General features: G+C 34.5%; 2 pseudogenes; both read left to right on the top strand.

Moving 5' to 3' along the window:
* The first annotated feature begins 19172 nt into the window (after positions 1-19172).
* Positions 19173-70600, top strand: LOC149547180 (uncharacterized; annotated as a pseudogene).
* A 6-nt stretch (positions 70601-70606) lies between these two features.
* Positions 70607-71202, top strand: LOC149547181 (uncharacterized; annotated as a pseudogene).
* Positions 71203-144179: the final 72977 nt, after the last annotated feature.

The following is a 144179-nucleotide window of genomic DNA, read 5'->3' on the forward strand; positions in this document are numbered from 1 at the left end:
ACTCCTAAATCCTAGCCTATAATTTATATCGGCTACAGGGTCTGGTCTTAATGAAGAAACTCCCATAGTAGACACGTCCTTATCTTGAAAAACTCTCTCATCTCGTAAAGGGGTACTGAAAATGCCTCCTAAGAGTCTTGTAGTTTTGGATTCTGAGCTAAGCGAAGAAGACTCTCGTCCTATTACTGGGTGATAATAGGAATTGACGGATGCATTACCTCTAGGTTTCCAAGTGGGATTTGGATCTATCTTTTTCTTATTTGGGTTCTTCCTACCACCTTGGGGTAAATCAGTATACATTGATACATCAAGATTGGCTCTCATGTAATCTCTTGTATTTTTCCTCTTGTTAGCCATATTTACCTTTTGTTACAATAAGCACTAGCTTCAAAACCTTGACTGAGTCACCACCCTATTTTGGGAAAATATATAATAAGAATTTTAGCTGATCAAAAGAAACTAACAAACAAGTAGGAATAAAAATATACGGCACAGATAGACCAATCAATGATGTCGTAAGACTGCAACTCTTGCTTGTTTAGATAAGACACTTAGATAGGCTGGATACGTCAGTGTGTAGCAATGGTACTTGGGCTCTATCTTTTTAAATTCTCAAGGTTTGACACTAAAAGATTCCCTTATAACCACGGGCAAGACATAGATCACATGACACACATGTACACTGCAGGACCAAAGAAACTACAGTACTTTTCACAGAGGTGTTGGACAACTCCCTAGCAGAGTCGCCATTTTGTTGGTGTTTTAAAAGGTACTAAAACTACTAAGCGACAAAAGCTTAATACCAGAATGATAGTACATAGACAATATAAAGACTAGCCTATTCTTATCAACAATTGCATATGTAAGGTATTTGGACCCAACTTCAACAAAACCACAAATGGTTTTCTACTCTTTTGGCTCTGCACAACCAGGGTGGGTATACCCAGGGATGGTTCAAATATGAAACTACTGTATGAGAATTATTCTTAGTTTCATTCTGATTCTCATTTCAAAATCCTCAAATATATACATAATTCTTACTAACTTGCCAAAACACATCCCATAAACAGATATGGCCAAGAAATCTTCTATAGATCTGCAGAAGTTTTCAACAGCAATGGCTAACTTAAGCTAAAAAGATTTCATGCAGAAAAGTGTTGGCCAACTTTGAAGATCTACAGGAAATAAAAGTAAAATTTGATTTGATGATGTATTTGAACAACCATTTGTAAGATACTTCTCTTTCAGCTGAAATAACTTGATCAGTGCCTAATCCATTGGGGTTTCAGAGTCTATAGGAAAATCTAAGATCTAATTTGTTGCCTTACAACAAATTGTATCAGCAATTCTTATCAGAATTTATCATTCAAAATCCTTTTCAATAATTAAGGAATCTTATCACATTCATCAAAGCTTTTACTTAATCCATTGAATTAACATCAATGATAGATGGATATACAACCTAAATAGATTGCATTCAATTGCATAGGCTTTTACTCATACAACATCAAGATAGCTAAGTATTGAGTAGGAGACAAAATTTAGAAAGAACTGATATGGGGATAGTTCATAGTTTGTATTAATTTCCTTTGAAAATGGTACATCTTTTACAATAAAATCAGAATAGCCTTTAGAAATAAACACAGTTCATTCTATCTTCATGTATTTTTAGAAAATTTGACAGAGAAACACATTACAAACTTGCCTTCAAAATTTGGACCAAAAACTAGACTAAGCACAATACTTAGAAGAAAAAGAATTTGGACCCTTCTTTAGCCTTGGGATCTCACTTAAATAGTGTGACATGCAACAAGCTTCAGGCTAAACAAATGATAGGTGTCATTCTAAAGACAGGAACAAAATAACAGAAAGGTTAATTACAACAAACATTTCTTTTTGGGTCCCTTTTTGTTATGCTTCTTATTTGTTGAGATACAAATAAAAATGATCTGATCTTACAATCAATCTTCATCCTCAGAGTAAGTAGCCATGAGGTTTGAAAGTGATGTGTTGTCTTCAGTTACCTTTAAATTTACTTCAACCTAGGGAGTCTCTGTGTCTTCAGTATTAACTTCAGGGGTGATTGTTACTTTTTCACCTTCTTCCTCTTCATCTTCTGATATTTGTTCTAGAAACCGATTTTTCCATTTATTAAAAGCATCATCATCTGGCCAATCAAAGCTCAAAACTTCTCTTTGTATCATTATTAAGGAATTTTCTTTTTCTTCTAAAACATCAATTTCTTTTCCCTTATCAGTATAAAATAACTGTACTTTTACTAGTTCCTCATTAGTCTTAGCCTAGAACCAGTGGCTAGTCTCACTCATGATGTTTATCATTCTTTCATTTAATAATTCATCCATCTCCCTTTTCCACTTTTCTTTTTGTTTTAGCATATCCACAGATTCTAAAGCACAAGGAAAAAGTGTGAAATTTTCAGCGATATATTGGGAAAAGAAGAGTGTTAATCTTCTCTGTAAAGAATCCCTTTCATCATCAAAATTCTCTAGCTTATTTAATAAATCAAAAAATTTCTCAACTTGATGATAAGACATTTGAACTGCAGATATACATATGATTGTAATATCATTATTTCTCTCCTTCCATTTCTGTGCAAGAAGAGTCAGCTTATCCTTATCCCTGTTCAACTCATCCATGAGGGTTGCAATTCTAGCCAACTGATCAAAGAATTTTGACCATTGTATTTTATCCCTCAAATATATTATACCCTGTTTCAACTTCTCTTCATATTGATTTCTCAATTCTATCTACGACTCATGCAATTTTGTTTTTTCTGCTTCAAAGTCCTTTGCAGTATAGAATTGGGGCCTTTCAGGGGTGTCAGGTATTTCAATGATAGGGGTTGATCTTGCAAATGACTGTGAAGGGTATGCAATTCTAAGTGTACTGGATTCTCCCACCTTTCTTTTCCCAAGTATCTTCTCCAATTGAGATACCCTATTTTCCAGCTGAATTCTCTTTTTTACTTCTTGATTGTAGGCATCCACCACTATTTCATACTTATTTTGCAAATCAGTCATTTCCTTTTCTTCTCTTTCTGTAGTGGCCAACACAAATTTTGAATAGTCCACATTCATGTAGGCTGCCTGTACATTTGAACTATCAACGACCCTCCTCACAATGATATTCCCTGTTAGTCTTGAATCATCAAGCTATAATGGAGTAGTCTTGGATCCTCTTCTTAGTGACCACATAACAAGGGCAACTTGATCATTACTGAATGCTGTCCCTAAGAATTCCTTTTTATCTGGATCCTATAATCCTAAATTATTTGACACAGAATTAAAAATTAAGGCATCAGCAATATCCCAATTGGGCAATAATAAAATAGTTGCATTTTTCACCATATGTCTACCCTCATCAGGGGTTATATTTTTTAATTCTTGTATCATTTGTTCTTTTATTTGATTCTGAATTGAGGCTTCATCCATTTCTGGATGCTCTGCTTTCATATTCCTACACCTTTGTTAAAAAATGTGCATGTTTTCCCTCCATGCAAGCTGATGGAAAGCCCTGGATTTTACAAAACTGTTATCAGAAAAAAATTGCTGATTGGCTTGCTCCAAAATAGGGTCTAATTCCCTTCCTCTAAAATCTTCTATAGTCAATTCATAACTTGTCACAGGAGGCTCCTGGGGGTTCCCTTCATCAATTTCTACTTGAGTAACAAAAACTCCTCCTTGCGACCCCATTTGTTCAATTTGCTCATTGGTGAGTTGTTCTTCCTCAATTCTCATTGGATTTTGGGAAGGTGAGTAACCTTCATCATGGGATTCCTCTTCCCTTATTATTTTTCTTCTTTTGGGAGAAGGTTCAGGGGGTCTTTCTTAAAGGACAGTACTAGTAGATTCAATTACCTATTTTTCTTTGTTTACAATGGGCATCTACTCCTGAATAACAATATATCCTGTCTTCTTTCGGACAACTAGTGGACCTACTCCTATGTTAGGGGTGAAACCCAATTTCCTCATAACTTCTCTGGCTTTATCTGGAAAAGAATCAATAAAATGTTGTTTCTTTTCATTCATTACCTCCATTATTTCTGAAAATGTACTCATGAGCTTATTTACCCTATCTGCATTATTTGCAGCATTACTAAGAGGACTGGAATCTTTGTCAAAATAATTAATGAATTCCAAAACTTTTGAATAGACTCTCCATTTTTCTTTCTTTTTTTCTTGCTCCTGGAGAGAGTATTCATTCCTTATTATATCTTCAAGGAAGTAGAATTCATGCTGACTTGGATGAAGATTGATCCTCTATCTAAGAGTAGAATTAAAGAAGTCTTCTGTGTCACAAAAATGAGCATGAGATACTGCCATCTTACACTGATCCAAAAATTTGTAGAGGAAGATCCACCCTTCTTTAGTGATTACAAACTGGTGACCTATAGTGCAAGTAGGAAAAATTGATCCTGTTCCCCTTTTGTGCAAAAATGTTTCCTCCACTCCTCCCAACTGCCATAAAAATTCAGCTACCCCTACCTTTAAAGGTACCTGATAGGGTAGTACATGGGGTGTCCCTTTGAAACCATAGACCCTAGTTACAGTTGAGACTGGATATGGGATGATATCTCCCCAATTATGTGACACTTTTAAACTGTGGGGTCTGTCCATAGGCCTAACAAGATGCATTAGTGCCTTAGGAATTCTGGGATTGTCACTTAATATGAGGCATCTTAGTTTAGAAGCAAAATGCCTATCAAATCTGACAAAACTAGCATTTTCTGCCTCCCAAGTCATGTCTACACTCGATAATTGAATTGGTAGTGCCTCCCCCTCTTGTTCCCTATTTAAAATCATGTCTTTAGCGAAATATGTAGCCCCTTTAAAAAGAAACATATGCATCAATAGGGAGTACTGACCCCAAACCTTTTCCACCTTGCCCTTTGCAATCCCCACTAATCCATTGTGAATCTCATTAGCCAGGTAGGATGCAAAATCAAAATATATTTCTACACTGAAAGAAGAGATTTGGGTGATCATATACACGAAGCTCACTGGAATAAAATTTTCTTCACCCTCTCTGAAGACTCTGCACAGGGTCCTATATATTTCTACTGCCCTGGCATTAAAACATGATTTCTTGAAAGTTTCTTTAAAAGATGATGTTATTGTTGGTAGGTTTCCAATCTTGCCTATGTGGGCTTTCAATGCACCTTGTCTAACTATATCCATTTTGGACATATATTCTTTTTCTAACTCTATCAAATTCATGGGCACATGATACATGGTGAGAGGTCCCAAACTAAAAACCTTCCTAATTTCTTCTGGACTGATGGTAATTAAAATCTCACCATCCATTCTTCTCACTACCTTAGTGGCTGAATCATAGCCTTTTGCTATAGTTTCAAGCAGGTCATAATCCATAAACACACTAGGAACAACAAGCTTCCCAAGATAAAAATTCCATATATTGGCATGAGGGGCATATAATTTCCTTTCTGCGAACCATTTTTTGAACAGACTCAAACCAGTTTGAGAAGTCTGAGCATCCTGAACCCAATTACCCTTATCATACAGCCCATCAGCTATCCTTAGCCTAGGGTTCAATGAGGTTAACCTCTTAACTTATGCTATCTCTACAGTAGACTCAGGAAGCAACTCAAGCAAATCATCATGCACATTCCTATCCAAATAATCTACAGCACCTAAAAATCCCTTCTTCGGAGGCATCTTGGACTTATTTTTCACAGAACTGAAAAGCTTGCGAGGATTATGGTAGTATTACTTACTTGAATTTTGTCTTTGTTTTCCTCTGTATTTCTGCAAACTTTCCACAAATAGACAACTTCGCAATTTCTACCAGGCTTTGGCACACTTTTCTTCAATAATTGCTTCTGCACAAGAATGGCTTCAAATCTTTGCTCGCATAAGATGAAACTGATGAAATCTCTCTGTATTATACTCTATTTTTTCCTACAGATGATGCTTTCATGTCTAATTAGTACAAGGAGTGGCACTACATTTTGTGTTTAAAATTGGACCGTCGATCTTTAAGGATCCTATGATCATGTGATATGAAGAGAACAACTAGGAGTTGCATTTGACATGTCAGTCGCTTTACCCAATGAGAACTTACCACGTATATCATTCCTTCCTTGATGGCACTTCTAGCTGGACCCATTAACATCTGAAGACACATGTTAGCATGTCGCTACTTCGTTATGCATAAAAAACAAGCATCTTTCCATAGTGAAGCAACGACAATCGTCGATCTGATTTGAAATCAATCAAATGATATGCTACTGGGTTGGCTCAGAAAGAAGGCGGTGGGCCCTATTCGCTATGTCGCTATAACTATCTCCCTCGTAACTCTTCATAGCGAGAAGGTGACAATTGTTGATCACATACTCAATCAAGGGTGAGGAAACTGCGTGGGGTCTTCTGATTCATACTCGCTATGTCACATGGCTTAAAAAGCATGCAATTTTGCATAGCGAGGTAGCGAGGACCTTTGATTCCATTCCAAGCTGATGTTCAGGATCTCTTTGCACATTCGATCAGAAAGGCATTAATGAAACAAAGATCTCTGCATAGTTGGCACCTGTCAAAATTTACTGTAGTCCTAATTATCATTCCACGTCACCTAAGGTCACCGCCGATCTTTCTTTTTTACGGGGCCTCGCTACTTTGCTAACGGTGAAGTATCTGATTTTTTTGATAGCGAGGTAGCGAGTTGTGGCGTTTTAATGAATTTCGTAACGAAAAATGCAAGGGGCAGAAGATAATAATTTTTGTTACTTAAACTACTTCTGACAATGGCATTTAGGACTTGTCACGCCACCTGGTGAAGTTGAGGCACCGGAAAAATGCAACGTCACCGCCCCTTCAGACTTTACGAGGCCTCGCTACTTCGCTAACGATGAAGTGTCTAATTTTTTTGATAATGAGGTGGCGAAGCATCAGAAAAATCATCATTTCGGCTCTAATTTCAGATATCCTATTGGATCCCCTTTCCTTTTTGGATGGTAGTTGCAATGTGTACCTGCACAATAAATCATTCAAAAAATAAAGCTCCGACCACCGTATCTTCACTTTGTGGTCCCGCCTCGTAAAATACTCAGCATTCGCTACCTCGCATGGCTTAAAAAGCATGCAATTCTTCATAGCGAGGTAATGACAGTAGTAGATCCACTTGGATCTGACGGTTGGAAAGATTGAGAAAAAAGGGGATCTCGAGGGAACAAATAAAGGGGACAGAATATTCGTCTCACTTGAAAATTTAAAAGTTTCACGCCCAACAATTTATGAACAGATAGAACATAGGGTTTTCATGAGTTTTTTCTTATGGATGGATTATCCAGAAACCCTATGTTTCAGTTAGAAATAAAAATTCTGACTTTTCTATAATTTAACAAAAACCTCTGTTGCACAATAAGTCAGACCAACATAGGGGCAACAAAAATGTTATCTAAATATAAAAACTTTATATTTATGGAAGGGAATGAAAAGGGAAATAATCAAGTTTGTAGCAGGTTGTTTAGAATGTCAGAGAGTGAAGGTAGAACATCAATACCCAGTAGGTTTGTTGTATTCAAATGAGGTACCTAAGTGGAAGTGGCAGGTAATATCCATCAATTTTGTACAAGGGCTACCTATGAATCCAAATCGGTACAAAACTATTTTGGTCATAGTTGAAAGATTGACTAAGGTTGCACATTTCATACCAGGAAATTTATCTAATGGAGCACATAAAATTGCTGATAAGTTCATAAAAGAAATTTTTAGATTAGATAGGGATGCTAGGATAACTTCCAAATTTTGGAAAACATTTTTTACAGCCTTAGGCACCAACTTGAATATAAGTTTAGCCTATCATCCTGAGATAGATGGTCATACCAACTGAGTAAATTAAGTATTAGAGGATCTCCTAAGGGTATATTGCATATATCGATAGTATCAATGGGAAACATACTTACCTTTGGTTGAATTTTCATATAAAACTCATATTAGTCTTCAATCAAAATGGCTACTTTTGAGGAATTTTATGGCTGTAAGTGCAAAACTCTAGTAAGTTGGAATCGATTGGAAGACAGGGTCATAGCCAGGCCTAAAATGCTTCAGGAGATGGAAGAGTAGGTACTTTAGATTTTCCAAGCATTGAAGGAAGAAAATGATAGACATACGAGTTATGTTGATGTTAAATGAACACCTAGAGAATTCTTAGTAGGGGACAAGGTGTTATTGAGAGTTAAACCTCAAAAGAGCACTATCAAGTTTGGAAAGAATGCAAAATTAGCCCTGAGATATGTAGGACCTTTTGAGGTTTTGGAGGTTCTCAACCTAGTGGCTTACAAGATTACTTTACCACCAGCTCTTGCTAGGATGCATGACATCTTCCATGTGTCTTACCTTAAAAATTATATTAGTAACCATGTGCACATGATTGATTGGAAATTATTGCAGGTGTGAGAGCTAGGAATCGTAGAGGTAAAATCACTCAGAATACTCGAGGTATGTAAGCTACGCTGATGAAATTGAGAGGCGACATAGTGGAAGGTCTAGTGGGACCAGTATATAGAAGATAATGCCACTTGGGAAGATTATCATGATATTTTACAAAGATACCCCTACCTTTTATCTAAAGTTGAAAGCTAAATACTCTAGTTCTTTTATTTTAACTGATTAAGTACAATTTGATATTATTTTCATCGAGGATGATGAAAAATCTAAGGGGGTGGGTATGTTACATGCCAATTTTTTCCCTAAAATTTTAAACTCATTATAGCCATTGTTATAACATGTGAAAATGAGTTAGTTAATTATTGTCGTTGTTTATTCCTCCATGATCATGTGAGATTGAGTTAGTTAATTATAGTCATTGTATCAATTTAATTATCATATGAAAGTGAGTTAGTTAGTTATAGCCGTTGTATCAATCTATTCATGATCATGTGAAATTGAGTTAGTTAATTATAGCTATTGTATATATATGATGAGCATGTAAATTCAAATATTCTAACATTGATGAAATCCCTAACAATCACTTGATGATTTTTAATTGGCAATTTATAAATCTTGAATTGATGTCTTGGCAAAAATTTTATTTTGAATATTTACTGGATGAAGACTGAAGAGAGAGGGGAAGCATTGCAAAATGGGGTTGAGATCATAGGAAGGGGATGGTAGAATGGTTCAGTCATCAGAATCGACAAGTTTGACCTAAAACTATCTTAGCAAGATTATTAGGACTTGGCAAAATATTTCATGGTGGAATCACATGAGCTAGAAAGTGGAACATTATAATAAAATAGTATAAAATAAACATAGATTATTACCTTTTAGAATTATCAAATACTAATATTATTTAATTATTATTTTACATTCTCAAATATGATCATATGTAAATAATAATAAGATGGCACCATTACATTATTAATAATAATCCAATGATATCACCCTATCATTATGTACACATAAGAATAGACGAGAAAATATAATAATAATAATTTTTCAAACTCCTCATTTTATTTATTTCTTTCTTTCCCACTTTTCTTTCTTTTCTTTTAACTCAATTGAGTGACTTCTGAATCAAATCTTGTAATTGAAGGTGGTTGTAGAGATAGGCTTAATCTTTATTATGGTCTATTGACATTCTTTCATTCACTCTCATTCAGCTTCTCTAATTCCTTAGTGATCAAGTTCCCTATTAGCTATCATTATAGTGATTGAACCCTATTCAAATAATATTTTACTTTAATTCAAATTAATACCATATTCTGTGGGTCACAAAGTAGATTAGGTGGATTTATTCAAGAACAGGCTCTTCTCAGAATTTGGTGAGAAAGAGTCACATAAGATCTTTGATTTAACTCATGAAACCATTTACACTTTCTTTTTGATATTATGAATGTAGAATTTAATAGTTATGCCAAAAATTTCGATCATGTTTCTCTTAGTAATAGCATGTGAAAATAAGACCTGAACTATACATAAAGTCTACCATGTTCCATTGCAAAGTTTGTCATTTCCTCTTGTGGTAATATGACAATGATAAATGGTTGAAGTCTATCATAATCCACGAATAACTTGGCATTTTTCCTTTTGTGATAATGTTACAATGATTTATACATAAGTCTGATGATTTATTTTATCCATATAAATATTCAAATATGTAAAAATTATCTGAATCATTTAAGGTCATTGGCAAGAAAGTTATCACCTAGTTGAAAATCAATTACATCCTGATATAATACAAATAACTAAAAGTCAGATATTGAAATTAGTACACCAAGGAATTCACTAGGAAAAAATGCTAGTATATGGTGAAGAAGGTATAAAGTATCTATGTGAAGTTAATCTAAAGGCACTAGAATGATATTAGAATTAAATAAATACTAAAATAAATAATGCATTAGGTCATGCATGTTCCACTCATGAAGGATGTAGTCACGCTGAGTGGTGGAGATCAGGTTTGTCAACCCACATTTCTAAATTCCTTGGCCAATGTGGAATTAGGCTGATTTTTTGAACAAGTGATCTTGTTGATTGTCTAGATGTGTTAGTTATTTTGTTGAATAACTATTGGGACTTCAACCCACCTGAATACTCTGATGGATGATTTAATGAACATCCCAAGCCTAACCTCAGGGTAGGGAGGGACATTCTATTAAATTAGAATAAGTGGGGATAAGTAATGGTCCATAGTTGGGAGGTTAAGCATATGTCAATGCTTCTCCTCTCACCAATGCCAGGGCTTGGACAACTAGTAAAGGAAGTTTCACAAATGTCACTGTATGTTCCTTAAACCTATGAATGTTTAGATGAAAGATAATTATTTTTCAATTATTTGATAAAGAAGTTAAATGTTTGCAAATATCTAAAATTGCAATTTGATAGTTATTTCTTTTTAAGAACATTTGTTTGTAATTTTCAGTTGAATAATAGGAGTAGATAAATGAACAAAATACATAATTTTTTTTATAGATATTTTATTTCAAGAACATCTATTATTTATGTTTAGCTGATTATGAAGTTAAATTTATATTGAAAGGATTTTGTATTTAGTTATACCATTGATGGTAATCATAGTCATGTGAAATAAAATAGAAATCTAGTCTATTCATGATTAAAACTTGACTAGGAAAACTATATGTTACACATGTTCCTAATTCATTCATGAATATATATTTTCTACACACATGTAACTTACATTTACAGAATAAACACATCACAACAAGGTTTTGAATCTTCCAAAGATTTTCCTTGGCTATACTATGTCCACATAAATTTGGGCCTTGTTTCCCCAATAAAATTCCATGGTTCAATTGCTTGAACACTAAGCTCAAACATCAATAGCCCAATGAAAAATCATATAAAATACATGTATATAGGAATTTCAAATTTCATATTGAATAATTCACATTAGCATACTCAATTATCCTAATCAACTCTATTTTATAATCATTTTCTTATAAAGCATCTAAAACATTAATATATCAAAATTTGCATATCATTATTACCATCTAGTCAAATGATTTGACTAACATTCTAAACCACATCATAATCCATTTCCAATTGTATTCATGAAATGTTGAATCTATACTACTAAATCAGCTAACACGAAAATTAGTTCCAAATACATATTTTAGGTCAAAATCAATCAAAATGTAAACATTCCCACTAATATCCTTTGATTTAGTTAAATATAATTGGTTACTAAAAATATCGCATTATCATTATGAGATAATTATAAAGTGTATCAATTATGTCAAGTAAATAGGATGTTTGCATAGTCATGTCACATAGTTTTAGAATCCAACATACAATAAATTGATTATATTTTATTGGTTAATAAAATCTTTCCTTGTAAATATCAAGATATCCACCTAATTGACTTACCACATTACATTATATTGAGTTCTATTGTGTAAACCTTTATCCAACTTTGATAACAATTTTCATCCTATGACTATTAATATTATTCACAAGAGTGGGTGTCAATCCATCTTTCCATACTAGCCATCTAATTTAATTATCCTAATAGGCCATAACATATCATGAACCCATCAACGTAGTTTCTAAGTTATAAAATATTGAGCCTTTATTCCATAGGTCTTAGCTTATCAACCTAATGTAGTTTTGAATACGATACTTAACACAACAAGGAATAAAATGTATATCAGTCCCAATACGATTTTAGGTTCATATTGGTAAGGAAAATGGCAGTCATGGCATACTTAAATCCTAGAACCTACTTACCATCATTCTATCATAAGGTGTATGACAACCATATAAAATTCACCAACTATACAAAATAGGCAAAAATATGGCATTTCATCTTCTAACTCTTCTTATATCTAATCATATTTGTGTTATTAGGATTTGCAATAGGGTACTAGGGAAGGGGCCTTAAATTTAATATATGTAATAGGCCATGATGCCCAACTTTTTTTTAAGTTTATAAGATCATTTGAAGCAATAAAGGTTGGAGATGGTAGGTATCATTGGTGTCACCTTTACATAAATATCTTAGAGTTATTTAACCAAATTTAGCATCTAGTCTTTATAGCTGAATTTATAATTGTGTTCTTGATAATTCCTTATGAATATAACCTAAATATTAAACTTGGCTATGATCAAATTATTAGAATGACATAAAATTTATGATAATTTTTATTATTATCTCCTATTAATTTTAATTTTAAAAATAAATAGGTACAATCATCATATAAAATTGTCATAAAATTGTTTTTTAATAATAACTATAAGTTATCAAAAAAATATATAGAATTTTAACCACATTCAAAATTGATGTTATTGTTTCATTATTTGAATTTTTTGTTTTGATTCTTTTTAGATATATATAGATTAAATACACAAATAAGTCAACACATTACAAAAGAAGCACGAAACATACCAAATAATAAATATCTTAGAAAACTATATAAATCATAAAATACTCATCATAAACCATGCTTCGTAGCAACAAAACATCTACTAGCACTTGCACCCAAGTGTAAGAGTACAACTAATAGGGTTAGGGTTCAAAATATCTTAGTAGTTGAAGCCTTTGCTGATGATGGTGAATCAATGGCCGTTGTTCTTAGTTATATTTCTACTGAAGCCTTTGTTGGTGATGGTGAATTAATGGTTGTTGTTGTCACTTATATTATTGTCAATCCCTTACCAAAATTGTTACTTATATTGCTACCAATCTCTTAACAAAAGAGTAGATGCATCTCGAAGCCTCAATATGATATCCATAAAGGGGATAGTATGAATTGATGCCTGCCATGCATGAATCATAATTGTTTACTGCATATGCTACAAAATCTTTGATTGTACCAAGGATTTGAAATTTGTATTTCCCCTCTTGATATTCACAATTTGTGCAAATTTCATTACAATGGAAGGCTCCTCCTGTATGTTAACATGAGTGTGTTCCCATGGTTCTTGTACCCACCAATTGCAAAAAAAAATCCATCTTTATTTTGAATCAATTTTTTTTTTGAATGTATCAACCTTCAATATTTGAAAGGACCAATTAAACATTGCATTAAAAAAAAAATTCTGGCCTTGAAGCATCCATGTTGTCTCTAGCTCCATCTAGCACTTTGAATTTTTGAAATCTGGCTCCCAAGTCAAAAGTTTTCATAGGTTAATGGAAGGAACCAAAATATATGTTTTCCACTTGATCATTAACCATTAACCTTTAAAAAGCTTAAGGTTTGGGGGCCAAAAAATCTATTCTGAACCATTAACCTTTAAAAAGGTTAAGGTTCACAGTCCAAAACATGTGTTTCACTTTAAAATCTAAAACCTCTCCATCAAAAAGAGGTTAAGATAAATTTCTAAAACACCTATTCTAAACCATTGACCTTAACCTCTCATCCAAACAAGTTAAGGTTAGAGGCTCAAAACACATATTTTTGAGACAATTATTAACTTTTTAGATGATAGAAGTAAAAAAAAATGAAAGGTAGAGACAATGGGAATAATCAATAATGCAGACTCAAAGAAAAGGTTTCAAAGTTTGACAAAGCTCTCAAACCTTCATCTACAAATATATTGAAGAGATCCCATTCTATGGAAATTCAAGATTACAAAAGACTATCAAAGTCATCATGAGTATTGGTTGATGGAATGCCAAGCATTATATATATACAACTGTAGATGTCAATCATGAAAATCTTTACAAGTATTTGGCAAGATATATATGATGGATAGACTGAGCATGATAAATATCAAACAAGGGAAATTAAATGTAAGTCTTAGATTGTTTTCGGTAATCTAAGCATGTAACTTTCCTAACAAGCTAATTGCTTCCATTTCTTCAGTCTAGCCTAAATGTACAAAGATTAGTTGGCAAATGATTAATCATGTGGGTAGAGACATTTTGAATGTCATTAGTTATTTCATCTTGTTCACAAGCTCTCATTCCCTTCTCAAGATTAGTTTTCAATGAGCCCAAGGCCATACATGAGATTCATGAAACATTTTGTTTGATGAAACAATGAAATTCATAGCCCAAGTATTTGGCACAATGCATTGAGCATAAGTGAAGGTGGTGTACAAATTGTCTGACAAAATGATCCAGATTTCAACCCATGAATTTTATCATTAAACAAGCACATACAAGATGCATGAAATGGAAGCAATGAAACAATGAAATTTGTAGCTTGAAGTATTCAAAATGGTGGAGAATACAACAATAAAGTGACATGTTAACTATTTGATAGAATATTAATGAACAACTTATGTGACTGGGGATTAGTGATATAAGAACAAAAATAGAGACAAAGCATGTGAATTATTTGGTGGAATCCTCATCTTACCAAAGGCATAACACATGGTCTACTTTTATCAAGTAATTCAATCCACCTACTTGCAAATTTCCTTAATCTCCCAACTCACAACACTCAATGGAAACATAAAATAGATGCAAAGCATGGCATAGACAAAGCACACAAACTATTTGCCAAAATGTCCATCTAAATCCACACATCAATTTTTTTTAAGGGTTGGGTGATATAATTTGAATGTGAAGTAGACACATATGCTTTGAAATAAAGTGGGAACTTAATATACATCAGACCCAAAAGCATAAACACACCCCAAATTGGTGTAGTCATAAATAAAGGAAAAAGTTATATTTTGAAGGAAAATCCAAGCTTTAGTAGATGCCAAAAGCCACAAATATTCATTATATTTCCATAATAGGAAACATTGAGCAATGCACATATATTTTATGAATAGTTTTCAAATTGAATTGTGAAGTGTTCAATTTGTGAAGTATGTTGAGGGAATTGAGAGCATTTAAAGTAATCAATGGCAAGAATAAGTAGCCAAACCATGAAATAAAAATATCAAAAGCTAGATTATGCTCCCATTTTAAAAAGTACACTTTCTAACATTGGCGATACCATCTTAGGAAGTGTTTGCCTTCAAGATTTTTGGTCATCTCTTGAGAGTGAGTATAGGACCCCTTTAGCTAGAAAATATTGGAAAGCAATATGGAGTAGAAAGTCACCTGACAAAAAGTAGCTAATGAACTACAAGAAATGTCCAAGTTAGATACAACCACCCTGATTCTCGAGAAAATTATTGCTAATCCAAGCAAGAATCAGACATGCATCTGGAGTAAAAGTATTAACTAGAAGATGATAAATATCAGCAAAGGGATCAATGAATTTGAAAAACTAATAGCTTCATGTGAATAGCTGAAAATGAAAGTTGCAGATGAACTAGTCTCTATTATCATAGGTGGAGTGGTAGTAAATGGTCTTGAACATATTGATTTCTGATTTCTTCTTGATTCCTTTAGTATCAAAATTCATACAAAAATGGAGAGTTGAGTATTAGATGCTACAAATATGCTAAAGCTCAGTCTATTTGCAGTCACTCTAGAAGATTGCAATATTTCATCCTATCAACATGAGTCATAAGAGATCCAGGAAAAATACTTTATGACCAAACTTAGGATGGAGAACATGTTCATTCCAAATTATAATTTTTTGCCCCACTTTTTAACCATATTCTAATTTTGCAAAATGGAGGATTTAACTTGTATTTTGATTAGTTTGATCGAGTCAGTTGGTCCTTCCTTCCTGAAGTGTTAAGTTTCTCCAATGGGTTTCCATCTTTTTTCTTTTTTTGCATTATATAGTTGGGTGGGTGTTTCTTATTGTCATGAGTCATGTGGGTAGTCTAGATCCTTACTTGATGGAGATTCTTGAATAATTCTACCTCATATGAATTTAATTGTAGCTCATTTGATCCGAGTATAAAGAGAGTTGAACTAGTAGAACATCAAGTTTCCTCTTCTCCTTAGCGAGTTTTCGCACCTCGAAGGTGAAACTCCACAGAGATCTATAAATGTTATTTGTAGGATGAAAAAAGGAAAGGTGAGTCATAATATGGATGGATCATTCAAGTACTATCATGTATTCATAGTGGGAATCCCTTGAAACTCACCAGGATGATCAAAACAAGCATTGGCGAAAAACTCAGAAATAGCTTCTCCTTTGGCGGGTTTCAAACCAAGAAGTAAGTTTTCTGAAAAGGCCTAAATAGAAGGGTAAAGTTACTAGTGGGCCCCATTTTTCACTTGTGAATCATTTTTTATGTTTTCCAAAGGCTTATAGTAATGTTTTTAAGACAAAAAAGGTAAAGAAAAAGCGTAAGTGGAAAAATGGAAATCACCTTCTCCATTGTGGGTTTTCTACCCTCGAGGGCAATTTTTTGCATCTAATGAAAAATTGCTACTGCAAGCATGGTAAGTGTTTGAATTGATCACAAGATTTGTTGGGATAGAAATGGAAGAAAATTAGTTAAATTTGTAAGGATATTTTGAGCGAAATCTAGCCAAGTGGATTTTTCCCCAAGGAGTACTCCTTTCTTGTTTTTCTGAAACTAGGTGAAAATGGAAAGGTAAGTCAGTAATAAAGGAGAGTTACTATTGGGGCAATGAAAACTATGAAATGACAATGAGAAATTTTTTAGAACCCTTACATTTACTAATCCAATAGATTTGTCCTTAAATTCGCTCGTGTGGTGTGGATTGTGGAATTTAACAAGCAGATTAAGGGTTTTCATATAAAGAAGAATCTAATAGAAAATCAAATCACTTCTTTACTATTATACTATTATATTGAATAGTGCTTCCAAAAAAATTCAAAGTTTAGGGTTCATTTCTTTACATTATCACAATTGTTGAATTTCTATCATTCTATATCAGGCAAGATGGCATCAAGATTCTCTGGTTTTGATGGGCTCGGTGGAATCAATTCAATATGGCAGAGTATCTCTGATACTTCATTACATTTCTTTGATATGAAAGATTTTTAGAGAAGGTTGAGAACTAAGCTGATTCACCATATGATGAAGAAACTTAGAGGAAGTGGACTAGTGGAAGTAGCTTGGTTTCTTGTCGTAGTACAAGCTCCTGAGCTAATTGTGGAATGTATCAATAATTACAACCCAAACACCAAGAAGATCCTATTGCCTAATCAAATGGTATTGATTTCATTTGATAGGAAAGTGGTAGTGAACTGTCTACAGATTCTAGAATGATAGGAGTTCTCTAAGCTAACAATTGGAGGAGCCATGTCCAAATTCTCTCTGAGGAAGATGGTGTGGCAGAAGGAGATCATGAACTCCTGGTTCCAAAAGCCCAAGGGAGCAAAAAGTAAGGTCCCTAAAACCCTATTTGGCATGGATCTTAAGCCGAAAATTGTGCATATTTTTTTCCTCTTGCATCGACTAAAAGGTGAGGTAGAAGCACTCAATTTTATAGAACAATACTTCTTTATGGTGCAAATTATCTACTCAGACACACAGTACATTGACTGGGCATTTGAAGTTAATGAACATCTTTCTAGGGCTCTCAGTATAGCTAAGTTCTATAATTCATTTTATATGTCATCTTTCTTGATATACATGTTGTCTTCCCTAAAATTGTGGCCAGGACTCCCCAAAATAGAGAATTTTCTTGAAGACATAAAATGCTATGATTTTTATCCATGCTTGCAGTTATAGAATAGATATGCGGAGTATCTCTGGGTTAATGATGCATTCACTATGAGAATCTCCAGGGAACTCCAAGGGTGTCTGAAGTGGAGGTTTAGCCTAGAAGTAATGGCAGTCATCAGCCAGTTTGGTTGTTATTTTATTCAATTCTCATCTTTCTCTTACTTGCATCTTGTAGTGTTTGATAGATTTCCCCTGAAGTTGGCTAGATATTTGGATGATATGATCATGCTCATGGAGATCGTTATGCAATCTATCCAAGTAAATGTGCTAAGCACCAGTTTGAGAAAGAAGGGGTATGAATTCCCCATAAAAGTTGGAGCTTATAGTTGTGAATCTAGATCTGATGCAAAGAACATACTCAAAGCATTTGAGAAAAAATATAAACTGGAGGAGTATGAAATGTTAAGGCCCATGTTTGATCCAAATGGGTATGCTAGAGATGTGCTTCAAATTGGAAGTGTCATCAAACATGTAACTACTATAGAAGATTACTAGGCTGATTGTAGAGATGAGCTAGAGAGTTGAGATCGTGCCTTTGCAAAACTCACAGTAGATCAAATAAAGACCTATGGCATTGAGTTGGATGTGGAAGGGCTAGAAGATGATGGGAAAAATATGTATAGTAATAAATACATGACCAAATTGAGAAACATCCCAATCAGGTCTGAGCCATGTGTAAATATAGAAGAAGATATTGATGTTATGATGGCCTGGATCATAAAGAGAACCGAGAAATGGGTTGAGTGGACAACAAAAAAGAGCTGGAGTAGGAGTAAGACTACTCAAGCTTCTCTTGCCACTGCTACTCCCACTTCCTCTCAAAGTACCACACCCAGTGTTACAACTTTAACTACTCAAGGGCCGACTCAATTTGAAGGAGGAGGTGATCAGTCCCTAGAGAAGAATATTTCAATAGCTCCAACTTGACAAGGAGGTTCTCTACCAGTGATTGGAGCTCAAGCTAGTAATGAATTAAAAGGGATAGAAGAGTTGAAAGGTGAAACCATCACTCCACCCTCACCTCCTCACACCACTCCAACTCCATCTCTACATGCTACTCCAATTCCATCCCCCTGTGTTACCCTAATTTCATCACCTCATCATAGCCCAACTCCATTTGTAGGTGCTTCTCTTTTGAATTCAACTAGTTCTCCCATCCAAATGTAGAGATTGGAGATGATAAGAGCAGCAACAACAAGTCCACAGAATTTGATGAAGCTGCAGAGAGAAATCAAGAAGAAGAGAATGTCTCAGGTTCATCTCGGCTCCACTCCCAAGATTTGAAGAACCCCTTCTCTACAACAATAGTAGCAATGACTCTAGTAAATAAGAAAATGTTCAACATAGAGTCACTTGGAATGGCTTTTAAGGTGATTGGTATGGAGCCCTCACTCAAAGACACCTTAGAAAGAAAAACAAAGAGGAAAGATTAAACTGTCCCTACAAAGGATGTTGTGTCTCAAGCAGTACACTCTGGATTAGCCATAGTAAAAGCTAAGAATTAGAAAACTTTGTCCATACTTGGGCAACATCTAGAAATCAGACATTTGACTATGGAGATTGCAAAACCAAATAAAATAGGGTGGAATAAGGAGATGATTCCTGAAGACTTCACTCTTCATTCAATTGATCTTGGAGAGGCCAGACATGATACAAAAGTTGGCTTATGGAGATCAGGTAATGAGATAATAGAAGCTCAATTAGAAAACCTCAAATTATCAAAGATTAAGATGAAAGCCAAGATAGAAGAACTCAAAAGATTCATTAGGAAACTAGTTGTTCCATTAGCAACCATTACTGGTGTGCCTACTACTGAAAATCCTATAGTAGACAAAGTGCAAGCTTTCATCTCATAGCTCTAGAAATATAGACATTTTGGTTAGATTGGGAAAGAGTGGATTGATAAACTCAATCCAGGTGGAATTGCTCTGATTGGTCAAATTGGGAATGTTATCCTTCGATTGGAGACTGAGAAAGATAATATCTTGTCCAATCAACACACTTTCACTGTAGAGAAAGCCAGATGTGATGAGTATATTTCTCTCCTGAAAATGATTATCCAAATGAAGGCAAAGGAGGCGGCTGAAGTAAAGATTTTGAAGAAAGGAACTGAACCCCTATTTGAATGGCTCCAAGGTATGCAATTCAAGCTAGAGATGATTCAAGAAGCTGAAAAAGGACTCAAGGAAATAGAAGATAAAGTGAAGAGAACTCAAGATAGGGCATTTGAACTGATGAAAGGATTACACACTGATCCACAAACTAGCAGTCAAGGGAGAGCCCTTATTGGAGTAGAAGTAATGAATAACAACTTCTCCATGTATTTAAGTAACCTATTACGAATGGTTTCAAGCATTTAAAATAGAGTGACAAAGCTATAGACACTAGGTGGATGCATACACGTAGCTACTAAAGAATTGACAAGACATCTAAATTCTATGAAAGAATTGGCTTGAGAACATTCCAAATGGCTCTTAAGATTCACTAATGTACATGTGCCTAGTCATGAGGAATTAGTTCCCATTATAGTTGCCACTAAGGCATATAGGGAAAAAGTTGAAAAGGGAAAGAAGTCTAAACAATTCGATGATGCCTCCTTTTCAATTTCTTTTGCAGCTTCTACCAATTTTGTAAATTTTGTAATATGACAAATTGGCATCTTGCCATTTGTCTCCTCAGAAGATGAACCGATTACAATTCCTATTGTAACGGTCATCTCTCAAAATCTATATGTATGAAGTTGAAATATTAATGAAGGGTCAGCAAAAATTTTGGTGTGAAGTACTATTTTTTGTAGAGACAATTGAATGGTATTTTATTTCAAACCATTTTCCATTCTAGTATGTATTGTGATTAGTTAGTATTTCCTTTCTATATTGCAGAGAATTAAGGAAGAACAGAGTTTCATTTCCCTTGTTTTCCAGAATACAAATGAATGTAATAAATATTGTTATAATTCATTTCAAGAAATGATTCTATTATTTTTTCTCGATTCATCAGTTGTAATTCAAATTTGAGTTTGACTTAGTTTAGCATCAATTGATTATGCAAATGGATTTACGGATTCATAAGATGTATGGGTACATGGATCTATTTTAGTATTGAGAAGTTATCATCTTCCTGAGTTGGATTTAATTTAGGTCTAACTTGGTTATTCCTCTACTGTTCTTGGGTTAAGAACATACCACAAAGTAGTTTAGGAAGAAAACAAAATTCATTGGAAATTTGTTTTAGGGAGCTGTACCTATCAATTCAGAGGAAAGCTAAATTATTCACAGAGGCTTTCCAACTATTTGTGATTAGATATTGTTCTTAATTAGGTAATAAAGAGTAATAATATAAAAGAAAAATCTATTTACCAACATAATTCAATGGTGATTGTCCTCAATGGTTATAGGACTTTTCAAGATAACTCAACCATGTCTAGATAAATAGAGTTTATAGTTAGAAGACCAATGATTGGATATATGAATTCTTAGTAATTCTAGCTTAAGTTAAGTTATTGGAGTTTTCCACGTATAGGTTATTTTTAGTGAGGTTAATTAAGCTCTCTAAAATTATGTATTTTGGAGGTAGTTATTAACCACGGAAGGTAGTTCTTAACCTCTATATCTATATAAGGAATCATCTTAGCTTTGTAAGTGGAATTTTTTGACTAGGGGAATAGGATAACTCTTATGTTAGAATTTTGGTGATAATATAATATTTGGAAAGTGTGTACAAATTTTGTCTTTGTAATCCAAAATTCCTCTTAGGTTCTTGGTGCAAGAAAATAAAGGAACGTGCAACTTGAGTTCTCTTCTTTCACAAATCTAAATTGTTAAAAATGTTGATTCTCTTTGCAATGAGAATTTTCATTGTATTATGTAGATGTTTATGAATCTTTTAGTCAACATTGTGCTAGTGATAATTCTCAAACATAGATCTTGATTTTTGTTATTAGTGGTTTAAGTTAGTTTACGAAAGCTTTGAAGTCATCTGGTGCATTCGTCATCAATGATTTTCTATTGATATTTTAAAGTTAGATTTCTTTCTTTTCCAAAAAACTTTAAAATTATATCATACATGGGAGCTGCCCCTCTAAACATAGAGGAAGGCCACATGTCAAGGGCCTATCCAACTATTATGAATAGTTTTCCATAAACACTCTGTTGGACATCTTCAAATGACAAATCTAATTACTGATAGATTTTTGGAAACTCTATTGGGGACCAGAAAAAAGAAAGATTAATTAGTCACCTATGATGAAACAACATGGTATTGCCACAAGAGAATGCGATTCTAGTTCTCCAGCCAAATATTGGTTTCTAAGACACCCAGGAAGATATAATTTTAGATTTGAACACTCTAGCCTAGATGTGTAGAAAAAGTTCTCAGCAATATCATCAAGTAAATAAAGTTCTAGAAGAAGAAGAAGAATTCAAGGAAATCTTACGAAGAGTTCCTATTGGTTAAGATGTTGTAGTCATTGAAAGAATAGTTTTTATTCCAAGAAGGAATAGGAAAAAATTTTGCCACATCCAAGGTCAAGTAAATAATAATTAGTAAGCTAGTTGATAAAGGTAGCTTCCCTTGAATGAAGGTTGGCAACTCTATTTAGAATATTGAATATTGGTAACTCTATTTAAGATTGAATGTCGGTGACTCTATTTAGAAGATTGAATATTGGCAGTTCTATCTAAGGCTCAAATTCAAAACATGGTTTGGTACAAAGGGAAAGTGGAAAGTGATAGTGACAGTGACAGTGATGAGGAATACTTTTCATACTCAAAGAAATAGATTCCTAATGAACCACTGTAGGTAAATTTCTTGATGAATTTCTACGATGGCATGAGGCTAGATCCTAGAATGGTTCATCATTGCTGTAAAATTTTCAAAAGATCAAAAAAGATGATGGATTTATTTCTCATGATCATGATTCCTTGTTTTAAAAAGGTTCAAAATATAAAGATAAAGGTCTCTTTGCAGAATTCCTATCATCTAAATTAGAAATGAAGAATAATGGGAATGTCTCTTATTCACTTGTCTCTAAACAAAATTAGCTTTTCATCAATCCTAGGCAAGGTAGCTTCTTGAAGATTTGCTATGGTAGGTGAAAACTGGATGCAGAAAAGATCAATCCATCTTTGCTCCAAACTTTGCAAATGATAGATGAAGAAGATGGTAAAGATAATAAGTTTTTCTCTCACAAACCAAAATTATTTTCAAAAAGAAGTGAACTTGATCAGAAAAGTGATTCATGTGAATCGAGGATGGATAATGGTGGTAAAAAGGGTGCCCCAATGCCTTCACCTATTTCTCATCAAAATCATGCTTCCATTGATCCTAATAAGGTTGAATTTTTAAAAAGCTTAGATATGGCAATGCACACCTAGATCCTAAAAAAGTATATCCTTCTTTACTTCGAACACTGCAAGAACTTGAGAAAGAAGACCCATGCAAGAATTATTTTCTTGGTAGAAGAACATCTCCTGATCCAAATGTTAGAAAGGAGTCATCTAGATCTATATGCATGAAAGAAGATATCGATTTTATGTCTAATCAAAGAGATGGTCAAGTATTGAAGTCTATAAAAGAAGAAGGGTTTGCAAATGTATCAGGGCATCATTGTGAAGATTTCAATAGATAGGAGAATGTATTCAATCATCTCAATCCTAATGAGAAAGAAAAAGAAATACCAAATGTTTCTCAAGGAACTACATGACATGTGATTAAAGATGAGGGAAATATGAATCAAGGTGAATTTCATACTAATTTTATTCCTACTTGGTGCCTTAATGCTTTAGCCAATGAGTTCCTCTATGGAGAAGACCTTCCTATTCATTCATCCCTAATTACTAATGATGAGAACTCTATTTTTGAAGTCAATTCTTTAGAATATTTTTCATGATCTTCTACCATTACCACTAATGAAGAAATAAGCTCAAGTGAAATCTTGTAGACATATTTGTTAGCTCCTAATATTGAAGTCTTTAATTTTGAGGATGTTGAGGATTTTTTAGAAAGTGGTATGATCATCACAAGAGTAGAAGATCATGTTCAAGAGAAATATGATGAGTTGTCAAGAAATCCTTTTCAAGGTTACATGCAAGTGGAATATGAAGCTTTCCCATTTCGTGGAGATGGCCATAAAGAAGAATCAATGAACCAAGTTTGTGAAAACATTGATAAAAATTTAATAATAGATAAAATGGAAATGGGAATTAAGGATAGGCTAAAAGTAAGAGAAGATGACAATTCAAGTTCTCACTCTTCCTCATGCATGAAACCTAAATTTGAAGCATTCAAGTTCACAAGTAGAGACTACAATGAAGAAAACATTGTGATGCTATCTTACATTAGAGAAGTACTTGGCCTTGGATAGATGTGTTGTGATCTAATGATTGAAAAACATGAAGATAAAGGCATAGATGATGATGCTCTTTTAAAAGAATTCCCTTGACATCAATATCAACTGATGATCAATTCTCTTGATCAGATAGACTCATTAGAGGATGTGAGCACCAAAATGAAAACGATGATTATTACTTCTTTGAGTGATTTAATGGGACAAGAGGAAGAAATACATCATGGGAAGATCTAATGCGATAGGGGTGTGCATTCATATCAGAATAATTTCATAGAGAATACAAACACAATCATCTGCATGAAACAAAAAAAGTGTGTAGTGTCAGAAATGAGTTCAGGAATTCATGATGAAAAATCACTAGAATTTCAAGTAGAGGGCTTGTTAAATGGAGAAAAGTATCATAAATGCATTCATAAATTAGGGAACCTTATCCTTCAACTCTTTCAAAATTAAGTCATCAATTACATGAAACATGAAGTAGAGTTGATTCCAAAGTTAGAGATTTTTGATGAGACATGGTTAGTTGGATACATTCCTTCATCAAGCGATGTGAAGGATGTTAGGAATCTCAGAATTGGAATTCAAAGAGAGAACTTATACTTGAGTCCATAGGAATTTAAAAATTTCCACTTGTTAGCATGCAATGGTATTTATTTCCCTAGCCTGTGAATGTATTTTCATAATAATACCTTGAGTCATTGGAGGTAGGGAAACCTACCTTGTACATAGTCTAGTTGGGAGTTTTTGTGTTGTTTTATTGCGCCTAATCTTCCTTTTAGTTGTCTTATTTTTGGTGTCATTTTTCCCCTTTGCAAAGTGGTTTATCATGTGACTTTGTAACCCAGTGGATAAGGAATTATTCTAGTTATTCTATATTTGACATTTTTCCTTATCACTCCTTGTCCCTAGATTGAGCTAGCTATTGCCATGGTTCTTGTAATTGCCAATTCCAAAAAAAAATCCATCTTTATTTTGAGTCAAAACAAGTTTGAATGTATCAAAATTCAATATTTGAAAGGACCAATTATCCATTAAACTTTTAATAATTTTCTGGCCTTGATGCATCCAAGTTGTCTCTAGCTCCATCCAACACTTTGAATTTTTAAAATCTGGCTCCTGAGTCAAAAGTTGTTGCAAGTTAATGGAAGGAACCAAAAATGTTGAAAAATGATTGAAAAGATCAATATTAAAGAAGGGATATTGTTGATAAAGAATGTTTTCAATCATTGTTTTGTCACTGATGTCAAACTTTCTATTTGCTAGAATGATAATTGCTTATAAGATTCAAGTACTATCACTTAGTTGATTAATGAATATGATTTAATCAACAAGATGTAACAAAAGCACCTAAGGGAAAGGTTGAGTTATGATGTTGTAATAAAATAAAAGGATTGGCTAAGAAAATGATAAAATGATGTATTAATAATACACTTGAAGACATAGAGGTTGGCTACACTTAGAAACATTAGAAGAATAAGTTATAACAAGGCTATCTACAAAGCTTGACTAAATTCATTAGTGGGTGTCGAGCAAGTTAGTCCATGCCAAGAATTTTTTTAGTAAGTGTTGGGCAAATGTAAAACATAGTGTGTGTCGAGTGAAATAGTAGGTGCCGAGGAAGTTTAGGTGTCAAGCTATGTAAAATGTAATAGGTGCCAAGAATCAATAAAATTTAGTTGATGCTGAGTGAATCCATAGTAGGTTCTGACTAACACAATATGTTGTGAGCATCAAGAAGTCAATAGTGCCAAGTGTCTACATTATTTTAAAATTCAAAGATTATTTAGATCTAAGCTGATAAGGTTGTTACCTTGAATTTTGTGAACCAAATCGAAGATAAGGATGTTGAACTGGTGGTACAAAATTTTAGGATAACTATTTTTAGGTGAATATAGGTGGATTCCACATGATGTTTCTAGAAGAAATAAGATAGGGGGAAGATACATCGTATCTTACCTAATCCATTCAAACCCAAAATATGAGTAGGAAATGCATTTCAAACTTCTACTTAATGAGTTATAGGTCAAGAAGAAAGAGCATGGTTGGTAAGAGTGTGTGGTGTCAAGGAGAAGGCATTGAGAGGGAAGAATAGAGGATAGAGACTCTTCTTTGATAAGTTACCATAGAGGTGAATTGTATTGGCATAATGAACATGGAGACTCAAGGAGACAAAGCTTGAAAGGAGGACAAGCTGCAAGAGCTGCAGAGATTGAAAGCCAATCAAATTTGTGAATTGGATTGAGATATGAAATTTGCAAGTTATGTTGTGAGTTATATCAGATCAAAAGCCCTTATTGTTACTCTCTTGCAATTATATCTATTAGGGAAAAATCCTGTGGATGTAGGTTGGTCTAACAACCATTAAGAAATCCTTTAACAGGGTGACATTCCAAGTGAATGTTCTAAAGTCTTTTAACAATTCACACTCCTAATAGGGTGTTGAAATCCCTTAATTGGGTCACATTTAATAGTGTGTTGTAGCCTTTAACATGGAAAAATTTTCATAGGGCATCACTTCAGAAGAGTGAGAAACAAGATAGCATGTTACTCATGGTTTTTCCCCAATTGGGTTTCCACTTAAATCACTATGTTATGTGTTGATTTTTCATGTCTTATTCCTACATTTTGATTTATCAGTAACTTGCTAAGAAGAATGTTTAGCTTGGATGCATGGTTAGTTTAAATGGGCTCACTATACTTAGTGAAAAAGTTTTATTAGGAAATTTTGGACCTTGAATAACTAATTCACCCCCCTCTCAGTTATTCTAAATAATTTCTAACAATTGGTATTAGAGTCATCTGCTGATTTGGTTTAAAGGTACCAAAAGTAGAAAAGATCAAGATATTAAAGAGATAAGTTCCCAAGCGCAACAGAGATAACTTCATTGCATGGAAAATTTTAATGAAGCTACACCTTAGATATATTGGCGATCATGCACAAAATCAATAACAGTGGAACATATTGATCCAGCTGGTTTCCCTACTATAGAAGATATGAAGAAAAAGAAGGAGCACAATCAGGCAATGTTGGAGATTGCCTTTTCTCTTAGCCATGCTGAATTTGATGACATCAAGCGATATACCTCTACATTCAAAATGTGCAAAGCATTGAAAAATATTTATGGAGGAGAATAGAACATCCAAAGAGAAAAAAGAGAAAACCTTAGAGGAAAGTTTAATGACATAAGAATGGAGGAAGGTGAGAACATTGCTCAATATGTCTCTAGAATAAAGCAAGTTGTTAGTATAGTAAGAAGTGCAACTAGTCATTTAGATGATGAAACTATTATTAGAAAAGTTTTAGGAACCTTGCTACCCATCTATGCTATTAGAGTGTCAACCATCCAAGAGTTGAGATGCATACCTAGAAAAAAACTACCTCATGAAGGTATAGTGTAAAGAATTACTACATTTGAGTTAGCCAACTTTGATAACTACAAACCTAAGAACCTTGAATCTGCTTTCAAGGCCAAGCTGTTGTTGAAAGAAACTGAAGAGGTGAAACCAAACAAGAAGAAAAGAAAGATAAAATATGTATCCGGTGACAACAACATAGATGAAGAAGATGTATAATAGTTGGAAGCATTACTGGCCAAAAGATTTCATAGAGGCAAAGGTAAGCTTCCTATCATTTGTTTCAATTGCAATGAAGTAGGAAATATTGTTGCAAGGTGTACATAGAAGAAGAACTACAGAGAAGGAAACAAGTACGAGAATAGAAGAGAAGATGATAGCAAAGATTACAAAGACAAAGGAAAAAAGTGTTACATTGTTGAAGAAGAGAATTTTGATGAAAATGATGATGAGGTAGTCTATGTAGCTATGAAGGATGAGTTAGATGAAGATGAGGCAACAAAATTGGTAACCTATGTAAACAATAATGATAGGTGGATCATAGATAGTGGATGCTCACATCACATGACATGAGACAAAAATAATTTTATTACCTTTACTCAATATGATGAAAATAGTGTTAGATTTGGAAATGATGCTCCATGTCTAATCAAAGGAAAAGGTTCCATTAAGCTTATAGAGAAAATATCATGTGATAATACATATTATGTTGAAGGAATGAACTGCAATCTATTGAATATGTCACAATTAGGCAATTTAGGATGCAAAGTAGAATTCGAAAACAAAACTACAAAAATCTATGAAACTGATGGAAATCTGATAGGAAAAAGAGACCAAACTAGGAGTAATCTATTTTACCTAGATATGGAGGATGCTACTTATCTATTGTAAGATTTGATTATGTGTGGCTATGTCATAAAAGGCTATGTTATGTCAACTTTGATAATTTGATTAGCATCAACAATATGAAGAAAGTCAGAGGCTTGCCTAAACTAAAGAAGCTTGACAATACAATGTCCAAACAATGTTAGCTAGGAAAGATGACCACATTAAGTTTCAAAAACAAAACCTATACTTCCAAAGAAGTACTAGAGTTAGTCCATACTAATTTATATGCTCCAATAGTAGTGCAAAGTTACAAAGAAGACAAATATATAATGTTGTTTGTTGATGAACACTCTAGAACGACGACTGTCATGTTCTTAAAGAAAAAATATGATGCATTTCAAATGTTTCAGTGGTATTTGGCTAGGGTTGAGAAAGAAATAGGAAAGAGTCTGAAGTACCTAAGATCAGATAGAGGAGGTGAGTTCACATCAAAAGAATTTGAGATGTTCTATATTGATAAAGGAATTAAGTTACAAACATCAACACCTAGAACTCCCCCACAAATAGAATTGTAGAAAGGAAAAATAGATTAGTGATAGACTATGCCAAAACATTAATGATGCAGAAGAATGTTGTTCTAAAGTGTTGGAGAGAAGGTTTAAGTATAGCTATCTGCACCTTGAATCAAGTACAAATCAAGAACGGTACAAATTTAACACCTTTTGAACTATGGTATGGTCACTCACCTAATGTTAAACATTTCAAAGTGTTTGGTTGTAAGTGCTATATTCTTAAAGATTCTAGAAATGGCAAGTTTGATGCAAAAAGTGATGAATGCATATTCCTTGGATACTCCACTAGAAGTAAAGCATATAATTTTTTAAATACTAACACTAAAAAAATTGTGAAGAGTGCAAATGTAAACTTTGATAAGCATACAAAAGTTCAAGATGATGAATCCATCAAGAAAAAAGAAGAGTATAGATCATTTGCATATTTCTATGAAGGAACACCTACTGAAGAAGAAGCTGCCAATCAAGTTGGGAATCAACAACAAGTTTTAGTATTTGCTGAGTCACAACTAGTGAAAGTCAAGTTGTATTCGGAAGCTAATTTGTAGAATGAAGAAAATGCACATTCTAATTCTAATTCTAAAATCAACACACATGAAGGAGATGTTGAGCTACCTGAAAGAGATGTACATAGTGACTCTGAAGTTGAAAGACCAAACATGGAAACAAGGATAAAACTAAGGCTATCCAAGTATGTGAGAAGGCATCACCCTATTGAACAAATCATTGGTGACAAGGAAGCTAGACCAATGAAAAGAAAACAACTACGAAATGAATCATGTCTGCTAAGAAAGATTGAACCCAAGAAAATGAGAGATGCACTACAAGATGATGATTGGTGCAAGGCTATGGAAGAAGAGATTGAGCAGATAGAGAAGAATAGAATTTGGACCTTAGTTCCAAGACCATCTGACAAGAATGTGATTGGTACCAAGTGGGTATTTAAGAACAAACTAGATGAGAATGGTGAGATCACAAGAAATAAGGCCAGACTAGTCTATAAAGATTATGCACAAGAAGAAGGATTGGACTATGGGGAAACATTTGCCCCTATTGCGAGAATGGAAGGGGTGAGAACTGTACTTGCATATGCTACTTACAAAGGTTTTAAAGTCTAACAAATGGATGTAAAGTTTTCTTTTCTGAATGGTATATTGGAAGAGGAAGTTTGAATAGAAAAACTAGAGGGATTTGTTGATGATAACAACAAGGATATGGTTTGCAAACTACATAAAACACTCTATGGTTTGAAACAAGCACCTAGAGCTTGGTATGAGAGTCTTCACAAATATCTTTATGAAGATTGTATTTGAGAAAAAATATTACAACAAAATCCTGTACATCAAGATAGAAAAAGCTAAGGATATACTGATATCTGAAATCTTTGTTGATGATATAATATTTGGGGAAAAAGATGCACTATGCAAGGATTCTGCTAATTAGATGAAAAATGAGTTTGAGATGTCAATGTTTGGGGAAATCAAATTCTTTGTTGGATTGAAAGTATATCAATTGAAACATGGCATATTTGTAACCTAATCAAAATATATCAAACTCAAAATATTTGGCTTTGAGGATTCAAAACTAGTCAACACACCAATGATAACAAGACATAAGTTATCCAAGAATGATGAATTAGTTGAAGTAAATTAGACAATGTATAGATCAATGATAGGAAAGTTGTAGTACATTGTACATAGTAGACCAAACATTAAATTATCTTTTGGAATAGTGGCAAGATTTTCTGCAAACTCAAGAGAAAATCATCTTATGACAATGAAAAGAATAATGAGGTACCTAAAAGGAACAAATGACTATGGCTTATACTATAGGAGATCTAATTTTTTTGAGTTGAATGCCTACATTGACGTAGATTAGGGAGGTAATATTGATGATAGAAAAAGCACCAGTGCAGGAGCACTCTTTTTAGGTAGAAGATTAGTCACTTGGACTAGTAAAAAGAAAAGTTGTACCTCACAATCCATAGTTGAAGCTAAGTATGTTGCTACTACTATCAACTGTACCAAAATTTTATGGGTCAAGCACCTATTGAAAGATATGAAGGAAGAGATAACTAATCCTATGATACACTATTGTGATAACACAAGTGCCATTAACATATCAAAGAATCCTATGATGCATGCCAAAACAAAACAAATTGTAATTAAGTATCACTATGCAAGAGAACTAGTGGAAGATAAAAAAGATGGAATATGTCAATGAAAAGGAAAAAATTGCTAACATTTTCACAAAACCATTACCTAAAGATGCATTTGAGTATCTTAGAGGTAAACTAGGCGTAATGCCCCTATCAAAGGCTATTTGAGCAACAACAAAATTTCCCTTCATCAAATGAGTTGATTGTTGAGATGATATAAGTTGATGCAGAGGACAGTTACTTTAGGTTTTTCTTGAAGTACCTAAAGTGCTGAATTTCCAAATCAATCACAAGCAAGGTGATGAAAGGAGAAACTGGAAACTTCAAAGTCTACATATGCATAATTAAAGATGCTAAGCTATTTAGTATTTGGAATTGTTATAAAAAAGGTAGAAATAGAAAAAAGATTCATAGAAAGGAAGGAGAAAGGAGAAAAAAACTAAGAGGGAGAAGCAGGAGCAAATAAATCAGTCAGGTTGACAAATCTAAGAGGGAGAAGATAAGAGGAAATAGTATGTATCAGTAAAGAGGGAGATATTATGTAAGATGATGAAAATAGAAATGAAAAAAAAAATTATTTTTGTCATTTGACTTACTATTTTAACGTAATTAGCATTTTGGTAACTTGGTTGATTAGTTTGGTTTGCCATCAATACTAAAGAGGCAGATTGTTGAAATCTGATTGAAAAGATCAATATTAAAGGAGGAAAATTGTTGATAAAGAATGTTTTCAATCATTGTTTTGTCACTAGCATCAAACCTACTATTTTCTAGAATGATAATTGCATGTAAGATCCAAGTACTATCACTTAGTTGATTGATGAAGAGGATTTAATCAACAAGATGTAACAAAAGTACCTAAGGGAAAGGTTGAGTTATGATGTTGTAATGAAGTACAAGGATCAGTTAAGACAATGATAAAATGATATATTAATAATACACTTGAAGAGATAGAGGTTGGCTACACTTAGAACATTAGAAGAATAAGTTATAAAAAGGTTGTCTACAAAGCTTGACTAAATTCATTCATGGGTGTCGAGAAAGTTAGTTAATGCCAAGAAAATTTTTAGTAATTGTTGAGAAAATGAAAAATCTAGCATGTACTAAGTGAAAAAATAGGTGCAGAGCAAGTTCATGTGCTGAGCTAGGTAAAATGTAATAGGTGTCGAGCATTAGTAAAACTTAGTTGATGCCAAGTGAATCCACAATAGGTGCTAAGTAACATAGTATCTACTTAGCATTAGGAATTCAATAGTTTTGAGCTACTGAATTATTTGAAAAGTCAAAGGTTCGCTAGATTTGAACGATAAGGTTGTTACCTTGAATTTTGTGAACTAGATGGAAGATAAGGATGTTGATTTGGTTGTAAAGAATTTTAGAAAAACTATTTTTAGGTGAATATAGGTGGATTTCACATGATGTCTCTAGAAGAAATAAGATAGGAGGAAGATACATCGTATCTTACCTAATACATTCAAATCCAAAATATGAGCAGGAAATAAGAGTGGGAAATGCATTTTTCAAACTTCTATTTAAGGAGTTTTAGGTTAAGAAGTGAGAGCATGGTTGGCAAGAGTGTGTGGTGTCAAGCATAAGACATTGAGAGGGAAGAAAAGAGTATGGAGACTCTGCTTCGATAAGTGACCACAGAGGTGAATTGCATTGGCACAACAAGCATGGAGATTCAAGGAGAAAAAGCTTAAAAGGAGGACTAGCTTTCAGAGCTATAGAGACTGAAAGAAAACTAAATTTGTGAACTAAATTGAAATCTAAAATCTACAAGTTATGTTGTGAGTTATAATAGATCAAAAGCCCTTATTGTTACTCTCTTGCAATTGTATCAATTAGGGAAAAATCGTATGGATGTAGATTGGTCTAATAGCCATTGAGAAATCCTTTAATAGTGTGACATTCCAAGTGAATGTTCTAAAGTCCTTTAACTAGGAACACTCCTAATAGGGTGTTGAAATCACTTAATTGGGTCACATTTAATAGTGTGTTGCAACCTTTAATAGAGCAGGCCTTTCATAGTACATCACTTCATAAAAGTAAGAAATAAGATAGCATGTTATTGGTGGTTTTTCCCAAATTGGGTTTCACGTAAATCATTGTGTTATGTGTTGATTTTTCATGTCTTATTCCTACATGTTGATTTATTAGTAACTTGCTAATAATAATTTTTAGCTTGGATGCATGGTTAGTTTAAATGGGCTCACTATATTTAGTGAAAAAATTTTATTAAGACATTTTGGACCTTGAATAGCTGAGTCACCCTCCCCCCCCCCCCCAAGTTATTCTAAAGCATTTCTAACAAAAATATATGTTTTACACTTGATCATTAACCATTAACTTGCAAAAATATTAAGGTTTGGGGGCTACAACACACATTTTGAACCATTAAGCTTAAAACGGTTAAGATTCAGGGTCCAAAACATGTTTTTTGCTTTAAAATCTTAACTTCTCCATCAAATGGAGGTTAAACTAAATTTCAAAAATATGTATTGTGAACCATTAACCTTAACCTCTCCTCCAAAAAGGTTAACATTAGAGGCTCAAAACATGTATGTTTAAGATACTTATTAACCTTTTAGTTGATAAAATTAAATAAAAAGTGAAATGTAGAGACAATGGTCTTAGAATTCTTTAGAATAACTGAGAAGGAGGGGGGGGGGGCGGGGGGGGGGGGGGGGGGGGGGGGGGGGCTGAATCAATTATCCAAGGTCCAAATGCCCTAATAATACTTTTTCACTACTTTTAATGAATCCATACACTTTTCATCCAACCAAACTTAAATCAACCATATTAGATAGTTATAGTAAATCAACATGCAGAGATAAAATATGCAAGATCAACACATGACACAATGATTTACGTGGAAACCCAATTTGGGAAAAACCACCAATAACATGCTACTTGATTCTCACTCTTCTAAAGTGATGCCCTGTTAAAGGCTTACAACACACTGCTAAATGTGACCTTGTTAGAGGATTTCACCAAACTGTTAGGAATGGGCTTGGTTAAAGGACTTTAAAACATTCACTTGGAATGTCACCCTGTTAAATGATTTATCTCATGGCTATCAAACCAACCTAAGTCCATAGGATTTAAACTAACTGTTACAATTGCTAGAAAGTAATGATAATTGCATTTTGATCTAATATAACTTACAACATACTTTACAGATTTTAGATCACAGTTTCAATTCAATCCTTATGCTTGGCTTCAATCACTTCAGCTCTAACTACTCATCTTCTTCTCAAGCTTCATCTTCTTGAGTCTTCTTACTCATCATACCAATGCATCCATATCTGGGGTCTTGTTATTGAAACAGAGTAACTATGCTCTCTTTCCTCCTTAGCACCTCCTTCAGCATTTTATGCTTTCATGCTTGACCACCTCTCTCTCTCTCTCTTCTTCATGAACTTATGAGTCCTTAAATAGAAATTTGATTTCCCTTTGCTGATCAATTCTCCTTCTCCAATTTTAGGATTTGAAATGGATTAGGTAGGATACAATGTATCTACCTCATATCTTGTTCTCATCTAGAAACTTCTTTAGTTGTATCCTTAAATTTTTTTTACATGGTGTTCTGTACCACCAGCTCATCATTCTTATCTTCCATTTAATTTACAAACTACTAGATAACAACCTTGTCAACTTAGATCTAGCGAATCTTTGATTTTTAAAATAATGCAACAACTAGGCATTATTGTTTTACTGATTCTTGATATCTCTATGTTACTCGGCACTATTAGTTTTACTAACACTCGGCACCTATACCTGCTCGACACTTGATATCACTCAGCACCTGATATCACTCGACACTTGATATCACTCGACACTTGATATCACTTGGCACTTGATATCACTGGGAAGTTGATTTTGAACTTGCTCGGCTTCGACTAGGAATCTATTCGGCACCTACTAGCTTGCTCAACTCCCTCTTTCTAATGAACTTAGTTGGGCTTTACAAAAGACTTAGCTAAAGCCTTACACCTTTGATATATTTTAGTGTGCCCATTCTCTATGTCTTATAGTATGTCATCAAATACACTTTTTCATCAATGGCTTAGCTGATCCTTGTACTTTGTTACAACATCATAACTTCAACCTTTCTCTAGGTATTCTAGTTACATCTTATTGATTACTTCTTCCTTGACAATCAACTAATTGATAGTATTTGGATCACTAAGGCAATTGTCACTCCTGCAAATAGCAAGTTTGACATCAATGACAAAACAATGATTGAGAAAATTCTTTACCATTTCCATATATCATTCCAACTACTTTCCTCGTGATCTTTTCAATCATTTCCAACCATCTCCCTCTTTGGCATTGATGGCAAACCAAACTAATCAATTAATCAACTTAGTTACCAACAAGATTGTGTACGTTGTCTGCTACTTTTCTTGGCTACTACATCTTTACTACTCATCTCATATATCTCCCACTTTCATATATATCTCCCTCTTTGATCAGGTATATGCACATTTCTCCCTCTTTGACATAAATTCCAAAGATGTAGCATCTTTATCATGCAAAATATGAGCTTTGGCTTCTTATTATTTTCTCTCTCTGTCACCATGCTTGTGACTAATTTGGAGTTTCTGCTCCTGCTGTCATCCTCTACATCAATCTATTGATATTTCAATGATTTGTTCTTGTTGATGCAGAGTAGCTTCCTTGTTTCTTTAAACTGCTTGAGTTAGGGGTATTACCCCCAACTTGCCTCTAAGATATTCATAAGCATCCTTGGGCAATGGTTTGGTGAAGATATCCGTAGTTTGTTCCTTTATGTGAATGTATTCCAACTTCAGTTGTTTGTCTTCTACCAATTCTCTGACATAATGATACTTGATTGCGATGTGCTTGGTTTTTGCATGCATTCCTCAATTTTTGGACATGTTTATAACACTTCTGGTATCACAATACAATATCATAGGTTTTGATACCTCTTCTATCATTCCTTTTAATAGATGTGTGAGCCACACAATGTTTGTGCAATTGACTACAGCTACCACATATTCTGACTCTGCAGTGGACTGGGATGTGCATGTTTGTTTCTTGCTAGTACAGGTAACTAGCCTTTTGCCTAGAAATAATGCACCTCCACTTGTTCTTTTTCTATCATCAATGTTGCCTCCCCAATCTGCATCTGTATACGCATTAAGCTCAAATTTTCCATTCTTTTTGTTGTATAGACCAAAGTTATCAGTTCCTTTAAGATATCTCATTATTATTTTTATTGCTATGAGATGATTTTTTTTGGCATTAGCAGAGACTCTAGCCACTATTCCAATCATATTGTAATTTTCCAATCATAGATCTGTACATTGTTTGGTTGGCTTCAGCTGATTCATCATTTTTGGACAACTTATTTCTTGTTGCCATTGGTGTGCTGACTGGTTTGGACTCCTCCAATCCAAATATTTTAAGAATCTCTTTGATGTACTTTGATTGTGTTACAAATATACCATGTTTGAGTTGATGTACTTGCAATCCAACAAAAAAATTGATTTCTCCAAACATAGACATCTCAAATTCATGTTTCATTTTGTTAGCAAAGCCCTTACAAAGCACTTCCTTTCCACCAAATACTATGTCATCCACAAAGATTTCAGATACAATAATGTCTTTACCTTCTTCTACTTTGATGTCCATGTTGTTGTTATCATCAGTTCTTTCAAAGCCTATTTGTATTAGATACTTGTGAAGTCTCTCATACCATACTCTAGGTACTTGTTTCAAACCATACAGTGCTTTATGTAGCTTACAAACCATATCCCTATTGTCCTCATCAACAAATCCTTCTAGTTGTTCAATGTAGACTTCTTCTTCTAGTATAACATTTAAAAAAGCAGACTTTACATCCATCTGATAGACTTTAAAATCTTTATAGGCTGCCTATGCAAGTAAAGTTCTTACTCCTTCCATTCTAGTAATAGGGAAAAAATTTTGCCCATAGTTTATTCCTTCTTCTTGAGCATAACCCTTGCATACTAGTCTAACTTTGTTTCTGGTAATCTCACCATTCTCATCTAGCTTGTTTCTGAATACCCACTTGGTGCCAATCACATTCTTGTCAACTAGTCTAGAAACCAAACTCTAGGTTTTTTTCTTCTTTATTTGATCAATTTCTTCTTCCATAGCTTTATACCAGTCATCATCTTGTAATGCACCATATACTGTCTTAGGTTCTGATTTGCTGATCAGACATGATTCATGTCTTAATATGTTCCTTGTCATTGGTCTTGCATCTTTGTCACCAATTATCTGTTCAGCAGGGTGATGTCTTTTTACATATTTGGATAATCTTGGCTTTGTCCTTGTTTCCATGTTTGATCTTTCAAATTCAAGATCACTATGCACTTCATTGTCAGGTTGTTCTCCATCAAGTGTACTATCTTCAAAATTAGATTGTCCATTTCCTTCATTTTGCAACTCGGCTTTTGAATGTAACTCGACATTCGCTGGTTGAGACTTGGCTGAGATTGAAATTTGTTGTTGAGTATCAATTTGATTGATGACATCCTCATCAACAAACATTCCTTCAAAAGAATAAACAAATGTTTTGTATTCATCCATTCTCTTTGGTTCTTCAGCTTGGGCTTTTTTGCACTCATCAAACTTTACATGTGCACTTTCTACAATTTTGTTAGTGTTAGTATTCAAACACTTGTATGCCTTACTTCTAGTGGAGTAACCAAGAAATATGCCTTCATCACTTTTTACATCAAATTTTCCATTTCTAGCATCTTTAAGGATAAAAATTTTGCAACCAAACACTTTTAAATGTTTTACATTGGGTGAGTGACCATACCATAATTCAAAAGGTGTTGTATTTGTACCTTTCTTGACTTGTACTCGGTTGATTGTATGAACAACTACACTTACAGCTTCTCTCCAGTATTTTAGAGCAACAATCTTTTCCATCATTAATGTTCTAGCATAGTCAATCACAAATTTATTTCTTCTTTTAGCAATTCCATTCTTTGGGGGAGTTCTAGGAGCTAACATTTGTATTTTGATTCCTTTGTCATTACAAAATATCTCAAATTCATTTGATGTGAATTCACCAGCTCTGTTTGATCTTAGGCATTTCAAGCTTTTTCCTATTTCCTTTTCAACTCTAGCCACATACCACTTAAACATTTTAAAAGCATCAAATTTTTGTTTTAAGAACATACTAGTCATCATCTTGGAATAGTCATCAACAACAAACATCATGTATTTATCTCCTCTATAGCTTTGTACTTCCATTGGACCACATAAGTCAGTGTGAACTAACTCAAGTACTTCTTTAGATGTATAGTTTTTGCTTTTGAAGCTTGACTTTGTCATCTTTCCTAGCTGACATTGTTTGCACATGATATTATCAGGCTTCTTCAATTTTGGTAAACCTCTGACTTTACTCATTTTACTGATGTTGACCAGATTGTCAAAGTTGACATGACATAATCTTCTATGCCATAACCATTCATCACCAAATTTTGCAATAAAACAAGAAACATTATCCATATCAAGGTAAAACAGATTACTCCTTGTTTGATCTCCTTTTTCTATCAGTTTACCATCAGTATCATAGATTTTTCCAGTTTTGTTTCCAAATTCTATTTTGCATCCTATATTGCCTAACTGTGAGACACTCAGCAAATTGTAGTTTAATCTGTCAACATAGTATGCATTATCACATGAAATTTTTTCTATGAGCTTAATGAAACCTTTTCCTTTGATTTGACATGGAGCATCATTACCAAATCTAACACTATTTCCATCATACTGAGTAAAGTTAACACACTTACTTATGTCTCCTGTCATGTGATGTGAGCATCCACTATCTATGATCCACCTGTCATTCTTGTTTATACATGTTACAAATGTTGTAGGCTCTTCTTCATCAGATTGATCCTTCATGGCTACATAAACAACTTCATCATCATTATCATCAAAATTTTCTTCAACAATGTAACACTTCTTACCTTTTTCTTTGTAATCTCTTTTGTCATCATCTCTTCTGAATTTGTTTTTGTTGCCTTCCTTGTAATCCTTTTTCTGTGTACACCTGGCAGCAATATGACCTACTTCATTTCAATTGAAACAAATGATATGAATCTTACCTTTGAATTTTCCTTTACCTCTATGAAATCTTCTAGCAAGCAATGTTTCCAATTGTTTCACATCTTCCTCATCAGTGCTACTATCACTGGATACATATTTCATTTTTCTTTCTTTCTTTGATTTCATCTGTTTAGTATCTTTCAGTGATAGCTTGGCCTTAAAAGTAGATTCAATATTCTCTGGTCTATAGTTGTCAAAATTAGATAACTCAAATGCAATGAGTCTTCCTATTATACTTTCAAAACTTAGATTGTTTCCTAGTATACATCTTAGCTCTTGTATTGCTGATACTCTAATAGCATAGATAGGGAGCAAGGTTCTTAAGAATTTACTATTAATAGTATCTGTAGACACCTAAAAATCCTTTAGAAAATAAAGTATTTTTATTTTCTGAAAAATTCCTGATGACATCATCATTTATTAATTAATTAATTATTTAATTAATTAATTAATTAATTTTTATGCCATTAAATCCTTTTATCTTAATTAAAAATATTTAATTAAGGAATCCCTCCCAAAAATGTTTAAATCTTATTTAAACATTATTTCCTTATTTATTAATTATTTAATTAATAAATTGACCAAAAATCCTAAAATAAATAAAAAATTTATTTTTTTCCCAAAAGTTGGCCAATTTCCTTATGACCAATAACCTCTTCCAAAATCTTCTAATCCTTCTTTAATTTTGATTAAAGGCTAATCCCATCATTTCCTACCCCTAATCCCAACTCAAAATATTTAATTAAAATTAAATATTAATCCTCATGTTTATTAAAAAAGTTTTAATAAATATCTCCTCAACCCAAACCCTTGAAATAAATAAAACTTTATTTATTTCCTAAAAATCTAATTTATCCTCATCCTAAGAAGTTCTAGACTCTTCTAGAAAGTCTTCATCCTCATCCTAGGAAATTCTAGACTATTCTAGAAAGTCTTTATCCTCCTCCAAAATCTAGACTCTTCTAGAAGATGTCTTTAAACCTAATCCTAATCCCCTCCTAACCTTGTCACATTCCCTAAACATGGGTTAAAACTTACTAACCCAAGCCAAAGTTAACAAATATCTCCTCCTTCACCCACCCTCATTAAATGCCATCCACTTGCCTATCCCTAAGCTAATCCTAAACCATCCTAATCCATCCTCTAATCATTTGCACAAGCCTAAGCAAGCTTAAAACTTTTCTAATCAAGTCCAAGTCGAATTTTCTCTCATCACCCTCAAAATATCTCAACCATAAAACTTTATGAAGTCCACTAGGCCATAAATGACTCTTACAAGCCCTTTTATTGCTCTTACAAGTCATTATGAGGGTCTTTATGAAGATTTTATCCCTTGAGCCTCCTTTGTTGACTCATCCTTCCCCTTTCCTCCATCCTCTCACCATGTGACATGTGTCACTCTTTGATTGGCTATAAGGAAGCACAATCCATGTGCTCTCCTCTCATGCAATCTGAGCCCTCCATAAGCTTTTTCCCATCCTTGCATCTTAGCCCTCAAACCCTCAAGCCTCTTGCCTATAAATTGGATCCTTCCCCTTTGCAAAATAACACAATCCATGAAGTAAAGTCATAATGCCATTTTGAGAAGCCATTTTACATGAAAACCATACACTCACACCTAAATTCCAACTCCATTTGAAGCCCTTTTTGAAGCATAAGCTTGAGCATACATCCTATCTATTTAGACAAAGCTACTCAACAAGAGAGCTTCTCATTGAGAGAGCCCATTAATGGCTCATATTCTCAATTGAGAGTTCATCTTAGTCTATCTTGAAGTTTATGAATTTTGTTTAGTTTGTAGAAGCTTTATTTAAATTTGGTTTCTATTAGCATACTAACATTTTCTCATTTACATTTTGGCACGCCCGGTGGGACCCCGCATGGGTCATCTTCATTAGCTTTTTAAGTCAAGTTTTGTATGTCATTTGCTGATTTTGGCTAATTTTTCTTGTTTTTGTGATTGGTAGGATTGTATAAATTGGTTTTGTAGGTCCACATGAGCATGAAGAAGACAAAGGAACTCATAATCTATCTCATAGTGTTTGCAGATTTTTCAAGCTTATAGGTGGACAAAGAACTTGAAATTCTTCTTCTTCTTCTTGTCTATATTCTTCTTATTCCATCTACTTCTTCTTCTTCTTCTTGTGGGAGATCTTGGCCATTTTTTTTAAAAAAAGCAAAATCATACACACTTCTTTTTAGTGCTTAAAATGAACCCCCAAATCATACTTAAATCCATTGAAAAATTAAAAATTTGCAAAAAAGAAAAAATCTTTTAACAAGTGAAACTAAACCAATCTAATCATTTGCATCCTTGCAACATCAAGGTTTTAGATACATTCATGCAAAATTAGGAACACTTCATTTTTGGGAATTTAAAAAGAACTTCAAGTTTCCATTTCAAAAGGTTCAAAATCAACACTAAGTGCACACTAAAGTTCTTTTAAAAAAAATCTCATAAAAACTAAGAGTCCTAAAATGGTTGCCAAAAATTGTCCTAAAAGCTTTGTTATTTGTTCCAAACAAATGTCTTATTGCAAAATCTTGAATGTTTCTTAGGATTTTCATGCATCAAAACAATCTAGGAATATCATTTTTGGGCTTAAAATATGCAAACTAGAACACAAAATCTTGAATGAAAACCAAAGTCCAAAGAGTCATTTTCACTTTTGAGTCCAAAACAATCTTGAATGATCTAAGGTTAAAACAAAGCACTTCAAAGTTCTTAAAACAACACACAAAATCTCAATCTTGAATGCTCAAAAGAAAACACTTGAATGTTTAACCACTTTTCTTTGAATGCATGTTGCTAAAATCACTCTTGAATGCTATGGATTAAAATAAAATTTTCCTTGAATGCATGGTTAAAACAACAAATCCAATCTTGAATTCTAAGGATCAATTAACTATTGCAATATCAAACACTTCATTTGGAGCTTCTAAAAATTGAACAAAACAAATCTCTTTTCCACATGCAATCTAGGTAAAGTTTGATTTTTGGACATTTAAGAAACCTTGTTAAGTTAAAATAAAAATTTGCAAAAATCAATTTGAGTAGTTCCTTGGACTCACCTCTTTTCTAATCACCCATCAAATATTAACCATTGGTTGCAATCTCAGCGCCATTTATGGGGATGGGTCTACTTGAAAAAGGTGTTAAATGTTCCACAATCTAACTCACTCACTTGGTCTTTGAATGTTTGCTTTAACTTTATCAAAATTCTTAAATGATCAAAACTCTAGATTAAATCGATCACACTTCAAGTTTGGGCACTAAAATTGAACAACAACTGACGTGGAGAGCCTCCGGGCGCGCGCTTGAAATCGAATCTCACACACTTTTGTTTTGGGCTTAAAACAAACTCACACTCAATCTTGAATGCCTTAAAGAAAATTAATCGATACTTGACGTGGAGGGCCTCTGGGCGCGCGAGTTTGCTTTTGTTGACCCTAACTCTTCTTATTGTTTGCATTCTTCGATCGATTTACTTTTGTTGGCACTTCAAGTTGGAATTGAACATTGTCTCTTAAACATGAGTGCTTGCAAAGTCTAGATTAGCACACATAAGAGTCAGTTGGTAAAAGAACAAGCGTGTTTTTTAGCCCAAGGTCATCCAAGTCTTCTCTCCCCTTGTCGTCTTTCGAGGCCATCTTGGGTGCATAAGATTAGGATCCAAAACCTTGTTTCTTTTTAGGAGGCCTGCTTGGGGATTTCATCACCCCTTGGACGACCTCAACTCCAGCGTTCTAGTGGAGTATAAGAATTGGGAGGTGAATCGAAAGACACCTCTCTTGGGATCAAGATTTTGTCACTCGGGCTAAGCCTCAAGGAACTTTATACCCTTGAGAAGTGAAAGAGGAGAAGTGGGTTACCGCTCCTCTCGGCTGTGTGACATCTTTTTGGTCTCATCTACGAATTTGGGCCTCACGTACCTTGGGTATATCGAGGACTCCTTAGCTAAACCAACTGTCAGCCTTGTAGACAACCATCTAGGATGTTAATGTGTTTGAGGTGACTGATCGAAATATTTGTAGAACATACACACTCCTTGGCGCAAGTATCACTTTCTGAGAATCAAAAACTTCTATCTGGTTGTTTCTATCTATTGCTTGATCTTTTATTTGTTGAATGAATGTTTGCCAAACTTGGTCAATCCTAGCTTAGGGCATACTTAGCGTAGTCACTGCCTATTCCAGAAGTTGAATGAGTTGAAGCAAAACAACCAAGATCTCTCAAAGCCAAGCAAATTCAGAAATTGATGTCAGAGCAACCCAAACCCAAACAGAAGTTCCACAAAGTTAAACTCAAACCATCTCTAGCATACCAAGAACTTTCAGCCAAGAGAAAAGAAATAACCCCAAGCCCACGAATTGCCAAACTCCACAAAGTAGAGGAAAAAGCTACCGACGAAGCACTTCAAGAGGCCTGGTTAGAGCGCACCATCAAATTTAGCCAACATCCAGGAGTTAATCCTGCTTATGCCTTACCAACTAGGCATGATTTCTATGATTAGACACCCTTGTTTCTCCACATCTTCTTGGATAAGCTTCACTTTAGAGTCATTTTTGTAGAAAATCCAGCCATCTTAGGTTATCCCCTTAAGCATTATTAGCTCATCCATCTCATTTAGAATCAAACCATCTAGCCAGCAATCAAAACCTCACATCCAAGCCTTAAAAATTGTTGTCACTTTTGCCAAAAGTTTGCCACTCCTAAAATCTTCCAAATCCATCAATCTCACCAAGGTTATCCCTTTGACAGAGCTTTGTCTAGGGTGATCCAGCTTTGTCACTTGTTATCCCTCATCACCTTGAGCTAAAGGTTGGGATCCACAAGTGGTCAATCTCGTGTTCTTCCTAAAGGATCATCAGTCTATCCTTAAGTTGACACAATCACCACCAAGCTTACACATAGGAAAGCAGACCTTTTGTGCTTTGACAACATATCTTTGAAGTTAGAATCTCCAACCCAATCCTCCTTAGGTTTTGTCGTATAGCTTTGCCTTAACCTAGGAAATCATTTGCATAGAGAAGCCTTCCCCCTTTTGCATCCATTAGCATTATTGCATCTCATCCCTAGGAGCATTTTTCATGCCACCCGTCACTCGCTTAGCCAAGAAGAAAGAAACAATGGAGCCCTATCATTTGGATCAAACAGCCTCACCCCCCTTGAGCACTCAGCCATCCTTCAGCGCAGAGAAAGCTATGCCATCACGTACTGACATTGAAGCTTTCATGAACCAACCAGGAAATGCAGTATTGGTAAATGCCATTATAGACAAAAACAAAGAGACAATCATGGCTAATTTTCGAAGGGAAAATGTAGGAACCTTTGACTTTGGAAGACCCCCTCCATTATCAGATCCATCTCACCCATTTTTTGGGCAGCTACCACCACCCATAGGCTCTTATGATCCAAATTATCCTCAATATATGCCAAAAGAAGAGCCTCCAGCCAATCCATATGATCCAACAGACCCAAACATACCATCATCCACCCAAGTTGAAATCTCCATGCCGCAAGCCAACCCAGCCACCACCACTCCATCCTTGGTTCATACCTCTCCGCTCCAAACCCCCTTTACCCAAAACAGCTCACCGTTCACCCCCTTCACTATTGCTGCTGTTGCTCCCCAACCCAGCCTTCCAAATCCACCCATCTCCCAAATCAGTGCTAGCATCTTTGGCCAACCTCAGCAATATACAACAGGGATGCCACCCATGGGGCCAAGTAATCAACCTTTCATCACCCCCAGCTTGTTCACTGCAGCCCAACACACAATCCCATCATTTCCATTAGGTCTTGGGAGCTCAATACCATTAGCCACAAATCTACAAGCTACTACCCTCACTCCACAAAGCTATCAAATCCCACAAGCTACTACCAATTTTCTACCAAGCTCCCAAGTGACCCCAGCCCCTGCCACCACTCTACCAAGCTTCCAAATCCAACCACAAAGCTATCAAACCCCATCAGTTCCATTCCCAAGCTTTCAATTCCCACCACCTCCACCACCAACTAATCCATTACCTCCAATTACCAACTACTTTTCAATGCCACTTGTAGGAGGTAATCCACCACCCCAGCCAGCCACCAATTATTTGCAGATACCATCCCAAATGGGGGCACAACCCACATATATTGGTCAAACCCCACAAGCCCCCCGATCCTTTCCCCAAGCCTCTCAACCATCTTATACCTTACCTCCACAAAGCAATCCATTTATCCCACAGCCAGCTTATGTTCCTCAATCCCAACCTCAAATCCCATATCAACAGCAAGCCTCACAGCACATGCAGCAATATGCGCCACCTCCCCCTCAGCAACCTGTCATCCACCATGTAGCTGCCCAAACAATGTACAATCCCTATCAGCAAATCCCTCATAGCCATCCATATTCAGTGGCCCCATCCAGTACATACCTACCTCAAGGCACTCCTACATTGGGGGCACCCCAGCCATCACCTATCAATTCAGAATGGGAGCAAATGAAGATAGCTCTAAAAGCCATCCATGAAGGGAATGATCCGAAGACATTCAAGTTTGAGAATGTGTGTCCTTACCCATTTGACAGAGCCATTACCATGACACCATTTCCCAAACACTTTGAGGTACCCAAATTTGACAAATTCAGAGGAAAATGAGACCCTATCACACATATCAAAGAATTTTACATGCACTGCCAGGATGTAGCATACAATGATGTCTTCCTCTTGCGCCTTTTTCCCAAAAGCTTAGCTGGACCAGCTCTTGAATGGTTTTATAGAATCCCCTATGGTACAATTAAAAACTTTGCTGAATTATCTGAGGCATTTGTAGCCCAATATGCCCATCTTGTTGAAACAGAGCTATCAATAGTTGATCTTGTCCACACCAAGCAAAAAGGTGGAGAAAGCCTTGCCGAATACCTGCAAAGATGGCAAACCCTTACCACCCGCATATCCTGCACCTTGCCAGAACGCCATGTTGTGAAAATGTTTATTGATAATGCCCATCCTAGCTTGGCTCACCACATGACCATGAACTGTTTGCAAACCTACAAAGATATCAAAGAGAAAGGAATGATCCTTGAGCAAGGACTCATTAAAGATGGTGTGGTCAAGCTTTACAAGGAAGCCAACCAAAATCAATCACATTCCAATGACAAGTCTAGGTATTGGAACAAAAACAAGCACGTTGCAACAGATGGCGTCACTGACACCAGACATGTGAATATTGTTGGTCCTTCTCACAACCAGTCCAACCCACCATATCAACCAAAAAATCAACAAGCTATCAACTACCAACAACAGAATAACCAAAGCTATCAAAACCACAATCCAAGACCCAACTTCCAAGGGTCTAGCAATCAAGCTAATGCCATCAATGTAGCTGCAGGACAAAAGCCTAGATTCCAACCTACACCTAGAAACTATACACCCCTTGGTGAACCATTGGATGTCATTTTTGAGAAATTAGTCAAAGAAAACCTCATCAAATTTCCCCCTACCCAGCAAATTGACCCAAGCCAATCCAAAGCTGCATGGTACAAAGATAATGAGTACTGCAAATTTCATAGGGTAAAAGGTCACACTACCCTCAGATGCATGAAACTAAAAGACTATGTGCAGGACCTCATTGATCGGAAGGAAATCACTGTTGGTGCCCAAACCTCTCCCAATGCAGGCTTACAAATCTATCAAAATGCTTTTCCTCCACACCACAACCAAAATCTTGGAAAAGCACCTATCCAAACCAACAACAACAACACCAACAACCGTCAGCCAAACCAACAGCATGGGAAGAACAATGACCACACTTCATCCTATATAGACTATGGTAGCCTTATAGGTTGTATATCCGAGAAAGGGCCTTCCGTCAATGTTATCAACATCCAAGGACCAAACAATGAGTGTGCAGTCACCACTCGAAGAGCGCGATTTAACATTGCAGGCCCACCTGTTACACCAACACCATCAGCTCCATCAAAAAGTCAGTACAATATCTTGGAACACCTTGGGAACATGCCAGCCCAAATCTCCATTTTAGACCTTCTTCGCACTAGTCCTGTGTACAAGAACATCCTTGACAGTGCTCTCATAGAATCCCGTGTCCCTTCTGATATCAATGCTACTGATTTTCGTAATCTTGTTGGACACCTCTCATCCTCATGTGCCCTATCGTTCAAACCCACCGACATACCCGTGGTCGAGCCAGATCACACCCTTCCGCTTCGCATAGCCATCATGGTATCCAACTTTGCTGTGAAAAGAGTAATGATAGATAATGGATCAGCCTTGAATATTTGCACCCTAAAATTCATAAAACAAGCTGGGTATACTGAGGCAGATATCATCAGTGAGGTTATCACCATCAAAGCTTATGACAACTTGGAAAGAACCACAGAAGGAACTATTTTGCTGCCAATCAAGGTTGGGCCAGTCATCCAAGAGACACTCTGCCATGTTATTGATCTAAACCTACCATTCAACATCCTCCTTGGTCGCCCATGGATTCATGCCATGAAAGCCGTTCCATCCACTTACCATCAGTGCGTCAAATTTCCGCATCAGGGCACTGAGGTAACCATCCATGCCGATCCAGAACCCTTTGCTTACTGCAATGCGGTTGAAGCCTCATATACAAACCATTGCCCTGGAATTGATATCGGCACATCCATCGCCAGCTCATCCCACACTTATAATGACCCAGAAACCATCCTCGCCTCTACCCTGTCTACCGTGAAGATCAATAACAAAGGTTGTGGAGAGTATAGTCTGTCAGATGCATTTGCTGTCGAGGCACTCCCACTTGATCCACATGCCCATGGACGACCGAAATATCACAAAGCTAAGGAAATTCCACCTCCTCGATACAAACAGTTTGGCCCAACAACCTTTGTATCCTCGAAAATCCCTCTTCATGAGGAGCTCACTCCAGATATCAACAAATGGTTACATAAGGATGCACCTCAAAGAAATCAAGCACGCCTTGATCACTTTAGCCAAAAGTATCCCCAAGAACATAAGCTCATCACTAACAAATGGAACTATCAAGGTGGTGGTCTAGGACCAGAAGAAAGAGGCATGCAGTGCCCCATCGACGCACACAAGTGGGAATCGAAGTCAGGTCTTGGCTTTGGCATACCCACAACTGGGGGCACCAATGAGAACGGTCACGCTTTTTCAAATATTCACCGCGACCTTGTTGAAATTGAAGACATTCCTGAGGAAGTTGAAAAGAGAGCCTACGACGATATCCTAGACCAAATCTCCCTCAGAGACTCTGTTCTCCAAGAACTATCCATCCACCTCATTGACCTACCACTCGCCCATCCACAACTCATAGATTGGGACCAACCAAGTGTCATACACATCGATGAGTTCACATCAGAGGAGGCACTTCTAAGATTCATGGGAGCTGAAACTCCTCACAAGAAAACAAAGCCAGATTCTGCCTATATCTACAAGCTAGATCCCAAGGGGTATTTTGGAGAAAATCCCCAACCTAGTTCCGATACACCCAAAACTGGAACTAAGGTGAATCTGAGACTAGCTAAGGCAACGAAGAGAACCCCTCAGCAAGAAAATCCAGAGCCACAAGAAGAACATGAGGATTTAGCATTGCCTCCTCAAGATAATCGACCAGAGGTGTCTTCTATTCTAATTGAGGATACTCGAGAAGTCAACATTGGTTCTTCAGAGATCCCCAGACTTGTTCACATTGCTGCATCCCTATCACAAGACCAAGCTGACCTCCTCTTTGAGGTCTTAAGAGAGAATATTGGCCGATTTGCATGGTCATATCAGGACATGCCAGGACTTGATCCAAAGCTTGTAGTTCATCATCTTGCAGTTGATCCAAAGATCAAGCCCGTCAGACAAAAGCTTAGAAAAATGCACCCCAAGGTGGCATTATTGGTCAAAGCTGAATTAGAAAGAAAGTTAGCTGCTAAGGTTATCCGACCTATTGACTACTCAGAGTGGATCTCCAACATGGTCCCTGTCACTAAACCTTCCGGTGACATCAGAATCTGCACTGATTTTAGAGATCTTAACAAAGCTTGTCCAAAAGATGATTTTCCCTTGCCCAACATAGATATGATTGTAGATCTTACAGCTGGACATGAAATTTTGTCCCTCATGGATGGATTTTCTGGGTATAATCAAATCAAGATTGCAGAAGAGGATCAGCATAAGACAACATTCACTACCCCTTGGGGAACCTTTTGCTACAACATGATGCCTTTTGGCCTAAAGAATGCTGGGGCTACCTATCAAAGAGCTATGACAACCATTTTTCATGATCTCATCCATAGCATTTTGGAGGATTATGTGGATGATATCTTGGTCAAGTCTCATACCTTCATGGATCATCTTGCTGACTTGGAGAAAGTCTTTGATAGGTTAGCCAAATATCATCTCATGCTGAATCCCAAGAAATGTGTCTTTGGGGTCACATCTGGCAAGCTTCTAGGCTTCATAGTTTCTAAATGAGGTATAGAGATCGACCCCAAGAAGGCCAAGGCTATCTTAGACATGCCTCCTCCCCAGACACTGCGACAACTTCGCTCTCTTCAAGGAAAGCTCCAATCTGTTCGGCGCTTCATCTCCCAGCTTGCAGATAAGTGTACACCATTTTCACATTTACTAAAGAAGGATGAGAACTTCAATTGGGATCCTTTATGTCAGCGCAGCTTCAACCATCTCAAGCAGTATCTCATCAATCCCCCTATCTTAGTTCCACCAATTCCTGGTCGTCCCCTAATTTTGTACATATCGGCAACACCTACTGCTCTAGGGGCACTTCTAGCACAGCTTGATGACTACAAAAGAGAAAGAGCCATCTACTACATCAGTAGAACCCTAGTTGGTTATGAACTCAATTACACTCCTATGGAAAAAGCTTGTTTGGCAGTTGTCTTCTCAACTCAAAAGCTTCGCCATTACATGCTAAGTCATACCATCCAACTAGTCTCCAAGATTGACCCTCTCAAGTATATGCTCTCTAGAACAACACTTACAGGCCGTTTGGCCAAATGGGTTATGCTCCTTAGTGAATTTGACATCCAGTATGTGGATAGAAAGGAAATCAAAGGGCAAGCTATAGCAGATCACCTAGCTGATGCACCTCTAATAGATGCTTATCCATTGATCACAGAATTTCCAGATGAGCATATCTGTCTAATTGAAGAACAACCCCCATGGAAACTTTATTTTGATGGCTCATACACATCTCATGGATCAGGGGCAGGAATATTGTTGGTCACACCTCAAGGAGATTACATTCCAAAAGCCTTCAAGCTACGATTCCCTAGCACCAACAATATAGCTGAATATGAGGCCCTCATAGCAAGATTAAAGATAGCTGCAGAATGGAACATTGTTGAGCTACAAATCTTTGGCGATTCTCAGCTCATCATCAAGCAAGCCTTAAATGAATATCAAACCAAAGATGAAAAGCTATTACCCTACAAAGAGCTAGTTGATAAGCTAACCCAACATTTTACAAAGCTTCAGTTTACACAAGTGCCTCGAATACAGAACAAAGCAACAGATGCTATGGCTACTATAGGCTTGCTCTTGGAAATTCCCCAAGCAGCTACACAGTATGAGTTTTTAGTGGAGCAACTCCTCACACCCGCCTATGCGAATGAGGATTCAAATCGTGTTTGTATCTTGGTTGGTCCCCAATCCCCTTGGTACCATGAGATTCACGCTTACCTTAACGATGGTATCATATCCCCTCACCTCACACATACCCAACGCCAGAACCTCATCCGAAAATCATCCCGCTATGTTATCATAGCCAATACCCTATATCGTCGAGGTTATCACGATACTCTCTCTCGATGTTTAGACCAAAATGAGGCCGCGATGGTGTTAAAGGAAGTACACTCTGGACTTTGCGGTGCCCACACGAGTGGTATTGTCCTAGCGCGACAAATCCTTAGAGCAGGCTACTATTGGCCTACCATTGAAGAAGACTCCTGTGACTTTGTCAGAAAGTGTCTCCCATGTCAGCAACATGCAAATCTTGTGCACGCTCCAGCACAGGATCTACAGCCTATTGCACCACCTTGGCCTTTCGCATGTTGGGGCCTTGATCTAGTTGGAACTATCACACCCCTCTCATCTGATGGACATAAATGGATAATAACAGCTACAGACTATTTCACTAAATGGGTGGAAGCAGTCCCCCTAGTCTCAGCTACAGGAGTTCAGGTCTCCAAGTTCATCTTGTACCACATTGTTTGCCGCTTCGGCATCCCATCCACCATCTTCACTGACCACGGAGGTAACTTTGAAAATCTCAACATGGAAGAATTATGCACTTCCCTCCGCATCCATCACCGCTTTTCTAGCCCATATTTCCCACAAGGTAACGGCCAGGCAGAGGCAACTAACAAAACCCTAATCAAAATTCTAAAGAAAGTTGTCAATGATTCCGGCCGTGATTGGCACCTACAAATAAATCCAGCCCTATGGGCCTATCGAACTTCCTTCCGTACATCCACAGGCACAACTCCATACTCCCTAGTCTATGGTGCCAAAGCAGTACTACCTATAGAGGTTGAACTTCCCTCCTTGCGCATATCTTTGCAAGGGCAAATATCAGATGAAGAATATAGAGTAGCTCGGCTCACCCAGCTAGATCTCTTAGACGAGAAGCGACAACAAGCCTATGATCATCTCACAGTCTATCAAACTCGTCTCAAAAGGAATTTCAACAAGAAGGTGCTTCCACGACACTTTCAGCTAGGTGACATGGTCCTTAAAGAAAACATGAAAGTCCAAGCAGATCGAGAAAAGAAAGGCAAGTTTGAACCTACATGGCTTGGTCCTTATGTTGTCACTGCTTCCTTTGGCTCTGGAGCTTATCAGCTATCTACACCAGAAGGAGAACTCTTGAATGATCCTACTAACATCATTCATCTCAAGAAGTTCTATGCTTGAAGATCCTTGGTATACCAGGCTTTTGAAAAATACAAAAGAAAAAAAAATAGTAAAGAGAAACAAGCGTCCAATGGTGAAAACTTGGCAATTCAAGCACCTTGGATAGGTACCTTGGTGAAAACTTGGTAATTCAGGCGCCTTGTGTACTAAAGACTAATCCATTATCTATCACTATCCTATCCCTCATCCATTTACCCACCATCCCATAAGACACACTTTCTTGTTCCCTTGGTGTTCCAACCAAATATCCAAAAATCTGATGAAGCTTGTAAATACCTCCTATACACCTTGTAAATCTTGTACCAAAGCTTGTATTATACCTTGTAAATCTTGTACCATACCTTGTCTATCCGAATCTTGTCCAAGGTTTGTACCATATTCCAGCCTATAAATAATCTTGTATCCTAGCTTGTATACTATCACGTGCACACACAAAACCCCATTTTCACTTAATCTTTTCGCAAACCATCTACCTATCCACCTATCACCTATTATAGACATCCCATCCTTCACAAACATTTCCATCTCACAAAAACCAAAACATGAAAAAACTTGTACATTTGTAACATATCTTGGTCCATCATCTTGTACATCCTCTTTAGCTTAGTACCATTGTATCTATCCAACGTTCGTGTCAGTTTGTCCTTGGTCAACATCTTGCACACATCACACACTTTGGTTAGATATTTCAATGCATCCTTTAGCTAGATTTCCTATCACCAAAGTGTTATCTTTCTTAGTTCAGCTTGCCAGATGCATCACTCATCCAAATCCACCAGCTTAGGTGCTCTCCGATAGGTCCTTGCAGGATTTAGCTTTCCTCATGTCTGATCTTGGTCCGTTAGTACCTCGTCCTACCCATCTTGTTGGCAAACGGTTCTCTTTTGGATTTTCACTTTCTTTTGATTTGGGATCTTCCCTTTTGGGTTTTGAAGTATCTTTTCCAAGCAATCTCCTTGTTCCCTCCTCAAGGTTGCCACGATCTTCCATATCATGGTATGCTGCGAATGGGGCAATTAGAGCGTAAGGTCTTGATCAGGTCTTTCGTTTGTTTTTCTTTTCTGCTTGTGGGTTCTCCAGTGTCGTTTCCATGCTGCTTCCTCTAGGATTCATGTGTGATGTTGGGGCAATCCTTGTGTGTTTGTTTTGAGTTAGTTTGTCAGTCCTTTGGACGGTTGGTGAAAAGGCCTTGATGTTCTTGGTAACCTTGGCAATTAACCAATAGTCCTATAGCAAATCTAGTGCTCAACTACATGGTGGTACTTCTCTTTGAAGTATCCCCCCGCTCAAAAAGCTTCAATGGTTTTCCTTCATCTCCATTATCCCCCATCCATATCCAGCATCCGTCTCTCCTACCCCAGCTGATGCATCAGTATCTCTTTGAATCACTCATCACTCTTAGCTTTATTGATCCACAATCCTAGTCTTAGGGATCCACCAATCCAAATCAACCCACCAAGCCTCATCTTTCGAGATCCACAATCCTAGTCCTAGGGATCTCCGAAACCCATCTTCCGCCAATCTAACTCTTTGAAATCCTCTTGCATCAGCTTTATAATCCCCTCATCCATCTCCCTATCTTGGATTCCTTTTTATAGCACTCTGCTCCTTCATCCTCCACCTTCCCTAAGGTCTTAAGCTTGCTTCCTCTTGTGCATCTGATTCTCCTTTATCATTCTCCCATAGTGAGAGTTTGAGCTAATTCAACCTCTTCTCTTAATCCAATTTGAGTCTCCTTGCTCATCCCAGATTCTTGTATTTTTCAAGAAGCCACCAAGCCTCGCTTTCTCTCCCCGCTGCCTTCTTGAGGGGGCATCTCATAGTCCATTCTCTCCTCTTCTGCTCTAGCCTTGGGCATCTTATTTTCTTATCTTTGATGTCATGCCACTTGCGGCATCACATCAAAGAGGGGCAAAATGTAGACACCTAAAAATCCTTTAGAAAATAAAGTATTTTTATTTTCTGAAAAATTCCCGATGACATCATCATTTATTAATTAATTAATTATTTAATTAATTAATTAATTAATTTTTATGCCATTAAATCCTTTTATCTTAATTAAAAATATTTAATTAAGGAATCCCTCCCAAAAATGTTTAAATCTTATTTAAACATTATTTCCTTATTTATTAATTATTTAATTAATAAATTGACCAAAAATCCTAAAATAAATAAAAAATTTATTTTTTTCCAAAAAGTTGGCCAATTTCCTTATGACCAATAACCTCTTCCAAAATCTTCTAATCCTTCTTTAATTTTGATTAAAGGCTAATCCCATCATTTCCTACCCCTAATCCCAACTCAAAATATTTAATTAAAATTAAATATTAATCCTCATGTTTATTAAAAAAGTTTTAATAAATATCTCCTCAACCCAAACCCTTGAAATAAATAAAACTTTATTTATTTCCTAAAAATCTAATTTATCCTCATCCTAAGAAGTTCTAGACTCTTCTAGAAAGTCTTCATCCTCATCCTAGGAAATTCTAGACTATTCTAGAAAGTCTTTATCCTCCTCCAAAATCTAGACTCTTCTAGAAGATGTCTTTAAACCTAATCCTAATCCCCTCCTAACCTTGTCACATTCCCTAAACATGGGTTAAAACTTACTAACCCAAGCCAAAGTTAACAAATATCTCCTCCTTCACCCACCCTCATTAAATGCCATCCACTTGCCTATCCCTAAGCTAATCCTAAACCATCCTAATCCATCCTCTAATCATTTGCACAAGCCTAAGCAAGCTTAAAACTTTTCTAATCAAGTCCAAGTCGAATTTGCTCTCATCACCCTCAAAATATCTCAACCATAAAACTTTATGAAGTCCACTAGGCCATAAATGACTCTTACAAGCCCTTTTATTGCTCTTACAAGTCATTATGAGGGTCTTTATGAAGATTTTATCCCTTGAGCCTCCTTTGTTGACTCATCCTTCCCCTTTCCTCCATCCTCTCACCATGTGACATGTGTCACTCCTTGATTGGCTATAAGGAAGCACAATCCATGTGCTCTCCTCTCATGCAATCTGAACCCTCCATAAGCTTTTTCCCATCCTTGCATCTTAGCCCTCAAACCCTCAAGCCTCTTGCCTATAAATTGGATCCTTCCCCTTTGCAAAATAACACAATCCATGAAGTAAAGTCATAATGCCATTTTGAGAAGCCATTTTACATGAAAACCATACACTCACACCTAAATTCCAACTCCATTTGAAGCCCTTTTTGAAGCATAAGCTTGAGCATACATCCTATCTATTTAGACAAAGCTACTCAACAAGAGAGCTTCTCATTGAGAGAGCCCATTAATGGCTCATATTCTCAATTGAGAGTTCATCTTAGTCTATCTTGAAGTTTATGAATTTTGTTTAGTTTGTAGAAGCTTTATTTAAATTTGGTTTCTATTAGCATACTAACATTTTCTCATATACAGTATCTTGATCCAGTTGACCACTCAAGCATCTTATTGCACTTACCACTTCCTTTATTCTTGCACCATATTGAGCAGCATTCTCATTTTCCTCCATTTTCATATCATCAAACTTTCCTTTGAGACTTTCTCTTTTTGGTCTTTGTACATTCTGATCTCCACAATAGATGTCTGACAGGGCTTTCCACACTTTTAATGTAGTATCACATCCTTTGATATCATCATATTCAGCATAGTTGAGTGCAGAGGCAATTTTCAGCATTGTCTGATTGTGTTCCTGCTTGTTTTTCATGTCTTCTGTATTAAGAGTACCTGTTGGATCTATATGTTAAGTAACAATTGAATTTTGGGCATAATCTCCTATGGATCCAAGATGTAGCTTCATCAAGCTTTGCCATGCAAAAAAGTTGTCTTTGTTGAGCTTGGGAACTTCTCTTTTAGGCATTTTGATCTTTTTTGCTTATAGTCCCTTTAAATTGAATCAACAGTCTTGCTTTGATACCAATTGTTAGAATTCTTTAGAATAACTGAGAGGGGTGGGGGGGGGGGGGGGAGGGCGGTGGGGGGTGAATTATTTATCCAAGGTCCAAATTCCCTAATATTACTTTTTCAATGATTTTAATGAATCCATACACTTTTCATCCAACCAAACTTAAATCAACCATATTAGCAAGTTATAGTAAATCAACATGCAGAGATAAAACATGCAAGATCAACACATGACACAATGATTTATGTGGAAACCCAATTTGGAAAAAACCACTAGTAATATGCTACTTGATTCTCACTCTTCTAAAGTGATGCCCTGTTAAAAGCATGCCCTATTAAAGGCTTACAACACACTGTTAAATGTGACCTTGATAGAGGATTTCACCAAACTATTAGGAATGGGCCTGGTTAAAGGACTTCAGAACATTCACTTAGAATGTCACCCTGTTAAAGGATTTATCTCATGGCTATCAAACCAACCTAAGTCCATAGGATTTAAAATAATTGTTACAATTGCTAGAAAGTAATGATAATGGCCTTTTGATATGATATAACTTACAATATACTTATGCTTGGTTTCAATCACTTTAGGTCTGACTGCTTGTCTTCTTCTCAAGCTTCATCTCCTTGAGTCTTCTTACTCATCATACCAATGCATCCATATCTAGGGTCTTCTTATTGAAACAAATTAACTATAATCTCTTTCCTCCTTAGCACCTCCTTTAGCATTTTATGCTTTCATCCTTGATCACGTCTCTCTCTCTATCTCTTCTTCATGAACTTATGACTCCTTAAATAGAAATCTGATTTCGCTTTGCTGCTCAATTCTCGTTCTCCAATTTTAGGGTTTCAAATGGATTAGGTAGGATACAATGTATCTACCTCATATCTTGTTCTCATCTAGAAACTTCTTCAATTGTATCCTTAAAAATGTTTTACATGGTATTCTATGCCACTAGCTCATCATTTGTATCTTCCATTTATTTCACAATCTTCTAGATAACAACCTTGTCAGCTTAGATCTGGCGAATCTTCAATTTTTAAAATAATGCAGCAACTTAGCATTATTGTTTTACTGATGCTCGACATCTCTGTGTTACTCGACACTATTGGTTTTACTAACACTTGGCACCTCTATGTTACTCAGCACCTATATTTGCTTGACACTTGATATCACTCGGCACCTGATATCACTCGGCACTTGATATCACTTGGCACTTGATATCACTCAAAACTTGATTTTGAACTTGCTTGGCTTCGACTAGGAATCTATTCGGTACCTACTAGCTTGCTTGGCTCCCTCTTTCTAATGAACTTAGTTGGTCTTTACAAAAGACTTAGCTAAAGCCTTACGCCTTTGATATATTTTAGTGTGCCCATTCTCTATGTCTTATAGTATATCATCAAATACACTTTTTCATCAATGGGTTAGTTGATCCTTGTACTTCATTACAACATCATAACTTAAACCTTTATCTAGGTGTTCTAGTTACATCTTATTGATTGCCTCTTCCTTGACAATCAACTAATTGATAGTACTTTGATCACTAAGGCAATTGTCATTCCTGCAAGTAGCAAGTTTGACATCAATGACAAAACAATGATTGAGAACATTCTTTACCATTTCCATATATCATTCCAACAACTTCCCTCATGATCTTTTCAATCATTTCCAAAAATCTCCCTGTTTGGCATTGATGACAAACCAAACTGATCAATTAATCAACTTAGTTACTACCAAGATTGTGTATGTTGTCTGGTACTTTTCTTGGCTGCTGCATCTTTACTACTGATATCATATATCTCCCTCTTTCATATATATCTCCCTTTTTTATCAGCAATATGCACATTTCTCCCTCTTTAACATAAATGCCAAAGATTTAGCACCTTTATCATGCAAAATATGAGCTTTGGCTTCTTATTGGTTTCTCCATCTGTCACCATGCTTGTGACTGATTTGGAGTTTCTACTCTTGTTGTCATCCTCTGCATCAATCTATTGATATTTCAATGATTTGTTCCTGTTGATGCAAAGCAAATTCCTCATTTCTTTAAACTACTTGAGTTAGGGATATTACACCCAACTTGCCTCTAATATATTCATAAGCATCCTTGGGTAATGGTTTGGTGAAGATATCTGCAGTTTGTTCCTTTATGTGAATGTATTCCAACTTCACTTGTTTGTCTTATACCAATTCTTTGACATAATGATACTTGATTGTGATGTGCTTGGTTTTTGCATGCATTACTCAATTTTTGGACATGTTTATAGCACTTGCGTTATCACAATACAATATCATAGGTTTTGTTACCTCTTCTTTCATTCCTTTTAATAGATGTGTGAGCCATACAATGTTTGTGCAATTCACTGTAGCTACCACATATTCTGACTCTGCAGTGGACTGGGATGTGCATGTTTGTTTCTTGCTAGTACAGGTAACTAGCCTTTTGCCTAGAAATAATGCACCTCCACTTGTGCTTTTTCTATCATCAATGTTGCCTCCCCAATCTGCATCTGTATATGCATTGAGCTCAAATTTTCCATTCTTTTTGTTGTATAGACCAAAGTTATCAGTTCCTTTAAGATATCTCATTATTATTTTTATTGCTATGAGATGATTTTTTTTGGGATTAGCAGAGAATCTAGCCACTATTCCAACTGCTAATGCTATTTCTGGTCTGCTATGTAGAACATATTGTAATTTTCCAATCATAGATCTGTATATTGTTTGATTGACTTCAGCTGATTCATGATTTTTGGATAGCTTATTTCCTGTTGCCATTAGTGTGCTGACTGGTTTGGACTTCTCCAATCCAAACATTTTAAGAATCTCTTTGATTTAATTTGATTTTGTCACAAATATACCATGTTTGAGTTGATGTACTTGCAATCCAATAAAAAATTTGATTTCTCCAAACATAGACATCTCAAATTCATGTTTCATTTTCTCAGCAAAGCCTTTTCAAAGCACTTTCTTTCCACCAAATACTATGTCATCCACAAAGATTTCAAATACAATAATGTCTTTACCTTCTTCTACTTTGATGCACACGTTACTATTATCATCAATTCTTTCAAATCCTATTTGTATTAGATACTTGTGAAGTCTCTCATACCATGCTCTAGGTGCTTGTTTCAAACCATAGAGTGCTTTATGTAGCTTACAAACCATATCCCTGTTGTTCTCATCAAAAAATCCTTCTGGTTGTTCAATGTAGACTTCTTCTTCTAGTATACCCTTTTAAAAAGTAGACTTTACATCCATCTGATAGACTTGAAAATCTTTATAGGCAGCATATGCAAGTAAAGTTCTTATTCCTTCCCTAGCAATAGGGGCAAATGTTGCTCCCTAGTTTATTCCTTCTTCTTGAGCATAAGCCTTGCATACTATTCTAGCTTTGTTTCTAGTAATCTCACCATTCTCATCTAGCTTGTTTCTGAATACCCACTTGGTGCCAATCATATTCTTGTAAACTGGTCTGGGAACCAAACTCTAGGTTTTGTTCTTCTTTATTTGATCAATCTCTTCTTCCATAGCTTTATACCAGTCATCATCTTGTAATGCACCATATACTGTCCTAGGTTTTGATTTGATGATAAGACATGATTCATGTCTTAGTTTGTTCCTTGTCATTGGTCTTGCATCTTTGTCACCAATTATCTATTCAGCAGGGTGATGCCTTTTTACATATTTGGATAATCTTGGCTTTGTCCTTGTTTCCATATTTGATCTTTCAAATTCAGGATCACTATGCACTTCATTGTCAGGTTGTTCTACATCAAGTGTACTATCTTCAGAATCAGATTGTCCATTTCCTTCATTTTGCAACTCGGCTTCTGAATGCAACTTAGCATTCATTGGGTGAGACTCAGCTGAGACTAAAATTTGTTGTTGAGTATCAATTTGATTGACGACATCCTCATCAATAGGCAGTCCTTCATAAGAATACATAAAGGTTCAGTATTTATCCATTCTCTTTGGTTCTTCAGCTTGGGCTTCTGTGTGCTCATCAAAGTTTACATTTGCACTTTCCAAAAAAAATTTAGTGTTAGTATTCAAACACTTGTATGCCTTGCTTCTAGTGGAGTAACCAAGAAATATGCCTTCATCACTTTTTGCATCAAAATTTCCATTTCTAGCATCTTTAATGATAAAGAATTTGCAACCAAACACTTTGAAATGTTTTACATTGGGTGAGTGACCATACCATAATTCAAAAGGTGTTGTATTTGTACCTTTATTGACTTGTACTCGATTCAGTGTATGAACAGCTACACTTACAACTTCTCTCCAGTATTTTAGAGCAACAGTCTTTTCCATCATTAATGTTCTGGCACAGTCAATCACAGATCTATTTCTTCTTTCAGCAATTCCATTCTATGGGGGAGTTCTAAGAGCTGACATTTGCCTTTTGATTCCTTTATCATTACAAAATATCTCGAATTCATTTGATGTGAATTCACCACCTCTATCTGATCTTAGGCATTTCAAAATTTTTCCTATTTCCTTTTCAACTCTAGGGACATACCACTTAAACATTTGAAAAGCATCAAATTTTTGTTTTAAGAACATACCAGTCATCATCCTGGAATAGTCATCAACAAACAACATTATGTATTTATCTCCTCTATAGCTTTGTACTTCCATTGGACCACATAAGTTAGTGTGAACTAACTCAAGTACTTCTTTAGATGTATAGTTTTTGCTTTTGAAGCTTGACTTTGTCATCTTTCCTAATTGACATTGTTTGCACATGATATTATCAGGCTTCTTCAATTTTGGTAAACCTCTGACTTTTCTCATTTTACTGATGTTGACTAGATTGTCAAAGTTGACATGACATAATCATCTATGCCATAACCATTCATCATCAAATTTTGCAATAAAACAAGAAATATTATCCATATCAATGTAAAATAGATTACTCCAAGTCAATTATTGCATATCTCAATCATGAAAATCTTTACAAGTATTTGGCAAGAGATATAAGACAGATAGATCAAGCATGATAAATATCAAACAAGGGAATTTAACTATAAGTATTATATGGTTTTGGTAATCTAAGCATGTAACTTTTCTGACAAGTTAATCTCTATCATTTCCTCAGTCCAGCCTAGATGTAGAAAGATTGGTTGGAAAATGATGAATCACATGGGCAGAGACATTTTGAATGTCATTAGTTATTTCATCTTGTTCATGAGCTCTCACTGCATTCTCACAATTAGTGTTCAATGAGCCCAAGGCCATACATGAGATTCATGAAACATTCTATTTGATGAAACAATGAAATTCACAACCCAAGTATTTTGCACAATGCATTGAGCACGGGTGAAGGAAATGCAAAAATTGTCTGACAAAATGATCTAGACCTCAACATATGAATTTTCTCATAAAAAAATAACATGCAAGACATGTGAAATGGAAGTAATGAAACAACGGAATTTTTAGCTGAAAGTATTCAAAACAATGAAGGATACACCAATAAAGTGAGATGTTAACTATTTGACAGAATATTACTGAACAACCTACATGCCTGGAGATTAGTGATATAAGAAAAATAATAGAGAGAAACCATGTGAATTATTTGGTGACATCCTCATCCTACCAAAGGCATACCACATGGTCTAATTTTATCAAGTAATTCAATCCACCTACCTACAATTTTGCTTAATCTCCCTGCCTGCAACACTTGACTGGAACATAAAATAAATGCAAAGCATGGCATAGAAAAAGCATGTAGACTATTTGCCAAAATGTCTTTCTAAATCCACACACCAAAAGGGTTGGGTGATATACTTTTAATGTGAAGTAGACACATATGCTTTGAAATAAAGTGGCAACTTAATATACATCAGACCTGAAAGCATAAACACACTCTAAATTGGTGCAGTCGTAAATAAAGGAAGAAGTTATATTTTGAAGGAAAATCCAAGCTTTAGTACATGCTAAAAGCCATAGATATTCATCAGATTACCTTAATAGGAAACTCTAAGCGATGCATAGATTTTTTATGAATATTTATCAAATTGAATTGTGAAGTCTTCAATTTGTGAAGTACATTAAGGGAATTGAAAGTACTTAAAGTAGTCAATAGGAAGGATCAATAGCCAAACCATGAGATACAAATATCAAAGGATGGATTATGCTTCAATTTTAAAATGTACACTTACTAACATTGGTGATACCATCTTAGGAAGTGTTTACCTTCAATATCTTTGGTCATCTCTTGAGAGCGAGGACAAGACCCCTTTAGCCATAAAAAAATTGTAGAGCAACAAGGACCAGAAAGTCATCCAAATAAAAGTAGCTGATGAACTACAAGAAATTTCCAAGTTTGATACAAATACCCTAGTTCTCGAGAAAATTATTGCTGATCCAAGTGAGAATCAAACGCATATCTAGAGTAAAAGTATTAATAGGAAGATGATAAATATTAACAAAGGGATCACTAAATTTGAAAAACTAATAGCTTCATGTGAATAGCTGAAAATGAAAGTTGTAGATGAACTGGTCTCTATTATCACAGGTGGAGCAGTAGTAAATGATCTACATCATATTGATTGCCAATTTCTTCTTGATTCCTTTAGTATCAAAATTCATCTATAAATGGAGAACTGAGTGTCAAATGTCAAAGCTATGTTGAATCTTAGTTTGGTCATAGTCACTCTTGAGGATTGCAACATTTTAGCCTATCAACAAGAATCAAATGAGATCTAGGATAAATACTTTATGACCAAACTCAGGATGGAGAACATGTTCATTTTCAATGGTGATCATCCTTAATGCTTATAGGACTTTTTGAGATAAGTCAATCATGTCCAAATAAATAGAGTTCATAGCTAGAAGAATAGTGATTGGATATATATGCATTCTTAGTAATTCTAGCTTAAGTTATGTTTTTTGAGTTTTCCTTGTATAAGTTATTTTTAGTGAGGTTAATTAACCTCTTCAAAATTATGTTTTTTAGAGGTAGTTATTAACCACGAAGGTGTAGTTCTTAACCTCTATGTCTATATAAGGAATCATCTTAGCTTTATAAGGGGACTTTTTGGATTGGGGGAATAGGAGAACTCTTATGTTAGAATTTTGACGATAAGATAATATTTGGAAAGTGTGTACAAATTTTGTCTCTGTAATAAAAAATTCCTTTTAATTTCTTGGTGCAAGAAAATAAAGGAATGTGCAATTTGAGTTCTCTTCTTTATAAATCTAAATTGTTACAATTTCTCTTTGTAGTAAGCATTTTCATGGTATTATGTAGATTTTTATGAATATTTTGGTCAACAATGTGCTAGTGATAATTCTCAAACATAGATCTTGATTGTTGTTATTAGTAGTTTAAGTTAGTCTAGTAAAGCTTTGAAGTCGTCTGGTGCATTTGTCATCAATGGTTTTCTATTGATCTTTTAAAGTTAGACTAATTTTTTATTTGAAAAACTTCAAAATCATATCATACGAGGGAGTTTCCCCTCTAAACATAGAGGAAGGCCACATATCAAGGGCCTATCCAACTATTGTGAATAGTTTTCCACATACACTCTGATGGGACATCTCCAATTGACAAATCTATTTACCAACATAGTGTATATCCATGAGTTTGTATTAGTTCCCACCCAATAGAAGACTTTGACCTCATGCAATTAATAATCTACAATCTTTATCATTAATGATGTGAACTATGTAGAGAACTTACTCTCCTTGCAATTTGAATCCACAACATGAAAAGAATAAATGTTTCTACACTCTATCAATATTAGTTGTTCTATCATTTCTTTCAGGCAGTAAAAGCTCAAAAAAAGTTATCATTAAAAAAAAAGCACGATTCTTTAAAATATTTCTTGTATGTGAGGTCTTTTAGCTTCTAATACTATTTTTTTATATCAGCTCAAATATGTGAGGTGTTATCAAATGGTGTGAGTATAAAGCAATACCAGACACTTCTTTTAGCTTTTAATATTGTTCATTTCTTTCAACTTTTAATACTATTTGTTTATATCAGCTCAAATTGAAAGAGTGTATAAAATTAAAAGCCAACTTTAAACACCCATTTTTTGGACGTAAAACTAGTCAACACATATATAGATATAATATGCCAAAACTGATATTCAATGAAATGCTATAAAGGAGAAGTAAATCAAAAGATCTTCAAGTGAATTGTACCATCTTCCTTGATAGAAAAAGAGTTTCATACACATTTGAATTCCTTTTCTGTTATTTGAAATCAATAGATTTATGCAATATACTATTTGAAAGATGTAACTTTATAAAAATATTAAGTAAATAGCTTGATACAATTATCTAATTATTCTAAATCTCCATTACTATCTACCAAAACTGCAAAATTCTTTAATCATGTTGCGAGCACCTGGAGAAGGAGAAAGCCAATTCACACACTTAAAATTGCTTTCAAAAATATGCACATCACACAATCATTAAGCTCATTGCATGAGTAAAATTTCAAGCATAAGAAGGGCATAAAACAATATATGGCAAAGGCTAAAAATTAGATGCCTCATTAAAAAAATCTTTTGCCTTAACTTTAGAGATAGATATAGTTGTAAGCTTACACTACTTGATACTGATAATAAGGCTTATTAATTTATTCTTATGTACCTTAGGTGAGAACAAAGAAAACAAAAAAAATTATATGACATACACATTTATAAAATAAAAAAAGTTATAATGATTCATTGTCACATTGTCCCATGTAATTTAAAAGACCAAGAATAGAATTCCTACAATTTTAGATGATATATTTAGACTACCTTTTACTCATCTCTCTCTACAATACATTACAATTAATGAAGCACAATAAATAGTCTTGAATTTGTAGTTCAAAGCATTGATGAAAAGTGACATAGAAGTTGATATGACTCATAAAGGAACTAGCAATTAATTCAATAGGAAGGTGATAACACTTGTATCATCCATTCAAGAATTTTTACCATGGGTGAATGCACCAAATTGTGGTGCCAAAAAGATGACACTTTTTTTTCTTCAAAATTTTTGATAGGGCACACATGCTATGGCCTGGCTATAGGCTTGTTGAGCCTAGGCCATAGCGTGTATGCACTATGGAAAAATGGATTTCTCAATAGCATGTGCATGCTAAAGCATGTACATGCTATAGAGAAATGCAATTCTCAATAGCACATCTACACTATAGCACATCCACACTATTAGAAATCACATACAAAATTAAAACCCTTTCTCTCTTTCCCTCCACCCTCTCTCTCAATTTCTCCCTCCCTCTCTCCCTACCCAATCTTCTCTCTCTTCATCCTATCCTGTAATCTTTCCCTCCTCCCTCTCCCCCCCTCTCTCTATCCCTCTATCCTCTCTCTATTGTCCAGTACTCTATGTCTCCCTTTCTCTTTTTATATACATCCTATGCCACATTCTCTTTGAACCCCCATTCCTCTCTCCCTCCTCTCCCCCTCTCTTGCCTCCCTCTATCATCCACTACTCTATGTCCCTCCCTCCCTCCTTCCCTATACATTCCCCTCTCTCCATTTATCCTCCTCTCTCCCTATTGTATCCTCTCTCTCTCTCTCTCTCCATTGTATCTCATACTCTTTCCCTCATCCCACCCTCTCTCTCTTCCTACCTCCTAATCTATGTCCCTGTCTCTCTTCTATGAATCCTATCCCATGTACTCTTTGAACCCCATCCTCTACTCCCTATCAATCTCTCTCTTCTATATGCTACTCACTTTCGTTTCCCTCCCCCTCCCTCCCTCCCTCTCTTTGAATGAATCCCATTGCACGTATGCTCTGAACCACAATTCCCCCCCCCCCCCCCCCTCTCTCTATCCCAATTCCATCCTCTCACATACCCTATTATGTGTCCCTCCCTCTCTTTCTATGCATTGTATCCATGTACCCTTTGATCCCCCATCCTCTACTCCCTCCCCCCCCCTCTCTCTCTCTCTATCCCACACGCATCCCCTACTCTGTGTCCCTCCCTCTCTCTCTTCTATGCATCTTATTCCATGTACTCTTTGAACCCCCATCCTCTACTCCCTCTCTCTCTCTCTCTCTCTCTCTCTCTCTCCTCTCCCCCCACCCCTCTCCCTCTCCCTCTCCCTCTCCCTCCCTCTCCCTCTCCCTCTCCCCCTCTCTCCCCCTCTCTATCTTTATCTCCCTCTTTCTCTCTTTCTCTCACACACACACTCCCATCCCCCCCTCTCTCTATCTCCCTCTCCCACTCCCTATCCCATTTCCTACTCTCCCTCTCTCTCTCTCTCTTAGGATACTCTCTCTCTCTCTCTCTCCTCCTCCTCCCATCCCATACTCTCTCTCTCTCTCTCTCTCTCTCTCTCACTCTCACTCTCTCTCTCACACACACACACACACATGCATACACTCTCACCCCCTCTCCCACCACCTACTCTCTCCCCATCCACTACTCTCTCTTTCTCATTCTCCTACCCCCTACTCTCTCTCTCTCTTCCATCCCCTACTCTCTCTCAACCTACTCCCTCTCTCCTCTCACATCCCCTACTCTCTCTCTTTCGCGCGTGCACACACACACACACACTCCCATCCCCCCTCTCTCTCTCCTCTCCCATCCCCTTCTCTCTCTCTCACACACACTCCCATCCCCCCTCTCTCTCACTCTCCCACTCCCTCTCCCACCACCTACTCTCTCTCCCCATCCTCTACTGTCTCTATCTCTCATTCTCCTGACCCCTACTCTCTCTCTTACCCCCTCTCTCTCTCCCACCCCCTACTCTCTCTCTCTCACCCTACTCTTTCTCCCCCCATCCCCTACTCTCTCTCTGCCACCCCCTACTCTCTCTCTCTCTCTCAAACACACACTCTCTCTCTCCTATCCCCTATTCCCTCTCTCTCACACACACACTCTCATTCCCCTATCTCTCAACTCGACCTCTCTCTCTCTCTCTCTCTCTCTCTCTCTCTCTCTCTCTCTCTCTCTCTCTCTCTCTCTCCCCCCCCCTCTCTCCCTACTCTCTCTCTCTTCTCTCCCATCCCCCTACTCTCTCTACTCTCTCTCTCTCTCTACCATCACCCATTCTCTTTCACACACACAACCATCCACCTCTCTCTCTCTCTCTCTCTCTCTCTCTCATCTCTCTCTCTCTCTCTCTCTCTCTCTCTCTCTCTCTCTCTCCCACACACACATAGACTCCCATCCCCTACTTTCTCTTTCTCTCTCTCCATCCCTCTCTCCCTATCCCAGCTTCTCTGATCTCTTACTCTCTCTCTCTTTTTCCCTTCCTCTCTCCCTATCCCACCTCTTACTCTCTCCCCATCTTCTAATATCTCTCATTTTCCACCCTCTCTACCTCTCTCCTTTCCTCTCTATTGAACTTTAGGCTTCAAGAGTGCATGCACACAAAAGTGCATACACACTAAAGCACGTACACTCTATTAAGGCCTAAATTGTAAAAAGATTTAAATAGTGCATGTGAACTATAGCTTGTATGCACTATAGTGTGCATGAGCTACTTAAAGCTTTGGATTCTACCAAGCCTAATGCTTCATTTTTCCTTGGAGATCCAACCCAAAGGTTTGGAGTCTCTAAACTAGTCTAAGACGTGTTTTGCTACAAACATACAAAAAAAGATTTATTTTTCTTGTGTGTTTTCCTTCAAGATTCCTCATGGTTGAGCATTGATAAAATCAAGTTATATGACATTGTATTTCTCTGTGTTAGCTATATAACCATATAATTTATTTTTTATTTGAACTATTTCAAGCCTTTCAACTATAATTTATTTAGAATGTATGTCCATTTTCTGTCCAAAACCAATGTGTACTAATTGGGATGTAGATTTTAGCTTGTTCATAAAATTTTGCAACATCTTAGTTTTTTAGAAACTAGACTCCATTCTACATACTTTGAAAAAAACAAGCTTTGGTTTTAGATTAGTTTTCAATCATTTCTAGGTGGAGGACACAAATATTTCACATTTTTTGGGATGTGTCCAATTAAAAAATTCATAAAAAAAAATACGCATTATAAAATTACCCAAAAAATTTGGGATAAACTATACAATGTTAGGTGACTTTTGACCAGAGAGATTAAAGAATTTCAAAAAAAAAGTTAAAATGTTAAGGGGGCCACACTTTGTATTGTGTTATATTTTTTCTAAATAAACAGTACCAATTTTTGTGGCCCCCTTTTTTGAGAACCTAAAACTAAACCATTTTGAAAAAAATTAGTAGTTTAGAAACTAAATTCAAAGGACTACTACTTTTGTTTTTTTCATATCTTAAAATTTTGAGCATTACTATCTTCAAATTCTTCTTAAAGTTCAGAAATTGCTGATTTAAGAAAAAAGGTGTCACTTATACCCACCTTTTTGCACCAGAACTTGGTGCACTTAGCCCCAAGCTATTCTAATATATGCACAAAGTGGTTCAAGACATACCTTTTAACATTATTGTAGTGATATATTGATGGCTTTAATGGAGGCAAGATGTCAAACAAGAAATAATTGGCATAGACCCTTGCAAAATTGAGGGTTGCTACAAAAGCTTTGGGAAAAAATGTTGAAATGAGAACAAAAAGACCTAAACAAGGTAAACCATCAAGGATCCTTTTTATTTTGAATTTTTGAGACATGACAAGTGTGCTAGTTCATGAAACAAAGTCTCATTACTTTCAATGCTGCCCCTTTTTAAGTCAGATAATGTCAACCTTTTTCTGAGGCTCCCACCAGAGGGTTTTTGAAAATTAATATTGTTTATCTTCTTTATAGGTACCTTTGTTTAATATATTTCCATAAAATTCTTGGAAAGCTATTTCTTGTTTTCCATGGAAGTCCATTCTACCATGTTCATGACCACCCAAGATAGTCTCTCTACCACTTCCATTGTTTGTGCAAGCTTTTAGTGCACCTTTTTCTATTACTTTGCAAATTTTTTTTTTGAGCTTCCATTACATTAGGAAAAATCCCTAGATAGGTTCTATAGTGCTTTTGGGAAACCATCTTGATCAAGCATAGAGTATCATACAATTATTTAGGAAAGCTAAGGGCATAACTAATAAGTGTTATTGTGACAGATAAAAAGGAAAATGCTTGTAATACAGGCCCAACAACAAAAATGAGAGACACCAAAATTTTTATTGGATTGAATTCCCTTGAATAGATACTTGATTAAGCAAGGCCTAAAAAAAATACATTCCATAATAAAACCAATGCAAGGGGCATAACCCCACCATAGCTAATAGCCTTGAGGGCATCCTGAGGCTTTCTTCCTATAATCTTACATACAAAAGGAGTTATCACATGAAACCCTAGTTTGAGCACAATTACTAGGATAATAGGCAAAAGCACACCTAGAATCCATACTACATGGTTCAAAGAATCCCATATAGAGTGTGCCTCTTTACAATACTATCACTCACACAAGTGCAAAAATGGATGCCACCATAAGAGCACACAAAACTTTTTTCACTTGATCAATTAAATTGAACCATGTTAATGCTACAATTCTACCAACTATGACAATAAAAATTTCACAAGCTCCAAAATAGTACAAAAAGGGCATCCATGTCTGAACAATAGAACCCAAGCTAGCAATCCAAACAACCAAAATAGAATAGTTCAAAATAGCATAAACGACCGCAACTAGAATTTACACATTGTCTCCTAGTGTATGCATTGCTAAGCCAGTAAAACTCACCCCAAATTAATTGAAAGAAGTAACTCTATTAGCATGACTGTTACTTATTTGTAGGAGTCAAAGTATGTTGTGATAGAATGACAATTGACTTGGTCACCTTTGAAAGAACTCAACTGGAAGGAGAACTGAAGTGAGAAAGGGTGTAGATCTTGAAGTAGAAGTGAAGATGGAAACATTGGAAGATGCTTTAGAATGCAAGGAATTGAGAAAAATGGAGGGAAAATAGAACATAGGGAATTAACTTTCAATTTTATGTGTGACACACCAAAGGCTCTTAGGGATGTTAAGGATAAGACAGATAGAAGATATAGAGGATATCCTACTTTGAAATCTTAGAACATCCTATTGTTGTAGGTAGGAGAAGAAATGGGCATAGATAAATATCAAAAAAATTCTCTTTCTCTCTAAAATGGTCTTGATGTTTATGGCAAGTGGGATGAAAGAGATTTTCTATTGAGTAGTAAAATAGAGGAAGATAGGTCAAAACTATCAAATGAGAAATAAAGAAAAAAGAAGGCTAAGCTGGAGCCACTACATTTATCTCTGGGTTTGCTAGATGTTTCACTAACTCTAGCTTCTCATACCATAAATGTGGTTCTGACTTCTCCTTCTTGGGGAAGAATCTATCAGTCCTTAATTCATACAAACAATTGGAATGGAACTTATCTTGATGATGAGAAATTCAATGACAAGGATAGTTTAACTAGGGTTGTATATTAGGATGTGTTATAGAAATGTAGGGAAGTACCTTTGTATCAGAGAATATTACAAAATGGAAACTTGTAGACTTCTCAATTTTCTCAAGGCATGCTTGGGGGAGATAGCAGGGGGACAACCTTCGAAAGGCAACATATGAAAGAGGTGCAACTAATACTAACATTCAAGGAAACTTTGAAATGACAAAAATACAACATGGAAGAAGCTTAGAAGGAAGCTTAGGCAAAAGCAACAGTATAGAAAGGCATGCTACAAATTTTAGTACTCAAGGAAAGCAAAAAAAGGAGTTTCAAATGGAAATTTAGATAGATGAAATTACTAGAACAGTAGAGAGAGGTCAAGTCCTCTCCTACATAGAGCTTGGATTCTTTGATCAGTGGAAGAAAATTATTTGGGATGTCAATAAGGTTCTCTTTGATATTACTTTTGAAACTATTCTAGTTCTATGTTAAAAAGTCTAGGAAATGCCAGCCAAAGCTTTATATCATTTGAGGCGGTTATCAAGGGAATTGATTGGTAAGAATAAAAAAGCTGAAGATTTTTTTACTTTTTTGTAGAAAACATTGAAGAATAGGGAAGATCTAACATCAGAGGTACTAATGTAAGCTAGAGATCTTAGTTAATGTAGGCTAAAAAGTAAAGAATAGGATAAAGGGATGTAGTATCACAACGAGTTAAAAAGTAAAGACCATTAAACTCATTCCCTCAGACCATAGCTTCTCTTATAGCATCAAGCTTGTCCCCTCTAGCTTCTCTTCTTAGTGATGATGGGTTTTGCATCACTCACATTCATGAGAGATGACCATTTTCAAAATTATTAAACTCTAAATAGTAAATAGATCACCCGAGAAACTTACTTCCAATACTCCTGCAACACTATATGTTCTTTTACTTTCATAAATCTATTCTCCACTACAAGCAAGATGGATGAAATTAAACACATCCATGACCCCAAAATGGCCATAATTAATGGTAGGGTACAAGCATTTAGTTTTTTTGTAGGCATAATATCATGAACATGAAATAAATTTGATCAAATTACGTATGATTACAGAACATTAGCTGATTCAATAGATACAAAAATGTTGAATATAGATGAATTTGGTGGAGTATGCCACCACTATTGTTCAATGCACAACACCCTTGGTTCACTCTCAACTTGGAAATTTAAACAGAGTTGGAGATGGATAGGGAGAAGAGCCTAAAATTTTCTCTCGTGAAGGTTGCTTGGGTCTAAAGGACAAGCCACTCCTACTATTTGAGTAAGAAGTAGCTGCCATCCCCATAATTACCCAATTTATAAAAGACTTTCATGGCTAATTTGTAGATTCATGGCCTTCCCCTAGCTATGAGGCAGCTTACTCTACACTTAGGTTGCTCAGTTACTAGAGATGTAGGTTTGTGGCATGCCCTTGCTGATAGTGAAGCTGAAGAAATTTTCACAGTCATGTGGAAGTAGCTGCGTGAGGAATTGCTGATAGGCTTTCACTTGTGTTGGCTCCTGATTTAAAATTTTTGAAATTAACCAAGAAACCAGACCAATGCAACTAAGGCTACCAAATTCCTATGATGGATACACTTGACTGCAATCTTGGGCTAACTATAAGGCATATCTCCTTCTTCACTTCAAGCTCTGCCAGACCTAGGTAGGTTAACCTTGAGGTTTTGATATATGGCACTAGTACAATTAAACCATAAATTTGAACCTATTAATAGTAGATGCAACCCCTTTCATCTTCTAATACTTATGCAATTCCATAGGAATGAAATAGCTACAGATCATAACCTATGAACCCATAAGCTAAGTGAGGGTTAGTTCCTTTCGAACCACTACAAAACAAAAAATACTAAATTGATTTTGATTAAAAGATTTTGTGCAAATAACCTTCATATCAGCTTGCATCTAATTTAGTGATCAGTGCCTTATCCATTGAAACATAGAGTCATTACTAGAAGGATGACCTAACTTGATTGCATTACAATTAAGTTTGTCAACTAAAATCCCCTAATCCCATTCTTACAAAATATCCCCTTCATACACCCATAAACCCTATCATAACACTGAAGCATTTACTTAACTTCTTGAGTCAAAAGTAAGAACAGATCTGATACACAACTCATCCAAGATGTCTTAAATCAAATGAACCTTATTCACTTAATCCCAAAGCTAATAGCATATGAAGAATTAGGAGACATAATAAGAAAAACTAGATAATTCATCTGTAAATCTCGTTTTGTATTTATCCTTGGAAAGACTAAATACATTAAACTAGTACTACTAAATACAACTCAATATATATTATTGGATCTAGCATCAATTTCCAATATCTCAAAAGCAAGACATAAAATGAATTTTTTTTTTGCACAAGGGTGGATGTGTGGCCTTCACTGCTAGAGCACAGCTCAATAGACATGAACCAAAACCATCAAAAATCCTGATTTCATAGTAGAACATTGGAACCTTGCTAGTATCACAGAGAAAATTGCCAACAACCTTACAAAAGAGAAGAAGAAAGAATGATATAGGAGGAAATAAATTCTTAGATTTGATAAAAAATTGACAAATGTCCTCTTAGAATTCTTTCCCAAGAAGCTAAAAAGCCTCTCTTTAGCTTTTCTCTGTAACAGCATATGAAATTCTCATCATTTTGGCTCTTAAAGGCATAAAGTGATTCAAATATTTTGATTGGAAAGAATAACTGATTTCAGATGTCAAATTTGAACTCAAAGTAAAAGTGAAAAATCTATTGAATATGATCTTTAGAAGCCAAGAAAACCTCTTAGAACTAATTTTCTTCACATTCACACTTCAACAAGCCTTTATATCTACTTCATGACTAATTTTGATGCTCCTTGGTGAAAATTACCTATTTTGTTGAGAATGCCCTAAAATTTACAAATTCTCTTATAGATTAAATTGGTGAGCACCTGTGCAAATTTTAACCCCAGATTCAAGAAATTTAGATCATCCTGGTTCCAATAGTATCATTTTGGCTCTTAAAAGAAAAGTGATTCAATTATTTTGATTGGAAAAAATAATTGATTTCAGATGTCGAATTTGAACTCAAAGTAAAAGTGAAAAATCTGTTGAATATGATCTTTAGAAGCCAAAAAAACCTCTTAGAATTGATTTTCTTCACATTCACAATTCAACAAGCCTTTATATCTACCTCATGACTAATTTTGATGCTCCTTGGTGAAAATTACCTATTCTATTGAGAATACCCTAAAATTTAAAAATTAGTTTATAGATTAAACCAATGAGCACCTGTGCAAATTTTAACCCCAAATTCAAGAAATTCAAATCAGCCTGGTTCCAATGATATATTGGAGTGTCCATTTTGGTGAAAAAATGCCCCTGTTATGGTCCTTTGAAAATTAGGTTCTTGTTCATGGCTTTGCATAACACTTTTGCAAAAAATTAATCTTTTCATATAGTTTTAACTATACAATAAATCAAATTTCATTTAAAAAATTTCAGACCCTGCACTTGATTTTTAGAGAAGGAATAAAAATAAAACTTTTTATTTAAGACCTTTCAATTTTCCCTACCTTTTCAATTTGGGTCAAACCTAGTTTGACCACCCTTGACACATGTCATCGTTGGATTGGTTGAATTTTCACCACATCATTTATCCACCTCAATGTTAGCTAGCTAGTCGCCATGTCGCTGTGTTAACTTCCCTTGGCAACATGGCAACTACCATTGGATCTGCCACATGTCGCCATCTGGTCACATCTGATCATGATCTGCCACGTTAGCATTTTATTCATAGCCTACTCGCCACATGTTGCCACTCGTCATCACATGATTGGCTCTCAAATCCACCTTAGCATCGAATCACTACACATTGTTCTTGTTAGATCTTCAAATTTTTCAAGCCGAATTTGTGATTTTTTGGCAAGTTGCTATGTTGCTTGTTGGAAAATCTCGCCATTTTTTAGTGTTGACATAGCGACCACCAAAAATATTCATTTTCTTGGCAAACATTCCTAGCTTTTTTAGCAAATTTTCAACTCTTTCAGCCCTGGCAATGCTGATGCCATCCTCTTTAATTGCTAGCCGTCGACAGGGTCAGGTCCCACAAGCAAGCCTTGGCTTTTCAAAAGCCATTGTCTCGAAGACAACTTACTCTATGAATGTTGTTGTATTTAAAACCTTGGAAATACTTTCCCACAACCAATGTGGGATAAAATGGTCTCATTGTTTTTCCTTTTTTCTTCTCTTCACACAGCCTTTCCTTGTTCATGCACTAACTTCCATGGCAGCTTTCCTGCTACTCATGCCCTATACTTTTGTCTTTGGTGAATGCTCCCTTGTCTGCTTGTCTCTACATGCAAATGGTGCTTCCTTCTACTTGGGTAGCAATTTTATTTGCAAGTCTCTTTTACCACATTCTAAATGCAATGACTGGTGTGAAGATGCATCATCCTAATTTATTTTGTTATCATATGTGCTTCATCCCTATGATATTTCTAAAAGCATCTTCATTCAATGGCACAATAAAAAAAATTGTGAAATAAGTTAGTCTAGCTAGTTGGGATTGGGGCATCATTGGTGTAGTGGGCGGCTAAAAAGAGGGAAACAAGGTGTTGGCATCATAGGAGGTGAGGATATTGTGAGTTTGGACCTACTCACATTTCTTAACAACTCTCTTTAGACATCGGTCTATGGTTTGTTCCCACTTCGCTCATAGTCCTTATTTGCTATGTGGGTTGCCTTACATAAGCCACCCCTTCCCAGCTATCACCTTTCTTGTCTAATGGTTTCTTCATCTTTTAAACACATCATTCTCCTTTTTACTATCCAAGCCACGTGCTTTTACTTTTGCTTTCCAAAAGAACTCCACATCCTCTCTGGAGTCAATTAAGGAATCGATCATAGACACACTTTGCAAAATTACTCACTTAATTTGGGATTATTTTTGGCCTTGGAACTCTTCAAGAGCAATTAGATTTCTCAAGAATATCTCTATATCATCCTCAACAACGATTCTAGGGAGATAAAGTGTTTTTTATTTTGAGGATGTTCTAGATTTAATAGCTTCCAACTACGGTTTTCTCCACTTTGGACATGGGCTGCCATGATGGTCTTCCTTCGTTTGCTGCCTTCCCTTTTCTACCCCATGTGGACCTATTTGGCACTACCTTCTTCTTGCAAGGTGGCTTTCTCCTATATTCTCCTATAGCTCTTCCTTTTACTTTGCTTACGACTTTTTAGCATTGGGGTTATCATGAGATGCCTCCCCTACTTTATATTGCAGCTTCCTCTGTTGCTTGATGCCATGTAATTTTCATTATTACTTGCTATTGAGTTGTCTCATACAGTCATCTTCTTTACTTCAAACCTCAATCACCTTTACCTTTATACATTTCATCACTGCCACCTTGTACTCTGTTCACCTTCCTCTTAACAACACGATGGCATTAACACTTGTGACCATCTTGACTACGTGAACACAAAACTATTTTCTCCTTGTGATTTGAACCAAGGATGCTCCTCTCATCAGGGGTTCACAACTACCCTTGTGTTATAGGCTCATGCCCATTGACTCACCATTTATCACATGTAGACATTTGCATATTTTATTTTTTCTACTAGGCTAGCATGTATTTGAAGATCTACTACAATTGCACAGAGTAAGGAACCACTGAAGATTGTTTAATGTGAAGGGTAGAAACAATGTATTGACATGCTATTTTTTGTTTTAAATTCTTTTAGTATGTTGAAGATGGAAGGTTCAAGATGAAAGAAGAATGCGCATTAACAATAGACATTGGTTTGAAGGAGAGGGCAGTTCAAGCTCTTTGAACTTTGTTTTAAGGAAGATCACCCCAAATGGTTGGCCATATAAGGCTATATCATCCATAGGGGTAATATCATCCATATCCATAATTGCATCTATAGGGATATCTTGATATGAAAATCTCTCTTATCCTTCTTAGGAGTTCTATTATTAGAATGGGCACATATCAAGATGTTCATTTATGATAATGTGTCTTTCTTGTATTTTTTTTTTCCCACAAACTAGACATAAAACCCAGTCTTTATCATCAGTGTTCCATGTAGAACTCATACAATTACCTTCAACATCTTCATTTAAATTTCCATGTGAAAATGGAGCCATTTTAATATTCACCAAACCATCTGCATTTTTTGTAATTCAAGCCTATATCTGTTTAACTAGAAGCTACCCATTGTTCTTTTTGAATGCTTTCTTCAAATGTCACTGCTTTTTCCAAGCTTGCAAACATAAGAGCTGGTGTAAACACAATCTTATCAATTTGATAGGATTAGTCGAGCCCCAAAGTGGGTCCAGCTAATTTTTTTCCTGTTTTCAAACAACTGAACCTTGAAACTAATTCATTCAGCTTTTAACATTGATTTGGAAACAAATTCGACCACTGAAAATGAATTTGAAGCTCATTTTACATTTTTTTGCAGACTGTCAATTTAATGCTAGAGAGTCCTTTGATTGGCCTTAAAAATTGACCAGAACACCTGATTGATCTCTAAAAATTAGCACACTAACTCTTTGTTCCACACACTCCTACCCTATCAAATCTCATCTCATGACGAATTCCTAGTCAAAAGATATTGACCGTCAAATTTTCCCTTTCAGAATTGCTTGCAAGAAAATATGTCAGAAAACACTTAATTGCATTTGGAATTGTCTTCAAAAACTAGGTAAACTGACACTTGTGGGCACAAAAAATGGAACGTTGGTTCACTGTCATGAGGAGAGTATAAATCTGTGATTTGGGCTCATGATGAATAACATGACACATTTGGCAAGCGGTCAAAGTAGGCTACTTAGATTTTGTAGATTGAAACAATGGCAAAAAAGTGATTTTTGCAAATGGAATGGACCTAGAAACGTGTGTAGATAGATTCATCAAGATCTGAAAATTGGCACACTTGAAGTATTTTCAGATTACAACATAGGAGTACAATCCATTCGATCTCACTTATCATGGATTTTAAGATACAACATCACGAATAGGGGTTCTGACGAATCTGCACTTCTTGACACCAGTAAAAAGTTAAAAATTGCATTTGGAATTGCATTTGAAAATTGATCAAATAGATTCGTCATAAGCTCAAATTTTAAATGTAGCATGTCTGTGACCTCTAAAATGTAGCACAAAATTTTTTTTAGCATTTCACTCAACTAAGTCACAATTACAACTCATCAAACAGGGCCTTCTAGAATTCTAAACAATTCATATCAGCATGACATCAGTAAATGACCAACTTTGAGGAATTTAAAACCTAGTCAAATAGATTCGAAAAGAGTCAAAATCTGATACATAGGCTCTCAAGTATGGCTACTAAACACTCCCAAAGCAGCGAGTCATGAAATATTACTGGGTGCAAGATATTCAATTGCAAACATGGGCTCCTATCGTTGTTTGACACGTGAAAATGCAGAATTGGCAATTACTCAAAATAAAACTTCACAGAATGACTCAGAATGTCAATTTAACTTCATGAAATGAGTGGAAATGCTGAATGGAAGGTGTTAGAAACATTAAACACCTGATGGGCCTAAAAATAATAACTAGGTACATATGCATTAAAGAGCGTTTATAAGGCTTAATTTTTTCAATAGTACTCAAAATCGGAGCTTCCATTTTGAGTGCAAACAACTTGGATTACATCTCCTATAAATATTATATAAACCCTAAATACGCTATCCTTTTAGGATCCTTATCAATTGAACTTCTACAATACAATTATGAGCTTCCATTTGATCCCTTCATATGCTAGTCTCTTGCATCTTCTGAACAATTCTTGTGCTTTTACAACAGAACTCTGGTTATATCACCTACGGTATCGAGAACTCTGGCAGAAATTGTATTCAGCTAAACTTTGAGGTCAACGAAAATTTTTAAGTAAGTTTAGCAACTGTGTAATCTCAGTGAAAAGATAAGACTAAGGGGGATTTCTTGTTTGGAAGAAGATGCTAGACTGCGGGCCCTTTAATCTTTGACAGTCCCTCCGACAACCTAATATTCAAAGCAATCTGAACACATACCTCCACATAGAGACGATTGTGCCGGACAAGATTTGTTTGATGGCATCAGGAGATAATCCATTTCTTTGTTTTGAATTACTTTAACCCCCTCTTGACACTATTTTTTCCAGAATATCAAGAGCCTACACAGCAGTTCTTATTCTGTCAAACAATTAATCTTTGCGAACCTTCCCAAACGCACCCTTGAAACTTCTAGTAGCATGGTCAATCTCCTGAAAACTAAATGTCCTCTGAAGATTTTGGAACTATAAATCTGTCAACCAGTTGAAAGAGCAGAAAATGAATCTGAACCTTTTTAGACTCAGCGAAAAAGGTAACCAACAGGCATACATTGCAAAAACATCATACAATGTGCTGCGCAAAACAATAGACTTTGCCAGTGCTTTTTTCATTGTTCTCTCACTTAGTAACAGGGATGATACTAGAGATTTAAGTTTTAACATACTGAAAAGAAACATAAGTTTTAACATACTTAAAAGAAACAGACCTTAAAACAGAACAGCCGTTAAAGGCATATAAAGCTCTGAGAGGGCTACTGATCAGAAACAGACACTAAACCGGCTAAATCTCTTCTACAAATAAAATTCCCTTTTAAAAAGCATGAAAAGCTAAAAACTGCACCATCATTTATCAAAGGCCTTCACCACAGCCGGATCTAACATTTCACGTTGTTGTAAGGCTTTCAGCTTGGGTCTACATGTGTAAAGCCAAATTAACAGCGAAATCGCTGCAAAGACAAAGGAGCAACTGACAAGGCTTATACCAATAATAATAATCGCCCTACCCTTCTCCTCTCTTTTCTTTGGCGGCGTGCATGGAAACGTTGACGGCATGGGAACAACAGTCACGGAATTGTCGACCTTAACAAAAGCTATACTGGAATTATCGGCTCGGCCACCTGGCAGAGGCATCGACTTCTTCCAACATTGGTGCAGATCGTTGTTGTAGATAACTACTGTGCACAAAGAATCATCCATGCACGCCTGCTCGCATTCGGTGTCGTTAACGTTTTTGAAGATGTCATAATCAAAATCCGGCCAGTTTACTTTCTCAATCCGCTTCATTTTTGATCCACTTGGATTGCATCTCGGTTGCTTCAACGGATCTGGATGGCATCCCTGTGAAGGCCTACTGTTGTCCCTAAGGACGAAGCCCGGAAGACATGTGCAAGTTCCGTTTGCAAATGGATAGCCATTGATACCACACACAACGGACTCTTCCCGCGGATAAGCTAACATGGTCATGCCCAAGAGCAGAAAAGTACAATAGATGAGATTCAGAGAAATCAAGGACATGGTTATTGAAACAGAGATGAAATGAAATAGCGAATTTCTTTGTGGGCGCTTTCTCCGTATGGATGCTTGTTCTCTGCAAGTGATTTGCCTTGGTGAATCAATTTACAACGCACTATATTCTATTCATTTTAATTGAAGTGTATGGTACATTGTTAGAATTGTTGTTTTCGTGGCCTTGTCTGTTCTGCCTTTGAAATTGTGGTCGTTATTTCGTTTAAAAATGTTTTACTGATTCTTAGAAACTTCCCAGTTCTATCTTTTGCGGAAGAATGTAAAAGGTAAGTAAATATCATCAATAATAGAGGAGAGAAGTTTCAATGTCAGACAACTCTTTGTGGAAGAAAATGATACCCATAATGAATTGATATTTGTTCTCTTCAATTGGATTAGAATAATAGGTGACTATTTAATATAAATTTTTTTCCTTGAATTCTCATTGTTATCGGTATCTATCACTTATATATACATATGTGTGATTATTTAATATAGATTTCTCTTCTTGAATTCTCATTGTTATTGGTATCTATCACTTTTATATATATATATATACATATATATAAAAGTGATAGATACCGATAATAATGTATCTATATAATTGATAGATACTGATAACAATGAGAATATATATAAGTGATAGATACGGATAACAATAACAATGACTACATATATATATATATATATATATATATATATATATATATTCTCATTCTTATCAGTATCTATCACTTATATAGATATATGTGTGTGTGTGTGTGTGTGTGTGTGTGTGTGTCTCATTGTTACACACACACACACACACACACACACACACATGTATATATGTATGTATGTATGTATATACATACATATATATAATTTTTATCATATATATATATATATATATATATATATATATATTCATTCAAAATCATTATTGTTTATACAGTGAAAATAAGGGGTTCTATTTATGACTCTTATATTTAGCTTCTTATTTTATGATGTGCAAGGAGCTCAAAGATTTTACTAAATTTATAATTTTAAATGTTTAACAAATAAACATGATTTGTAATCAATATACCCTAATATTTAATTAGATAAACAAATTCATATGTTTTAGTTATCATTTTTTTTCATTTCAAATCTCATGTTTTAGTTACACTTTTCTTGTTTGGATTATTTCACATTTATAACTCATAGTAACAAATTACATAAAATGGGTTAACACCAACTCTTGTTGTTTCCAATGTTTCTCTAATGGTGCTCCCCCTAGGCAACCTAGGCTAGGTGTCTTATGTTTCCATTCATAACGATCTAAACATGTTGATGCAAAAGTAGACCCTACTTTACCCTCCTCAGATATCCATTTGGTGGTCTTCCCTCACATTATTTTCATCCCTATTGGAGTTGTGAAGCCTTCTTTGTCCTCTTCTTATTCTAGGAAAGTTGATGTGAATGTGCTTTCTTGCAACCCCTTAAGGCCTGCACCTTGTGGGTTAGTGGATTCTGTAGAGGTGATGTTCCCTAAACCTTCCTTTAATATCAAGGTTTTTGGTTTCAAGTCTTAATTCAAGTCTAGAGATCCCTTCCTTTGGATCCTCCTACAAAGTTACTTGTAGTACAATTAAAGTTCCTAATGATATTTTGAAGGACATGGTCAACTCTATGCATCTCTCTCTAGTTGGAAGTTTAAAAAAAAATTAAAAAAATCTCAAACCCTCTATTGGTCAAATATGGAAGTGGGTTTCTAGTAGCTAGTCCTTCAAGGGCAGTGTCAAAATAAATGTAACGTAAAATGGAATGTTATTATGTGGATTGATCAATAAAGAGGGCCTTATTTAGGTGCTTACTAATGGTTCTTGTATTTATGGAAATGACAATAGGAGTATTTTCACTTTTCAAGATGGAAACCTAAACTCAACTTGCACTCTAACCTAGGTTTCTCATCCCCTACTTAGGTGTACCTTCTAGGTCTTTCACTAGAATTATGCAATAATGATATTTTTACTAGTATGGAGGATACTTTTGGATAACTTATTATTGTTGACAAAATTACCCAATCTAAACCACGTCTCCTTTTTTCCATAAATGGTGTCACTATGGAGGTCAACTTGGTTTTTCCAACTTATATCACTTTGGACTCTTAAGTATGGTTATTTTTTAAAGACTATAGAATACAAGAATCCCAATTTTTCTATTTGACTTGCAGAAAATATGAGTGCCTCAAATACTATCGCAAGGAAAATAAACCTTTATCTATTTTAGGTGTTGTGGAGTGCATTTCAAAGGAGGATAAGGTCACTTCCTCTATCTCTTCATGAAAGGATGAATACTTACTAGGTTCCTCTTTTATTTCCTCGATAAAGTTAAAACCTTTTCCTTCTTTAATTATTTTCTTCAACCTCTTTTGACACAAATCCTTCTCTTATTAATGATACAATGGTCAAAAAGTTATACATACCACTAATGGAATAAGTAAGAAGTTCAAAGTGTATCAAATGGATTACAATAGTCAACATTTATGAATGGAGAACTTGAAGAAGAAGTTGACATTGAGCAACTTGAAGAATTTCCTTTGAAAAAAGAAAAAGGCATGGTATGCAAATTGAAGAAAGCATTGTATGGTCTAAAGCAAGCACTTAGAACCTAGTTTTCCAAGATTGGACAAAGATTTGGCAAAATTGGGATTTGCTAAAGGTGTAGTAGACAATAACTTATATTTGAGAGAAATTGATGATGAATTGTTGATCATTATAATATTTGTTGATGACATAATCTTTGGGGGTAATGATGAAGCAAGTAATAAGTTTTCTAGTGAATGAAGAGTGAGTTTGAGATGAGTATGATTTGTGAGATGAAGTTTTTCTTTGGTTTACAGATTGTGCAAAACAATGATGGTATTTTCCTATCACAAGATAAGTATTTAAAAGACTTGTTGAAAAGATTTGGTTTGCAAATTGTAAGCATGTTGGTACACCAATGATCAATGGTCAAAAGTTATCTAGAAAAGATGAGACACCTATAGTTGAGCAAAAGAAGTATTGATCCATGATTGGAGGTTTAAAATATCTTACTCACACTAGACTAGATACAACAAATGTAGTTGGGATAGTAGCAAGATTTCAAGCTGATCTTAAGAAATCTCATTATGAAGTAGTAAAGAGGATATTGAGACATCTAAAGGGTACACCTAATTTTTTACTATAGTATGATAGATCTAGAGATTCCACTTTGTCTGCTTATACTGATGTAGACCTGGAAGGTAGTATGGATGATAGGAAAAAGACTAGTGGTTGAGCATTTTATCTAGGAGGAAGATTGGTTTCTTGGCTAAGAAACAAATAGTATTGTATTTCATAGAGTACAATAGAAGAACAATATGTAGCAATAGCAAACAATTCCATCAATAAATTCAACAATTGAAGATTCTATGGCATCCTTCAATGCAACTTCCTTTGTCCATCTAGTGAAGTAATCTGTAGTAGCTAGGATCCATTTATGACCTTAGCTAGAAGGATTGATGGGGCCTATGAAGTCTAATCCACATTGAGTAAAATATTTATCTACCTAAATGGGGTGAAGTAGAAGAGCTACAAATATTTTCTTACTAAAGAAGAAGGCACATTTTTCACTCTTCCTCACTTGTCTATGGAAATCATGGAATGGGGATGGCAAGTAGTAACTAGCTCTCATAATATTCATTTCAATCATCCTTGCTGAAAAGTGGCCCCCATTAGGACCATCATGAAGCTCTTTGATCACCCTATTAATTTGATCCATACAAATACATCTGAGTAGGTCTCCATTGAATCCTTCCTAAAAAGGATACCATTATGGTATACAGAATTGACTACAACCTATAATGTCTCCTTTTAGTTCTATACAATCCTTGAGGATATCCATTTCCTGACAAAAAGGTCACTATGTCATCCATCCAATTCCTTAAATTATCATTTCTTGCTTCTTGTTGTTCTATCAATACCATAGAAACTTCCTCATATGATTCCTAAGATGAGATCATCTGTTTGCATAATCCTTTTCCTCTTACAAACTTGGTAATTGAAATGTCCATATCATACTCCATTATCTTAGTGATCCATCCAACTCTCTTCTCACTAATATCTTTGCTCAAAAGAAAGTCTTTTGCATTGGCATGGGGTACTAACAAATGGATCTTGTTATGAGGAAAAAGGTGTCTAAATTTCTTTAAGGCTCTTATGACTTCAAGGGATTTCTTTTCTACATAACTATATTTATTTTCATATTCCTTAAGCCCTTCACCAAAGAAGGCAATGGGTTGTTCTTCATTCTTATCATTTGTTTGAGTCAAGATAACAGAAATGCTTCACCCACCATGTAAGGTATGAAGAATGAAATCTTTCTCAAATTTTGGATTGATGAGAGTAGAGGCTAAGGCTATGGTTGGTTTGATCTCTTTAAAATTTACCTTCCCTTCCTTGGTCCATGAAAAGGCCATATTCTTCTTAAGCATGGATGTAAGAGGTTTCACCATGGTAGCTAAATTAGGGATAAATCTTAGGCTACAAATTCTACTCGGAAAACTTTGCAGACCTTTCTTATGACTAGGAAGGGAGAGATAAAGTATTGCTTTTGTTCTTTCTAGATCAATGGTTAAACCCTCCTTAGATACAATGTGTCCTAACAATTTCCCTTGATTAGTAGCAAAGAAACACTTGCTTGGATTTAAAGATACTCCAAACTCTCTACATCTTATGAACACTTGTCGAAGATGACCAAAATGATCTACTATATCCTTTGAATACATTGTAATATCATCAAGGTAGACTAGCACAAACCTTTCAATCATGTTATTGAAGGCCATCTCCATTGCCTTCTGAAATGTGTCACCTACATTTGTTATCCCAAAAGGGATTTTACTATAAGCATAGGTGCCCCACTTTGTTGTGAATGTAGTCTTATATCTATCAGCCTATTTGACCAGCACTTGATTGTAACTAGAGAATCAATCAAGAAATGAGAACCTCTCTAAACCACTAACCTTAGACAATATTTGTTCCATGGAAGGGAGAGGATGATGATATTTAAGGGAAGCTTGGTTGAGATCTCTAAAAACCACACATAATATAATTTCTCCATTCTTCTTCCTAATAGGGACAAGGATTGCTACCCATCATGAGTGCTTGATAGGGAACATTATATTAGCCTCAATCAACTTGGATAGCTCTTTTCTCATTAATGGTTCAATCTTAGGATTCATTGGCCTCTACTTCTTCCTTATAAGTTTGATGTTTTCTACTAGATCTATGATATGTTGAAATAAGCTTGGGTCAAAATCCTTTAAATCATCATATGTCCAAGAAAATACATCATTAAATTCTTGACATAGATGAATGCAATTTTCTTGCTCAATTCTAGAACATACCTTCCCCATGTTTAAGGTCTTTCCATTAGCAACCACAACTAGTGTGTAATCATCTTTGTTAGCAGCTAGGTTCATGGTTTTGTTTCTTGCTTGGTCATCAGGATTGAAGACACTGTCTAAGGTAATAAGACTCTTAGGAAACTTATTAGAATTGAGATTGATGATCTGATCCCCATATTGGCCGTGTAACCTCGACTGATTTCTATCTAAGAATTTTTCCTCATTTTGCAAGAAACTTACAATTTTTGCATCAGATTCAAAGACTTTCTAGTTGTTGTTGGTGTTAGGAATAACAGGCCTAACTACCACTTTAATCTGTTGTCTTTTAATGGCTTCAAGGCTCTAAATATTAAATGCATTGAAAGTTTCAAGAAAATCATATAGTCCATTTTTTATAAGACTTGAGAAAACCATTCTTAGTGATATTCTAATTCCTCACATGATTGACCAACAATTCACTATCCCCATGTACACTTAATGCTTAAATTCCTCTTTTTTGAGGAAGTAGAAGACCTTGAGTCAAGGATTCATATTTGGCCACATTATTTGTACAAATGAATTGAAGCCTAAAGGAGAAGTGGTACCTTACTTGTGCAGGAGAAATCAACATCACACCAACCCTTGATCCATTCTTATTCCTTGATCCATCAAAATACATACTTTATAGGCACTCATATATTCTTTGGCCTTCATAAGGTTAGGGACAAGAGCATCCTTTTCTTACACACAATATGTACTAAGGAATATCTCAAGGGTTTCTGATATGGGATTAGATTAATATGCATTAGCCCATTCATCTAAGAGAAAATTGGGTATCTCTGCTAGAGAAGTGGTAGGTTCATTTATTATGTCATTCTCATCCATTTCTAAGATAGTGCAATTCATATTGATGAGATTAGGGTGTAGGACTCAATATGATGGAGGGCTAGTAGCTCTCCTCTAATTGAAGCCTTGGTCCCATATCTTGTTGTAAAAAATATATATGACCAATCAGAAGATATGTAACAACCTATTTGGGTAGTGAAGTCTCTTGAAAGACAAATGGAAAAGTGTGGCTTGACCTCAACAAATGATATATCTTGAGTTATAGTACAGCCAAGGCATGCATGTATGACCATTTCAACATTCCTAAGGATCCCTATAGTCTTGGCAATACTACCATCCAACTATAATACATCCCTAACAATGGGCTCATATTTCAATTCTAGAGCATCCGTGAAACACCTAGGCATTACTAAACTACTAGCCCCTAAATCAATCGTGCAATTGTCAAACTAGTTTATCCACTATAATTTGAGAAAGTGAAAATGGAGGAGGTCTAACCCTTTTACTTGTTTCTAGCTCCCTTGATGGTTGCACTAGACTTGTGGCACTTTCCATGCTAGGTGATTGATCCTTTTGTTCAATACTTTCCAATTCTTGCTGCAATAACCTCTTTTGCATGGGTATAGTAGCAACAACATCCCACGTCAAAATATTCACATTTATCTTCTTCATCTTCTCTACCATTCTGAATGAGGCATTAGGTTCTCTAGTAGAAGCCTTGCGAGCTACATGTTTAGGGGGTTGAGTTGGACTAACTTGGGGGCCATTCATATCTCCTTTGTGACTATTATATCATTATTTTTGAGGAGCATTGGGTTCATCATTCACTACTTGTACATGAGGTACTCCATTTGATGTTGAAAATTGATTAGGAGGAGGAGGAGTAGCATCTTAAATAGCTCTTTTTTTACTCCTCGTGTTGTGAGCAATGGAATCCTAGTTCACATTACAATATTCTTCCACTTGATGATTCATGATGGAGCAATCACCCTTTCTTTGCATATGTGGGGCATCTTTGGGTTGAATTTCATTATATGATTGTCCTACTATAGGCTCCTAGATAGTTAAAGCTAAATATGATTCATCCTTTTGATACATACAATAGGCATAGGAATGGTTGCAGGAGGGACACAAATCTTGATCTTGAGCTATATTGTTTTGAGGGACTATGGGCCTAATTTGATTTGTATTTGAGATAGAGGCATGATTGTTCTACCTACTTTGATGAAAAGAAGTATTCCCATAATTATGATTTGGAGGCCTTCCATTATTTAGAGTTTGATATTGTGGTTGATGAGCCTTATGACCTTGAGCTTGTTGTCTCTCCAAAGTCACCACTTTGTTGCTCACTTTCTTCATCATATAGAAGCTATCTTCGAACTTCTTCCCTTGACATTATAATATTTTATCTATGCACAACATCATAGACTACATCATCTCCTTGATTTTATGCATTCCATTCAAATATGTAGAAGCTTAAGGGGCTAGAGCAAGAGACTGTGACATGGAAGTTGTGGTAATAAGAGCCATTTTTGGTTGGTGATTTGGTATGTCAGGGAAGAAAGGCATAGGAGGCCTTAGAGCTAACTTTCCCCTTGTATTAGGACATTTTTTTCCTTTATTTCTATTTCACAAGAATCAAGTAAGGTATCTCATCCCATGGTTTAGATTTTAGTGGCAATATCACTATTAAAATATTTGAGGTAGTGTAAGAAGGCATTACCACAAATAGGCTTCACTAAAGTAGGTATTCTATCCCATGTCTTCTAAAATTTATAGTAAAAATTAGTCATACATTCATTGTGGGCTCTTTTTATGGTGGTTAGTTGTTCTAAAAGTGACAAATAGTCACTTTTATCCTCAACATGTTTACATAGTCCTGCAACTAACCCATCCCAATCCATTAGTTAACCATGCGATAGACCCCTATACCATATTAGGGCTTTCCTTTTTAAAGATGAAGGTAGGAGTCTAACAACCACATCATCTTCTATAATACCATGGATATTGCAGCTATTTGAAAGATCTTGAATGTCTTCTAAGGGAGAGATGGAAGTTTCACCAATAAGTTCAGGTATACTTTTAAGTGCAGCTACTGGTATGTCATGTCTTTGAGCTAGCAATAAGGGACTTCCACCATTGAAGGTGGAAAAAGCATGAGCTCTAGCCATATAAGTAAGTGGTCTATTAATATGAGTTGATGACTTTCTAGGTTGAGATCTCACAACAAGAGGAGTGGAGATTGATCTTGCAAGAGTATGTATTTCCTCTATACTCCTAACTAGTGATAGGGATACTCTAGTCTTCGTTCTTCTAGGATTTGAAAATGAGAGCTCTTGATACTGGAAATTACCTCTAGAAGATGCCCTTGTTTAGCTTTAGGCATGAATCACAACAACTATAGTTTGAAACCAAATATGAAGGGTCTAGAGTTACTAAATGCTTTGTAGAAATGAGCCTCTTGAAGGCCTGAAATACTAAGAGCAAGACTATCTTCTCAAAATCAACTTTAAATTCTTCTCTTTTAACACTGGTAGGCTTTAAAATCTTCTAAAGTTCAAGTCCCACTAGGTGTGCCAAACAATATTCTCACAAAAGTTTGTGCCCTTGTCCAAAGTTTTTACCTAAGGACAACCTTGTGAAACATGCACTAGTAAATTTAGACCTAAATTTTGATGCGAAAAGGTAGACATTTTGACTAGAGTAGGTCAATAAGGTGACTAAACTAGAGTAGGTCAATTTTGACTTCATAAAGGTGGACTTACCAACGCAAACATTGTCAATTTCCTTAGTCCAACTTGGACTATTATGTGAGGCCTTGCCCCAACCCTTCGTAGCCCTAGTTGTTATTTTATCATTTTGTTACTCACGACTCGAGATGGTCGAGACAATATCAGATACTTGAACATATCATATTATTTCATGTTGTGTGATGTTGTTTTCAGATATTGATGTTCGTCATTTAATGCTTTATGTATATGTATGTGATGAATTAAGTAAAAGGTAGGATTAACACATTGATTTTGGAATCTTTATGATCAAGGATATAAGTAAGATGCCAGAAAACCCTGATTTATGTATGTTTCAATTTATGTAAATTTTGGATACATAGATATGTACATGTGATTTCCGAGACTACTGATGTGTGCAATGAGTGTGCAGATATTTTAGTCAAGGAAACCGACGAAGGAACAGAACTAATCTCTATGTGCTAATTTTGGAAACCTTGTTGTTTGTAATTCATGTATTATGCTGTGAGATGTATGAATATATATTTCTGTGTTCGGTGAGTGTTAATGTTCGTAACTATGTTTGTTAGTGTCGCTTGACACTTGTAAATTGTTTATGTGCTTCAGTGTATTGTTTAGGGTTAGTTGTTTAACCCAGGGACCTTAGTTGATTTTAGTCAATGTCAGTTTGCTAATTGGGTTCTTAATCGAGTTTAGTCACCCTTAATCTGATTTAGTGCTTAATCTACTTTGTTAGAGTTGTTAGTTGGTCCTAATTATTTCCTAGCCTTTGTTTGGCTCTAAACCTATTCCTAAGGCTTCAAAACATGAAATAATTATACCCAAGGGGTATGGGTATGGGTTAGGGGTCTTTTCCAACCCCTAAGCCCCTTTTGTTGACTTTTGAGGCCACTCAAAACTTCTCTTTTTGCCCTTGTGCGAAAATTGCAAGTGGTTGCCATGAGTTGTCTTACCCCACCTCCTTTTTGTGTCTAACCATGGTGTGGGTTGAGTTAGGAGCTTCTAGATTTGTAGTTGGGTGGGTGTAGTTATTGCTCCTTTTGGGTGGTTGAGTTGGAGGCTTATTTAGAGGCCTTCATTAGACTAGTGGAGGTTGTTACCCAATCTCTACATTTAGAGAGGAATGCTTGAGGGTTGAAGGAAGGAAAGGGATACTCTACTCAAACTTGTTCATTGCCATTACCTCTTTGTGAAGGTAGGAAATTCTCATCTCCCCTATTTAGTTTTTATGTTTTGTTTCATGTTCATGTTACCTTGTTGTTGTTTCACTGTTTATATGGATGTGGGTATGTTGGGAAGATTTGATAACCATGTTATTTTGGTTGTTTTTCCTTTCTTGTTTATGTTTGAAATTTTGAGTTTTCCTTGCATGGGTGTTTTGGTATTACTCACCCTTGGAGAGGGTAGAAGTGACCAATTTTGGGAAAGGTCTGTTTAGTTGGACTCCAACCAGTGTAGAGTCTCTTCTCAGGATGAGAAGAGGGATAAAGGGTAGGGTGTTATGGGCCCTTACCTGTCAGCACAAACCTGGTATGAGTATGGCATGTTTAAATGAAAGAACAGAAGTTCTTGGTTATTAGCCCCGATTGGGCATCTGAAATGGTGTTGTGCTTGACTTCTCCTATTGGAAGAATCCACCTTTCCCTAGTCTTGATTCATTGTGAATCCTATTGTGTAAACCATGTATGATTATGCATTTTTTGATTTTCTTTTGGTTCTGCTTGGTTGTCACCTAATCAGTTATTGGTTTCCTCCATGGTTCTTGAAAAGAGATTCAGAAAACATTACAAATTCCTTGATTTTGATCATGAGGAAAAATTTGATTTAATTGTTGAAATTTGGGATTGAGATCCTATTGTAAATTGTATTTTAAACCTTATTGTAAATCGCAATGAAGCCGAGTTTTCTTCCTGGTTCTTTCCCGGCTGAGCCCTTGAATCAGGTTGATAATAAAATAAGTGATTGAGTAAATTTTGCTTCTCTTAAAATTTTCGTATTCTATGTTGTCATATGAATGTGTATCAAAGATAAGATGAAACAATGATGTGCAATTATGCAAGATTCAAATTGTAAATGTATGGTATCTCCTTTGAGCTTGGTATGATTTAGTTTATGGATGGTTGTGTTGAAAGTGAAATTGCAAGAACATGTAGGAAAGAATCATGTTAAGTTATCCAAACTTAAATTTCAAAACATAATAGAGGATAGAACTTGGTGTGTCTTGATACTCCCATCAAAATGAATAGAGCATTATCATTTGATCTCTTATTTTCTCAAATGCCTTAAGACTAGTTTAGTCATTATGTTGTTCCAATGTTGATCCATCAGTTATAATAGATAGTTAAATGAATATGTAGATGGTTATTTCATGAAATGTAGGTATCATTGAAATACATAGCATCTGAGGTGCATGAAAATTATTAAGCAGGAATTCATAAGGAATTTGCATAGATTTTGATGATCTTGCAATAGTTGATTTGCTGAGCATAATGCATAAAAAGGTGGTAGATTAATATCATTTAAGAATTAAAACACCAATTCTATAAGACTATATAGTAAGACCTTAACCATCAAATAAGTTTTCAAAAATACATATAAAAGAGGCTTGTAGAAGCACATTTTCATTCTAGAAATTGTATGAAAAACTCAAAATTTGGTTGATGCTATTATAGACTATTAAAATATTCACATCACAATAAAATAAAATAAAACTTATAACCAAATTCTATTCATTATGAAAAAATATTATAGTTTTAGTAAATATCCTAGATATCAAATTGGCTACCAATAAAACTTTTTTAACATTAATGCTTTATCCTTCCTTGGGGGACGTCAACTTTGAATGGAATTTTTTTTGATTAGTTTAAAATTTGCAAAGGCATTAGTCATCATACAGATGACATCACCCTGTCCCCTCCCTGGCTTTCGCATCATCAAAATAAAGCCTGTTGCAATGTATCAAGGAGGATTTTATTGGGAATGAACTCACCCCTTGCGTGCATTGGTTTCCCACCCGTTTGTGGGTCTACGCAGGTTGTGTGGGGCAGTGCGCTGTCCCAAGGACAGCGCTTCCTTGGGAAGCGCCGCCCATAGCATAGGGTGTAGGGTCTTAGGGGTATAGGGTAGTTTTGTAGGAAGTTTTAAATTTAGTTTTTTTTTTATGTTGTTGTTAGTTAGTTTATTGTTTATTTGTAATGGTGTTTTGATAAATGTTTAAATAAATTAGAGATAGATTTTAGATTTATTTGTATTAGTTTGTAAGTTATCTTTAGTAGTTAGTTAATTAATTTGATTTGCAAGATATTTTAGATTAGCTAGTTTAGTTAAATCAATTTAGTTATTTAATAAGTTTTAGAAAGGGTTCGTTATTATTCAGTTAAATTAATGCTTAGTAATTAAATGTTTATATAGTTAAATATTAATTGGTTAAGTTTTAATTCAATTAGTTATAGTTTAGGTTTGCTTAATCATAGTTAGTTTGTTTTAATTATGTTAGATTATGTTGTTTTGTTAATGGTAAATAGTATTTAATTAATTTAAAGATTAGATTTCATTAGATGTGATCAGTTTAGTTTTGCAATTAGTTTAGTTGTAAATCAACTTAGAAAGTCATAACATAATGATTAGATTTGTTGTCGAATATATATATATATATATATATATATTTAGTATAGTTTAGTTGTTAATATAATTTTATTTTTGTGCCAATTGAATTTGGTAATGGATTTGCGATTGCATGAGAATTAAAATGGTAAGTGTAGTTTGGTTATGAATTAAGTAATATGTTAAATTAATAGTAATCATAGGTTCTACCATCTTTTAAATAAGTGTAACGTTAGTGCTACATTGATATGATTTTAACTAGTTTAAATGTATTTTGATTTATATTTAGTAAGATTTTGATGGTTTATTAATTTGTTAAAAATAGTTGAAAGGTTAAAGTAATCAATTTGATATACATATATTCAGTTGAATGCTAGTCAAATTGTTTTTCTTAAAGTGACTTTTCAATATCGATTGGGTTGTAAATTGATTGTTGTCTAAAAAGTTATAGTTGATTTTGATTATACATTTTCAATGAATCTAAACTCGAATACAATTGCCTTGTCATTTAAATAATTGTTTTCTTATTGTTGAAAGATAATGTAAGAACATAACTTAATCGATATAAATCTTATAACCAAAGTTTTGAAGCTTAATAATATAACTGTCCTCTTGTTTATAATCTTCAGACGTAATGTAGAGAGACTGACTTAAACTGTAATCACAATCATTTTCAAACTTAGAGTAATTTTATTGTTATTAAAAAAAAAAAAAAAAAAATTGTGTATGTTTTTTCCCTCGTAGTTTGGGCATGACATATTATTTTCTCATTTGCGGGTGCCATTGGTCAAAATTTTGACATAAACCCAAACCAATTTTACGTCAAAATTTCAACCAAAACCCCTTACTTTTCTACGCTGGTGCCATACAATTGACGTTAAAGACAAACCAATTTGGCATTGAAATTACAACCAAAACCCCTTAGTTTTCTACATCGGTGCCATACAATCGACATCAAAGTGAAGAAGTTTGTGTCAAAATTGAGACCAAGGTAGGTAGAAATTTCAATGAGCTGTCCCAATTATTGTAAAAGCTTTACTATCATAGGAGCCTTCTAAACCACACAAAATTTGATTATAAAGCATAATTGCTCAGTACATGAGAGTTAGGGTATCATGCACATTTCTACCTTCACACCATTTTTTCATTCATCACATGATTTATTTCATACAAAACAATGGGAAGGAGGAAGAAATGTGCACAATATCCTAAGTCTCCATCGAGCAATTATGCTTTACAACTCAAATTTTGTGCAATTTAAAAAGTTCCTATGATAGAAAAGCTTTTGCAATAATTGGCACAACACATCTAAATTTTGGTTCCTACAAGGAAAAATAAAATTAGGAAAGAATTATTTATCAGGAATGAAAGCCAATAATTTCATCTATTTTTCAAACAGATAAATGTGACAAAAAAACTTACAGTCCCAATCACATCATCATAAGAGTGCATATATAACTATAACTATAACTATAAATATAACTATGTCTAAAACCAACATAATTTACAAATATCCAAAATTCAAATATCATCCCCTGATGTTTTCTTTAATGCAAATTTTTAAGTCAACTATATTATCACCTTGGATGTAATACCAAATTTTCATTAGGCTAAAGACTGCAACAAGATTTACAAATGCAAGGAGAACTACCCAACCAAAGTAGAAAATGACATGAAAAGTTAATAATCTATCAATTAACAATCTAGATGAAATATTTCTAACAATTGAACTGAACGTTACAGAAACAAAAAGTTGCCTTAAATTGACACCTCACCAGTTGTTCATTTGCATCCGTAATGGCTTCACAAAAGTTGAAAGCTTACGATTTGTCAAGAACACAAAAGGCACTTGTAGTTCATCTACATCAATAAAATTAAATTAGTTTAGTTGCACACTGAGGGCAAGAGACTGTCAATATCAATTGTGGAGTTGCAGATAGGTAAGCGATAAACATAAAAAGGTAGTACAAGGCGCCATTTTCCATGTTCTAATATGATGAACTACCTTGGAGCTGGTTCTAAACCTTGATTACTTAATGTTGGATTTGATCCAACAGTACCATTATCTGGAGGAGTTCCCACACCCCACTTTCATGTTGATTCTAAAGGTGCTAATAGAGCATCTTTGCTAGTTGATCTCCCTTGCAAGATCTCAACTGAAAGAGAATTCCTGATTGAAGAATGACAAATATAGTCATGATGTGCCTATTAGCCAAAGATAGTCACGATGTGCCTATTGTTAATAGGCACATCATGACTATCTTCAACATTCTCCTATGGCTCTTGTGGTTCTAATATTATAACATGAGGCTTCCTCTTCTTTTTTCTTGAGCATAAGGCTAATGCTTGAAAAAAGAAGAGGAAGCCTCATGTTATTATATTATAACATGAGGCTTCCTCTTCTTTTTTTGAGCATAAGGTTGATGCGGCCTTGTAATAAGAAATAAATGGGTTTAATTTTGATTATGTACAACACAAAGAAAACCAAAATGTAATAGCAATTTTTAACATAAAATGAACTATATAAACTTATACAGCTCATAATAATAATAGGCCAAAAAATTGGACAATTTTTTTGTAGATTTCTAGCATGATTGGGGTGTACTTATCATCATGATCTAAATTCTATAAGAGATTAGCATGTTTTATTTCAGCAAAGATAACCGCATGGGAAAAATGAGCACATGCTGGTGATTGTTCACTTTATCTAATATGGTATTTTCTTTCTAGGTTTTAAATTATTAATTTATATAAGCTATTAACCAATCCAAGCCTTCCTATTATACCTATTTCGTTAAGTTAATCATGGCCTAATCTTTGCTTCAAAGCTGAAGTCCAAGATTTACTGTCATTGGTATTCAAATTCCATTGATGCTTGTGAGATTCCTATTTTGTTGAACAACTACATTATAACTTTCCATTCATTATATCTTGTCCTCATAGCTAAAAAAATGTCACTGTTATTTTCTTCCCATTCCCTATATCTTATTCACATAGTAATGGAAATGCCATTCTTATTTTGAAATCTATGAATTAAAAAACAAAGTTCAAGGGAAACTAGCATATCATATGATGTCAAATGGGCATCTCAAAAATTGTATGAAAAACGGTCTCATAAACATACCATGCTTCATGTAGAAGAGCTACAATTCCCCCTGGTTTTTGCATATACAAAATATAGTTGTATTTAAGATCCTAGCCCTCAATTTCAAAAGTTTGTGCTCTAATAAACACAAATTTTTGACAAAGCACTACAAGTTAAATTGAGAAAGGGGTCATTCATTCTAAAATATTTAGTCCATAAGATAATTTTATAGAAAAAATTATTATTTTAAGTTATGAATAAGTGTTAATCCCATTGATTTACCTATACCCAGGATGTTTATGAAGAACCTTAAATAAAATGATATGTTATGTGTATGTTTAACTATGCATTTTGCATCTACATCTAACTAGAAAAGGAAATGTATATCATAAAAGACCTTTTCAATCAGATCCAAAACATCTTGATTGTCAACAAATTCAATGTAGCTCCAATCAATTTCTTCTCGTGTCTTCATCTTGTTCCATCTAAAGACATGTTGCACAACATATACAAAAATCCATAAAAAAAAGTAAATATCATACATAACAAAACAATATTAAAATAGTTAAGAAAATATACCCTAAGCAAAAAGCAAAAACAAAATGTATAAAAAATATATTTCTTTCAAAAATTATGATAATTTAATAGATATGGAACTTTCTGACTTGATTGAAGTGTTGTTGTAGCTTCTCATTTGTAAGATTGATACAGAACAGTTCAAAACTACAATGAAGAAAAAAAAGGTTTTCCTTAGCTCACCAAAGAGTAATATGTAAACATTTCGTATTATGAAAGCTTTCAAATATAGCTCACTAAATTGCAGTGACTATAGCTACAAGGCATGATTTAAAATATGTAGTCTTGATGTCTATTAAAAAAATGTACCCGTTATTCTTGAAAATATAAAAACTATAAATATCAAGAATGCTAATTAGGGTCCTCGCCAATCAAATTATTTATTTTATTTACCAGCCTATATCCAATACGAATGGCATTATCTTAAGAAGAGCCCATAGAACAATATACATTTTTTAAAAACTAAGAAATATACTTCACTCTCCAAATGTATTCTTCTTTGAGATCTTGTCCTAAGTAACACAATACTCACAAATGGTACATAATACTAGTCAAATAATTGTGAGTATACTATATTTACCTATGCATCTTGGCTAGTAAGTGCAACAACTGGGTCAAGAGATTTTGTAGTGCTTTCATCTCGAGTCACAATGACACATTTAAAAAAGAGTCTTCTAGAACCTTAACATCGCACCTAAGATAATATATAATGTAGTTATTAACCCTCCCATAACTATTTTCTTCCTGTGCAAGTGTAAGAATGCAAGACTGATCATTGAGGGATATAGATAATCTTGAAGGATTATTGATTTAGTCTTTAGATGATGCTTGAGGTAGCAAGGAGGAGGTGATATATTTTCTTCTTTGAAGAATGCTAGATGTAGTGTATAGATAGCCTTGGTATCAACAAAGATAGAAACAAGTATTGCATAATTTGAAGTTGGGATGTGGGAACAATGTAGTTCCGAAGAATATGTTCTAGTTGAATTACATTGAGAAAATTGAGTATTTCGAATTTGAAAACTTTATGTTTACTCCCGAACCATTGCACGTCAAAGTTTAAGCATTCAAAATTTATAAAAATTCTTTTTACTCCAAAACAAAATCACACCAAAGGAAAAACTACAAATAAGAAAGCTCTGATTTCCTATATATGGCACTTAGGTTATTGTAGACTCTAGAAAACTATAAAAAATAGTATATTAATTGGAACAATAAAAAGCATAAGAAATCGTTTCCTATTATTGTTTGCTAAAATATATATTTGGTTTATAAGGACTTCCAATTAGTAGAAGTTGCTTATTTCCACCATCAAATCCTTCCATCTCTATAAGGAACAGTGTCTTTAATCTTATGCTCAACTCATGCTCTCCTTCTGACTTGCACTGTCACCCATGATTATGGATAAGAATTAAGTATTTCTCTTAGATTAAAATGCAATGGTTTTTCTGTAGACTAACATATGAATTTTAAAATATATGGTATATTTACTTGAGAGAGAACATAATCTATTTCATCAACAAATATTATTGCAGGTTGTCGACAGCAAGCAATGATGCCCTCACCAGTTTCTCACCTTCACCTATTTGCATATCCATGATTAGTAACAACAAGAATCCGAAGGAAAAAAAAAAAACCTTGGGATCTATTATATACAATGGTTCAGAAAGCACAATGCTTGCTGAAAGTTTTGTGAAGGGGCCCAATGGTAACAAGTTAAGTGGATTGACTATGCAGAAAGCTCCATAGTTAAGTGTGCTATAGCCTATAGTACTAGAATGGGTGACCTCTCAAAAGAACTAGTGCTTCAGCCTTTAGCTCTATGAGCATTTCCTAGATGCAATGAATGCTAAGTGGACCATTCAAGATTCAGAAAGATATGTTCTTGTGACTCATAAAAAATGGATCAATGAAGATTGACTCAAAACTATGCAATCAAATCCTAATAAATCATCAAATGCTTCGACACAATACAATAACGCCTCTTGAAAATGAATATTTTAAAGAAAGTTATTGTAAACAAAAGGAAAAGGTGGCATGCAAATGTTAATGTGCAAAATCAATAGATCTTAAGTATAAGAGATAGCAACATGTCAAGTAACCAAGGATATCCTCTTGTTTTCAAAAATGAGTACACATTTTGATTTTTAATCCTTTTGATACTTTTCTTCTAGCCATAAAAACACCAAGTTGGTTAGTAAAACTAGTTAAGATATAAATATTTCCAATAAAAGCATCTCATCTTGATTCATCTACACTTAATACCTTAGATATTATTTACACAAGATATGACAACTGTTCAATTCCAATTACATTCAAGATTGCAAACAAAATATGAGGAAAATAAGAGCTTCATAACCTCCACTAAATAATATATATAGAATCCACAATTTGCAAAGACTATGGCAATATAACTGAACTTCTAAAATTTTGGTTAAGAACTATAAAATAAGTGCAATTATTAAGGAATGATAGTACACAATAGGAATCCTCTCTTAACATTTTTTCCTATAGTAAAGAAATGATTAATTTTCAATAAAAAATTATGTTATCAGTGAGAGATATAGTTATAGAGAGACCAAAGCATATCAATTACTTATATAGGACTAAAGTGAAATTTTCTTTTCTTTGAAAGAATAGATCTGTGTTTATGATGCACCTACACATGCAATCCTTATATGTGTCTAATTTCTCACAAACAGAAACTATTTGTTATACTTTTTAATGTTATCTTTATTATGTAAGACTTTTTTTAAGCACAAGAGATCGGTGTTTATGATGCACCTGCACATGCAATCCTTATATATGTCTAATTTCTCACAAACATAAACCATTTGCTATATTTTTTTATGTTATCTTTATTGTGTAAGACTTTTGTTAAGCACAAGTGCTTCCCTGGAAAAAATATAATACAAGGCTTTCTGCATTCAAGAATCAAAACAATAAAAGAACTTGAAAGGATGATTTTATTAGGAACTCACCCACTCATGCATCAATGAACTAGTAGAAATATAAAAGAAAGTAGCTTTGGCTTCTCCTGCAATAGCTTTTCCAATCATCATTTTCCTAGTACCTTAAGAGAAAATTAAATGTACTTTATTGCGAACAAAAATGAATTTCCAACATATAAAGAATAGAGAATAAATCAGACTGACTTACAAGAGGGTGAAATAAGAGGAGCCCTTGCCTGGAGAGTGATAGAATTGAAAGACGTTAGGTCACAATAGAGGCCATATGACCATTTTTGTCACACACTTTTTGGCATGCTCTAGCCCAGCTTTAATATAATTTTGGAAAATAAATATTAATGTAAATGGGTACATAGAAATAAACATGAATAATATTATCATTAATTCATTTAGCCATATTAAATTTACCAATATCATCCCACCGAACATTGGGATCCTGGTCCATTATCTCATTGCTAACATGCTCTATCAGACATGATTCCAAGATACATAGCTTATCAGGAAGCTCACCATCAGGACCAACAAGCATTTTTAAACTTCTAAACTGAAAATATAGGATAGAAAAGAAACAACCATTAGCATGCTTCATAGAAAAGCTACTAGAGATGGTTATTTATTTATTTAAAATCAAAATCAACTGATCCTATTCAAAAATAATGGCCATAAGTAAAATATTGCATTTATATCAATATTCTAAATGATGTGTTGTAGGAAAGCCACCAGCTTGGTGAGTCTTGAAATATTGAAGTCATGATGCACAAGAAAGCCTTCCCAATATCTCAAATAATTTTGAATGGTAAATCAAAATGTACTCAAGTAGAAAGAGCTCATTGAAAACAATATAATGAAAAATGCAAATAGACAGAAAAAACTCCATATGATGTTGTTGATACTATGAAGTAAGCTGGATTGTTGAGATCTAGTTCTTCTATGCAAAGATCTCTACCATGGTATTGAATAATTAAATCTTGAACTTTAAGATAAAAAATTTCCTTAAGCAATACAAAATAGTAATTTGATGTTTTCTATAGCTTTGACTAGGCCTACACTCGTCCGAGAACCAATCAATCATGTATGTGTTTCCTCTTACACCTCTTGGTGTCTCCAGTCTAATCCTTAATATCCCATCTATAAAAATCCTTTTGTCGATAAAATTTTGGCTTTGCTTGCTTCTTTTCCATCTTCTTAGATATTTTGTATCATGCTTGCATTTTCTCAACTGAAATGGTTTCCCTTTGCCCATTTACTAATTATGTGTTTGATAGTTGACCTACTCAAAATTTATAGTATTTTGTCACTTTTGAAGACTTAAGCAAGGGAATAAGTGATGATTATCAGAGTGTATGCTTTCCAACTATACCTTATAGACTTCTTACAACCATATCATATTTTTGATAAGTTAGAAATGAGATAGCTAGTTATGTTCAATACAAGAAGTAGCTATGAGTTATTGTCAAACTACCTTTAGATTTGCAATACTTATCTTGGCAGAAGATATTTTTATAACCAAATAGTTTGAAGGATCATGACCAGAGCAAAAATCCCAAGAAACCAAGGTTACTGAAGATAAGAAAAGGTAGTCTTCTATGGAATATGCATGTGGATAGAGTATTTCCCAACATGTTTGAACATTTGAGCTGCAAAAAGATGTTGATTATATACTTTACACTACAAAAAATTAGTATACATAGACAAGGTTGAATAAGAACTATAGCAACATATTTAGAACTAGTAAAACATCCAAATCACCATTAAAGAAAGGAATCATACATGAATAAATCCGCTGCCATCTTAAGATGAAACATAGTTGTCTCATCTTTTGGCTTAGAAGAATCACTATTGTTGCCCTTAGTAAAATCAACATTACCTAAATGGAGAATAGTTGCCACAACTCAAAATATTGCATCGTACAAATATTAAGTAATTGAGAAAAGCTATAAACATGAGAAATCAAGTTTAAAAGGATGGAACCATTTTAATTTTTCATACTATAAATGTTATACTTGTTCTTCAGTACCAATTCCAACAACATCCATTACTCTTTGTGTTGAAAGGTACTCCTCCCTTTCATTAACTCCATCAAGTTGATAATAGTTGGACTGGTTCAAATAATGAAATGAACTTGGATGTCCCAAATTATATTTTTTAGTTTCCTGAAATAAGAAATGAAGAAAATTTCAAAAAATGGTTATGCTACTATTACCATTCTGCAATTTCAAATTGAACATATGTGAGATTCAGAATAAAAATAGAAAATAGGCAATGAGCCTATTTCAATGGTCAATTATAGTCACAATTACCAAAGCATAAAGTTGCATACCTCTAGGGGTGTAGCATAGAGAAGGTAGAAACACCTTTGTTTTATTTTATAAACATTGGGAGAAAATAACTAACCCAATTGTAATTCCATAAAAAAAAACTAAAGATTTATATGTGAAAAAAATGAATAAGTTTAGTGTCATTTGTTATTATTATTATTATGTTAGGAAGGGCTATAAAAAAAGTATATAATGTGTGAAGATTATTATTAAATTTTAAATCTAAATGCATTTAAGTTGTCTTGAAGATGAAATCCTACATTTTGATTGGCATGAATAACTTATTTAGTTAAGAAAATGATTAATATGCTAACAATTTACTTATTATAAATGCTACATTATTACCAATTTAATGACATCTCATAGAACATACAAGAACTGGGTTAGAGTAAAATGCAACATAAATTACTTGCATCAAATCCTAAGTGGTGTGTGGGCTATGAGATCATCTGGTTCATCCCCTTCTAAGAGGCTAACCCTATCTACTTTGACCACACTCTCATCCTGTTAGGTCCTGCAACCACTCAGAGACTCATAACAAATATCAACTCAGTAACCAAGATAATATGACTAGATATAAACATTAAATATAATCATGAGTGGCATACATCACATGATGTATTGTGCCACAAATGGTCTAGTATGATGTCACTTTTGAACAACAACAAATGTCACTGGGGCTGGTAATTTGGCTCAAGAGTTGCACAAGCTTGTTGACACCACAGAACTTTTAGTTCATATAGCATTCAACTATCTTCTTTAATAAAATCCAAAGAGAATACAAACAAACTAATGAGCCGTGTTTATCTCAATTGAATAGCAAGTATTATAGTGAGTATTAGGAAACTAACCTTGCAAATAGCATCCAGTTCATAAAGTAGAACTTGATAAAACTATCCTTCAATTACACCATCTCTGAATAAATACCAAAGTTGTCACTAAGGAGACATAAGAAATGTAGAACTAAATCTCACCACAAAAACAAATCAAAATGAAATAAATTACCTATAAAATATGATTCACAGAGGCTTTTTTCCTATTTCTCTACGAAAAGAAATCAGTAGCTCCTTGCAAAGAATCAAAGTGAAATAATCATTCGAATTTCCTAATAATCAAGGTAGAAATTGTGATCTAAAGGGTTTTCTCCTCTTTTTTATTTAGTAATTCAGAACATGTCCCTAATCCATGGTGTGTGAAGTTGTAAAAGTTTTCCCCAAGTTAATTCTTTGTGACTTCAGGCCAGTCTTGAGATGCAACTACCTGACATTTACACCAATTTCCCAAAATATTAATATAAGCATTTCTCATATGAATTGTGTAAGCCAGAAAAACATCAATCAATGATCTATATTGAAAATCTACTGCCACTATTGATGAACTAGAATCTTCTCTAGGGTGTGGATGTTTGACATCTACCCCACATGAATCTTAAAGAAATTGTGAACTTTTTAATCAAGTAATGTTTCTTACTTGTAAGAAAACCTCAGAAACACAAAAATCGATAATCTAAAAAGTTCTCCACAATTGCACATTAAATAAATAGCAATAGATCTGCAAAATAATAAAAAGGAAACTTGACACCAATTTGTATCAAGAATAATTGATCAAACTCAGATCACCTCAACGTGAAAATTCATTTAAGATATGGTGATTAAAAGTTAGTCTTTTTTTCTCAAAATTGTTGCAACTCAAAGGACTAAATCTTTGTTGATTAGTTTAACATAGATTGGTGAATAGAATATTCATAATAAAAATCTAATTTTTTTCCACACTTGTTCAAACCATATAATGAATGACAAAAAATGAATTGTATACGAGTCACTCCAAATCCTTAGCTTTTAATACACTTCATAGATGAGATTGCATTATATGGTTTGAACAAGATGTGGAAAAAAATGAAATGATAGAGTCACTCCAAATCCTTAGCTTTTAATATGCTTCATAGATGAGATTGATCATGAATCTGTTGATGATTTGGAGTGATAAGTATACAAATAGAGTGTAGTTTCTTTGTAAGCTCATGGGTTTTAAGTCATTTTGAAGGTCACTATGTTGGAACAATTAGAACCAAAAGAGTGTATGGAACAGTTAGAGCTTTAAGTAATATATGAGATCTAAAATCACTTGTAACATCAAACAACCAATTTGATATGGCTTAGAGAACCTAAAAATCCAAACATTATAGGCAAGCATCCAACACAAACAAAGTATTTTTCACATACTTTGCATGGATGATAATTTTACAAACTTAGAGACAAATAAAGCTCACTAAACATTGAACAAAACTAATATTTGTTCTTCAAAAGTCATGAAGATAGAATATCCAAAAAACTTAACTTAGATTTGGTTGAATTTAATAAGAAGGTTCTAAAGACCATTCATTAGAGAAATCAATTCAAAGGTGATGTCTTGTTGCATATGGTAAGAGAATTTCACTTTCTAAAAGAAATAGAATGCTTACTAGCTCTGTGACACATTTTGATACAAAAAATTATAGCAACTACTCAAAATATCAATATTCTCAATTTGGTATTATATGTCAAATTTTATAGTGCAACTTTACTTCGAAAGGCATAGGTACTATCTTTAGTTTCTTAGCTCCTATTATTTAAGTAGACTTTGTTGCAATGGAGCTTGAACTCTATTTTGAAAAGAAAAGAGTTATTGATTATTTAACTTCCACTAGTGCCACTTATCCAATTTATATAAAAAGAATACCATCAATATTTGATTATAGTTTCCATGATAATTTGATGTAAAAAGAAGTAGAACAAAAGTATAGTAATAGTCCAAATTGAGTTGAAGACAAATTTATGGTATTCATTGATTGTGAATGATATCAAAATCATATATTATAGATTCAAAATTTTGAAATAGAAGAAGATGTGAATATTAATTTTAGTTCTAATCCAAAATATAGTTCCATATATTTTTAATGGTTATATACATACTCTTGTCAAGAAATAAGGTTATTACTTTTAAAATAACATTTAATCTTTAAAGCCACCCAAATGAAAACACACAATATGTTGGTCTTTTTGTTTCAATAATCCACTTATCTAATGAGTACTCATATCATTAAAAGTTTCATTACAGTATTTATAAATATCTTAAATTTTGTCAATTACAATCTTCCATAGAAAGAAAAGGAGTTACCAATTGTCCGACCTAGATAATTTTGTTGAAGGAGATCTATGTTGTGGAACACTTCCAAGAAATGCAAGTTACACTTCAAAACAAAAAAAGAAACATGAAGTCAGATGGTACTTTCTGCTTCTATAAATTCCATTTAATCCTAATGTTAGCATAAAATAGAATGAGTTTAAATGACCATAAAAAAATTGGCTTTAGAAACTTTAATTAATTCTTGGAAATTTTTGAAACATTTAAATTGAAACCCAAAGTAACATGAATATTTGGACTTAGTTGTCAAAACTTATTTTAGTAGCATACTGAGGACTCCAAGAACCTTACAACAACCAAGGAGGGTGGAAGTAATCCACCATTGGTAAGAAATAAAGATTGCATGTGCATATAGCCTCAATTAGAGAAGATGATCTTAACAAGGAAATCACATAAGAAATGAGATTAAATATTAAAAAAAATGATAAAAAACTTTAGACGAGCCATTATATCAAGCCATCATTTGGATAAAAAAGTGGATCATCACATACACAAAATTGATGAACATTAGAAACAGTGACGAGCATATTACTTTTAGATTGGTTTAAAGTTCTATATTAGATTGATACAATATAGAAATAATATTGAACAATATAAAACCCTTCGCAATCAGCAGTAAAAACTTCAAGATATGATACCAAACCCTACTATAGCCCTAGGCTTCTTATAATTATTGTTGAATTTTTGTGTGTTCAGATTCAATTAGGGTTCAAATACACTTTTCTATTTTAGTGTTAGTTGTCACTATAAGAATGATGCCATCAATACTTCTTGATATTGTAGTCAATGTCATGAATCTCTCTTATCAGTGACTTGAAAACCTCACTTTTCTTTTATAGATGCATGTTATGTTGTTGAAGTTTACAAAACCACCTTAAAAGTGCATATAAACAGAATAGTCAATTAAAATTGCCTGATGTACCTAAGAAGAGGAAAGTCATCAATCCTTAGGCTCAAATTTAAAATATCAAAAGAAAATTTTATAATATGAAAAGTCTTGCCTCAAGAAAGTCTGTCATTATTTCCTTAGAATGCTTTAGCAAGAGAAATGGCTCAAACAATGAGTGATTTATAAGATGTGTAGACTATCAACAATTGATAATTTATTATGAAATATATAATATAAACTACCAAAAATTATGCATAAATATGTATAATACATAAAACTAATAACCAATGTAACCTACAACATGTGCCTAAGGAAAGAAATTTTCATCAATACATGAGAACGTTGTAATGTGCAAAGTCTTCTATCAAGAAAGTCTATGCCTATTGCCTAAATATATTTTCAAAAATGTAGCAGTTTACCAAACAATGGTTGGTTATAAGAATGTATTTATCAACAATAAATAAGCATTAAGACATTTTTGAATGCAATAAAAATTTGATCGAACATTAAATATCGTGATGATGCATAAAACAAACTACTGTCATCTCTCACAAAATTGTGTCATCATGTGTGTGCAGTGTGCATGCCTGCACACTTAGACAAAGAAAACTGTTTGATGAGAGGTGACTGCAATTTTTTTATGCATCATAACATTCTCCAATATTTATTCATCACTTTTATTATACTAATTCATACCTTTTTATTGTTGATGGCTATATTAAACATACACTATTTTATGACAGAAACTAGATATATCCATCATGATGTTGGAAACTAACTAACTAACTAACTCTGTGTGTGTGTGTGTGTGTGTGTGTGTGTGTGTGTGTGTGTGTGTGTGTGTGTGTGTGTGTGTGTGTGTGTGTGTGTGTGTGTGTGTGTGTGATAGCTTGCTCTTTGTTACTATAGGGGAAACCCCTACTTTCCATAGCCTAGTCCTGTGAGAGCATCAAGTTTTGGTCTGTACTTGTATATAAGGATATATAAATACACTAAGTGTATAAACTATGAAAGGCCATTGCATTCTATTTACTGCACCATTATGATCTTTAGTAGTCATTTAACATTCTTATTTCTCTCATTTGTTTCCTTTTCCTATCCATATATCTATGTTTATTACCTATAAACTAAACACTAATTAATGAACTATTCATCTTCTAACCATGTGCGGACAAAATTTTTCTAAAAAATGAGAGAGAGACAACTCCAGTTTGTTTCTTGCAATATCATGTTGGAATTATGATATATTTTTCATTAGTGCAAACACTTATTCAATTTTGAATGCTTACCAAGCTCATCACTTAGTCTACGGTTCACACTAAGCATTAAGCTGTTACCTTATAAGTTCAGTAGGTAAACAATTCACACTGAGCATTTCAGAGGATACCGAGTGAATGGGCAATTCAGCAGTGCTTACTGAGTGAAGAAGGTAAATGAAAGAAAGTAGTGTTTACTGAGTGAAGAAGGTAAACAAAGGAATCAATGTTTACCAAGTGAAAAAGGTAAACAAAAGAAAGCAGTGTTTACCGAGTGAACCAAGGTAAACGAAGAAGATAGTTTCTACCGAGTAACAATACATCTATTGACTCGCCTATGGTTACGGAGTTGAGAACTATGTCAGGTGATTAGTATGGACCAAGCCTTCACTTCTACCAAGTGCATGACAATGCTGAGTAATGTAGTGGATGTCGAGTATCGAAAGGTCACCGAGTCAGTTCAGTGAACTTGAGTTTTCTACTATTTGGCTGACTCAGTAATGTTTTGTTCATTTATATTTTGGTCGACCTTGCAGTTGTAAATAATGAATGGTATATATGTAATGTATGATATCATTTGTAATATGTATGGTGTATATAAAAATATATGAGAGTAAGGTTCGCATGTGAAAAGGTATTGCTATATTTTGAGAAAAGTGAAAGCGAATCAGCAGTAGAGAGAAAGGGATTCAACAAGGTCACCATAGGAGTAGAAAAGATATATCTATCACATCAGGTGATCAATGAAAAAGGGATCTTATCAATAGTTACAAGTAGATCCAGTGCTTCATCCTAACAGGTGAATCAATTTATAAATCCTTTAACAGGGTAGACATAACAGTCTTGTTTAAATCTCCTAACAGAGTGCATACTTCAGTGTATGTTTGTAAATCCTCTAACAAGGTGTATCTAGTAGTCCTACTTGCTCCTAATAGGGTAGATCATCAGAAGTGATCATTGTAAGCCTTAAATGGCCAAATTTATACTATAGTATTGAATTTTAGTGGGTATCATCCCCACCCCAGTTTTACTTTCTATTTGGAAGGTTTTTGGGTCACCAAATCTCTGTGTACATGTACAATGAATGTTTGTTCTTTCAATTATGCAGTAGATTAGATGAATGAATGGTGAATGGCTTTTATGCTAAAGTGTTTGAAAGTTTTATAAGTTACTAATTCACCCCTCCCCTCTCAGTAGCCTATGTTATCCTGAATATTTCCAACAATTGGTATCAAAGCATTATGGTTCTTAGGATAAAGTTTGATAGCTTGAGCAAAGATCAAGGAAAATGGAGATATTTAGACTCGACAAATTTATTGAGAATGAAAAGCTAGATCTGGAAATGGCCATGGCTCAACTCAAAGAAGCAAAGGAGCATCTTTCTTAATCTTTGAAAAGAAGGAACTTGCAAGACAAATGAATGATCATCAATATATTGAAGAAAAGATTGAAGACCTTTTACCATCAAGCAATTCAAATGAAGCTAATGAAGCAATCAATGAACTCCTAGCAAAGAATGGTTCTCTACAGGAAGAAGTAAGAAATCTCAAAAGTGAACAAGAAATCCAATCCATCAGGCTATGTGAAGTTTTGGAATAGAGAAACAAGGAAAATGAAGACTTAGAGGTAAGAAATAATCAATCCCTTTAGCATGAAGATCTTGTAGGTCAACTATCTAATGCAAATGAAGAAATTATGAATCTAAGATCTAAGAATGAAAGTTTGAGGAATGATTTAATCACTGAAATACAAATCAATGCAAGCTTACAAAGTGATCTAAGATCTAAAAGAAAAATCAATGAAAGTTTGGAAAATGACTTGATCGCTAAAAGGAAAGTCAATGAAAGAATGATGAAATCTCAAATAGACATGACTCAATTAAATCAGCAAAGTGAGAAAAACTTTCATAAACAAAAAGGTAAAGCTGGTCTCGGATACAAGGAAGAAGGTGAAACCTCCAAACAAGTTGCTCAAAGGAATCAAAGACCCACTTGAAATCATTGTGGCAAGATAGGCCATACATCAAAAAATGTTGGAGTAATGGAAAGGCAAAATTCAATGGCAAATGCTACAACTACAATCAGCATGGTCACAAAGCAAATGAATGCAAAGAGAAACCAAAGTTTGAAGGAAAATGTCACAAATGCAAGAAACAAGGTCACAAGGCATCTGAATGTAGATCCAAAGCATTCAATTTAGCAAAACAAATTATCAAAGCAATATTTGGTTGGGACTACAATACTTGGTGTGGGTGTCACTATTGTGGAGAATATGGACACATTGGGATAAACTGTGCAAGACATCACCTAAGAAAGAAGGACATAACCATATGATGTTACACTTGTACTGAACTTGGTCATATAGCCAAGAATTGCATGAATACTAGAATAATTGAAGATGAAAAGAAAGCTAAAGCTAATAACATTCGGAAGCAGATGAGACAATAGTGGATTCCTAAATCTACCAAGCAAGACAGTTCAAATGATGGTCATGTCACTCAAGAAATGGGTGACTCCACTATTTCCAATTAGATTTAAGAGGAATCAAGAATTGCATCTTATAGCTATATCTTAAGTAGTTCCAAATTGAAAAAGTGCAAATGGTCAAATCAATATTTCAGATACAAAGTTCAAAGAAAGGTTATCATTCACTGTGTTGCATCTACCGACCAAGGTTGGTTGAAGACCTTATCGAGCTAGGTCGGGAGTAACTAAAGTTTTGTTTGACCACTGAGTTGCAAGGTTCTACCAAGTAGATCAATGACAAACTGGCAAGCACTATGTCATCTCATCTACGTTTGTACCAAGCATTAATGACAATATTTCCATCAAAAGGGCAGAATTTGATTTCATTTTTCACCGCGACTTAAGAATACTTAGAGCTAAAAGATTTCTAGTGAATCCAGAGAAAATCCCAAGCGATTCCAAGAGAATTTCCTACAAAATTTTTCTTATATTTAGTGAGCAGCAATGGCATCCGCAAGCACCAGCAGCAAGGCGAAAAGAGGTTCAAAAATGTTGGTAAAGAATATAGAATAGAAAGCACCCAACTTCAAGATTGTTCTTGCCGTTGTAGAATCACTCGACCCAAATGCAGCTCAATCACAAATACCACCCAAGGTACTTCTTATCAATAATATTCATACTCATTTCAAATGTTCTATTCAAGAAATCAAAAACCTAGAGATGGACAATGCCCTAGGTGAAATGAGTATAGATGGCTCTCTGAAACCCAAATTTAAGCATCTGGAAACCAAGGGCTTGACTCATATCTTGCATATGCCTAGAAACTTCCAAACCAAATGGATGAGGTATATCCTGATTCGAGTGCATAATGGTTAGTTTTGGTTGGAGCAACCCGTAGTGATAACAAAGATGATGATTCACAAAATCACGGGTCTCCCTATGCTCAGCAAAACCAAAACCACCAAAACCCTAGGTCAGGAAGAGCTATAGAAACAAACCCTAGCCGAGTGGGATAGTAGAGGTTTAAAGGTCAACACTATACCTGATGTGGAATTAAGATTTGGTATTCATATAATTCCATATAAATTATACAGTTCTAGCAAATTAAATAGTGTACCTTGTGAAGCTGTGGATTTGGCCCTCAAGATTGTAAAGAAAAACCTTGAATTTGATCTGTCGGAAGTAATGCTGAGACTGCTAAATAAAAATATGGATAGCATAAGGACTTCAAAGAATAACCCCTATAAATTCAGTTCTTTATTAATATGTTTATTTTTCTATGTACAAAAATTCTTTCCATCAAAAGGAATAGTAGAATGGAGAAAAGACATTCCAATTTTGTATCAAATAAATGAGTTTGTAGCAGAGATGGGTGAAAATTTTGATAGTATTATGGATAATTATTTTGAAGACTTCAAGGAAAGGATGAATAATAGATTTAGAATTCCTCCCAAGCTTGTTGACGATTATAAGGATGATGTATGCTTCATGGTTGACTGTGACAAGGTATACATTTAGGCAGTCAGACCCCAAGTTGCATGGGTGAAACCTCTTCCCTATGAGGTAAATATTGATGAAGCTAGAGATATCATAGAAGCACTAGTAAATGAGCCAATAGACCCAAGGCAACAAATTTTTGGAACCTATGATGAAGCTAAGGCTAGAATTGAGCTTGAAATCAAGCTACCACAGGCCATAAGCAAGGGCAAGAGGAAAATAGCCAAATTAAAAACTACAACCGGTCCTCTTATGCTCATCGAGGGAAAAGGTCAAGATGAAGAAGGTGAAGAAGAAGAAGGAGCAGAAGAAGAATTTGCAGAAGAACAACCAAAGGAGAAAGGTAGGGTAATCATTACCAAACCTAAGAAGAAGCCTATTGCAGTATTTACCAGAAGAACCAGAAAAGGTAAGCAGGAACCTATACTAGTCAGGCCTACACCCACATTCGAGCAAAGGCTCAAATTATTGGAAGAAGGAGCTAGAATCAAAAATTTCAAGGCATTGAAATTTGAAACTAGAACAAATTTTGAGAAAATGCAGATTAAGAAACTAGTACTTAGTAAGATGGGTAAATGGAAATACTCCCCAGACTAGATTGCCCCTCAAATCTCAAAAGAACTACTGGAGAGATTGCAACTAAGATGGGAGTCAGCCACCCAAACGGTAAAAGATATTTATGAGAAATCCCTAAAGAATCTTTGACCAAGTCTCACTGGAGTAGAAGTAAAAACTGAAATGAAAAGCCATGAAGGTAAAATGATGATCAGATTCCACACCTGTTTGATTTTGATCAAAGACATTGAGCATGTTGAAAATGATGCTACAAACATGTGGAAAAACATCTATCATCTACATAAGCCCAGTGAAGACCTAGTGGAAATCAAAGATGATGATAGCAACAACGATGATGAGTTTGATAGCACTGCATCCATAATAGTCTCACCATGAGAGCTACGTGCACTGATGGAAGATAAAGAGGAAGAAGACAAGGAGGAAGAATTTGAAGAGGAAAATAAGGAGGAAGATGATCAGGTGAAAATTGCAGTAGTAGTTATTGCATCCCTTCCTCACTCTCCACCTAAAACTATGACATCATCAAGGTTGGAGTTAGCTTCAGTAGGTTTGATAACATCTACATCAGATTTATCATCTGCACCTGCCACATCTCAGCTCCAAGTATTATCAATGGAAGTGTCTACCACTTCATCTACCGAGCTGCATCCCTCTTCTTCAGCTACCAAGCTAGTCTCCTCAGCTCCATCATCATCAGTCGGTATAGCAGTAAGTTCCACAATTTTGTCAATTCTAATTTGTTCTACAATTTTGTCAGCATTATCTGCATCTACTTCAGACCTAATTAGTTTAGATACTGCATTACCGAGTGTATCACCATTTTTGGCAAGTACTCCAATTTTTGATCCAGTATATACTCCTATTGGCACTCAATCCTCAAGCATCCTAGTTTTCACTACTAGTCCTTCCATCTCTACTGTTGTGTCTATTCCTAAGGTCAAACCAGTCATCAAAAAAGTCAAACAAAAGCAACCATTAAGACTTACGATCACTGGAAAGGAAATTCATGAAGATATTAACTTAGACATAGAGATAGTAATTCCAAAGATTGACTATGAAAATGCTACCATTGAAGAAATGAGGTATGATAGTCAACTAATTGAGATGAAGGTTACATAGAAGTAGCTAAGGTTTGAAAGGGATAAGGAATATAGAATAATTGAGAATGCCCAAAATATAATTATAGAAGCTGTAGGTGTTGAAGTAGATTCTACTCAACACATTTTAATTCAGTTAGAAGAGGATATAAATAAATTCAATGAGGACACCTCTAGTCAGGACAAACTAATTGAAAATGTGGAAAAGAAATTTGATAATCAGGTGCTTGAGCACATTGCTTAGTATATTTCAATAAAACAAGTAGATTTGACCACAATGTTGGTCAATCTTGAAAATTATTTTAATAATGTAACTTCACTTTTTGCCAAACTTTGTGATGTTACCGAGTATACCAAGGATATCAAAGAAAAAATAAATAAAATTGATGAGGATATGAAGGTCAGTGCCCAAAAGCTGCAACTTGACCCCAGTTCAAGTTCATCCCATCATCTCAAAAGCAGATTTTTGTCAGAAAAGCAGGCAAAATTGTTGAGAGAGGAAACAAGAATTAGATCAACCTTGATTGACATTCAAAATATCATTCTTCCTATCATGGACACAATGCAGAAACACATTGTCTACTCCAAAACATTGATCCATGACAACAATTTTTCAATTGCAGATCACTTGATTGAACTTTCAGCAAAAGTTCAAAAAGCACTCTCCCCTTGCAAAATTTTGCAAGATAAATGGGATAAGACTTTGGCTCTTATTCTCAAGGTACATTCTGAGTTTATCTCTCATTTTGGTGTTTTTCTATAAATACATATTGTTTACTTTGGCATTATTGTCAAAAAGGGGGAGATAGAGTACCAAAGAAGAAATAGATGTAAATAAATGAATCCATATACAAAGATAGAGATATTTGTAAATACTATGTGCATATTGTATGGGGGAGATATATGTAAATCAGTACGTCAAATTTTGCACATAAGTTTTGACTCATAAGTGTTTTTGTCACTAATACCAAAGGGGGAGATTGCTGGAATTATGATATATTTGTAATTAGTGCAAACACTTATTCGATTATGAATGCTTACCGAGCTCATCACTTAGTCTACAATTCACACTGAGCATTTAGTGGTTACCTTATAAGTTCAATAGGTAAATAGTTCACACCGAGCATTCCAGAGGATACCGAGTGAATGGACAATTCAGTAGTGCTTACCAAGTGAAGAAGGTAAATGAAAGAAAGCAATGTTTACCAAGTGAAGAAGGTAAGTGAAGAAATTAGTGTTTACCTAGTGAAAAAGGTAAATGAAAGAAAGCAGTGTTTACCGAGTGAACCAAGGTAAACAAAGAAGATATTTTCTACTAAGTAACAATACATCTACCAAGTCACCTATGGTTACCGAGTTTATAACTATGTCAGGTGATTAGTATGGACTGAGCCTTCACTTATACCAAGTGCATGACAATGCCGAGTAATGTAGTCGATGCTAAGTATCAGAAGGTCAGCGAGTCAGTTCAATGAACCCGAGTTTTCTACTATCTGGCCAACTCAGTAATGTTTTTTTCTTTTATATTTTGGTTGACCTTGCAGTTGTATATAATGAATGGTATATATGTAATGTATGATATCATTTGTAAGATCTATGGTGTATATAAAAATATATGAGAGTAAGGTTCACATGTGAAAAGATATTGCTATATTATGAGAAAAGTGAAAGTGAAATAGCAGGAGAGAGAAAGGGATTTAGCAAGGTCAAGATAGGAGTAGAAAAGATATATCTATCACATCAAGTGATCAATGCAAAAGGGATCTTATCAATAGTTACAAGTAGATCCACTGCTTCATCCTAACAGGTGAATCAGTTTGTAAATCCTTTAACAAGGTAGACTTAATATTCTTTTGTAAATCTCCTAACAGAGTGCATACTTCTGTGTATGTTTGTAAATCCTCTAACAAGGTGGATCTAGAAGTCCTACTTACTCCTAACAGGGAAGATCATTAGAAGTGATCATTGTAAGCCTTAACTGGCCAACTGTATACTATAATATTGAATTTTAGTGGGTATCATCCCCACCCTAGTTTTACTTTCTATTTAGAAGGTTTCTGGGTCACCAAATCTCTGTGTACATGTACAATGAATGTTTGTTCTTTCAGTTATGCAGTAGATTAGATGAATGAATGGTGAATGGCTTTTATGCTGAAGTGTTTGAAAGTTTTATAAGTTATTGATTCACCCCTCCCCTCTCAGTAACCTATCTTATCCTGAATATTTCCAACATATCATAACTTCAACATTTTTAGTGCACCACCAATTGTCTCTGACTCTTTGGTTTAGCCTATATACTATGCATCTTAACACCAATAAGCAAAATAAATTTCTTGTTGTTTACAAGCCAACTACCATGCAATCTTAACTTGTTGAAACTAGGTAAGTGAAATAAATTGTTTACTATTCACATCCTAGCTACTATATATTCTCAACTTTTTTATGTTCAATTCTCAATGATAAAAAAAAAAGTATTATCATTTGTATTCTATTTCTAAAAATTTAGCAAAATAAGCTAATACATCACCTTGGTACATTATACTGTATTACTAATTCTCTACTAGATATATTTATTGGAGATCCTTTTGAAAGATGATTTGTAGTCAAAGTTCATTAAATTTGATGCCTATATGAATCTAAAATTTAGATACCAGCTTAATGCCTTCTATGTTCTATAGTTAACATGTATCTAGATTCCAATGAGAAAATAGAGATTATGCCTTCCAATTGCATGATACAAGACACTAATACAAAAATATATGTGATTAATCTACAGAAGCAATATTTTGGATGACCCTAGTCCAAAGCCATCTATGTAATTTTCAAGCTATCACATCCATGAATGTTGAGGTTGATTAAAAGGGATGGGATGTAAGTAAAAGTAATAGTATTGATACTAACACTAACAAAGAAATCCAAGCACAAAACAAGGGCTTTCTAGATAGTATAATTTGGATCTTTCACGCTACTCTCTAGTACTTAGTGGTGATGTTCAAGAGAAAGATATAGTGCTCCATAGTGATGAGAATGAGTTGAAAATAGAAATAGAAAATCAGTCCTTTGACTCCCCAAGAGATAATTGATAGAATGGAGAGGCAACAAAGGCTCCAAGAACCTATATAAATGATCCTCTCTCAATCTAGTGAAGTTAGGTCTCCTTTTACATTAGCAGTATCTTAAGATTCATTACTTTTAAACCATCCAATTTCTACTAATAGATATCAAGAAATTTTCCTAGCCTTGAAGAAAGGATGACCAAGAGAAAGGTCGATGAAATGACCATGAAATGATGAGCACTGTAGCAGGGTTGATAAATGAAACTAATGCATAGGAACAACGAAGCCAGAATACAAACAATACACTATGTCTTGTCTTTGAAAATTGTAGTGGCTAATGTGGAACCTGGTGAGTCTCTGGTTGGAGAAGAAAAATATGGAGTAAACCTATTTTTTGAGGGCTATTCTAAAGCCTAAATGAGGGCTCTTCTAAAGCCTAAATGAGGCCTTCCCTTTCTATCCTTTTAAAAAAATTTAAAAGAAAGTGAATCTAAGTTGTATCTTTTTTTGAGCTCCCTTAAGTGGCTTAAGGATGTCATAGAACTTAGTCATTAGGATTAGATATTGCTTTGAAGCCTACTTAGTACATGCATTTTTTGAATTGTATTATGATGAGTGATATTTTTCATCTTCAACACCTACTTTTAAAAACATTTACCAGAATTAATTTATTTTTTAAAATTATACTGTCATGAGTCTACACTCCAACTTAGTAACTAGTTCGATCTAATTAAAATTTTTAACCTATTAATCTATGAGCATGTACTAAGAGAGGCCTTAATAAATTTTTTTTAGCTCTATAGCTTTTCAATAGATACTATAATTAAATGCAATTCTATTGAACATGAAAATTATTAAAATGCAAAGAGAATTACCATGATTTTGCATCAAGATCTAGCCATCCTTGTTATGAGTGCCTTAGAAACTTATTTTCTTCTTTTCTCCAAGATACAAATATTTTAATTGAGAAAAAATCCTCTAGAATCAAATGGTATTAATTATGATAGACATTTAAAGAAATTGAAAGTAATGTTAACATTCCTCTATACAGATAATATATGATAGACAATCACTTACATTTTTATAGTTGATTGAAATTGATATGTTTACTAGGAGCTATCTAGTGCATCCAAAGACTTATGATATAGAGTATTGGTTCCATTTTTGCAACAATAACCAAGGTTCATATACCATCAGTATGATAAGACAATCCTAGAGAGTATGTGCGAAAGTGGTAATGTAATGTCAAACTCAAGGTAAAATTATGCTATTAAGCACCAAGTTTCTAACATAATCATCTATATGACATTGATCATAAGAAGAAATGCTTTCATCAATTTAGAGAATCAAGTCTCCAACACAAGCATCTACATGATGTTGATCATAAGAAGAAATACTTTCATCAATTCAAAGAATCTAATTAATTTTGAAATAGTTTAGACTAAATTCTAAGGGGCAATGGTAAACCAATTGATACCCAAAGTCTCTTAACTATTCAATATCTTCATTGATCTAATTATTCCATGAAACTAAGGGCCCATTTAGCTGCAAATAAAACATCATTGCAGATGGTTTAAATAGATCAAAATATAAACATGGGCAACTTTGGTTAATGCAAATATATCATACATTAGACTCACCCTACAAATCATGGTCCACTTATTGCTTTAATCATAGTACCCTAAACCCTAAACCCTATCGCAACCTCTTCTACTACATCTTGAGGACTTAAGGATGGATACTTGGATAAAATTCCCAAGGTCTTGTGCCATATACCTTGCCTCCCCACTATAATAAAAATATTCTTCACAATGCCATCTCCATTCAAATCAAAAATGAACACATAATCCACTAAAATTTTACCTATTACAATGGTCCCCTACACAATGCCATGGTAAAGAAAGCCTATTATCATATATGCCACAAAAATTTCACTTGTTACAATGGTCCCTACATAATGCCATGGTAAAGAAAACCTATTATCATATATGACACTAAAATTCTACCTATTACAATGGGCCCTACACAATGCCATGGTAAAGAAAACCTATTATGATATATGCCACTAAAATTTTACCTGTTACAATGGTCCCTACACAATGCCAAGTCCTCTCTTTTAGAACCCCCCTTGAAAATCTATGCCCTCATGTGAGAAAAATGATGGAATGCAAAAAAGTATGTACTAAAATCATTGTGAATTTGATGCTATATAATATTATTCTAAATTTAAGAATATTAAAGACCAATGGAAAGGATTTATATGTCCTCATCAAAGTTTTTACACATTACTAGGAATCTAGTGGGAGCAAGGTTTTATCGCTCAACAGAGTAGAAGGAATTAAAGGAGTTGAAGTGCCCTTGGATTGATGTAGGTGAAACCATATCAAAATCTCCAGACATACCATTAACTCTTTCAAGAGTAGAGCTTTCAATTGTTAGAAGTTTTAAGCTACATATATTTTGACTTAGTGAATACTCTGGAACCCTTGACACCAAATGAAATATAATATTTTTGCTCCTTTTAAAAAACAAATTATGTTGTGGTGTGCATCACAATTGCAACCAAAATAAATGGTCATAATTGTGACCAACATAGGCATGTTATTTTAAAAAAAACAAAAATTTGCTTTATAAATTGACCAACCAACCCATTTAAAAGACTTAGTCAAAAAATTTGGTCAAAATTTAGGGTAAAATGCACTACTGATGGAAACAACCTCCAAGCTATGGGACTTGGATTGTGAGGTTGAGTCTTTGGAGAAGGTCAACTTCCTTTGCTATTAGGATGCACCTAACCAATATTAAAGAGGAAAAGGGAGAAGGAATGCATAGAAGAAAATGACATAATCTAATTTAAGGAGGTGATGCACCAAAATATAGTGTTTAATCTTATCTCAACCCAGAAATGCATAATTAACTAGTTATAACCTCAAAGAATACAGATTTAGACTTTTCTTTATTCAACAACCACATGTAGATCAAACTACAAAAGAATGTTATAGGAAGAAACTTTTCTTAATATCATTCAAATGCCAAAAGTAGATACAATCATGCAAATTGCATAATATAGATAAGAACATTAACCAAAAGAAAAGAAATCTTAAATAATGTGTTAATGGCTAAAAGAGGCTAAATAGAGGATTGCAATGGCTTAGAGGCATTAGAAGTTACAATAGTATACATAGAAGCAATACTAGAGAATCAAAGAAAGATCAAAAACCCTTTGAAAGGGTATTGTGAAGCATAACAAAGAAAATTCTCTTGGAAGCCAAAGCACAACTACCACCATTAATATTTTTAGGGAATAATCATAAAGATTGAGAAAATCTGATCTTGGAATAGACCCAAATGTAAGAAAATCCAATATTTTTCCACAAGAATGACCTTGAGAAGATAAAAATAGTGGTTTTTAATTGATAACTAGGTAGATGGACAACTAGATGATGAGTGCATGCTCCTTTTGGATTTACTAGGCACACAAAATGTTGAAAGAAATCTGCAGATGATCAAAAAATTTGAACCATCATTAAAGAGTCATTTCTTCCTCACTATCAACATGCCAAGTCAAATCTGTCAATAGGTTAATAATATTCAATGTTCATCCTATACCATTCCTATTATTCTATTGGTTAGAGACCTGTTTTCTTTTCTAGCTTAGACAAGTGAAACATCTTTACCATGGTCAACCAAGGCTCTGTGATCCTACAACCATAAAGCTATCTTAACATCAGGCTCCCTTTAAAGTTTCTTTATGATCTTACATTTGCCATGATGCTATGAATTTCTTTTGTCTTTATACCCTCAAAAGACTTCCTCAACTACACCTATGATCTTATGACAACCACATATCATAAAATCACAACCCTCCTTATCATTTCATATGATCATATGCTTTTGTGATGTTACGATAACTAAATATCATAACATTGATGAATTTAACAATTGACCTCATGATCTTATGTTGTATCATAAGATCATAACAAGGGAACATGGTCATATTAGCATAGCTTTGACCTTTCACCACTTGTGATTTGACGAATTGGGGCCCACCAGGGACATGTTTTGGGACCTCACCATGTCACTATCGGTATCCTTTGTGCAACTTCTGTTAGTGAGAAGATGATGACCACTTGATTATAATCTATTTGATGGCTCCAAAAATACACTAAAAATTTACTGACCATGCTAGAACACAAACCAATAGGACTTGTTCATATGCCAACTTGCCTAAAAAATCTTTAATTTTGTAGCCCATCAAGGGAATGACATCACCAAATACATATGTCACAATGTTGCTATGTCACCTTCCATAGTATCTATGTAACTTTGTAAGGCAACAAGATGACTATCATGGATGTTAGGAAGATCTAATGGTAAGTAAAATGCACCAAAGGAACGGATTCATACCTTGCATAGTCATCACCTTAGCCAATGAGAAACCAACAAACTACCAACATGTTCTAACAACTGCCTGGCTACTCTGATAGGAAAGTGTCCACCGAAATCCATGTGTCAAGTTGTTACTATGTCACATAAAATAACTCCCTTACATCTTTATATATTTATATAACCATGATCATAGATTTTAGAAAGATCTGATGATGGACAGAAAGTGCACTATTGACTATGTTTACTGTAGGGAAAGGGGCATGTGGAAATATTAAAGTGCACAATCACTTAGGAATTAAAATATAACCTAAGTATTTATGTCCCCTATTTATTTGAATTTTTAAAAATATGTGAACATTAATACATTTGAATTCAAATATGACAATTTTGGCAGGAAGGCAAAAATGACCAAATGACATCTATCATATATTGAGGATATCATTCAATGGCCCTTGTATCAAGTATCACACATAGTCTAGACCTAGAGTACTAGCATTATGATAGATATTCCAAGATGATATTATCTTGAGTAGGACCATCCTATGTGATGAGTGGATTAATAGATATGGGAAAACATACAAGCCCACAATATTCTTTAGATGTTTCATTGGATGTTATTTGATACCCTATAGAGGATTGTATAGTCTAGAGTGTGGATGGGGTAGGATGTTGTAGAGGATGATAGATCATCCAACTCACTTTAGAAGGGAACAATGTATTCTGGATCATATATTTTATGAGATGGATAAGATTACCTATTGAGAGGAAAAGATCATAGAAGAATGTGTATTTATTTCTAAGATGTCGGCATGGGAACACTTTCCCATCATGAGATTGAATTGTGAGAATATTTGATAGCCACAAGAGCCATATATATGTTTCTATAGAGGAGAGATGACCCACCATATACTTGGTAAGATATATTAATAGAATAGATAGGTGGATGACTTGATTGAAATGATATGGATGCCATGGTGGTAGATTGAGGGATGGGATGAACCTCATGTACACTTGAGATACATGTTTTTTCTCGGCAACTAATCAGTCGATCCATCCACTAGATTAAGTGATGCCCCTTGATGTGGATATAGAGATAATACATGTGACCAAAAGACATTTATAAGAGTACTACATATATGCCTCCTTCACCATGAGGTGAAGAAGGGATAGTCATTGAGGTTAGTTCCAGACAGATGCATTATAGATTCTTGGGTGCCCATTATTTCTTGATGATATGGATAAATAATGATGTATTTTCACTCTTTTTTCTATGCATATATATGATATGAGACATAGATGTAAATGTTGAGATTATTTTATGCATATGTTTAGATGGATGGATGTAGAAGAAAATTTAATGCATACTAAAATCTCATGCTTGTTCATTTCATGTTTGGTATGACAGATGCTCAATGAAGTGCTTAAAATTTGAATATGAGATTTAAACACTTGTGTAGTCAAAATGAAAATGTGATGCATAATAGAAGTATTTTGTCTCTCATATCAATCAATATAATCAAATGATTCATTGAAACTATGGAAAAGTAAAAGACTAAAATGAGATGCAATCCTATACTAGATGCAACCCTAGGACTTGGTTATTGAACTCACAAGACATAGTTTTCATTAATCAACATTTTAGGTTCAACCATAAGATGTCATACAACTCTCTCTAATATTACTATCATGAGATTATGAATATGACATTAGTAATTATTATTTCAAAAATAGATGTATGCATTAAGTCACAAGAAGTTAGAAGGATCAAAACATCTATTCATGTTTATTTAACAAGTGAATATAACTATTAGAGGATAAACACTAGGAAGACTAGAATGTTTGTTATGTGCAAGAACACTAGACACACAAGAGATCCTTCTCATGCTAAGTAATTCAGAAGTATTTTGTGTACAATGACCCTTATGCTCATAACCTCAGATAGAAGTTTTCTAAGCATACTCATAGTGAGTCATACATTCACTCCATAGAACAAGTAATAGTATTTACTATAGCATAGAAGATTCACTCAAACATATAAGTAGAAGAACTGACCTCAAAAAGGTTTCCCAATAACATGATTTGAGGTACACATGGCCATCTAGTATGAGATAAAGGATTTCATTATGGGCGCAACTTTTATTTTGATCCTTTTAATAATTGGAATTAAACCAACAAGAGAAAAAAAGGATCGTCTGCTAGTCCTTGCACCTCTTAGTCAAGATGGACATCCTAGAGTTTCTTGAAGGGGAATGATAAAGAAGAAGAAAGTTAGAAAAAGAAAAGCTTAACATAGCTCAAATAGTCTCATTTTTCAATTTCAATTTTAGTTCTAGTGGATTGATGTCAAGTTTGAAGTTCCAGGTGTATGTGAGAAATCTCATCAGAAGTAGGGAGACAATAAGAAGACTAAGTTAGGATAACTTGTGACTATTACACGAGAGACTCCTTTACCCCTAGACTAGGTAGGTAATCCTAAGACCATGACCAGTTTCAATCCATATAGCTTCAAGTAGTGTCTCATAAATTATTAAGAGTGTATGAACAAGTGAGAGAAGATAACTTAAAGTAGAAAGATGCAAAAAGAAAGGAATGCAAAGGGAGAAAGTGAAAGAAAGGACAATTGTGCATAAGCCAATAGGTGTGTTTCCAAATTTGAACACTAGAAATAAGAGGGACATGTTTGCTAGGTTTTCACCTACTTGGCAGAGATGTTATTTGTATTTTTCTCTTTTTTAATGTATGATTGAGATATTTGATGTCAAATTTAGTCATGTTTATAGTGCATTAATTGGTGGAAGAAATTACTAGTTTGATAAGGTTAAGGTAGAAGGTGAGATAATAATCATTCTAGAGCATAAGGACTTCATTAGATGTAGAGTTTGAGTTCTAGTTTATTTTCTCAGGATAGATGAGTGGAAGAGAAGTGATTAGTTCGAGGGAATTCATAGTATAGTCATCAAATGAATGTACAAGTAAGTTGAGACCTACCATGATTTTTTTTCTAGAGGTGAGCTAAAATTCCTCTAATTCTTAATGATAGTAGTAGAAGAAAAGTCAACACTAGTAGATTTAGACTCACTAGAATGAACCCTAGATTTTTCCCCTATATTGAGCTAGTTTTCATACATGTGTATCATATCTATATCTATGTCATAAGTTTGATTAGAAAAATAAATAAACTCATATTCTCAAGAACCATTTCCAAATGGAGGGAGATTAAAATATTCTCCCCTTTTAGTGTCATCCTTGTTTTGTTCAACTTTCTTAGTGGTGAGAGTGTTAGGATTAAACCATAGACAGAAATAGCAATTACATGAAAATATAACCAAAAATAGAAAATAATAGATCACATAGAGAAGAAAACAAGGTACCAAGATTTAATGTGGTTCACCCAATCCTTGGGCTACATCCACCAAACAAAAAGTCTGATATTTTTATGATCCAATGATTACAACCTGATTATAATTTGTAATCCCTTACAGCTCAATATCACCGCAAGAACTAATTTCACATCACAACTATAAAAAAACCTAAACCTAAGCCCTTTTATACAAGTATTAAACCACTTTAGGGTTACTAAATGTCAGCCATAAATTGGAAAATATTAGCCATTACTTTCAGGGAAAATCTGCCAATGGTGAATCTATGAATAGTACCAATTTTTTTTTTGGGGCAATGCCTCGAGTCCCAAATAATTTATGAAGTATGTACAGTGCTTTCTTGATCAGTCACCACAAACAAACAATCTCCCACTTGGGGACTAATCACGCTCCACACTAAACAATAATCTTCCACTTGGAGACTGATCCTATAGTGATATTGCTACTCCATGAGGTCCCACTAGATCAAACCACCCTGGATTCTATTGTTCTTTTATTCATGTTTAGTCTAGAAGACTAATCAAAGATGAAGAGGAGTTCAGCTTCTCCCTTGTTACTACATTTTTCAACATATCTATTGGATTGTCATTTGTATGTATCTTCTCCAACTTTAACGGTCCATCCTCCAAAACCGATTGAATGAAATGGTACCACAACTAGATTTATTTAGTCTTTTAATGTAGAGCTGAATTCTTTGCAAGATGAATGAAACTTTGACCATCTATGAACAAATAATTATCCTTCTAAGGATGTCCCAATTCTTAAAAGAAGAACTAAAGCTATATCATCTCCTTTGCTTCCTCTATACTAGCTACATACTCTGCCTTTGTAGTGGATAAAGAATTAACCTTTTGTAAACTAGAAACCTAGCTCATGGCTGCCCCAGCAATAGTAAAGTCATAACCTATAGCACTCCACCTAGTATCAATATCCCTTGCCAAATTTGAGTCAACATAGCCTTGTAAATCAGTAGTAGAGCCCCCAAATTGTAAACACTTGTTGGATGTTTCTCTCAAATATTTGAGAATCCATTTGATGACATTCCAATGCTCAATTCTTGGATGACTCATATGCCTGCTAATGACTCCCACTGCATGTACAATATCTGGCCTAGTACATTCCATAGCATATATCAAGCTTCCTATAGCTAAAGCATAGGGTACCTTGGACATCTTATCCTCTTCTTCTTGTGTCTTGGGACACATCTCCTAATTCAACTTCAAATGACTAGGTAATGGTGTGCTGACAACTTTAGCATTCTCCATAGAGAAATGTTGCAACACCTTCTCCACATAATCAGCCTAAGATAGCATCAATGTTCTATTCTTCCTATCTCTATGAATCTTCATACCAAGGATTTGATTTGCTGCCCCCAAATTCTTCATAGAAAATGTGCTAATTGGCATTTCAGCCCCTTAATGTGATCCATGTTAGACCCAACTACAAGCACATCATCAACATATAAACATAAAATAATGTAGTTGTCATCATCCAATCTCTTAAAGTAAATACACTGATCTAAATGACACCTATTGTAACAATGCTCATGCATAAAACTATCAAATTTTAGATACCATTTCTAAGGTGCTTGCTTCAAGCCATATAAACTTTTCTTCAATTTGTACACTAAGTTCTCCTTACCTTTGATCGAAAATCCTTGTGGCTAAGCCATATATATCTCTTCATCCAAATCACCATGAAGGAAGGTTGTTTTAACATCAAGCTGATCTAAATTCAATTCTTCAATAGCCACACGACTTAAAATAGTAAAGATAGAAGTCATCTTAACAACAAGAGAAAATATCTCATCAAAATCAATTCCCTTTTTCTGTGCAAATACTTTTACAACTAACCTAGCTTAAAATATTTTCTTACCTCCATTCTCTTCTTTCAACCTATAAACCCACTTATTCTATAAAGCTCTTTTACCTATAGGCAACTTACACAAATCCCATGTCTTATTCTTCATCAAAGAGTCCATTTCATCTTTCATTGTAGACTCCCATTGAATCTTAGTATCCACCTGCATAGCTTCATCATAACTTTCAAGTTCACTAGCATCAATAAGTAAAATAGAATACAAAGAGGGAGAAAATCTTTGTGGAGGTCTAATTTTTCTTGTTGACCATCTAACATTCACCAGTGTGTGTGGTATTTTTTGTTACGGTTGTTGCACATCATGAGGAATCGCTAGAATATCAGGTTTTGGAGTATCATCCAACACTACATAATCATCTTCTTTCTTCTCATGTTGCTGCAATAGATCTTTGTACAACACTTTCTCATTGAATATGACATCCTTGCTTCTTATAACTTTTAATTTTCAAAATCCCAAAGCCTATAACCAAATTCATTAATGCCATATCCAAAAAATACACATTTCTTTGACTTAGTTTCTAGCTTGGTTCTATTTTCAGAATCTATGTGAGAAAATGCTTCATAACTGAAGGTTTTGAGAAAAGAATAACTCACCTTCTTCCCAATCCATGCTTCCTCTAGATACCATAACCCAAAGGAGTAGAGGGACCTCTAGTAATCAAATATACAATAGTATTGACAGCCTTTGCCCACATATGTAATGGTAACCTAGCATGCAACCTCATGCTCTTTGCACATTACATTATAGTCCTGTTTATGCATTCAGCCACTCCATTTTGTTGTGGAGTCCTTGGAATAGTTTTCTATCTATGAATACCATTAGTGGAGCAATAATTTTCAAATTCATGACTACAATACTCACCACCATTATCAGATCTAAGGTATTTTAATTTCTTACCAGTCCCATTTTCAACCAAGCATTTCCATTTCTTAAAAGTTTGAAATACATTAGATTTATGTCTAAGGAAATAAACCCATACATTTCTTATTGCATCATCAATAAATGTAATATAATAATGAGAGCATCCAAGGGAAGATATTTGAGCCGGTCTCCATACATTAGTATGCACAAGCTCTAATTTCTCCTTTGTGTTTTCCTTCCCAGCCTTCACAAAACTCACTCTCTATTGTTTTCCATACACACAACTTTCATAGAAATCCATATTAACACATTTTAGACCTGGTAAAAATTTCTTTGAATGAATTATTGTCATACCTTTCTCATTCATGTGCCCAAGTTTGTTGTGCCACAACACTATATCAGAATTTACAATAGCTACTTGTTCTCCTTGCTCAACTATAATAATAGTTCTTGACCATTCATTTTTCTCTGAAACAATTAAAGTAGAAGGAACAATATGACCTATACAAAGATATAAGGTGCCTACTTTCACACCTTTTTCTACTACAAGGGAACCTTTTGAAACCTTCCAATTTTTATCATCATCGAGTTGTCCTGCTGAAATTAAATTCCTACTCAGCCTTGGAAGATGTCTTACCTCATGTAGTAGCCAATGATTCCCATTTTGCAACTTAATCTTAATTTTTCCCTTTCAAAAAATTTGACAGGGTTCATTATCCCCCAAATAAACAAGTCCAAAATCCCCTTGGACATAATCAATGAAATAACCTCTATAAGGTGTAGCATGAAATGAAGCACTAGAATCTAAAACCCATGAATCATCAACACTTTCTAAAGATAGAAGCAAAGCATCCTCTTCAAATATGTTACTTACCACATTTGCCTCCTTGTCTCCATCTAGTTTATCTCCTTCATTTTTATTTTGATTCCAACGATCTTTCTTTTTGTGCCCTAGTTTCCCATAGTACTAGCAGTTGTTCGGTCCTCTTGATTGAGACCTCCTCCCTTTTGAATTTCCTCTTGATTTCCCATGATTTCCAAAATTACTTCCTCTCTTAGTCATTCTGCCCCTATTTTGTGCATTCAAAGAACTTCCTAATTTAGATCCATCTAAGGTTTTCCTACAAGTTTCCTCACTCAAAACAACACTAATCAAATCCTCACATTTTAGGGTACTAGATCTAGGAACAAAATTACTCAAAGCCATTACCAAGCCATTCCAGTTTTTAGGCAAAGAACACAAAATCAAGAGAGCCCTAATTTATTCATCAAAATTGATACCCACAAAAGAAAAATGACTAGTAATAGTATTAAACTCATTTAAATATCTACAATAGATCCACCTTCTACCATTTTCATATCAAATAAACAATTCATGAGAAATACCTTGTTTGAAGCAGAGGGCTTTTCATACAGTTTTGCTAGGGTTTGCATTAATTCTTTCATCATCTTCACTTTTTTAATATTAAATGCCACTAATGGTGCCAAGCATAATCAAATGCTTCCAAGTTGCTTTCTTTCTAAAAGATCCCATTCATCATTTTACATAGATCCCTAATTCTTGGCTTTTCCTTCTAATAGCTTCCATAAATCTTTTGATAAAGATACTCTTCCATTGGCATCTTCCATAACTAGAAGTTCTTCCCATTAAACCTATCAACCCTTAGCTTACCCTTTTCTGCCATCATTCCCACTTGACCATGAGATTCCCACTCAACTGTGAGACTTTCCTATAGAAGATAACTGAAAAAACAACCTCGCTCTAATACCACTTGTTAGGATTAAACCATGGATAGAAATAACAATTACATGCAAATATAACCAATAACAAAAAATAATAGATCACATGAAAAATAACACAACGCACCAAGATTTAATGTGCTTCACCCAATCCCTAGGCTACATCCAAAAAATAGCAAGTCTGATTTTTTATGATCCAATGATTACAACTTGATTACAATTTGTAATCCCTTATAGCTCAATATTGCCACAAGAACCAATTTCACATCACAACTATAAAACAACCCTAACCCTAAGCCCTTTTATACAAGTATTAAACAACACTAGGGTTACTACATGTTGGCCATAAATTGGTGAATATTAGCCATTACTTTAGTGGCAAATCTACAAATGGTGAATCTACGAATAGTACCAATTTTTTTTTTTGGGGTGATGCTCGGAGACCCAAAGAATTTATGAAGTATGTATAGTACTTTCTTGATTAGTCACCAAAAACTAATAGAGAGTTTAACTAGAGTCACCCCATTCTAGTTGTTTTAGTGGAGTTTCAAAGATATTTTTAGTAGTCATTGCTAGTTTTTTTAGTACTAACTATAGAAGTGGATTAAAAAAAAACTTCACATATCCTTGAAATAACCTACAAGAAAATACCTATTACAAGGAAGATGAAGTAAACAAGAAAATATTGCTCTCAAAATAGAAATAATATATTCATGTGAAAATGAGAAGTGTTCTCATGAATGAGGAATGAGTTCCCAAGATGTATAATACAAGAGATATGATCTCTATATAGAGTAGATCATGCAATCAACTAAGGTAGATAAGGTGACAAGGAGATCCTTGTCATCCACTCCTAAAGAGATAATGGGACCATGCAATCCTAAATGGATTCTGTAAAGAGATAAAACCATTTTAAAAATTAAGTACATTTATTAAATGTGAACTATGAATAAAGGTGAAATCATAAGAGAGTATAAAAGAAAACTTGAATAAAATAATTAAACTTAATCCTCTACTCTAACACCCCCCCAAGATAAAAAATAATATAGAAGAAAACTTGGGTCTTGGAAAAATATTCTGATGAGGTACCATATTGCAATCAAATCTCTATAAAATGGAGAAATAGAGGAAACTAAATGGGACAAACTATACTCTAAAAAGTGATGAAGAAACATGCTAAAAACCATGAAAAATGGAGGAATGTCTCACTCAGACCCCACAATGACAACTTCTTTTACCCTGAGCATAGTGCAAAACTCAAGATAGCATGTTGATGCAAAAGATTTAGTGAAGATGTTGGCAACCTTCTCTTCTATAGCTATATACTCTAAGATTAGAACACCATCTTCGATGAGTTGTCATATAAAGTGCATGTGGATCTCAATATTCTTAGTACATAGATGATACACTAGGTTCTAGGAGATATGAATGATACTCTGATTGACACACCTGAGCATAGTGGGATTATTAGGAGTAAACCCAAACTCAATCATTAGCTATCAAAGCCACAAAATCTCCTGACTAGCTAACACTAGTTCTTGATACTCAACCTCTATAGATAATAAAGCAATAGTAAACTACTTCTTGCAAGAACATGTGATAGGAACATATCTAAGATAGAAAATGAAGTCAAAAGTATACTTCCTATCAACAAAATCACCAACCCAATCTGATTCTATGATGCTAATAATGTGTGAGTATACTATATTGTTTTGCATGCCAAATTATGCAGTGCCTTTAATGTATATAAAAATATGTTTGGATTCCTACCAAAGGATCTCATGAGGATCATGTTAAAAATGAGAAACAAGGGCAACCATAAAGGAAAGGTTGGGATGAGTGTGCATTAGGTACAAAAGAACTAGCAACCAACTACTAGTATAAAATGGGATCCACTAAAGTAGTATTTTAAGTAGTAGACAAGATAAAACTTGACTAAAATGTTATAGGGATAGGCTTGCAATCAAGCATGTTGAATCAATGGAGCATATGAAAAGCATAGTTTTGTTGATAGATGGAAATACCATCAGAAGTTTGAGTAACTTTGAATACCAAAAAATAGTGTAGAAGATTGAGAGATATCATCTCAAATTCCTCCATCAATGTTCTCTAAAAAATTTGAATGATAGAGGATGAGATACATTTGGTGATGGGATCATCAACATAGAGCACATGTATCACAAAAAAAACTCCTGACACTAAATGTATACTATGTGACCATAATTGCAATATGTAAAGAGTGAAGTAAGAAAGAAGAAGTCCATACTCCCATACCAAGCACTAGGGTCCTATTTGATACCACATAGTGAGCATTGAAGCCTACAAACTAAGGAAGAGTCCTTCAAAAAACCATGATGTTTCTTCATATATATCTCCTCATGAAGATCCCCATATAGGAATGCACTCTTCACATCCATTTGGTAGAATTTCCATCCTTATGAAGCTTCTAATGAAAGTATAATGAAAATGGAATTCATCTTCGGAATAAATGAAAAGCTCTTAGCATCATCAATACCTTCTACATGTGGGAATCCTTTTGCAACAAGTTGTGCCTTATACTTATCAATAAGGTAATATGATAAATACTTTGTATGGTACACTCACTTGCACCAAACTAACTTTCAACCTTTTAGAAGTGAACAAATATTCCAAGTATTAGTCCTCATCAAGGAAGAATGTTCCTCATTCATAGAAAAATCCTACTCTAGGTGTCATATTTCCTTTAAAAGTTTTTAAGGATCCATAGAAATAAAATGACTCAGAAGACTATAGTAAAATTTTTTAGCTTGAATACAATGTGTATAAAAAGGAACACCTACTAAATAACTAATTTCCTCAACTATCATATTTTTTGACGTAGAAAAAGGTGGATAAACTCATGGTGGGGGTGGACCACCACCTACATCAGCCTTAGAAAGTGGTAAATCCCTAAGAGATAAAGAGAGAGGAGTAGATAATGAGGAGGAATCCAATGGGGAATAATTTGGAAGAGGAAAGTGCTCAACAAATTAGACACACTGTCAAAACAAGACCTCTTTAGAACTAGGTCCAAAAACCTATATGCTTGCATATCCTCATAGTAGAAAACAAATATGAGTGGTTGACTCATCTTCTCCATAGATTTATTCTAGCATCAAGAATAAAATCCCATGGCTTACTTCAAAAAAACTTATAATGTAGAAGCATCAGGCTTGTCATGAGACCAAACCTCTTTAGGAATCATATTTCATAATGCCTTGTTGGGCACCTAGTTTAGAATATAGTTGGTAGAATTGACTACTTCAACCCAAAAGGAAGACTGCATATCCCGTGATTGAATCATACAATTGGCCATCTCCTATAGTGTTATGTTCTTTCCCTTTGGCAACATCATTTTGTTGAGGGGTATGAGGAACTAAATATTGATGTAGTAAGCAATGTACAATACAAAATTATTTGAATACCTAATTCACATACTCCCCCCATTATCTATGCACATTCATTTTAGAGAAAAGCCTAATTGCTTCTCCACAAATCTTTTAAATTTTTGAAAGGAATCAAAGACATTAGATTTGTACTCAATAAAGTACACCTATGTACATCTCAAGAAGTCGTCAATGAAGGTGAGTACATATCTTGCTCCTAAAAAAGGAGTAAGAAATGACATAATATCACTATTGACCAAATCCAATGGTTCCTTAGTATGTATGGCTATTCCTGTAAGAAATAGATCTTGATGATGTTTGTCGAGAACATATCCATGACAAAAATCATTAGTACAAGAGATTTGTGGCAGCTAAGTAATGAGTTCCTATATACTCATCTATTGTAAATATGTGTAGTTGGTCCACACACTCATGCAAAAGCATTCTCACTAAGTTTTCATGAGCAATAAGAGAATAACCCAAAATTTTTGAACTCTCAAATCCATCAAACTGATATAACTAAGACTAAGGATCAGCCTTGCTAGTAATAATAACTAAATTAGGCTCATTAATGTCTTGAATAACCACATAATGTGGTGAGAACTTGAGTGTATTACTAGAGCCTAAATGGAAAATTAGACAAACTAAAAGGAGGTTCATTTAAATGTTAGGAGCAAGAAGTACATCCTAGAGATAACCACTTTCCAATGAAATTGAACCTACACAAAGAACTAGGAGTTTTGTTGAGTCATCGACTATAATATGTGAAGTATCACTATGGGAAAGCGTGTTGAAAAAATCCTATGAATTTTTCATATGGTACAAAGCACCAGAATTAATGATTAAAGAAGACCCTAAAGGTAAGGGTGATGCTTGACCTTTCCCTATAGAAGGAGGCTAATGTGGTGAGATATTATGTTATTTCATGGCTTCATCTAAAGCCTCTAACCATTTCTAATTCCTTGAAATTTGATTTCCTTCCTTCCCACAAAAATTGCAAGGATCACTTGTAAACTTCTTATCCTTGGAGGATGACTCACTAGACTTAGAAGATTTACTTTGTTTAGAATTGAATTGTTGTTGTGAAGTAGACTTTGAATGTGGATTGAAACAATGCTCACTACTAGAAAATATTTATTGGGCTTTAGTTTTTTCTTTGACCTCTCCTTAGATGACTAAGAAAAAAATGCCTTATTCATTGATCCTATTAGAAAGTCCAACTGTGTAATATTGGCCTACTCTCTAGTCAACCCATCACATAAAACCTCAAATGTAGGCACGATCAATCTAGGATGCAAAGCATCCATAGTAGAGTGAAAAGTAGATGAGAAAATTTGAAATTTTCCTAAATACTTTGAAAGAGTTAGGTAAATGAACTCTTGATCAATCTTGATCTTTCCACATTTGTGTAAAATAGGTTTGATAGATTTGAATATCATCTATGAATCCTTAATGGAGGGAAATAAATAAAGCACTAGAGATTTATAGAGATGATAATTGTGTAGAGTCAAAGACTCTAAAGATGAATCCTTCATTATCTTTGGAAGAGTTCAAAAGTTAAGAAGTTTGAGTTTTCTAGTGCAAATTATAGAAAGAATGAAAGAAACTTCCCCTACAATGTCACTAACCCAACCACAAAATTAATTATATATTTAATTATGTGGAATTAAGAGTCCAAATTATGATTTCCTAGTTGACTTAAGACACTTAAAAGAGTTAATGGTTTATATTTACACAAGGTCATGTCCTCCTAGTTTCACTAAATCAAAAGTGACCTCCCAAAATGCAAATTTTTGGCACTTTGTAATGGAGTGCATGTACAATTTTCTAGTTGCAAAAAAGAAAAGTGGCCTCTTTATTTTATTTTATTTTATTTATGATGACAACTTCTAATCTCTATGAATATTATATTCATACAAAAAAATAGATATATTGCAAAAGGATTTAATAGACAATAAGTATCAAAGAGGCCAAATAAGGCCACTTTCCAAAATGGAATTTTTTCTCAAATAAGGCTATCTATTGATAGTAGATCTAGATAGATAAAAAAGTAGTCACTTTCAAAATAAATGGAGCTTAAATATGTGTTTGTATGAGCTCTTATGGAGCTTTGGAGGTTGCAAAAATGAGGACTATGAAGGTACAATCATAATAACTAATTAACACCTCAAAGTTGGTGCATGAAAACATAAAAATATTTTGACCATCAGAAAACTTTGGAGTTTCTATCCTAAATTTTTTTAAAAACTACATATGATTTGGAGTCTGGATGACCAAGATATGGCCTTCTGAAGTTTATCTACCAAATATAAATGCAAAAGTGTTATTTTACAATAAAATGTCGTACAAAAATAAGAAAACTGCTATATAATATTTTCAATGTGCTATTACAAATTTTATATATATTACAATATAATTAAAAATGTTAAAATATTTTACAAATGCTCCATAAGATAATTGAGATGCTCTAAAATAGAGCATAAAACTGCTAAAATGATAAAATTATCTAGATTTGTTCAATAGTACAGAAGCTTTTGAAATATTCAAATAGGAATAAAAAGCTACAAATTTGTGGCCCTAATACCATGCAGAAGTTGATAAAACCATAACTTCACAAATACTAGAAATAACCTACAAGAAAATCTTAAGAAAATAACCTAGAAATTTGAAAATGAGAAGTGTTCTCATGAATGATAAATGACTTCTTAGGATGTATAATACAAGAGATATGATCTTCATGTAAAAGAAATTATACAATCTCTAAGGAGGATAAGGTGATAATGGAATCCTTGTCATCCATTTCTAAAGTGATAAGGGGAGCATGCAATCTTATCATGGAATCCCTAAAGAGATAAAGCCATTTCATAAATGATTTTTTACAAATTAAATATCAAATCTGCATACAGGTGAAATCTTAAGAGAGGATAAAATAGAACTTTAATAAAACAATTAAAGTTAGGTCTTTTACTTGGACACTAACATGTGGTAAAATATCATTAGGCTCTATAAAGAGCCTAGAAATATCTAAGGGAATAAGATAAGGAAATGTATCCTCATCACAATTAGAGATCTCTTCTTGATTTTTAGATTCTAACTAATATTTAGGTTCAAGAAGACTATCAGGCTCTGGCACAAACTTGTTTATTCCCAAGTGAAAAGGGACTTTCTTGAAGCTTAGATATATTGTATCATGAGGTTGTCTAGATGTAGCTTCGATTGGATCAACCAAGACTTTGTTGTTCTTTGCTAAAGGACCATTCCCATTGTAACCAAGCCACTTCATTAGTGTGAGCATTGTTCATACTTTTTAGGAGTTATTTTAGAAGTTTGGATTTAAGTTTAGTTGTGTCATCTCCTCTGTAGGTCAAGGCTATAATGACCATGTCTTCATTCTCATCTTCTTGAGGTATGGTGGCTTGTATAAAAGTCCCATCAAAGATAGTATTAAGTGCTATAGTTGAGGGTTTATTTTCCTTAGAGGATCTCCTATAGTGGTGAGAATATAGGGTAAAATATATTAGAGATAGCACTAGTTCTATTTAATTTTCTCCCATCCTATTATCCTTCATTTTTATAGTATTTTCCATGTCTTTTGGCTTGGAATCATGGTATTTAGTGGGCTCTTGATTAGTTGGTACAAAGATGTTAGTAGATTTAGTTAGCATATTTCAGGTGTAGCTTTTATTGGCAGGTATTTTCACCTATGTGACTTGAAATGGGAACTTTATGCATTGGTGATAATTTGAAGGTATTTCTTGCATCTCATGAATCCAATGCCTACCTAGTAGTATGTCTTATTCCAAATGTATGTTAAGAACTTAACACATGACATATCATTCTATAGGTCCTAATTTTCTAGACAATACAACAAGACCTTTGGATTTTCTCTCTTCTTCATCATAGGCCATGATAGTGATTTTCCTGTGAGGATCAATAGAATACTCATCATAGCCTAGTTGAGTCAAAAAACTAGAAGAATAGATGTTAAGATTAGAACCATTATCTATAAGAATATGAAAAACATAATATTGATGGATCATGACACTACTATGTAGTAGTTGGTTATGTGGATGAATCAAAGATAAATTTTCCTCCTTAGAAAAGAAAATGTAGTGAGGTGAGTTAGGTGATCCACCATGGATTGAAACTAATTGAGATCAATATCCTTAGGTATGCTACCCTAGATAAGATATTTATTAAGAATATTTCTATGAGTTGGAAATAATTCTATTGGTTCAAAAATAATGATATGAGCATTATTTCATTGTGATTGTTCAATAATTATATAGTTTGTTGTATTGGATGATATTGTCAATTTCATGATCTTACTGCTTAGAGCAGAAGTAGTTTTTTTCTTTTTTTCTTTTAGTGGTTTAGTTTTAGATGCAAAAGGCACAAATCCTTTGAGGACTATCCTTTCATGTGAACATGTGATAGTATTTACACAAAATTGTGATTTTCCTTGAAGAGATTTAGGAGGTATAGGTCATCGAAGGACAAATGAAGTATTCTATTTTGTATTGTCATTTTTTCATTTGATTATGATGACATCACAATATTTAGAATCCATAGGTTGAACCATGTTGATTGCATTGTCATTATTAGTGTATGTGTAGTTGACCTTGGAATTATTCTTTGATTTAGATGATTCTCACTTATTATATGGAGGGAATGGTTATTTTAATGCTTTGTTATCTAAGTTGTTATTGTGTTCTCTTATAAATACATTATCATTATTGATTAAGTATTGAATCTTGTGTCTTAATTGGGTGCAGTTATTTGTTTTATGGCCTTTATTTTGGTCATAGTCATAGTATGCATATTCATTCAGGCATGGAGGTCTCAACTTGTGGAACATATGGACAAATATTGTCTAGAGGAGTAATGATATTCTTTTGAAGAAACATCTTATAAGAACACTTCAAGAGGTTCACCCAAAAGTGCGTACTCTCTTTGGGTCTAGAAGCCTAAGATTTTCCTCTAGAGTTCTTTGTAGGTAGTCTAGTGTGTGCAATTGTCTCTTCATTGGCTTTAGCTTCTTGCATATTATTCATGAGATTGAACAAAATTTTTAGAGGTTTTGGAGTTACAGTATCCACTACTCCACAATTTACTACATCATAATTCTTATTGATGTAGTTAAGTTTTTCTTCACACGAGTTAGACCCTTATGTAGGGTTAACTCTCCCTTCTTGACCATGAACTCCTCTATGCAAACAACTTATTTAATAATAGCGTCAAAGAATTTAGGTCCTTGAAGATGTACTTTATACCCAAAATTGGGTAGAATGTTGTCTATTAATATGTAAAGTTTCTCAGTTCTAGGTATCTTGTGAGATTATTTGGTATAAAATTATCTTCATCTTTGGAGGAAAGCCAAGTAAGGTTTTACCATTCTCTATTTGAGATTGAAAAGATCTCTAATGTTAACTAGATGTTGGATATTGTGAGACTAGTATTGGGAGAATATTTTTTTAATTTTGTCAAAGGGTTTGATACTGATGGGTAACCTTGTAAAACATTCCATGGTCTACCTACCAAGGCTAACTCCAAACAACTGCATGATGTATATTTGGTCATTCATGAGCTCCATGGATAGAGAATCAAAATCCCTTAGATATTTTTTATATTTGGATAGTTTAACTCCTCTAGGAAAAGGAGGGATGTAGTGGTCCTTGTCAAAAGAAAATTGATAGATATTATCTAGTGCATATAGTTTAGCAAGTTTTTCCTTTTCCTTCATCATCTAGAGAATATATTATTGCATGGTTTGTATTTTTTTTGGAGCTTACAGGTTTTAGTCTCTTCCTCTTTGATAATGATGTTTTCCACAACAAATTTTTAGGGTAACTAGGCTCCTTCTTTAACGAGCTTAAGGAAGTACTTTTATTTTTCTTCCTTAAAAAATAATTCTATTATTTTGTTGAAGTTCTTTTCATTTTGATATCCCTCAAAATTTTTAGGGGTATTTCATCATAATCCTCATAGTTGATATTATGAGTACCTTGATTTTTATTCTTATCAATTTCTTTATTTCCCCCTCTATTGTTATCTTTTGTATCCTACTTTTGGTCATCTATTTCATTGGTATGTGAAAAAAAGTAAAGTCCACCAATATAACTAAGAGGGGGTGGTGTGGGGGGGAGGTGGGGGGGGGAGGAGGTCAATCAGTAATATAACTATTATAATAATTATCAACCTTATTAAACATTAACCATGTGAGCAATATAATTAGCAACCATAACAAGACACTCATACTAGATATGTTAACTAGGGAAACCCCTGATTAAAGGGAAAAGCTATGTGGGAATGATACGTACAAAATTATGTACTAATATAAATGTTCCTTATTAAAGGATGGACCCTATTAGGAGTGAATGAAATATTTTTAGTACATATTTGTCCCTGCTAGGAGACTTTGAATCCCTGTAAGGAGAATCTAGCCCTATTAGGAGTTGTGTCGACCTTTCTAGGAGTTGTATAAGGTAGATGGACCCATTTTTGAAGCCATTGAACTTATTATTTGATTGGTCTCTGTATTATTTCTTTCAAAATAATAGAAATAAAGTGTACTTGTACTTCCTTTTCCTTTATCATATCAACCAGACTTCTGTTCTTCTGATCTCAGTACAAGATCACCAACTTTAGATCCAATAATCCATTGGATTACTTACTCACATTTACCAAATACTCTTCTCATGTTTGTACAATCCAAACTTTATACTTATTTCCAAATAAGGACAACAAATTTACTTTATAGCATGTCCTTCAAAAAATTCGTTGAGTTGGCCTTGAGTCTTTTCTACTTAATCATAATAAGAACACATTAAGATAATTATATTAAAATTACACAACATTTTCAACTCACACTCTTTATAGATTCTTACACATGTGACCTTAGACCTTGCACACTCACTGACATCATCATTAGACTATCTACTGTCACTATTTGACTTTGCACATTATGATTCAGTCCGAGTTAAGAGATACAATCTATTCATTAGAAACATTTTCTCAAGAACTTTATTTGTATACTACACACTAAATCAATCATATCTTTGGCATATGTTTGACTCTCTATATGCACACTTAACCACATCATCAAGATACACTATAGAACACATCCTTAACTGCAATTCAACTAATTTTTAATACATCATCCATATGACCTCTTTCTTTTTCTACTACTCTACCTATCTTCATAGAAACATTACTACATTGATATTGATGAAAAACATAGTCACGAATGCACTATCAATTTTTCTAACAATTTCCCACATGTTTTGGTTATGCTTAGGATACTCCCCCAAAGGAATACCATCAATATTCATGCTAAGAATCTCCCCCTTTGGAACTCATGGGAGCATAGATGAAAAATGTATAAGTTCCAAGAACGCCAAATCAAATTTTTTTGTTGCTTTTAAAATCCACTTCACCAATCAAATTTGAAATCCTCTAGAACATTGCTCTATCTTCGTGCCTTATTTAGGATCAACATCAATTGTTCAAATTTTAATTCTTAGGAACAAATCTCAACTTCTCCCCCATTCAATGTATCTCCCTATTGAAATCAATAACACTTTTCTCCCTCATTCATACATAAGAGATCTCAATCTCTCCCTCATTCATTGTGTTTCTTTCTCCCCAACCATAGGAGATTTTTTCATGCATACTCTCCCCCATTGACATCAATAAAAAAGGCTTCGTTATGTCAATCATCTGCTTCAAGTCTTCAATTAGGTCAAGTTTTCAAAGATACATTTCTAAACCAACTACCAAGAGTCCTTGATTAATTTTCTTGTCTCAGATACTCCCCCATATAGGTAGCATCAACATTCAATCAAGTCAAATAATAGTGTCTTATACCACTAGATTGGTGGAATCTCTGCATCATCTACTCTGAAGTAGGCATGGGTATAACCTCAATCATACCTCACAAATTCTCAAATGTATCTTTAGGAAAAGGCTTTAGAAAGATATCTACAATTTGATCTTTACAAACATACTCCAATCTAATTTCTTTTTTTTCCACTTTCTCTCTCAAAAAATTATACTTAATGAAATGCCCTGCTCAAGATCCTTGGAACAAGGATAGATACAAGCCATTTTTTTGTTTTAAAACATGCATGGATGAACATGATGATCAACATTCTATGATCACAATGATCACAAAAAAAGACTAACCAGACAAGAAAACACCAATGATCTCGAAGAAACACTACTAAACAAAATGACAATGCTACAGAGGTCCTAAAATGTAATTGAATTTGAAACATCCCAAATTCAAAAGGTCAAACACTAGGGTTCAAGAAATCTATAGAGGGTTGCCAAAAAACCTCCTAACACATTTTTTTCAAGTTATAAGGTGCTTGTTGGTTGCCTGAATAGGTCTACACATAGACCCTGGTGATACTTTTTACTATATCTAGGTGACACTTTTGATCTAGGAGATACTTCTTACTATGGCTAAGAGACACTTCACTAGTATTATATGGCATTCCTTACTACTATGGTGTGATACTTTTCTGGTATTTCCTAATGCTGAAAAAATTCTAATGTAAAAATATTTTGACCATTAGAAAATTTTGACCTTATCCTCCTTAGAGATTGTATGATCTCCTTTAAATAGAGATCATATCTCTTGTATAATACATCCTAAGAAGTCATTTAACATTCATGAGAACACTTCTCATTTTGAAAAGAGTATATTATGATGGTCATAATATGTTTAAATAATATTTTTTTTGCATTAGATAATACCAAAAAAGTATCGCACCATAGTAGTATGGAATGCCATACAATACTAGTAAAGTATCTCTTACCCATTGTAAGAAGTATATCCTATCCATGGAAAGAAGTGTTACCTAGCTATAGTAAAAAGTATCTCTTAGATTAAAAGTGCTACCTAGCTATAGTAAAAAGTATCATCTGGGTCTATGAGTAGACTTGCTCAAGCAACCAGCGAGCACCTTATAACTTGAGAAAAATCTTTTAGGAGGTTTTTTGCCTACCATCTATAGATTTCTTGAACCCTAGTGTTTAACCTTTTGAATTTGGGATATTTCAGATTCAATCATGTTTTTTCACTTTTGTAGCATTTTCATTTTGGTTAGTAGTGTTTGTTGGAGATCATTGGTGTTTGCTTGTCTGGTTAGTCTTTTGTTGTGATCATTGTGATCATAGCATGTTGATCATCATGCACATCCATGCATGTTTAAAAAAAAATTGGTTGGCTTGTATCTATCCTTGTTCCAAGGATCTTGAGTGGGGCATTGCTTTAAGTATAATGTTTTGAGAGAGAAAGTGGCAAAAAAAGAAATTAGATTGTAGTATGTTTGTACAAAAGATCAAATTGTAGATATCTTTCTAAAGCATTTTCCTAAAGATACATTTGAGTATTTGTGAGGTATGATTGAGGTTATACCCCTACCTACTTTAGAGTAGATGATGTAGAGATTCCACTAATCTAGTGGTATAAGGCACTATTATTTGACTAAATGGAATGTTGATGCTACCTATATGGGGGAGTATCTGAGACAAGAAAAGTAATGAAGGAATCTTGGTAGTTGGTTTAGAAAAATATCTTTGGAAACTCAACCTGATTGAAGACTCAGAGCAAATGATTGACATAATGAATACTTTTTAATTGATGTCAATGGGGGAGAGTATGCATGAAAAACATCTCCTATGGTTAGGGAGGAAGAAACACAATGAATGAGGGAGAGATTGAGATCTCTTATATATGAATGAGGGAGAAAACTGTTATTGATTTCAATAGGGAGATGCATTGAATGGGGGATAAGTTGAGATTTGTTCCTAAGAATTAGAATGTGAATAATTGATGTTGATCCTAAATAAGGCACGAAGATAGAGAAAAGTTCTTGAGGATTTCAAATCTGATTGGTGAAGAGGATTTTAAAACGATAACATAATTTGATTTGGTATTCTTGGAACTTATATATTGTTCATCTATGCTATCCATCCCCCAAGTGTAACATCCCGAATCACCAACAATATAGTTGGAGTTGTCTTATGAGGGTGTTACTACTACTACATAAGTAACATCATAAGAATGAGAATATCTAACATGCTAATCCATCAAAGCATAGATACTCCAACTAGTAGAGAAACACATCATCTAACCATATGAAATAAAATCATAATAAAGGAATATGTCAAATGAAAACTAACATCATGTGAGAAGGATATCCAAGAATTCCAATTAAAGCATAAATGATAAGGAAACATATTCTAGAAACTTGAAATACCAAGTGAACTTCAAGCATCAATATCAAAAGGAAATAGACTATCTCTTTACATCACTCCCCAATAGTGATATAGATAGCTATGCCTCCCACCTATGTGGAGCTCATAGGCCCACTCATGCCACGCTGATGGAAATAGAGATCCACCAAAATACATACATAAAATAATGCCAATGGCTTGTTCAAAATCTGATTGAAAAGATCATTGTGAGAAGAAGATTGAAGATCAAAGAGGGAGATTTTTGTTAAAAGAATGTTTTCAGTAATTATTTTGTCATTGATGTCAAAATTTCTATTTTTAGGAATGACATTTAATAATAATATCAAAGTACTATCACTTAGTTGATTGATGAAGAGGATTTGACCAACAAGACGTAACAAGAACACCTAAGGGAAAGGTTGAGTTTTGATGTTGTAATGAAGTACAAGGACCAATTAAGACAATAGTTAAATGATGTATTGATAAATACTCAAAGATACATAGGTTGGTCACACTTAGAAACATTGGAGGAATAAGTTGTAATAAGGTTGACTGCAAAGCTTAAACTAAGTTCATCAGTGGGTGCTGAGCAAGCTAGTTGAAGCCAAGAAAATATTTAGTTCGAGCTAAGAAATAGGAAATTCTAGTGTGAGCCAAGTGATTTTTAGGTGTCGAGTGAAGTTCAAGCACCAAGAAAATTATCAGGTGCCAAGCATCAAAAAATCTTAGTTCGTGCCGAGTGAACTTTAGGTGCCAAGCATTAGTAAAAACATAGGTGATGCTGAGTAACACAATATGTGTCGAGCATCAAGATTTCAATAGTGTCAAGCTACCACATTATTTTAAACGATGAAGATTCACCAAATCTGAGATGGCAAATGTGTTGCCTTGAATTTTGTGAACCAGTTGGAGGATAAGGATGATGAGTTGGTGGCACAGAATTCTATGTAAACCATTTTTGGGCAAATTCTAAAGGATTATTCAAGAAATTTCTAGAGGAAACAAAATATGGGTTAGATATAATGAATCCCACCTAATCCATACAAATTGAAATCAAAGGAAGGAATAATCAAGTGGGAAAAGGAGTTCAAGACTTCTATTTAAGGAGTCACAGACTAGGAAGCAAATGTTCCTAATGCTGTTGTTGAAGTGCCAAATTGAGAAGTGTTTGAAAGGGTGTCAAGGCAAAGAGATCTAGGAGAATGAAGAGCACAAAGGCTCTACTTCTACAAGTGGTCAAGAAGAGATAATTATATTGGTACATTGGGCATGGAGACTCAAGAAGACTGAGCTTGAAAGGAGGGCAAGCTGTCAAGGGTTGCGGGGACTAAAAGCCAAGCAATGGTATGGGCTAAGAAGTGATTTGAGATTTTCAAGTTGTATGTTGTAATCAAGTCAAAGGCTTTCTAATACTCTCTAGAAATTGCATTAGATATGAAAATCCTATGGACTTAGGTTAGTTTAATACCCATTTGTAAATCATTTAACAGGGTGAAATTCTAAGTGAATGTTTTAAAGTCCTCTAACAAGGCCCACTTCTAACAGGGTGGATAAATTCTATAACAAGGTGACATTTAATAGTGTGTTGTAGCCTTTAATAAGGCAGGCCTTTCATAGGGCATCACTTCAAAAGAGTGAGAATTGAGTAGCATGTTGCTCATGGTTTTTCCCAAATTGGGTTTCCACATAAATCATTGTGTTATGTGTTGATCTTTTATGTGTTATGCTTGCATGTTGATTTACAATAACTTGCTGAATAGGAATGCTAAAACTTGGATGAATGAATGGTTGAATGGGCTCACTACACTTAGTGAAAAAGTTTGAATTGGACATGTTGGACCTTGAATAACTAATTCACTCCCCCTCTCAATTATTCTAAAGCATTCCTAACAATTGGTATTAGAGTCATCTGCTAATTTAGTTTCAAGGTACCAGAAGTAGGAAGATCAAGATGTCCAAGAGAGAAGTTACCAAGCTCAACAAAGATAAATTTTTTGCATGGTAGAGTTTGATGAAATTGCACCTTGGATTAATAGGTGACTATGCATAAACCTCAATTGGAATAGAACATGTAAATCTAGCCAGACCTCTTACTGTAGATGACTTGAGCAAAAGGAAGGAGCACAATCAAACAATGTTGAAGATTTCCTTTGCACTCAACTATGCAGAATATGATGACATCAAAGATTGTGAAACTACATTCAAGATGTGGAAAGCTCTGAAAAACATCTATGGAGGAGATCAAAATGTCCAGAGAGCAAAGAGAGAAAGCCTCAGAGGAAAGTTTGATGACATAAAAATGGAGGAAGGTGAAAATGTTGCTCAATATGCTGCTAGAATGAAAGAAGTGGTAAGTAAAATAAGAAGTCTAGGTGGTAATAATTGGAAGAAAAAACTGTTAACAAAAAATACTTAAGAACTTTGCTCCCTATCTATGCTATTAGAGTTTCAGCCATCCAATAGCTAAAGTGTATACAAGGAAACACACTAACCTTTGAAGGAATAGTGGGAAGACTTACTACAATCGAATTGTCCAACTTTGATAACTACAGACCTAAGAACCTTGAATTTTCTTTCAAGGCCAAGATGACAATAAAAGGCATTGAGGAGGAAACATCAAACAAGAAGAGAAGAAAATAAAAAAATGCATCCAGTGATAGCAATATAGATAAGGAAGATGTGGAACAACTAGAAGCACTACTAGCTAGGAGATTCCATAGAGGCAAAGGAAAATTCAAAGATAAGCTCCCTATCATATGTTTCAATTGTAATGAAGTAGATCATATTTCTGCAAGATGTACACAGGAGAAGAATTACAAAGAAGG

This window comes from Cupressus sempervirens, chromosome 7 (genome assembly GCF_028749045.1).
Source record: "Cupressus sempervirens isolate cs-2001-9-10 chromosome 7, ASM2874904v1, whole genome shotgun sequence".
Lineage (NCBI taxonomy): Eukaryota > Viridiplantae > Streptophyta > Pinopsida > Cupressales > Cupressaceae > Cupressus > Cupressus sempervirens.